Raw genomic sequence first — 113,090 nt, forward strand, 5'->3', positions numbered from 1 at the left:
ATCATTGCGAGATGCCATGCAGCGTCAAAAATATGCATATCTTACTTATATTGCTTTATAATCACTATTTTACATTCCCAACATGTGTTCAATCACTTTAGTCTGCCTTCTAATTTTCGACCGCCTGTTTTTCGCTAACCAGAATGCTGTTAGCTAAGTAGGAAGTCGGTGTTCCCCACGTTTCCCATGGTTCCTGAACGCAGCACAGTGAACATTGCTAGCAGCTGCCTGTTTGAGGGAGGGGTGAATGAGTTGAGCTGCAGGAAGCTTGTTCAGCCATGTTAGTTTTCTCTGGTGTTCACAAACGATGAGAGAGAGGAGCCATGGCCTTGTCACTGAGCGGAGACGATGAGGAATATGATTCAGAGTCTGAGCAGGTCAGAGCTCCCACATTTCATTATGTCACCTCCGTTTGTATACGTGTGTGTTTTTGTCAAAACGTGCGGTGAGAGAGAAAGGTTTTTGCGAGTGGAAATGTGTTTTCTTCTGTAGCTTCAGGTTACCCGCTGTTCTCCTCAGTATCGAGTTGAAATGTGTCCTTTTATAACCTTTCTAAGGTTATACGGTTTAATACTCAGTTAATGTTATGTAAACATGGTTAAATACAGTCGGGCTGCTTATTGGGATTGATACCCTGTCTGTCCACACATACACACACAGCGTGTCCTCTCCTCCTTGGACAACATCTATCACGTTAGCCAAAACTGACCCATTTTGTACTGACCACCTCTTAATACAGAGTTTCATCCTCTTATGTTATACACGTGTGGACAACATCTTCAATCTATCTGAAAAGCCTTGCATGTACACGCTGTGATTTACACAATGTACTCTAATCCCACATGCCCGGTTAGGGAAAAAAATGCATACTTGTGATTGATTTCCTCACACTTCCTAAAGTTACCCCTCTCACTCTGTGCCTTTAAGAAGGCTTTATGCTCAATGTTGTCTAGCAGAGGCGGGGGGATGGGGTGAGGGAACAATGAAGGGGCTCTGCTACTTCTGTTGTGGTTCCCAAACTGGGGTCCAGTGACCCCTCAAACCCCTGGCTGGAATAAGGCATGGTTTGACTTAAACTGTTGTTGTTTTTTAGGCCACTTGTTTTGCACCAGGAGGAGGAAAATACAGCACTGGAGTTTTTTAAATCAGATATTACACTCTGTTTTCTGAGGTTCTTTAGGAAAAAGTTTTTATTTGTAGGCCTGTCATAACAACTACTTTTGTTGCAGGATATATTGCCCCAGATATGATTTCGATAAACAGAATTATTGCCATTTTAAGACTATCTTATGACAATTATATAATAACATAATAAAGCAAGTACACTCTTTCACATAGCATGAACTTGTATTTCTTATATATTTAGACATCCTATTGAGAGAATACATAATATCCTATATAAATGAAGCATGAATAATTCATACTACACAACTAAAACAATACATATAATGCACTCTGGCTCTGTTACAGAAACATGCACTTAAACAATATTAAACAGATGGCACATGGGGGAATAGAGAGCAACACTGAGGTCTTCTAATGAAAGGGGAAACCCTGGTGTTTATTCTGGCATCGTGTGCTTTCAAATATTGCTGACATTTTTAGGGTAAACAAAATCAAACTTAAAAACAACAGCCAATGATGAGGTCAGCAAAAGTAAATGAGAATATTTAATTGTATTGTACGATAATGTTATTATTGCGACATGCCTATTCATTTGTGGTAGGAAGTGTGTGTGTGTAATTTGGGCATGAATGCTTTCTAACAGTGATATTGCACAAGTCTCCATTAGACACTTGGCCTTCACAACGGAGCAGAAATATGAGAGGTGCTGACATAAGAGCCAGGTCCTGCTGCTTACACAATGTTTACACATACAGCACCCAATAACAGCTCTTCAGAGGCGGTGTTTTGGCCTCTTCGGACATGGTGTTGAAGACAGCCACACTCACTTTTTGTTTTGTTTTGAGGACAACCAATAGATGAGCCTTGTGACTGATTTCCTCTGAAATCCATGCTGAAGCTGAGTCACAAAACCACGCTCACACCAGAATACAAGCCATGTTTTTTCTTCCCACACCTCAGGAAGCAATCCCAAATTCCTGACATATTACTGCACAGAGTTACAGTAAAGACGAGGTCAGCTGATAGTTGCTTTGGCAGCCGTGCTCTGCAAAGTGCACAGATTTGTTTTTAGCTTTATGCTACATATTTACTTTAATTAGAGTAAAGTAGCAAGGTGGATGTGTGAGATCTCCAGAGAATTTTTTTACAATTATGAAATGATACATTTTTGCATCTCCTTTAACACTGTCATTTAAATGGCTTTGTTTAGAGGCTCACTTAAGAAATGATATTACAAAAAAGCCGTTGTGTCAGACAAGGTCAGGATTCAGGAACATAATATGGCAGCAGAACAACAAAAAAAACATTGTGTGATGTTGACAGTCGCCCTGCAGCTGCAGCCACTCCTCTGATGCTTCCCTCCCATATTTCCACAGGAGTCAGATACATTCATGGCAACATGCCAGGAGAGATCATTCAATCAAAACATACCATTTAAAAGAATCTCATGATAAGATTAAAAAAGAAATATAATTTAAAAGTCCTTCTGATGGAAAAATACAAAAGCATCCACGTCCAGGTGATTTATAGTAAGTTCGATACAGAGGAGCATTTAAAAGATGGAAAATTAGTGTCAGCGCATTTAATTATCCTCTGATTTATTTTCCTGCACCTTCTGCAGTATGCTCTGTTGCATTACTGTATTAACAAATGTCATTATTGTTTTACGTTTATAATAACTATATATGTATCTGTGGGTACATTTGAACTGTGTTCAGCTTTATTGTTCTTGTGATTAGCTGTATGTGTATTTCTGATTACATTGAAGGCAACAATGTATACATTACGTTTTATTTTGTAGACGCTTTTATCCAAACCACCAACAATACCTGCAACTGACCATGAGGTTGCAAAGTAACAGCAAGACTCTTGCATGTTCATTTACTTTAAAGGTGCCCTATTATGCTTTTTTGGAGTTTTCCTTTTGTTATAGTGTGTTGTTTAGGTTTTTGTGCATGTAAATGGTCTGCAGAGGCTAAAATCCCAAAGTTCCCTCCAGAGGGAGTCTCTCTCCCACGCTCCCCCCTAGCGCTCCAACACAAACCTTTAAAAGTGAATCATACAGAAATGAGAATGGTTTCTTTTTCTGCTTGTTGTTTCCTTATATGTGTGCACACTTAATTCTCTTGTCTCTACCTAATATCACTCGGAAAGCATTAGTGTAAATTGTCGTTAGACCGGTGTGTTTTATTTCCATCTTGTTTTACCTGTTTTACCTGATATCACTCTCGCATTAACAATAAATAATGGTGTGCTGAAATGCAGTGTTGGTAATAAGTGATTAAATCCTGCAGTAAAGCCTCCCGCTGAGAGCTTATTTTTATCATCTCTTGCAGTCGTCTTTTCAAACAGATTGCCCCCAGCAAGGCAAACGTGTTGCCTAGGTAACCTCTCTTGCTAGAACAAGACTCGCTGTAATGGTCTGCGATTTGTCTTATTTTCATAGTCCTGCCATGGCAACAGGGAAGAGTCTAAAAATAAAATGTGAGAAATGCACAAACGTGATATTATGAGCAGAGATCCGAAGCTGAGTGCAGAGCGGTTTAATCACCACGCTACCCTTTATTTCATTTCTTTCACTCCCATGAGTCACACTCAGCAGTATGCATGTTTGCAATTTACCAGAGAGGTCGGAGCTGTTGGAGAGGAGCACTTTGATTATATAAAAGGATGGTTAGGATCGTATAACCTGTGCAATCAATTCATTTAATGTAACCATCTCTCAAAGAAAGGGCTGAAACAATTTATTGAGTCAATTAACAGAAAAGTCCTCCTGCTTTTCAAATGTAAAGACTTTCCGCTAATCTCTTATTTATATCATTTTTAAATGTAAGACTACCTGAAAAACAAAAATGAATTTAATGTTGTTTCCCTGTACTCTGCAAAATTGTGATTGTGGCTGTTCTTCACATTTCTTTTGTGGCATTTTATAAACTAAACAATGAATTAATTGTCAAGAAAGTGATGTCCTTTGTATGATGTCTTGTACAAAAGCACAATAAAAAAATGTAACCAACAGAGCGGTAGGGAATGAAAGTCCTTTTTAAGTTCTACAGATATAATTTACGTCACCTTAATGCCGGCATATCTGCCTGATGTGAAGTTAACCTGTTTACTGTACTCTAACAATACTGTTATTATCAAAAATGGCAAGAACACTGAATTATATCTCAAACTAAAGCATGAATAAACAGTATATTGTATGAATGCAACATATCGGGATACACTTTGATATGTGTCCTGATGCTCAGCTTCAGCAGGTCACTACAGAGAAGCTGAATAATATCCAGCATCATTATCTTTTTTAAATGTTTTTCTTTTGCTTAAAGACTCGTGACATCTTTGTGTATCCTTCAGCTAACTTTCGTCTCTTCCTCTTCCAGCAGCGGGCAGCCAACCGGCCGAAGCCGAAGGTTGGGACGTCTGCGGCCATCAAGCTGCCGTCCAATCGCAGCTCGTCGGGAGCGAGACGCAGGAGGACGCGATGCCGGAAGTGCGAGGCGTGCGTCCGGACCGAGTGTGGAGAGTGTCACTTCTGCAAAGACATGAAGAAGTTCGGAGGGCCGGGGCGCATGAAGCAGTCCTGCATCATGAGGCAGTGCATTGCAGTAAGTGGGACACTTACAAGAGAGGGCTTTTACATTTCATTGGTAGTTTTAGAAAGCTTTAACAAATGTTTTCCACAAATACAAGTATTTTTACGTTTTACTTTGTAGAAGCTGTGACTCAGACAAATAGCAATGTGCTCTGTTTCTCTTCTAAAAAACAAAAGACCAAAAAGTCACGATAATATAATTTTGGTTTAATTAAATCGTAATTATTCCTGCAAAGAGTTGTCAGGTATCAGGTATTGCTAATAACTGTGAAATTATAAAATGTTAAGATTGATATCATGTTCATTAAACACATGTGATAATATCATACAAATAATTAATTTCCGTTTTTCTTTTTTCACTATTGTAGAGTTATGGTTACAGATTCTCTCCATTTCCCTACACTAATATTTTTAATATAATACTTTAACTGTCAAAAGACAAAGTTAAAGATACATTTGATTGATGTCATTATTATTAATTATTTTTTAAATGTCCTATAGATTTTGCAATAATATTGTTATGATGCATTCATTGGCCACATGAATCTAGTAGTGAGGATCTGACATCATGGTGGCCCTCTTCCTACATGTTCTTGATGTTTTCCTCTCTCTTCAAACAGCCGGTGCTGCCTCACACGGCGGTGTGTGTGGTGTGTAAAGAGGCCGGGAAAGAGGACACACTGGAGGAAGAGGAGGAAAAGTTCAACTTCATGCTGATGGAGTGCTCCATCTGCAACGAGATCGTCCATCCCAACTGCCTGAAGGTAAATGAAAGGAAAGCAGCGCTGGGAACTGTTGTTGAGCAACACCGCCTTAAGTCCAGTCATCACCGTGTGATTAATTTAAGTTGAAGTAGTGTGCCAGGAATGCCAGGTCATTGTAGAGTAATGTGTGTGACTCAGACGTATGGACTTTAGTCACTGAAGTGAATTGGAAGCGATGTTGTTTATGTAACACACTCATCATCATTATGGGGTTTACAAGCGGTGTGACATCATTGTGTTTGAGGATTTGACTCCCGCCACATGTTTAGGAACACAAGTGATCGGATTTGCAGAGTGTAGATTGTTACCTCGAATGGATGTTACAAGGTAGATCTTACTAGTAGAAGTGCTAACTGCAAACTGATATGAAGCAGCACACACCCTGCTTCTGGTTGTTAACGTCAGGCTAGCACAGGCTTGGTCAAACCAGTTTCTCAGACAAGCGCTGTCAAGTTGTTTAGCAGCAAGCATCAACTAAGGCATCATATGTTTTCCCTTTTTTTTGTATACGTAATAATAAAGAAGCGCTTATTTAAGTAGGAGTTTAAATATGTTTTTAAACCATTCTTGTCGTTTGTATATCATTAACTTTACTCTAGGTGTTACCTTGATTTTTCAAAGAAAACTTTTTTATATCAGTTTTTCTCCACAGTGAATCATTCTTAAAGAATTTTCTCCGTTTCTTTTTTTTATATTTAAGGTAAACTTAGTCATCACCATATCACAACACTTCTTTACAAATTCTGACACAACCCTTTCAAACAATACAAGTCTGATTCATGCAGTTGTCATGCACTTCCTACGTAATACATTCATTTTTGAAAAAACATTACAATTCAAAACACTCAGTGGTGTGAGTCTGAAACAGTGGCGTCTGTGCATGAGTGACTGTTGGGCAGAAGTATTTTGATAGTACATTTACTTCAGTTCCTCAATACTTTTCATTGTTTATTTATTCTGTAATCGCTGTGAAGGCATGTGAGAAAAACAACATTTTCTTTACTCAACCAGTGTAATCTGGAATCCCTAATCTGTATAAAATGTTCATTATGTTGGTAAACTTTTCCGTTGAATTCACTCCCCTTCTCTATTGAATACATGAAGAGTGTGCACGATATCTGAGGTTAAACTGTGCTGACCTGCCTGGCAGGCGCACGTCACAACCGTCACTTTCACTTCCCCTCTCTTGTTTGTGTTGTAAAAAACTGAGCGTTAAAGCTTGTTGTTCTTGTTGAGATCCGGTTCATTTCCTTGTTGGTGTTTCAGGTGAACGATGCCTCAGGAGTGGTGAACGATGAGCTACCCAACTGCTGGGAATGCCCCAAATGCAACCATGCTGGAAAAAGTGGAAAAGTGAGTATAAACATGTGTGAGTCAGCAGGTTCAGATGATATAACTGCTTACTAAGGTTGTGTTGGAAGTATTCTGACTCACCCATTGTAAAAGTTTTACTACCAAAGAGTTCTGTGATTTATTTCAGTATTGCTCATGGATAATAGAAGCTTTCTTTATTCAGTATTACTTTCAGTATTTCAGTTTGTGTGTGATGATCATCTTGCCACTTCCTGTTTATACTTTTCTAGTTTGTGAAAGTCTTTCACATGTGACTGTGTTTGTCACAGACGCAGGAAACCACTGACTCAGCCAGTGGTGGAAGAAGTACTCAGATCTTATACTTCAGTTAAAGTAATAACACCACAGATTTGTTAAAAGCTAAGTAAAAAAGTAGGTTAGAAAAACTTAACCTGGAACTCTGCAGTCAAGGTACTCGTTATGCACATATTTATTATATAGTATTGGATATTTAAGATATATGCCACTCTAATTTGACAGGTGGAGTTTCTTTTTGACTTTATATGCTGGGTAAATTAATATAATATAATACAGAATGTATTAGATGGTTACATTTCATATTAATTGTAAATGGAATAAAAAGTTGCATATTTGCCTCTTAGATGTAACACGGCAGAGCTATAAAGTAGCAAATAGTAAATTACTATCAAGTAAATAACCAGGTTTTTACTATGTTTCAGTCGAGTTTAAATGTAAAGGGGTCACTATTTGTTTCTGCCTGGTGGCTTTAAAGAGAGCATATTAATTGTATGTTCTTTACATTAATGAATTATAATAGTAATCATTTGAAATAAGTGATTTTAAATGATCCTATAGTTACCTAAACAGGTGCCATAGCATTGCAAACAATGTAGTAAGTGTTATGTTGCAGAAAATAGAAAAACTCAACTCAAGTACCCTAACCTCGAGATGGTACATATCAAATTTGAATAGATTTATTTATTTTTATTTCTACCTCTAGAAGTAACACTTTGATCGCAGGCACACTTCCACACACATTTGTAGTACAGTTGGTTTTCCAGCCCGTGATAGGCTAAAGGTATAAAGTTGTCTCGCAATTTTTGTCCCCCTTGGCATTGAAACAAAAAAGGGGTCCAGGGTTCAAGTACGCCTCCAACCTCCCGGGCTCTCTGCTGAGGGAGCAGAAGTCCCTGAAGGAGGAGGGGGACGCGTCCACAGCGGTGAAGAGGAGGCCGGACAGAGAGGAGACCCCCAGGTACCGACCGGAGGAGACTCTCCACCGACAGCCCCCCCTGCTCTCCCCCAGCAACCTGCCCCGCCCCCGGCCCGAGGACAAACTGAGGAAGAAGAGGAAGCTGTTTGATGACGATGAGGAAGAGGATCTCGGCGTGAGGAAGAAGGTTAGTATCTTTATTACCCTTTTTTTTCAGAAGTGAGTATTTGAGTATAGACTTTCTATTGCCAGATGCGTTTCTGTTTTTCTTCTGGTGTTTTACTCACGTTTGATGTGACAAAAACACGGTTAAACTGTGAATTATTTTCAATTTTTAACTTAATTATTATATCTTCCACTCACCCAGAGTTACAGGCTAACAACGCATGATTAAAATGGTTTCAGTTGAGTTTAAATTAAGAGTAATAACTTTATTTTCTGGCCTGGAAACTTTAAGGAGAGCATATTAACTATATATTAATAGATCATAAGAAATGTCCAAACCCCTGGAGAACACATGTCATAGCTTTCTGTCAATGGGGGGGGGGAAATGAGCAGGTTTCATATTTCTATTACTGTAGATTGATTTGATAAACACTTTTGACTACGGCAGAGTAATTTGTCATGAGGAAAATGCAGAATGTAACCCCTCCTGCTAAGGACAAAAGCCAGATGTTAATGGGTGTTAATTTTTGTCCAGGGGGAAAGGGGTGTGTGACTTGTTTGTGTGAGTCTCCTGCCCCAATGAAACCCAGCCCATATGTGCTCATAAGACACTAGACAACAAGCAGGATGGACACATGACTTTAATGATATACAGTTCCAAACATTCAAAGAAAGAAAACAAATGAGAACATGTCAGAACACTTTGCATCAGTTGCACTCTGAATGTCGTTGTACTTTTGGTATAATGACAATAAAAGGCTTTAACTTAAAGTGGACCTATCATGCTATATTTGAATAATATATTGTAGGGCCATACCTATATAAGGTATATTTATACGTTTTCTTTTTCAAAATACCAAACAGATCATGCATTTTAGCCATGCCTCATTTCGCTCTATTTTGCTCTCCTCCACCCTGTCTTTGCATGCGCTGCAGCTGACCACGCCCCCCTGCAAAGGAGGGGGCAGAGTTACGAGCGTCATGTTACCATGCTGTTACCATGCCCCCGCAACCTCTCATTCCCCTGATAGGTGGAGAGTTGGCCATATAGGTGGAGCTCCTCCGTCCTGACATGAGAGAAATGTTCAAATCTGTATCAGTCTGTATCAGATCCATTGCAGCCCCGTTTTTAGAGATTTGGGTATGGAGGAAAAGAGAGAGGGTTGTGTTTTCTGACACTTGGTGAGTTCCCTGGAACACTGGGGACACATATTCATGTATAAAAGACAAAAGTGCATTTTGCATGATAGGTCCCCTTTAACATAACATAAATGTCTTATGGTGATGGATATAGTGTTCTCCATCTTTCTCTTTTTGTAAAAGGCCAACTCAACATATTATCTTGGCTTTAGACCACTAAAATACATTTCAGGTTCCTCAACAGAAAGAAATTCTTGAGACAATGTACCTGGGGATATGCAACATAAAGTAAAACTCCTCCTCAACAACCCCAAGATCCCCAAAAACTGCCCTATCTGTAAAACTTATTTGTAAATATTGCAATTAATTCTCTTTTTCTATCCTATAGGAAAAGTCAGATGATCCTTATTATTCCAAACTCCTACATCATATAAAGACAGAAGAGGAGGACGAAGACCCCTATGAGGAGGAGGATGAAGAAGGCAGGGTGCCTCACTTCAGGGGAGGTGTAGAAAGGAGAGGGCGTTTTGTGGACCCTGAAGACGAAGCAGATGAGAGGGACTCCAGGAGTTCACTCTTAAACCCCTCCGTTAAAACTCCTTTTGGAGACAGTGACCAGTCGCTCTGCAGCTCCCCGCAGGCCGGCCCCAGCAGCGAGGGCGGCAGTGAGACCCAGGAAAAGGGTCCGCGTCGCAAAGCCCGCCGGAAGCGCCGTTTACCCAACAGAGAGCTGAGCCGGGAGCTGAGCAAAGCCCTGAACCAGGAGATCCAGAAGACGGAGGACTGCCTGGCCAACGAGAACCGGCAGCCCCTCAAGGTGGAGCCGCAGACGGAGAACGAGGAACCCAAGAGGCTGTTCCGCAACGAGCTGGGGGATCAGAGGCCCCACCTCAAGAACAAAGAGATGAACGGGACCCCCTGGGAGCTGCGCCACTTCTACCCCAGTCAGATCACCCCGCTGGGCTTCAACAGGAGCACCCCCACCAACCGGCCCGTGCCCCCACACTCCCCGCCCAAGTGTGTCCAGATGGAGCGGCACGTCATCCGGCCGCCCCCGATAAGCCCGCCCCCCGACAGACTGCCGCTGAAAGACGGGAAATCACACGTCATTCAGCGAGAGGTGTGGATGAAGATCTTCGGATACCTCACCCACCAGGAGCTGTGTGTCTGCATGAGGGTCTGCAAGACGTGGAACAGATGGTACGGGGACGAGACACATTTGTTTAACATGAGGGGCGATACTGCTTAGGAAAAATATCTCATCAGTTATAAGCTACGAACAATTTATATCTCAAACTTTTTTATATCCTCTCTAAAACAACACAGCTGTTGGATTTAACCTGTTGATGTTTATAATCGTTCCCTAAAGCATCACTCTTGCAAACTAATTCCCCAAATCTGAGGTTGTGTATTGTCATTTTGAATTCGTATTGATTTTTACAAATGTCTACTTTATCATATCATTTAGTTTGACTTCAACTTCACACAATTGCACAATTTAATTTGAAATGCAGTTTGCAGGTGGCAGCTTCTTTTCAATTTATTTATTATTGACAAACTAACTGAATGGGAAAATTGCCTTTCAAGTCAGTTTTAATTTAAAGTCAGTTTTCACACGTTCTTGCAGTAATGCATTGGGTTACCATTCTTAGCTCAAACATGTCTTTTGCTTTGGCGCTATTTCCCTGAAGATACAAAAAACACACCACATCTGCACATTTACAAAAGAGCAGACCGCCAAAGTAGGGTCTTAAAAAATATTTGTTCTCTATGTTAACAATAATGTAATTTACCACATACAACAAACCCTAAACACATTGAAAACATCCCCCAACTGTCAAAACACAAATATTGCTGCTCAGATTTTATACATCTTAATAACATGGTTACATATAAATATTCTTTCTGATGTCCAGGTGTTGTGATAAGAGACTCTGGACGATGATCGACCTGAACCGCTGCACCTCCATCACGCCTCTCATGCTGAGTGGGATTATCCGCCGGCAGCCGGGCTCCCTGGACCTCAGCTGGACCAACATCTCCAAGAAACAATTGGGCTGGCTTATAAACAGATTGCCAGGTAACTATGATAAAAACCTAGAAGACATTATTCAACTTCTGAAATCCTCCTCCTGCTGCCTTGATATTATTCCAACAGGATTTTTCAAAGATGTTTTTCATTGCATGGCCTCAGATCTACTTCATATAGTAAACAAGTCTCTTCACTCAGGTGTTTTTCCACAGGCCCTGAAAACTGTAGTCATTAAACCGCTCTTAAAAAAGAATAATCTAGATGCTTCAGTAATGAACAACTACAGGCCCATATCAAACCTGCCATTTCTAGGTAAAATCATTGAAAAAGTTGTTTTTCAACAGTTTAGTAATTACTTGCATTTAAATAACTGTTTGGATGTGTTCCAATCAGGCTTTCGACCAAACCACAGCACTGAGACTGCTCTTGTAAAGGTCTTCAATGACATCCACTTAAACACAGACAGTGGCAGAACTTCAGTGTTAGTGTTATTAGATCTCAGTGCTGCGTTTGACACTGTTGACCACAACATATTACTAGACCGACTGGAAAACTGGGTGGGACTTTCGGCAACAGTTCTAAATTGGTTTGAATCCTACTTAAAGGACAGAAACAACTTTGTTTCTATAGGTAAATACACATCTGAGTTGACAAATATGACATGTGGGGTACCTCAAGGCTCCATCTTGGGGCCTCTTCTCTTTAACATCTACATGCTACCACTTGCTCAGATAATGAAAAACAACAAAATAAGTTACCATAGCTATGCAGATGACACACAAATTTATGTAACCATTTCACCAGGAGACTATTCTCCAATTCAAACACTGAGTAAGTGCATTGAACAAATCAATGACTGGATGTGTCAGAACTTTCTCCAATTAAACAAAGATAAAACTGATGTAATGGTTTTTGGAGCCAAGGCAGAATGTATAAAAGTTAGCGCTGAGCTTCAGTCTGCAATGTTCAAAACAACAGATAAAGCCATACATCTAGGTGTAGTCATGGACTCTGACCTGAGTTTCAACATTCACATTAAAACAATTACTAAATCAGCCTACTATCACCTAAAGAGCATTTCTAGGATTAAAAGACTAATGTCACAGCAGGATTTGGAAAAACTTGTCCATGCTTTTATCTTCAGTAGACTGGACTACTGTAATGGTATCTTCACAGGTCTGACTAAAAAATCTATTAGAAAGCTGCAGCTAATTCAGAACGCCGCTGCTCGAGTCCTCACTAACACTAAGAAAGTGGATCACATCACTCCTGTTCTGAAGTCTTTACACTGGCTTCCTGTGTGTCAAATAATTGATTTCAAAATATTGCTGCTGGTTTATAAAGCTTTGAATGGTTTAGGCCCAGAATACATGTCTGACCTACTGCTAAATGATGAACCATCCAGAACTCTCAGGTCTTCAGGGACGGGTCAGCTTTCTGTCCCCAGAGTCAGAACTAAACATGGAGAAGCAGCGGTCAGTTATTATGCTCCAAATATCTGGAACAAACTCCCAGAAACCTGCCGGTCCGCTGCAACTCTGACTACTTTTAAATCCAGGCTGAAGACTTTTCTTTTTGCTGCTGTTTTTAATTGAACTATTCATATCTTAAACTGCACTGTAACTTTTATCCATGTATTTTTTCTTTTAATGTTTATTTTTATTATCTTTGCTTTTTAATGACTGTTTTTAAATGCCATTTTCTTAATGTCTTTCATTTTTTGTAAAGCACTTTGAATTGCCTTGTGTTGAAAGGTGCTATATAAATGAACTTGCCTTGCCTTATGAGTGATTCTTGAACTGCAGACAAGGAAACTTTCCCTGTTTAGTTTCTTCTGTCCAGCATCAGTATTTTAAAGTGCTGCTGTGTGTTTTCAGGTCTTCGGGTGTTAAAGTTGTCGGGGTGTTCCTGGGCGGCGGTTTCTGCGCTCTGCACCTCCAGCTGCCCTCTGCTGCGCACCCTGGACGTCCAGTGGGTAGAGGGGCTCAAAGACGCTCAGATGAGGGACCTCCTCTCTCCCCCCACAGACAACAGACCAGGTAACCATTAGGTCAATGGAATCAAGCACAGCCATCATGCTAAAGTTTAGTTACTACTGTATGACCACCCTTCATGATTAAATCACTACATTTAAAAGTCTAACATTTCAACGTTAAAATGAGAAATTATTAACCTGTTATTGTTTGTGTAGTTACATTATCCCAAATGTTTCCAAAAATGTTTAAACCTAAAGAAATCTGTAAAAATGAATCCACTTTACACACACGCGTCAGCATAAGGGTTGTCTGCGGAAGCAGTCATAACATTTAGTTTTTAATACATTTTTAGGCCACATTTTTATGATGCAAATTTAAAATCGGGATCGTTTTAAATTATATATTTAACCTTTATGAAGATTTACAATTACTTTTAAAGGGTTTTAATCACATGGTCCATAAGTATAATATTACACATGTTTCCTGTATGATTGCTCATTTTTTACGAGTTTTCTTGAAATATAGGTATAATATTTTTGTCCTCAGACCTAAGTTAGATTTAAATCTTAGGAATAAAAATCAGCTTTAAAGTACGAACATAATGTGACTGACTTCTCATTTATAGCTTTTAGACATCGTACAGATCCTTATTTACTGTTGTGCACCTGTTGACAAAATACATGAACTAATCTGTGATGTTCTTTATGTGACTTTGATCACAGGTCAGCTGGATAACCGCTGCAAGCTGCGGAACGTAGAGGACCTGCGCCTGGCGGGGCTGGACATCACCGACGCGTCTCTACGCCTCATCAGCCGGCAGATGCCCTCTCTCTCCATGCTGGACCTGAGCTACTGCAACCACATCAACGACCAGTCGGTCAACCTGCTGACCGCCGCCGGGACCACCACCAGGGACTCCCTCACAGACATCAACCTGTCAGGTGAGAGATATTATAAATAGATCGGGTAGTGTGGGTTACATCCTCAATAATCTATGAAATCTGCAGAGCTGAATTAACTGATATAAACAGAAATTAAGGATTTGCCAATTTACAATCCAAAATCATCAGAATATATAGTCAATTAGGTGTGATTAGCAGAGAACAAAAATATCGGGAGTTTCCTATTTTAAGTGTTAATTTTGTAGACAGAAACTATGTTGAAATATGTTTGTTAATGGCCTTTTATTACATAATTACAACTAGACAAAAAGAAGGATTTAATCTCATGTATTATAGATTTCATCTATATACTGTAAATCAAACTCTGCTTACTTGTTCCAGTTTCAGTAGAGGCCCTGACAGGATCATGTAAGAGTTAGTAATGGCAACAGATCAAAGTTTTACAATGACGTTTTGGCACCAGCCAGAAATAAATGTTTCCCCCCAATGTGACGTAAGATGTTTTACATCTAACCTTAGTAGACCTTAGCAGTTTTCTCATTTTGCCAGCAGGTATAACAATATGTTAATTTCACTACAGGAGAAACGTAATGTTCTCTGCAACTGGGTGAAAAATTATATATAGTGTATATCGCTTACAGCAATCCCCCAAAACTAGTTGGAAAATATAATCAATAATCCAATATCAAGCACCCCTACATGCACTTAATATATCCAAAAATTGTAGAAGCTATTTGATATCCAGTCAAGTTTCACCAAACATCCTTTATAAATATCAAGCTTGTGACTGATATTGTTCTCGGTTTCCCTTTCAGTTTGTAACCGGGTCACAGACCATTCCCTGAACTTTTTCAAGCGCTGTGGCAGCATCTGTCAGATCGACCTGCGCTTCTGCAAGCAGGTGACGAGGACGGCCTGCGAGCGCTTCATCGCAGAAATGTCAGTGAGCGTGCCGTTCAGACTGAAAGAGGACAAACTGCTGCAGAAGGCCAGCTAGTTCTTCCTAACAACCAATAAAAGACTTTGCACTTAATGGAACAATATTTTTCTTTGTAAACTGCTCCTGTGATAAGTCTCTGAATCGATGTAAAGAAACTGAAACGAGACGGATTCCGGAAACACATTCACTGGACAGAAAAAAGGATGCATGCATTTGTGTTGCTATTATACTTTTTTTTTTAAAGATGTGCTTATTTGTTTGGTTTTTTATTTTTATTCTTTAAATATTTGAGAACACAGTATTTTTATACAAGCTTCACTTCACAGAGTTTACTTAACATGTCTCAGGAGCTGAGAATCACAGAGACTGCATGGCATGTGAACAGAGAAAATGTCCCCTTCCTCACTTTGCCTTCATACGACCATATCTTCTACGTGCCAACATCTGTATCTGACATTAATGGAACTTCAGTATCAGACAAAAAAAGATGACCTGTACAGAAATAAATATCTGATTAAATTATCATTACTTTTTCTCAAATATTTAGAATGTATTTCAAAATGACAAACATATTTCCTTTCACACCCTCATGTCTTCACTTACCTTAATACTTTTATAAATTGTTGAGTGTTGTGTTTGACATTTCAACATTAATTTATTGATTTTGTTTTTTTATTACAGTTTATATTTATTCATTTATTCAATAAGTTGACATTGATGCCTCAGAACCGGATCAAATAATGCTAGCTAATAACTTATCGGGTTAGTTTGAGCCTGTTGGTGGAGTTTAACACACAGTCAGTGGCAGGAAGTTGACATTAATACAATGTGAAATGACTTTACCTGAATTACCTGCCACTGACTGTATGACACAGTCAGCCTCACACATCTGGTCACAGGCTTAAAGTATTGTGCAAATAACTCATTTGCATAATGTTTAAATAATAGCTCCATACAGTAGGTGTCGTGTGTATTTTGGGGTGTTGTGCTGTAATCAATCACCTGAGGTGAATGTGATCATGTTTATATTTGTAAATCCAAAAACTATGCTAATATGCATTAAAATAATTTCATTTGTATCATCACCGAGTCTTTCTTGAGTCCATTTCTTTCAATATATCTGCAATGAATACTCGCGCTTTCCCATAAAGCTTCAATGACATTAAAAGGATCTTTCCTTCTTGAGGAAATGTAAAGTCATATCTTTAAATGGGTTTTTCAGCGCTGGAGCTAAATTAAGAAAGGTCTTTGGCCTTCTGTTTTTTTAATGCAGGACCGATTAACTTCTAGATGTTAAAACAACATTAATTCTGCACAGAAATAAAGCTCAATATCAAGACAGTGAATACAAGTGGAAATCGTCTTTTTTGGAAAGTTTTTGATTATGTATTTTTAATTAATATGATTACTTTAGAACTAATTATGTGATTACATGTTTGCAAAATATCCTTCGGTTCTTGCGATTTTCTATCGGTTTTCTTTTAGTATACAGAGTACCACATTTCAACCTGATCCAGTAGGTGAGGCTGAGTGAGGCTCAGAATACATCTCTCTGAAAATGCATAACCAAAAGGTCTGTCAGTACACTGCTTTGCTCCAGACTGATGCATATATCTGACATACATTTTATATCATTTTGTAAATATATTCCTGCTCCCCAAAGAATTAAATGTTACATACTTTGGTGATGCATCGATTGTTGTCCTGGTTTGTTTAAAATGTCTCTACATTACAGGATGGATGGTCTTTTAATTACATTTTAAGCGATTCTCGCCCCGACAGGACAATCTGTAATCATTTGGATCTCGTAAAGTACCCTTAAACATAGCACCATCTTCAGGTGGTAATGCTTGATACATCTTTTTTTTAGAACACCTTAAATTTGACAAGCCAAAACCAGTAAATATTTGGTGTGTTTGCCTTACTAAACAACTTCAAATTATTACTCAATTATCAAAATGTAATTATTTTTTTGTGTGTTGATGAATTAACTTAATTATTTCAGCAATTCATATTTTATTTAAGATAGTTAAAAGGGAAACTGTCGGTGATGCACGAGTATACAAAAACAGGCTTTAATTAAAATCTTTAATTACCAAAATAAAAAGTTCAACATCCCCAAAATACAAAGACTTGCACACTGTTCGACCCTCTCTAAAGGAAAGGTGCTCCTGTTCCGCTGCTGCTAATGATTTTAGGGACATCTTTACTCTAAGAGCAGCAATGTTGACTTTGTCTGGGTACTTCTAAAATGTGCAGGAGTAGAGGGGGAGAAAGTGGAGAAGATGGGGAATAACATAACCAGCGTCATACGGTTCTCATCATGCTCTGGTTTAAGAGGGACAGATAATTCAAGCTATGCAGATTAAACACATTTCAAACCACTTGACAGAAAAACGTTACTCTGATATAATAAACCCAACCCCAGGGACATTTCAATAATCTGATATTACACCGTTCAAATCAAATGGAAAAAATAGATATTTACATCTCATATGGATCATTATATGCAAATATACATTAGCAAGTCATTATTTTGTATATACTTTCTATACCACAGTTGTCAGTAAACTTGGAGCTATATCTTTGAAAAGTTAGTTCAATACATTTCTCCTATATGAGAAAAAAAAAAAAAAAGCACTTCATTCCACTCCAAACGATGTACAACAAAAATAACAAACATTCAGTTTCACACCCACAGTTCAGCTGGAAACAGGAAGATGGTTGGAGGAGTTAGCACCGGTTTTTGTCTTTCAACTAAAGCTGCTGAGACAGAAGCTACAGCCAAGGTTAGCTATTGCTGTAATGACACTTTGTATGACGGTTTAAATGTCAGAAAAATGAACCACTAGTTGCAGCGCTAAGTGCATTATTTTGCGCCTCTAAAACAATAATAATTCAATATAATTAATAATGCATTGATTTCATCAGTCAAGACCGCATAGCACTTGCCCATTTTATCTTTTTTTCAACTGACAAAAAATTAAGTAGCCTTTAAACTTCATCCCACAAGGTTTCCAAGAATCAGTACACATGTTACTTCAGCCATTGTTATTGGCCATAGTTTACAGTGTGTTGTGAGCGGTGGTGCATTAACACAGTGTGAACAAAGTGCTGAAAAATCAACATCCGCACATGCTGACACCCACACAGTGGAGGGGGGAAGAAATGGGTGACAAGCATAGAGCAACACCCATTATTTGGCACCTTGTTCACTCACCCTCTGTCCTGTGGTGAGGTTCAGTTTGCTTCTGTCCTCGGTGTTTCCATGATATGTAGTGACATGCAGCAGTTGTAAAGAAGCTACAGTTTATAGGCAGATCTGAGGGTGATGCGTTGTGTTAGACAGGACTACAAGTGGCTGAGTGCCACACATTCTTTGCTTTGAGAAACTGTAAGAAAAGCCAAACAGACACTTAGGAATGAACACAGATTAGAGATATGTTTACTTGAGGAATGACTGAAACTGAAGTCAAGTTATTAATAAAAACACATTTCTCACAATATTTGAATGTGCAAATAGTGTGAGAGTTTTAAGGGAATACAAACGTGGGAACACCCACAAAATAACTATTTTGCGGATTCAAAGTTATGAGCTGCATGGTTGATTTAAAAGGTGGATGTTTTAAAGTGGGGTTATATGAGATACTTCCAAAGCGAGTGTTCAGTAGTACTTAGTAGCAGCCCTGGAGCAAATTACTATTGTGGACAAAGCAGCAGCAAAACATACTTCAGCCACTTATAGAATAATCAAAATCAGTTGGAGTGAACGCTATATTTAGAATATCTTCACCACTTTACCTTGGCTAAGTGGCTAACGATGGCTCGTTCCAAAGAGGAGCTCCAGCCCTTGTCTCTCTCATATCTGCTCCATTCAAGGCCACCAGGCTCCATTGAAAGAAAAATGTAATTCTACCTCACAGAACACCAGAGTTGCTGGTCTATCATTGCCACAATTGGAGAATTTGAACCTACCAAAGTCACACAATAACACAGTATGTTATTGAGTTAGTATCTCATACAACCCTCACTTCAAAACACACAAAGTCTGAGACCTGCAGAGGTGCATTAGGACTTGAAGACGTGCACGGCCCTCACGACGTACTGCCTGCAGATCGGGCACTCGTTCATCCTCTTGCCGCACTTGGTGCAGGTGACCATGTGACCGCACTCCAGGAGGACGCAGTCGATCACAGCGTCCATGCAGATCCTGCAGAGGTTGTCATCCTGGACCGTCAGCGGACCCTTCTCACCGTCTGGAGGAGAAACGGAGAGGTGAAAGGAAGTGTGAGGAGACTGTTTTAAAAGGAGTAAGTCACCCACAAGATGATCACATGTCTCCATGTTGAACAAAGAATTAAAAAATGGAGAAGAGTCCATGTGGGCCGTGTTTAGAACAGCAGAACTACATCCTTTTACAAATGTTGAAACAGCTTGTGCAGTTTAATCCATGTTTTATTTATCCAGTTGTATGCTCAATTCTTACCAAAGCCATGCATTTTTTAAACCGTTATTTTTATGTAATTTTGCTGTTGTTAACAAAGCTTTTTATTTGAATTAATTTGTCCTTCCGTCTGTTATTTTTTAATCTTTGTTCACCATTTTCTTCAAGAATACTAAGTAACACAGGGTGAGTAAATGATATGCAAATGGTCATTTAATGGAAGTTTTCCTCGTAACACAGCGATGAAATAACAGAGTGATATATCATGCACTGAGGAGTGAAGAAGGTGCAGCAACATACTCAGCAGCTTCACAAACGGCTCATCTTACCCAGAATGCCTTATCTTGGTGAGGTCATGCTCACAATCTACTCAAAAATGTCAATGCCCGTAATAGCAATATGTCAAGGTGTTTCTATAACGACCATACAGTCTTTATAACTGGTAGCCTGCTGCTAGGAGAGTGGGTTTACACGGCTAATAGACTACACTTCCTCAGAATGACTTGCTTCACACATCCAAGCACATGAATGGATGATAAAATGATCTCATGGTGGATCGATGAACCTGTGGGATTAATGATTTCCATCCTTTATAAAGAAACTCTCACATTAAATGTCATTCACACACAGGGAGGACACATAGGGAGGACACATGGGGATTACACAAAGACGAAAGTAGGACAACGAATGATAATGGGTTCACGGTGAATACAGATGTGGTGGTGAGTCACAGGTGGTGCATGTGACCATGGCAACAGTGGCATAAGCCTTACCTCCGACGGCCCCGTTGCAGATAGGAGGGGGAAAGGCCACCACTTAAGAGTGATAGGAGTAAAGCAAGCAAGAGACATTTCATTATGATTCTGATTGAGAAAAACGCATTTAAATGACTCCGCTTGTGAAGTTTATTATTATTATTATTATTATTTCTAGCGACAGTATATCATATTGTCTTAAGGAGCAGAGATATTGGGTTTTTGTGGTTAAAAACAGGATGTGGTTTCCAATGCTGACATTTAGGAGAGTGCACACAGTTGAGTGACAGCTTACCTGTGGTTTCTGTACTGCTCACATGTTCCACTGCAAGAGAAATCATTTTAAATTAGTATTGAGACTTATTAAAACATCTTATATTCTGTTCTGTCAATACACAGGCTATACCGAAAATATTTAAAACGTAATTTATTGTGTTTAAATTTGAATTAAATCAACATTAGATTGCTGTCTATTTTGTCTTCTTCTTTTGTTTCATTGTGGTCAAATTGTTTGCTCTCCTGCTTGCCACACACAAGGGAGGCAGGATCCTATATTTAACAGGGCAGTGTACACTGAAAATAAATATTCATTAAAGAAAGTTGATTTAATTAAAAAAGACTAAACTATCTACATTTAATCTGAATAATCACTGCATTAAAATTGCAGAGTGTTTTTATGTTTTTTAGGGTGATGACATAAATATAATGACTGACTTTTGAAGCTTTCTTGGAAAATGTTAAAATGGACATTTGGTAACCCTAACCCTAGTAAATACATTCAATATTAAATGTATGCAAACAGGACATTGTTAAAGCCAACAACTGCCAAATCCCACAGTATTTACTCAGACTAAGTTGATACCCACATGATTTCCTGTTCTCCTCCGTCTCTCTGTACAGTCGGTTGACCCGCTCCACCAGCTCCCACTTCTCACAGCACCCTGAGAAGTTGACAAAGTTCCTGGCGAGGATCTCCTTCAGCTGCCGGACGGACAGACCCTCGATGTCCCTCAGGCTGGAGATATCTGAGAGCGACGCTCTGGCCCGACGCCGCGTCTGAGGACTGACCTGAAGGAGCAGGAAACACGACATTAGGGGCAAAATGAATTGAACGTTGAGATTTCCCTTTAAAAACTTGGCAGATTAGCCTCATGCATAAGAGAGGAAAGGGGTTCCAGATGTACACAGTGACAACAATTGTATTCACTATGAGAGTTAGATAAAAATACAGCTTATACTTCCAAGAATCCTGTGTTGTGTTTAATAGCAAGCATGCACCACCACTTGAGAATTCTTGTAATTAAAAATGATTATGCAATATAAAAAGGGGTTTATTACTGCTTGTTTTGAGCAGAAAACACTCCTTTGCAGAACGGGCAGAAGATGTTTGAGCGTGCTTAGAAAAACTCTTATATGCGATAGAATCTTGTGTTTCATTGTTTGCTTATTCAGATGGAGCTGAGCAATTTTAGGCATTAGCATCTTATTTGCAAGCCTTATATTGCTAACCTGGCAATTTTCAACACAAAATGATATACTGCATATAGAGCTGTGTCATCAGTTATTTCTATTTATACGCATTCAGCAACAGAAATGAAATGCACTTTCCAAAACTTCACATATGAATGATTTCATAATGAAAGCAGGAAATTGTATAAGTCACTGATTGATTACCTCCGGAGTGTGTTCACTGGGGTCCAAGTTGAGGAGAGACACAGATGTGGCATCACCTATATCCTGCAACACAGCAGAGGCAATAACAAACATTAGTTTGCACTACACGCTGGGAATAAGCGCGATGACTAAGGATCAGGATTACACACTCTTCAGACAGCTCATTGATACCCTGGATCAACAATGTCCCTAAGCAGGCCAAGTATTTATAGTTGAGCTGAGCTCTCTTTTCAGTGCCTGTTATGGCTCTTCTTATTTGCTTTATATTCCTGATAATTTCATTTTCAACTTGCTTGTGGTAAAGCAAGAATGAAAGGATGAACAATATATTTCAATTAGTTTCTATATTGGTGACATGTCAACAAGTGGTGGTCAGGCTCCTCTGTGACACCTCAACAAATAGTCAGACTGAAGTTATGACATGATGTAAAGATCTGCACAAGTCACATTAATGCCTGAACAAAAACACTTGTGTGGATTCTTCAGAAATGTAAGCTTTGTGACTACAGGCCACCATTATTTAAAATGCAAACTTTCTGGTTTCACTTCTTTTTTTTTTTTTTTTTACAATATTGAGAACAAAAAAGAATGTGGTCACAAGGTACAAATATAAGAAGCTAGTAGAAAAACTTCTCTGCATGTCAACATAGATCTAGATGTATATAGGTTAAAAACATTGAGATGTATCAATCTATTTAAGATATGCCTTTATCTCTTGAAATTCTCAAGGTACGTCTGTGTCACAATTTTAAGCGCATCTCCTTCCTACAGAGCCCAGAATTGGAATTGTTAAAGTGTTGCTTTTTGTGAGTTGATATAACTGTAACTTCTGTTAGGAACATATGCTTTTGTCTCGTATCTATTGCAGGCCTCGGAATCGAATCACATAAAAGTTGTATTGTGGCAGACTTTGTGATATCAGCAAATATTGTACTATTGTCCAAGTCATACGCAATATTGTAATGACAATTGTTGTGTACATCCGTAATGTGTGCTGCAGCTAAAAATCACACATGGTTAGAAGTTCTGACCTGGTTGGTGTCAGAGCTGTCACTCCTGCTGAGCGGCTCCTCCTGAGAGGCGACGAAGGCCGACAGCTCTGAGGCTGACTGCGTGGTGGAAGGGGTCGGCGTGTAGAGGGAACGCGAGTGGAGGCTGGCCGCGTCTGGGTCCTCCTCTTCCTCAATGCCTCGGTGACAAAGCACCAAGTCCACCAGGTCTTGTTTTTCCCTGCAGGTATCCGTGGGGACGTTACGGAGCAGCAAGTACTGACGCAGGTCCCTGACTCGTAGGCGCATGAGCCGCGGACGCTGAAACGCTGTCGCCTTCAGCAAATGACATGTGGTACAGACACGCAGATTCTCCTGAAGCACGGAGCACAGAGAGCAGAAGCTCCTCTTGCAGTCGCAGCAAATATACTGCAGAAACACAGAGAGAGAAAAACAAGATGATGGAAATTAGGCAATTTGGGAATATGTCTAGAATGAGTGACTGTCAAAACACAACCATAAAAGAATAAAAACACATTTGACATACATAAAAGGGATGTGATGATTGGATCTGTGACAAAAAACACTAACAATTATTTTTATTGAGGAGAATTTTCATTAACATGATCATTGTGAATTTTGTGACTTGGAAGGCTGTCTTGTTTGCTTTTATGGAAGAGGATTTTAAAAATTGAGCACAATTTATAATACAGAATAATCAGGCATAAAAGCAGACTCACAATGCTGCTATTTCTATTTTATTTGTATTTATTTACCCTTTATCTATGCAGGGGGATCTAAGGATTTAATATGACCTTTTTATGATTGTTCCCTAAAAAAGATGTCCTATTTGTGATACAATGAAATGTGATTCATTTATGTTAAGAGGCACAAGAGTTTGAATGTTGATTATTATTGAGATAAAATCATGAATCACAAATATTTTGGCCGAGATAAATGTGTCATGAAAATGTTATCTGGAACGCCTACATTTGCCTAAAGTGTGGCAAATTGCTTCCATTTACCCTTTTTTATTCAAATGTCAACATGTTACATTTAACAAATGACTGGAAAGCACCTCGATGTCAGAAGTCCTTTCCTGCATTTTTCAATCACTCACATCTGCTCTACCTCTCCTGGCGCAGAGACAGGAGGAAGCTCATTTATTTTTAAGTGACAAACATCAAACAGTAATAAATGCAAGATGTGGGGTTAGACTGATATGGTGAGCGAGTGAAGCACAGGGTTCAGACAGAATGAGACCATAAGCCATGCATGAACATGAGCACTCGTTGAAGATATTACAGAGCAAGCATGGTGTCCATCTGTCTCTGCAATCAGTTAGAATGGCACAGCCTCCTCATTATAAATGAATAGCCTCTGGGTGTAAATTAAATTGAGTTTTGATATTTTTTCAATTTGGCAAACCATTTTTTTAGGTGATCGAGGTGCTCTATTCCCTTTGTAGGGATGAATACGATTTAAGAATATTTTACACTAATAGTTAGACAGTCACATTTAGTCTAGTCTATACAATATTTAAAAATACCTATTACTAACGTAGACAAGAAAACAAGTGTAAAAAACATGTTCTCTATCTACGTGCTATTAACTAGATGCATTTCCACAGCCAAAAACAGCAGGTAATTAGTCCTTCTGTTTAAAATATTCATCATATACCTCCCTCTGCTTCTACACAAACACCTTTCCTTCTAATTAAGTAAGTAGAGCCGTGAACATGTACTGGAAGACACCTACCTTCCTCCTGAAGACTGAGAAGGCCTGACCACAGGCCTTGCAGACCAGACTGGGACTTCCTGAGCTGGCGGGCGGGTATGTGGAGTATCCCGCACTGGGGGCAAATCTGAAGGGTCCAGCACCGGCCCCAAACCCTGGCTGCTGGCCTCTGACGGCCCCTGTACCCATGACTTCATTCAGCAAACCACAGCATGAAGCCCACATGGACGAGGCCCCTGCCTGACAGTCAGAAAACACAGCATCATTTCAGGATCTCACATTCAGCTTTTAGACATTAATAGGAGCATAACAGCATGATTCTTTGCACCTCACATACTTATTTATTATTACAACAAGCAGTATTTTATTTTACTGTAGAGTATTTGATTATACATGTTATTTTTAGCTCATCTTATTAATTTGTACATATATATATAGATTTCACTCATCCTGCAACATAGGAGAATTGAAACATTCTCTTGCACTATTTTATTTCTATTCTGTTATTTCTTGTGCTATTTTTTTAAATGTATTTTATTGTTTTATGTTGCATTGATGGAGAAGCCTGACATATTTTCATTGCGTTGACTACACTGTAGCTACTGTGACAATAAAGCCTTTTAATCTTGATTTATGCTCTGAAACAAGCCATATTCTTTGTAAAGTTGCCTCATTTGGATGCATATTATAAATAATAACTAAACACAACGCTATGTTACACAATTAAAGCACAAATAGTCAGACAGGAAGAGCAACATTCCACAACACAGGCAGACAATAAAACGTCAAGCAAGCTACATTTTAAAACACTTTCGATACTAAGCTGACGCTAGCGTTACAATACGAATAACAAAACAAATGCATTTACCAAAACAATTGCATGCCTTACATTCCTGTCAGGTCGGTGTTTGGCAGCTGTCACTGAGCTGCTGTCTTGTGACAGTTTTCTAACAGAGGCTAGGTGACATAACGTCAGTGACATGAAGCTTCTGTAGCTAACGTTAGCTCCCTGCTGCTAGCCTCAGTCTAAGCAGAGCTAAAAATGGATCAGAGGTTATGTAAAGGAAAACGGCACCTTCATTGCAGCTCCGGCGTTTCTACCGTGGAAGAGGAGGCAGGCGGTGAAAACATTGCAATATGAGGCATCACTTCTTAAATTGCATGAATTCGTCTTGGTGTGATGAGAGAAATGTTCGAGCCCCGGGCCAGGCTGCTTTTTCTGTGTGAGCTGTGCAGCCTGCGCGCAACCACTCTGTTTCACTGCCCTCCATGGACAGTCTGCAGAAGTCCAGCCTACTTTACAGACATATGGGATACATGTTCACCATTGATGTTCCTGTTGTCAACAAACAGATTAATCAAACCTCTTCCCTTAAGAGTCCTTAAAAGAAAAACGTATTTGTTCCTAAGGCCAAAAAATGCCACCTTCACAAAAACTGCTATAGAAATATAATATATTCATATTTTTCCCCACTTTAAAAGAGTCAATCTTTTAAAACTACTCCAGCCTGACATACACATAATATGAATTCTATTTTGGGAATTGTAACCCTTTAAATGCCAGTTTGTTGAAGAAAAACTCCACTTTTGTTTTATTTGAAAAAAACAAAAAACTAGAATAATTTCCATACAATAAATTTCAAGGAGTTAGTATTATTAGTATTATTATTAGACCCTGATATGGGTCAAGGATTGGCAGCAACATTGATTTTGATGTTCCATTTGGACCAATCCAGTCATTTGTTGTTCATTTGGGTATGGGCACGTCACGATACCCAGGAAGAAAACATTGGAAAATTAGAAATGTTCCACCCTACAGGGTGTACTTTGAGGGTTTTTGACTCTGCAGACCGTTTACATGCATAAAAACCTTCATAACACACAAGGGGACGGGTAATAACCGGAAAAGCATGACATGGGACCTTTAAGGGTTAACATAATTACTTGTATCTGTTTATATTGCCTTTGGGTTTGGATTATAAAGATGGAAATTGTTACAACAAATCTTCAGAAAAACAGCTGCAAAGTTTCAGATCACACAATCCTCTTCAAATTTTGAGAAATAAATCAGTGAACACAGCATTGGACTGCACAGACTCTAGATTTATTTTCCTGTATGCTCAGCACCAGAATGTGTCGGAGATGATGAGCTCATGGACGTCACAGAAAGGCTTCACCGTAAGCCGTACGGAAGATGAACACCATCTGAGAGACGGGGTAATAATACACAACAATAAGGGTAAAATAATACACAACAATAAGGGTGCACTAGGGGGGTTTACTTTATTCAATTATTAATGTAAATGTATTACATCAAGGGCAGAAAATTAGGCAGAATAAAAAAAATAAAGAATTAATTTTAATATATATTTTTTGTTTTTCTCCCAGATCTGGCGCCCTAGGCGACCGCCTAGTTTGCCAGTGCCAAGGGCCGGTGTTGTGTCAAATGATGCACCCCCGTCGTGAAATGCACCCCTTGACACGGGAACGCGCATTTGAATGTATAGTCCACTATTCTATGTTGTCTTTTTGATGGTTGGGTTGTCGAATCCTGGATTTTGCATTCATTCGTCACTTATTTTTCAGTTATTTTTTTATTTAATATATGTTTTTATTTAATTGTGACGTCCTGTCTGTATACTTGTGCTTGTACTTGTGCTTTACAATGTATTGTTTATTTTTACATCAAGTGCTTGAGGGTGGGATTAATAGAAACATTTTATTTTGGGGGGTGCTTTTTATGAACAGCCTGGTTGCCACAATATGCACCCCTTGCTCTCTCTGACAATAAACGTGTCACATACATGAAATTTACTCCATTTATTGGTACTAGTCCTACAACTATACCCTCCAAAGTGCTTGAGGGTGGGATTAATAGAAGCATCTTTTTGTGGGGGGTGCTTTTTACGGCAGGCCAGGGGGTGCATTTCACGACGGGGGTGCATAATTTGACACAACACCGGCCCTGGCAACACTATCTCTGTATGAGCTGAACATGTTTGACTGTTTTTACTGTCTACTGATGATCAGCTGCAGAAAGGACCAGGTCAATGTTTAATTGCATCCCTGTCTCACCTGTCCCCACAGCAGGCTGCCGAAACCCAGACAGCAACAGACCAGCCACTGCAGCCAGTTCAGAGCCACACAGCTGAAGGGTGAGCCCCCAAACTGCACAACGAGGATCTACAGGAGGAAGGGAGACACAAGAGGCTTCTCAATACTCTAATTTCCCCTCCTCGACTCCTCGGTTGCGGTCGAATACTAAAAAAAAACAGCTCCTAAGTTCTAACCCTATCGTCTATTCCTTGACCTCGGAGTGAAACGTCACGGGGTTAAGGGATAGTGGATAGGAGAATTCAAAAGGATTTAGGAGAAGAGACTGCGGTACTTTAGAGAATCCGACTGCACTTTCACTATCCGACGTGTTTATGATGCGCCAGCGGAGGTCATAAATGTGCGCCTGCTGCTGTGGGGAAACTATGGAAACTACAGTTTTCTATACAGCGGACTACAACATGGATGTTTAATAAGAACGAGTAACTACTGTAAACTCATCTAGAGACTCTGCACCGTGCTCTGATGCTGTTGTTTTATGCTTTATGAACGGGGACAACAGAGAAACATATTCTTCATGACCAAAGTTGGAATTGAAATAAAAAAGGAAAGTGAAACTTATGCTCGTCACCCTCTCCCTCCGGTCCACATTAATACAAATTATCCCAATACGTATGATTGTATGAAAAGATCTTAAAATCAATACAAATGTATTTATTATAAACGTTAGTCCTTAACATCTATCACTGTGTATATCACCATTCAAACATCTTTTAAAAGTTGAACAAACCCCACACAGCTCAGTAAAGACTGTGAAATGTTGACTTTATTTGATCATTTCAGTAAAAACTAACGTTCATATTTCTCTTTTTGATTATAATACTGATGAACGTTCAAAATAAAGCACTTTGGCAACTTACCACATACGTTTTAAAATGCTTAATAAGCACCGTAACTTTCATGATATCATTTCTCGTTCATAATCGGTTGTTTCCGTGAACGGCCGACTGTTGTGTGACGGCAAATGCGGCGGCCGCAAGGCATTGTGGGGCAGCATTTTCTCCTCTCCTTTCGGTTAGGGAGGTCCAGTGGTTCCTAAGCTAAAGGAGGTTATAAAGGAAGTTTGAAACCTCCTTTCCTTTTAATTTAGAGAATTCGAACGGCACTTATCATGGCTGCCACTGTGGGACTTCCGGGTCATTTCACTCCGTTAGGAAGGTTCCTAAGCTAAATGGACTATTCAACCGCAACTCCAGTCTCTGATTGTGTTACGTTATTATGAGAGTGCTCTCATACTTTAAATTGTATATATTTATATAAATATATTTGTGTATATGTCCGCATCTGTAGCCTGTTATTGTCTCATTATACCGCACTGTCAATGAATTAAAAGTAAATATATAAGTCGTCATGAACACATCTGTCCATCAGACAGAGGGCTGCTGTGCCTCCTGTCATCATTAATGGACGTCTCTTTAAAATGACCGCTCAGAGGAGAGGAGTTCTCATTTCTCTAACCGCCTGCTGCTTCCCCTCCTCTCTCCTCGGTTCCCCTCCTCGAGTCCTCCGCTCGCATCTCCTGTGGGCGGGACTAAGTCTCGAGGATAGGAGTCGAGGAGGGGAAATTAGAGTATTGAGAAGCCTCTATAGTTTCCAGTATGGTTCCCTCCATGGATGTATAATAAGAACTGGATACAGCGTGGGAGGCGGGGCCTCAATCATTCCTATGAGAGTTGCTCATTCGCGCATGATGATAAAATGGCCCAACTTTTGAGAGAGCGAAACGTCACAGATTACCCGGCATGCCTGAGAAGTACCCGTATGTGCGCTCATAGCGCATGCGCAACTTTAACCATGCCCCCCAAAATGCTCGTTCACATCAAGCACGTCCATTTGCGTACACGTAACAGCACCGCACGTTCATGACGTTACTAACTGTATATCTGTAGACTTGGTATGTCTTAAATGTCCGGTTAGGATGTATTAGAACGAAATCTAAAATTAAAATTGTAAATAAGCCATCTGTATGAAAAAAACCACCTGTATGTAAATTGTAAATAAGCCATCTGTATGTCAAATATGTCTTATATGTCTTAAATGATATGATGAATTGGAAATGGGGGACCCTGATGTAAACAAGACGAAAGTCTTTGCATCCCCTTAACAATTGTATGTTTTGAGATGTACTGTACTGTACCCAATATACAAGCTGTTAATAAACTTTTCAATCAATCAGGTAATGGGTTGTTATTATGATGGATTCGATATTAACGAGGCGGCAGTTAGCAGCTAGCGGCTAGCTAGTAATTATGCTCATTTACACATCAATCGTTATGTACTTTTATATTACGCTGTAACAGGATCTAGTGATATCCAAGCAACAGAGCTTCATTTAGCATGAAAGAATTATTGCACTGTATATATATATATGTATGTATATATATATATATATACATATATATACATACATATACATATATATACATATATATATATATATATACATATATATATATATATATATATATATATATACATATATATATATACATATACAGGGGCCCGTTCTCATGTCTTCAAATGTCCCTCCTCGACTCCCCTCCTCGACTCCCCTCCTCGACTCCTATCCTCGAGACTTAGTCCCGCCCACAGGAGATGCGAGCGGAGGAGCCGAGGAGGGGAACCGAGGAGAGAGGAGGGGAAGCAGCAGGCGGTTAGAGAAATGAGAACTCCTCTCCTCTGAGCGGTCATTTTAAAGAGACGTCCATTAATGATGACAGGAGGCACAGCAGCCCTCTGTCTGGTGGACAGATGTGTTCATGACGACTTATATATTTACTTTTAATTCATTCACAGTGCGGTATAATGAGACAATAACAGGCTACAGATGCGGACATACACACAGACACACAGACACACAGACACACACACACACACACACACACACACACACACACACACACACACACACACACACACACACACACATATATGTATATATTTATATAAATATATACAATTTCAGAATCAGACAGAGCACTCTCATAATAACGTAACACTATCAGAGACTGGATATATCCCCCCCCCCCTCTCTGGTCGCTACAATGAGGGAAATAAATGACGGGCCAAAAGTTTTATTTACAAGTATTACAAGTAAGCAGAGGACACCAAACCAACTGAGACCTGTCTGTCCGCTGCATCTACGCACACACTGCACCACACACACCTACACCACCCACACGCACCTACAGCTCCTAAAGCATATAATCAGGCTACAGCCGTTGTGTATTTTATTATGTGAAGCACTAAATGGTTTTAGAAAAATATCGACTTTGTAGATATCTACTAAACTAAAGCAAATAAAGAGAGTAGGCCTGTTATACTGAGTGATATGATATATATTATACACACTGCTCTGCTTTCTGCACGGACCTCACAGCTGTTCTCACTGGAAACATCGCGTCGCGATGAAAGCAGTTAATAAAATAATATCCAGGGGATGCATGCAGAGCTGTCATTGGCTGAGATAAGTCCGGCCGTGCGTCTCGACCATAGACTGTCTCGACTCTTTGAAACATCACTGTTGCCGGAAATGCATCCACGAAGGAGCCGTGGAGGACCGTGGAGGACCCATCAGTGTATCCTCGGTTATAGCTCCTCCAGAGAGGCTCCTCGACGCTCGATGCTCGGTCCTCGATGTGCATTTCGAGAAATTAGATGTCCTTCAACATGGCGCGCTAAAATTCATTTCCGGGTCACTACCGGAGGACCGAGGAGTCGAGGAGTCGAGGAGGGACATTTGATGACATGAGAAAGGGCCCCGGTTCCCTCTCATGAGCGCGCCAATAACAAACGTCTCCACCTGATGACGTAGTATTTTTTATTTTAAGCGTGTCGGTCTCCAACCCAAATACAACAAGTTGAGTGTCTTTTTCAGGTTTAAAGATGGAAACCAGCCTCAGTGACAGCCTGATGATCATGTACGAGGATGAATCGGTGGATGTTCGTTACGGAAACGGAGCTCAGTTACAAATGTCGCCGTGTGGCTGTGAGTTCATGCTGGTGAAACCCAAAGACCCCTCCGGACACCCTCTGCAGCCCACTGAGAGGGTCCGACAGAGGACCAGATTCACCATCAGCGCTTATAAGGTGCAAAGTATCAGCGTTTCTGTATGTTGGTCCCAGTTTGTGCATGTCATGTATATAAAGAGGTTCAAATGAGGCTACAGGCTGTTGTTCGCTTGGCTGAAGGTCTACAGTTTGATTGTCTTCTGTATTATGTACTTAAAGTTATAATCTAATTTTACAGGAGTTCATAGTTGCTGCATTGGCATTTAGGAATAAATATGCAAGTCGCCCATATCTGCCAGAGGAGCTCATCCCTGCTGACCGCAAAAAGGTACCACAATTGATTTGCTTGCCAAATATTAGTCCTCAAATGTATGAATGTTGTCAGTATTTTATATATTTTTTGCATTTCCTCTTTCAGCCTTTTGTCAGCATTGACTCAGACGTGCTGTGGCCTAAGTGGTCTTCATTTGATGCTGAGCTGGGACCTGCAGGCAAGACCATCATCAGGTCGGAGGAGGGACGAGCTGCGTTGATGCTGTCGGCCTCTGGTGAGGAATTTTCCGTTGAGTTTACAAGCAGCCTCAGTCAGACTCAGCACCGCAGCATGCAGGGTTTCAGCAGAGACTCTGACAGCAGCCCAGGAAATCATCCTCAGCAGCAGCAAATAAGCAATCTGATCTGTCAGACTTCCAATGTTGAGAACAAACAGGTTCATCAGGGAATCGGAAGCAGAAGGAATGAATCTATTAGATCAAGGTCTTGTTCCCCTCGGACTCTCAGCACTGCTCAGCCAACGGTAATGCCTCTTAGTAATATTATTCTGCTTATATATCATAGATTTGATTTAATATTTGACTTCCCTTCCCCAGCCAGAGGAGATGTATCAATCCACCACAGTGGTCCAGCATCACTCCTGCTGCGCTGTTGCCCCACCTTGGTGCTACCCTCTGTCCTTGGCTCGGCATCTCTGGACTACTCGTCTCTCTAAAGCTAAAGAAATAAGAGCAAAGGAAATCAGCGAAAACACGCAGGAACACGAAAGCATCAACAAGCCAGAAATATCCATCACAGAAAGACAGTCTCATCTTCCTCTGGCGCTGCCTCTCACATGTCCATCACCTCACTGGCACAGGTTGAATGACCAATTGACTAAAATGGAAAGAAATACATATGGAGCACTGTTTAACAATGTTCAAAGACTGATTTAACCTTCCTTACTTTAATGTATTTAAGATGGAAGGTTGAAGACGGCCTGGTGGAAAAAGAACATCCAGACCAAGATCTTCCAACAGAGTTGTTAAAAGTGATGAGGTGTCAAGGAGTCACCTACAGGTTGGTTGGCAGGTTTTTCAGGGTTAAAGGGATGGATTGGGTTTATAAATAGTCAGTGTGTTATTTTATAGTACATGGTGGACAGCATGCCCCCAGTTCAGAGATGCAGATTGGGGTTAGAGCACTGTGCTATTGTGCACAGGACAGCAAAACATATTTTAGACACTGAAAAAAAAAGAAGATGTATAGTGTTAATTATGTTTCGTCCTGTTTGGCTGCTGTGTAGGATACTGAGCGGGACGGTCTCAGTCATAGAGGTTTCTCCAGGCGATGGGTCAGTCATGCGATCTAACGGGGTCCTTAATAATTATTTTACCCATCACAAACCTGATCTCCTCTCAGGGCAGGTAAGTTTGTCATAACAGTGTTAACTAAAACAAAAAACACAAAACTGAACAAATATTAGGATAGGTTATCCTTTATACATTTAAAAGTGTTAGGTTATCCCTAAACTAGGGTTGTGGTGAAATTGAGTGTATTGGTAAATGTCCTCAAGTTGATTCCTGATCATAAATCTTTTTATTGCGTTTCGACAATGCATTACCAGTGTTTGTCATTTAGAGATGGAAAGCTAAATATATGCATACAAATGAGACAGTGGTCTGTACTGATTGTATGTACAAAGAGAAAAAAGAATTACAAAGAACACAAACAAACAATAACAACGACTAAAGTAATCCCCTACATTCACTGCCAGTGAGCCTCATACACACAATTATTTACCAGGAACATTGTTAAATGAGTATATAAATCGATTGTAATACATATGCATATACATACATGCAGCAAATACCTATACTCATACAAATCGACTGTATACATATGCACATACATACATATGCTGCAGATAAGCTATACCAATAGCAGATTGTTTTACAGTGTGGAATGCATTTAACCCTTTAATGGCCAGACCAAGAAAAAAGCTATGGAAAAATTATTTGTTTGCATTTTTTTATCAAATTGGACACAAATAACCACAAACAATTTTAATTTTTTTGACTGACCACACCGTTTTGTTTTTATGAGCCTCTACCAACTGGTCAAGCTGGCCTTTTATGGTAAAAGTGCATTTTCAACAATTATCATATACAGTAAAGTATTTGTATGCATCAAACTCAAATAAAACAGAAACTCAAATACAGTTGTTTCTTTTATGGAAAATTAGCAATATATACAACCAGATATATTCATAAAAGATAATAAATTATTATCACTCTTTCACTCTGAGACTCAAAAGGCAGTACTAGATTTAGTAATATTACCATGAATATAGCCATTTATTTACCATATTTTATTGGAAAACATCTAATTACACCCTTGTTAAAACTTTTTTTGTGCATCAAGTTATCTAATTATGTTTATGAAGTGCTCTGACACTAAAATATGTCAAAAATGATATGGTTACCTTACAAAAGTTGACCAAAAAGAGTGATTTCTTCAGCAGTGATTTTTAGCATGCCAACTTTCTCAGTGGAAGCTAGCTGAAGGGCATTCTGTTCGAACCACAGTGACATCTAGAGGTTGTTTTGTTTTGTGCATAACGTGTCAACCAAATGGTAGAGCTGGCTGGAGTTAAACTTTTTTATTTATTTTTCAGCAAGATATCAAGACACAAAATGTGCTCTTCCAAATGGTGGCGCTGGCAGTTAAAGGGTTAAAAGAGGTTCCCAGGCTTCCTGAAATGTCCTGTTTGAGTATAGAAGTGAATATCAGATCTTTTCAAGTTTCATGCAGGACATAACCGTGCGTCAACCACTGTGAATGAGTGGGCGGGACCCAAGTTGATTCCTAAATCAAAAGATTAAAAATGTTTTTGTTATTTACTTATACAGGAATTAGTACTTTAAATATATTTGTTCATTCATTAATACATATATATTATTATTTTAACTATTGCTGAACCTCTCCATTTATACAGGTGTTTACCTTTTATCTTTTTCATGCCCGGAAAAATAAACAAAACAAAATAAAAGGAAAAATAATATTCAAACAGCATGACTATTCCTACACAAAACAAACTTAAATAACTATCAAACTAAATGTATAAAAACTAAACCTTTCAGCAGAACAAAAACACCCTTGTTTTGTTGAGTATTCAATCTATTATAAACCTCATCATAACATCTAATCTACCAAATGTAAAATATAATTGTAACTATTTTTGGATCTGAAATACTGAACCATTGATTGGTCTATCTCACAGGTGAAGGAGGTAACATACCATCTGAACAGCCTTCCCCCTGACGTACCCGGACAGCTGTACTCTGTGTGCTCCATTGTGAGCCGTGCAGGCAGGTGAGACACGGCTTCATCACAGGCTGATGAGTTTAAAGACCTTTCTGCATCAGTCCCTGACCATCATCACCTCACTGCGTTACAGGATACTGGCTTGCTATAATGAGGCCAAGCAATCCCTGAAGCTCCCTGCAGCACCAAGCTGCCTGCAAGAGGTAAAATTAAGAAGTCCCTGCTGATAATGACTGTTTAAAATACTGTTTATATAGACTTTTTAGTATTCAATTCTTAATTGATTACAGCTGCAGTAATATAAGATCAACAGAAAGTAATGGCCAACTTTTTTGATAACCATTTAATAGTTGGCAGAACATGCAGTTTTCAGCCTTTCAAATATGGATTTCCTTATAATTACTATTTATATCTTATGAAACTGAATATTTTCAGGTTTTGGTCTGACAAAATAAATTATTTAGGGCTATGAGAAACTGGGTTGGGCTTTTTTTCATTTTACTATTTTATGAAGTTTTACAGACTGATTAGGAATATTAATCTAGAAAATAGGAGAATCAATGATAAATAAAATCTTTAGTTGCAGCCATAATGTTGATTGTTATTTTGTTTACAGGGGAGACGTTCTTCTCAACCAGCAAGGATGGAAGAACATCTTCTCAATCTTGTTTCTTTTGAGCAGCATGTGAATGTCACACAGACTGTAGAAAGTCGGTGAGTTTGATCACTAGTTGTATTTTTATTAATACTTTTAATAATTGTATGTAATGTTATATTACTTTCCATTCAGGTCAGATCTGGTAGCTGCAGAATTGGAGAAGATTAAACGTTTCAACTGTATCCTTTGCTTAAAGGGACTTTAGTTATCAATATATGAATTCACAACAGCAGGGATTGTATGAATTGTTACTAAACACTGAACCCTAACCATAACCCCTGGCCTTGCGTTTAAAAATAAATCAAACTCAAAGATATCAGAAAGACTCTCAAAATGACCAACAGAAACATTAGAATACACAGAGACACATACACGGCAACAAAGAGACAGAGAATGACTACAGAGGAACTCGTAAACAGCTTCAATAGACACAAATAAACCACAGAGAGTCACAATATGACCCCAAAAAGATTCGAAACAACCACAAAGACACAATTACACTATAATGAGATACACAATCCTCAAAACACAAATCCAAAACAAAAAGAGGCATATCTGTGAAGTGTGCATGTGTCTATGTTGAAGAGGTGGTGGGGTCTTTTGAACTGTGCTGATGTCTCATAATACATCCTGTATATGTACTTTTACTATACAGATATTATGCTGAAGAATATGTGTTGCTCTTTAACATCCCATGCCCAGTTTTGTTGGAGAACAACCACCTGATAACGAGTGATAAAGGACGTGCGAAACTTGAACGTCGCTCTCCAGAGGAGGTCAATCGTGAACCAGTGAATGAGGACTGCATCGCAGAGGCTCTACAGAAAACCTCGAAAGCCATACGGGACATTGATGCTCTCATATCCGCAGCCTCACTGACTTGAGTCTGAAGTCGAAGACAAAGCTATTTTCAAACTCACAAATAAAGATTTTCCTTATTTTCTGTTTTTTAAGCTGTGAATATATTTGGTACTTGGACTGACATAACAAGACATTAAATATAATGACGATATCACCTGGGACTTGGGACATTTAAAACATATTTTGGACATTTTACCAAATGATTAAACTTGATTTTGTTATGAATTATTGTGATGATTAAATTATAGCCAATACATTATTGGCCGTAACAAGTGCAGCCTCTACAAACTCCAGTACTTGATACTTTACGAGAAAACATTAAAAGTGATGTCTGAAATGTTGGGGTAAGTTTAGTAAGAAACAAAATGTTTATTTTGAGTGTTCTTCCCAACTACATGTTATGGAAGCAAAATAGCTCTCAAACTCTCAAAATGCAAGATGTTTTTTGCCTGAAATGTCTCGCTTTAAATTATGCAAGTATACTCTGTATGCCAAGTTTAATTTATTGGTAGATTAAAGCTGAAAACACTTTTAAATGAATGTAAAATGTTTATTAATAAACTTGCCCTTTCTCACTTAGTTAATAGTCAAATACTTCCCCTTATATTTGGAGCATTTTTCTGTAGTGAACAGCACTTCCCACCATAATAAAAAATCAGGTGAGTGGTTACTGAGAATGTTTTACATTTAAAAAGCTGTTATAAATTTCTAATCAGTTCTGTTATCATGTTTGCCTTGGGAAGAAATTGTATTTATTTTGTTCATTCTTCATCCTGTCACTAATATGTAACAAAATAAAAAAAGTGAAGACATGCAAAAAGATTTTCTAGACTAAACAGGATTTGCTGAAACAGAGTGACACTGACACAAGTAGAGAGGAAATCTACCGAATATACTGATGTTTCCAGGGAAAACTGCCTAACTTGCTTCAATGGCAGCATTCTGGAAACATGAACCCTACAAGTGTTTTAATCGCACATATAATTTATTTCTGATTTTAAAGTTTCCATCTTGTTCAAAACTATTTATTTTCAATGCACAAGGCTGTTTGAAAGTCTTTTAATTGTATTAATTAATATTTGTATTTGTTTGAATATGAAACTAAAGATAGGTTTGTTTTGAATAGATCGGTCAGATTTGATTCATCCTTATCTTCAGTGGGTGCTTTAATGATATAGGAGACAATAATAGGTCATTGTTTATAATGACTTTCAATTATAACTGATTTCCATTAAAGGACTTAATTGGTAATCATTAAATATACAGAAAGAAATATCACACACTCTAAAGAAGTATTTGCATTGTCAGTTGTACTTATTTCAAATAAGTAAACAAGTGGAGTACTTTCCAGTCTACTACTGTTTGACACATTGTAGATTGTTGTGTTTTGGTGAGACCTACTGGTTTACATGATTATTACAACTGTCAAAGTGCTTTTATGTTGGTTAAACGTTGAGGCTGACTAAGAAGTGTTTGTTTTAATCTATGAAAATCATTTTTACTGTGTCTATGGTATTCACTTTATTTCAAACATTTAAGAGTACAACCTCCAGCTGTGCTTTAACCACAATTGAAACTCTAATTACTGCCACGTTTCATCTTATTTAACCTAGTAATGCTGAGCTTTTGAACATTTGGCAAAAGTGAAATGCTTTCACAATATTTACAAATCATGTGTATCTTAATTGGGGGAAATGTTAAATCATCAGCATGTGTTTAACCCATAGAACATACACAAAGGACTTTCTATGTTTTCAACTCCTTTATTATCTTTTTGACTTTTCATGTTTTGAGTTGATTTTTCTGTCGTGGCTAGCACGACAGAAAAGGTGACACGGTGACACCCCCCTGCTCCGAGAGAAGAAAAGTGATGTGATCCAGTCTCCTCAAATCAATCCTTTTTGCCATGGGTTCGAATTCCAAGCATGGTACAACATGTCTTGCTGTATATTTAAAAAAAACAAACAAGGTCTGTCCAAGAATTATAAAGAAAAAAAGTTCCTTAAAAAATATTCACTAAAATTAAGCACTAAAAAATAAAAAATCCTTGATGCAAAAGCCTTTATACCTTAAACAGATGTTATAATGGAGTAAAACCACCAGGGGAAGTGTTAGGAGATGTGTGAGGGGATTTTGGTAGAACTTGACTTCATGACAGGGACGTTATTTATTATTGCATTGCAGTCTGCTTACTAGTTAAAGAAAGACAACAATTGAACACAGCGGGAGCAATGTTTTTTTTTTAAATGTTTTAGTAAAGTTTACTAACATTTCCAAAAATTGCACATATTGACACTAAACCAGTGTCCTTGTTTATTACATGTATTTGTGCACGCTATGTTTCAGAACATTTATAAGTTATACTATAAGTGGGTGGGGACAAAATTGGCCATTTCAAAAAGTGGTGGGGACATGTCCCCAGCGAAAAGTACGCCTATGATCTGATCTCAGGTCTGTGGGAGTTCTGCTGCAGCGATGTCGCGGCGACAACCCCTGTTGTCGGTTCTCTTCTCTCGCGAGAAGCCGCGAAGTTTCCGGTGTTGTGTATGTTCCTGGAAACATGGCGGCCAGCTTCCGCGGCCGTCCTATCCGGAGTCTTCGGATGCGAGGTAAGCCTGAAAAACTCGATGCAGTGATGTCTGTTATAGTGGCATATTGCGAAACTAGATCTCCCCAGGCAGCTGATGACCCCGGTGTGTCCCCTCATCGTGTCCTTGGTGTGTGTTTTTGACAGGTCGGAATGACAGCGGAGAGGAAAATGTACCGCTGGATCTGACCAGAGGTAAGCTTCATCACATCACCCTCAAAGCGATTATTGTTCAAAATGGAAGTGGAGCTGTTCTGCAAACACCAGCTCTACAAAGTGACACCCCAGAAAGTACAGACACTTGTCCTGGCAAAGCTGCTGTAAAGTCGTTAGTATTTCCTTTCTGTTTCGTCTAATAACATTGCTGGCGATATCATAATAACAGGCGGCAGCGAGCTAACTAACTAGCTGAGTTAGCGTTAGCTAGCTGCCACAGCTAACCAGCAATGACGATGCCCTGTTGTTTTGATTGGTGTGAGTGGGCAAAGATAGCCTGTAATTTAGCCAACCAGACATAAGTGCTGTAGTCATGCATTGGTCATCACTGGATGTATGAGGAAAATAGTTTCAAGGCTGTTAGCTGAGTAGCATTTAGTCAGCGCAGGGTGTTTTTCCAGTGGCTCACTGATACACAGATGCACTGCTCAGATTTACTCCTGCAGCACCACTTTGTTTACATGGAGCAGCGTCTCTCTGTCCCCATGTTTGGGAATTAGGGACCGGCTGATTTCATTTGATTGCATAACAGAATAAAACCTCAAATTGAAAATGAATGCAGCATAAATATCCAGCCGTATCCTAGGCCCATCGACATGACACGAGCCCACAACATAAGGATGGGTTCATCTGTGAGCTGTTCCATCAAAAAATAACTGTGAGAGAATATAGGTTTATCCTCATTTTTATTTCAGGTCATATTCTCTGTTCGCATATGGTGGTGTATCACAAGGGATTTGAACACTCTTAAAGCTGAAGATGTAACCATGTCAGTGCCCAAGGGTGCACGATCATGAATAGCAAGTCCATGTAAACTGTCTTGTATACACACTATTACCATGATTCTTACACAGTAAATAGGCAAGATCCGTTTGCAAAAGACCTCTGGTTATATAATATTGGCTGAACATACTTATCAATCATGTTTGATTTCTTAAAATATAAGCGGAGAGAAGTTGGTTTAGTACCCTTTTAAGAGATAATGATTTCAGTTGTATGAAGCTTATACATGCAAACTAAATCAAGCTCACCTGCTGGTGAATTTTGTGGTTGAGGAGAAACTATTATATGCAATTCATTAAGCTGGCTTATTCATAGTTTTATGCAGCATATATATTTTTGTTATAATGAACTGGTTTCTATGCAAATTAAGCTACTGCTAAGGGACTGATTCCTGCAAAAGGAATAGTGTGTTTTGTCTTTTGTCAAGAACATCTAGCATTACAGAAGCTGATAATCATTGGAAGGAACTGAAAACCGAAACTTCCCCGCTCAAGTCCTGCTTTGTGCGTCTAGACCTTTTGTTGACTGTAAACACTACATTAGTTCGACCAGCTAAACCAACTTCCTTCCTGCAACATCAACATCAATTATGGTTCATTGACTGATATTATGGCAATATGGCTTAATACTTGTCTTGGTTACATTGTATTTCTTTATCCTTTTTCGACAGAACCATCAGAAAACTTCCGTGAAATCCTTCAAAATGTGGCCAAACCACACGGAGTCAGTAACATGCGCAAACTGGGCCACCTGAACAACTTCATAAAGGTAATGCTGTCAAGTTTTGCTCCCTCCACCCCAGTGTTTTATTTGTTTATCTAGGCTGTGCTGACAACACTATGAATAGTACATTTGTTGTATCTCCCTAAACCTACTCCCAAGACTAGGTTAAAGCTGTGAATACAAACATGCAGCTTTTTAATAAGGTTGACTTGCTGTTCAAATATCTAATACGATTGACTAGCTGTGCTCCCCTCTGTAGTGTCATCACTAACCTCTCCTTGATCCTCTCCTCTTGGGTGTTGCTGCCAGCAGGCCTAGCTGTGCCTGTCATTGTGACGCTGACAGTGAATGTAACAGGAGCTTAAGGGATGGGAAAGCACACAGACCCAATGTGTATGAAGAGCAACTCACTGACTTTAGAAACCTAAGATCCCTAATCTCAGTTATAGTTCTTATGAATCTCAGAAACTCGTTTTCCAACATGTATGTTTTGCCCCAACTTCAATTTATTCCTCTTTTTAGATGTCAGCGCTTTGTTCATGAGTGATAAAGGGTCAGTCTTGTCTCTGTGTCGCACTGCAATGTACTGGCACATACTGTTCTGCAAATGTGTCAAGTAAAGAAAGTGATCTGTGTGCGCAGGTAACATAAAATAATTGATCATCATCATAGAAATCACAGACATTTCTTAAACGTGGTTTTAGATGCAAGTGTTTTTGTGCGTACACAGACGCTGTGATGGACTGGTGACCTTTCCAGGATTTATTCTGCCTTTCTCCTGACACAAGCTTGCATAGTTTTGAGCCTTCTTGTTACTTTAAACAGAAATAACAGGGGTGTAGAAAACAAGTAAATGCCTTGCAAAACTCAAAGGGAAATCTTGCTGACATTACGATAGCTCACCATCACCTCATTGAGAAATGTCGCAGCCATTTACACAACCCGGGTCACTGATTCCTGCCCAGACGTTTGCTGATTTGATCGATGCATGCGTCGCCTTTAAGCATGTCTGACATTGTAACCAATCGTTGGTGCGGCCTTTAGGAAACTGCAGCTGGCAGTGTAGCAGACTGAGCGTTGGCCTAACTCTCTGGTTTACAACTGACAGGAGCGTAATATTGAGTGTGTCTGTGTGTATACGTCTGTGAGCGCACCGTGCCTCTGATTCCTTATAAGGGTTTCAGGACAGTGAGGGTGACCTAATCCCCCCAGAGAGTGTCACATGCCCCTCTCCCCGTCTCCTGCTCCTGCCTGCTTGAGCTCTGACATCACAGCTGGTTTAAAACAACCCCCTACTCACCATTCCTCTCATCATCACCCGTCCCATCATGCTCCAGCTCTCTTCCAGTTTTGTTTTTGTGGTTTATGGTGAAGGAAGGAGGAGATTTATGTCGAGCTTTAAGGAAAGAGTCAAACCAAAATTACCTGTTTGTCTGTCTCAAAACTTTGGACGTTGTACTGTCCCATGAATACTTCCCGTAAATGTAATTTAAAAACGACCAGACGACTAATGTAATGATAATATTACGGCACAATAATGCAATGACATCTTTTCAATGCGGAAGAATATTCTAGAAACCTCAAAATAAACAAATGGACTCTTGGGGCTCTGTTAACAAGAATGAGCAATGTCTGAGCGATGCCAAGGTCATGTATGAACAATCGTGATGTAAATATATCCTATGATAAATAACGTAAACATCATGACAGGCCTTCACTGCTGCAGCATCGGGACAGGCAAGGTTAGACTGAACTTATCTGATGGAGTAGCACTGACTGGTTTGAAGCGCTTCAGGGTGTCTATGAGAAAGGTGGCAGTTCTAAAATAGCAGCACCCTTTGCCCAAGGAGCTTATTGCTCTGTGGGTATAATGAGTTGACACAGACTGGAGCTGAAGGCTTATTGTTTTTATAATGAACTGCTTTTGTGTACATAGAATTTGAATCTTCTCAACACCAGTTGTGTGTGAGCCTCTGGTAATAATAAAGGGACCTATGGTGAGGGGATGGCTAAAAGTGTCAGGGTGATGTGGCTCAGGGAACTTTTGTGCTGATCTACCAATCAGAGGGTCAGTAGTTTGGTCCCTGCCCCTGCGGTCAACCTGTCCTACTGTCCTTGTGCAAGTTACCTAACCCAAAATGCCTCGCTTTGGATAAAGACGTCAGATGAAAAGCATGCAGTGTAATGTAAAAATGTACATTTGTGCTAAAAATGGATAACGGGAACAAATTGTCAGCCTATGGATAGAACAAAATCTATTTCTTACTTTCTGTTATAATCTTCTTTTTCACAAGTCCACCACATATCACCATGCATTAGTAAACAACAAGTGGTGGACGTGACACTGGTCCTGTGCATGTGTTGCCCCAACGCGCTGGTGATTATAACTTCCACACACCACCAGTGAAAACACAACATTATGCAGTCACGATTCATCTACTCCAAACCAGTCAACATGTAACAGAGAAGTGGAAAAATACAACAAGCACACCTGCATGGCTCCTGCAGCACCCTGCTGCAAACTGACCAAAGTCATGTCACCTCCTTCCTTCTATAAATCAATGTATTATATGTACCCTTCTTTCTCTGTGTTATAGCTGCTATGCAGTATCAACCACCGTGAAGAAAACTTTGGGTTTACATACGAAGAAATCATCGTTTGGTAAGTCTCGTTAGTTTCTAATGTACATCATTGAACATCTACTCTTTCCAAATCATTGGCTTGTTATTAAGGCGACAGAGTGAAACAGTTTGTTTGTCAGGTCCTGTGACTGATCAGCAGGAATTAGAAATCATCATGCTTGTGAAAAAATGCAGGAAATAACAAAAGTATTTCAAGTCCCAGTGAATAGGTATGTCATGTCCAATTTGATTATTCTTTTACCTCCAGTCTGCGACTAGCTCTACTGAATGAGGCTAAGGAAGTGCGTGCTGCAGGTTTGCGGGCGCTCCGCTACCTCATCAGAGACACCACGGTGCTGCAGAAGGTCCTCAGACTACAGGTGGACTATTTGATAGCAAGGTGGGTTGAAAATAAACTGATATCTGAATGACTTCTCTTTGTGTGGGTCCAAAAATATTAGTGTTTACGAGAAGTCACCTCTCAAAGTCGGCCAGTTTCTTTGAAATGTTCTGCTTCAGTCTCACTTGTCTCTTTCCTGCTGACACATTTGTTGCTGGTTGTGTTTTTAAGAAAAGGACATGTCTAATAATGCTTGTGTGCTTGTTTAGATGCATTGACATCCAGCAGAGCAATGAGGGCGAGAGGACTCAGGCTCTGAGGCTAGTCCGAAAGGTAAGATCTTCTGTATTTTATTTATTTATTTCCATACTGCCTCCTTAAATTGCTAGAGGAATGCACCCTCTGCCCTCACTGCTCCCTCTGCCCTCACTGCTCAGCCTTAGTGCGAGCAGAAAGATCATTGGGTCAGCAGCAGAGTCACTGTGTGGACAGTTTGCATGAGTCTGCAGGCCGGGCTATGTATAGCTCTTTTTGTAGTTTACTGTAAACTCTTTTCACACATACACACCCACACTCGTGTTCCCGCACACACAAACAAACACACACTCACACACTCACACACTCACACACACTCACACACTCACACACTCACACACTCACACCCAGACCCCGTTTACACGAGGACGATACGGGTTGTATCCGCATAGTTTCTCTTGCGTATAGCCCTTTCGTTTACACAAGGCCGTAACAAAACGATAGAAACGGACCCCGCAAACGATAACGGGTCCCAAGGTGGATAGATCTGCAAACGGAATGCTCTGGGGGGTCAAACGGCTCCGTGTGTACGCCTCTATACGATCATTTTCTGATAACGATGAAATAGCCCCGCCTCCCTCTCCCCACGTCTCCCTCTCCCCACGTCTCCTGCTCAGAGATCAGCTGCTGGGCTGTCAGAAGAGGGGGAGGAAAAGAGAGGCTCCGTTTATTATTATTATATAGAGTCGTTATCAATTTGTTTTAAGGCTCAATAAATAACAAAGACGACCTCTGACCGGCACTTTTCTAATTTTGTCCGGAAGATTTCAACTTTAACAGACATGTTGACCGGCGAAAAAAAATGTTAACGGAAACTCTGCCGTATGGTTCCCTCGTCCCTTGGAAGAGGCGGAGAGGTGGGTGTTTTTCATCTGCTGGTGGATTACCGGAGAGAATTACAGCAGGAGCACACGCCGTCCACCGCGGAGAATAAACAGAAGCGCAACCATGGCAACCATGCTCCGGGGTCTTCTTCGCTGCTTTTGGTGTATTTTGTGGTGGCAGCAGCGCCAATTACAGGCCCGGCATATGTACTACAGCGTTTCCAGCGGTCTCGTGTGAACGGACACGTTAATTGAGCCGAATGCGTGTGAACGGAATACTTTTTTGAAAACGCATACGGTGCACAAATGTTCCTGTGTAACTGGGGTCTCACACACACACACACACACACACACACACACACACACATGCATACACATAGTGAGGGTCTGGTTTCAGAAAAAGGATGATTTGCCATCCAGGCAGTAACACAACCCTTGTGGTGAAATCATATATGAAATAGAGCCTCCTAATCATTTCTGTTATCACTTCTTGGAATGTAAATTCAGATAAATGTGACCCTCAGAGTTAGGGCTGTTTTCAACTAAAGAAAGAACATTCTTAGTATTGTATTTAATTCATCAATACAATTATGAAAAAGCACCACTTTATACCTTATGTTTATCAGAGATGGGCTCATTTTTCTTGAATTTAAGTCGTTCAGCTTGAAGATGTCCATAAAAAAATGAATAATCGTCTAAAGAAATCCTAGCTAATTAAGACCAAAAACACAAATGACACGCTCTTTGGTCGTAATTACATTACAATTAGGTAATCTTTTTTCATTTTCAAATATGTATTTTCTTTTGAGAGACCTGGAAAGAAATGTTAGTTATTTTTCTGCCTCTTTTTGTCTGGGAATGTTTGAAGACCGACGTTTTCCTTCTCTCTGTCCCACTCCAGATTATCACTGTCAATGCGATGCTGTTCCCCTCCTCTGTTGCAAACTCTTTAATTGCCGTGGGCACTGATGGACTTCAGGAGCGAGACCGCATGGTCCGCGCCGCCATCGCCATCGTATGTGAGCTAGGTGAGTACCTGGCCTTTTAGAGATGGAGATTCACAATGCAGATGTTCAGAATCATTCATTTTGCAAAACCAGCGGCTTTGTGAGGAGCTCTTGAGGGATTGCGAAAATAGTGAACAAAACTAGTAAATTGACATTTAAATGCTATATTAAGATCCCAATGCTGTGCTGTGTTTTGAAATGTCTTTTCATTCAACCTGGTATTTCTTCACAGTTGCAGATTAGTCCACAGTAATATCATTAGCATTATACTATAGGAAGCATTATATTCCTGTGAGGGCGGCGTAGCATTGGATTTTCAATCAATGTCATGTTGACATTTCCAATAACTCAAGAGTCCAAAAGTAACTTTTTATTTGCAAAAGAAATATGTAATCCTTTCCAAAATTCACAACATGTTTTTATAATTCAATATTTGTTGGTGTTGTGGTAAACCTTTCAAAACTAGATTTATTAGAGAAAGAGTATTAAATCAAATATAAGTCATTTAGTCTTTAGTCAAATTGAGGATTTAAAAATAATGTTTTTTAATTTGAAGCTTCATTCGAAAAGCTTCAAAGGTAAAAACATTCGCTACAGCAATGTGAAACGGCTCTAATATTTATTTCCTGCTGAACACTTAGCTCTGAAGAACCCGGAGGTGGTGGCTAAACGTGGCGGCCTCAGTACCATCCTGAAGAGTGTGATCGACTGTCAGCTGAGCCGCATCAACGAAGCACTCATCACCACCATCCTCCATCTACTCAACCACCCACGCACCCGGCAGTATGTGCGCGTCGATGTCGAACTGGAGGTACACACACACACACATGCACACTCATGCACACACACATGCACACACACACACACACACACACTCACTCACTCACTCACGCACACTGACATAGATATGAATTCAGGAGAGGCTGCCTTTTATAAGTGAGCCAGTGTGCTGGGAGTCATTCAGTCAGGATTAGCAGCCGCAGGTTGCCCGTCTCTTTCCCATGGAGCTTACAGTAATCAGTTACAGCAGATCTCTAAAGCCTCATTGTCCGTAAACAGACACCTGGGACAAAAACATCTCAGCACACGGTCATAACATCCACATGATGTCATATGAGATCTGAAGCAGGTTTATTATTACTGAAAGATGTTTCGTGGGAATATTTAAAGGTATAATATGATAAGATAAGATAAGATAAGATAGTACTTTATTGATCCCAATTTGGGGGCATTTTGTGTTGCAGCAGCATACAAAGACATGACATTGTACAATAAAAATTAAAAGACAAGAAATAAACAGGAAAGTAGAAAATATACATGTTGAATTTACAAATTAACAAGATATAATATATAAGATATCTATAAGGTATTATATATACATAAGTATGTGACAGATGGAATATTAAATATTAAACTGAATATATAAATGTAAAGTGTACAGTGTGATTATGGAACATTTCCACATTAAAATGTCTAACTGTAGCTATACCTAGGTTTTTACATGTTTTTCTCTTTTAATGGAGCTCCTCCTATTGCTCGTTGTGTGTTTAATTGACCACTTCATTTTCAATGAGATCTGAATTCGGTTGTATTTTGTTTTCCTCCCTCTTGTGTTTGTTTGGTCCTCCAGCAAATCCTCGCACCTTTTACAGATTTTCACTACCGTCACAACGCAGACACGGCTGAAGGGCAACTCAAGTGAGTGTGTGTGTGTGTGTGTGTGTGTGCGGGGGGGGGTATGAAGGATGTCATTGTTGCAGTAGGAACACAAATAAATAGTGTTCTGACATTTCCCTCTGTTTACCATTCGCCATGCTCCCATATTGGTATTTAACACCATGCATTTGAGAGTTTGTATTTTGTTTTTGCGATATGGCTCATGTTATCAGGGCTGCTCGACTCCAGCATGACTTGATAGAGGCTTTGAAGCAGTCCCACTAATGCTTTAAGTCACTCTGAATAATGTGTTTTTATATAAAAAGAAATCTCTTTGTGATTCTCCGTGACTTCTGTTTAGCATTTTGTTCTGCTTTTGTGGTGTAGTTTCTCCTCTCTGATATGCTTTGTGTGCTCTGTGTGAGGCGCGGTACACAGATCATTATGATGCTGTGTGTATGGAACATGGTGTCCTGGTTTTCATTTGTGTTTCTTTCATGCTCTCAGGGAGGACAGAGAGGCCCGTTTCTTGTCGAGTAGAATGGCTATCGTGGCAGCCTTTCGCTCCTGGTCTGGTAAGGACTTGGATGTGGTTATAAATAAAGTTATTTAAGTGTACAAATAAATACACTTATTTGATTTATATTACTTTTGATTAACTGTCTCTTTCTTTATTCAGGAATTATCAACCTATGCAAGGCTGGGAATTCTGGGATCCAATCTTTAATTGGCTTACTTTGCATACCAAATATGGAAGTTAGGGTGAGTATTGAAATAGTTGCATTCAGAAAAAGGATGTTTGTGGATGCAAAACAAATGAACAAATTTGTGAGTTAAATTAGCAGTGAATATATAATTGATTGCAAACTTTACTGTTAATATTTTAGTCACACCAGTCTTCATTTGACAGCACAAAGGGCTATTGTAGGAGGAAAAGGCACTAGATATTATTCCCAGAATAATGCCAGTGACCTGCTCTTCTTGCTGTTGCTCCGGGGTTTAGTGCGCTGATCTGCAAATGAGTGGGTCTGCAGTTTGATCCTACCCCCTGTAGTAATAACAATGACAGAAGAGAATAAAGACAGTATTGTAACTGGTTCATAAATAGTTTTGTACATGAGTATCAGAGCAGAGAGTGAGATGTACCCAAAGGCCGCTCTGGCACTGACGGATCAAATCAGATAGCATCACCCTGTTACCAGAGAGTAAATAGGGTTACCCTTGAGTAACTTGAGTATTGTACTGTCAATCCACAACACTGAGATAATAGTGGTGTTTTTTTTTGAGTGCCTACAAATGTAGTTTGTGCTGTATCCAATGTGTGTCTGACTGCTGTAATGTGATTTCCCCTGCAGAAAGGCTTGTTGGAGGTGTTATATGAGATATTCAGGCTCCCTGTGCCCATTATAACTCAAGATTTCATGGAAGCTCTTCTTAGTGTTGGTGAGAGAAACATCTTTATATCTTCAGAGCACATATTTATACCTTCTCCCAGTTTCTTGGTACCTTGCGATTAGGGAGATGTTCTACATACAGAAATGATCATGTAATCGCCATTTTAGCTCTGTGGTATGGACATAAAGCAAACTCCAAAGTCAGTCTTGGGGAGGAAAGAAATACCTGAAATGGCTTTATGTAGCTAGGTTACAAAAAAGTGACTATTAGATTACAATTACAGTACAAATACATTAGATTACTGACACTTTAATAAGATTGGGAAAAATGTCATGATGACAATTTGCAGTCACATTACAACACCTCACAACACAGGTCTCAGTCAATGGCTTCTACTGAAAGTGAAAGTAACAGAAAGGTTCATATAAATAGTAATTGTCTTTCATGTAAAGCATCCATCTCAACTCTTTCCAAAGTCTCCTACTTAAATGGTTTGGTGCTCTTTCAACCCAAGACAATATTTGAGTCACACAATGAGTGTAAACTAATCTCTGTTCTGCTCTTCCTCAGACCCCGCCCGGTTTCAGGACACCTGGAGACTGTCCGATGGGTTTCTAGCTGCTGAGGCCAAAGTCATACTACCCCATCGGGCCCGCTCTAGGTGAGAGATGATATGAGAGAACAAAGATGGAATATGTTGAACCAAATTTGACCCAAAAGGCTGTCAGTTCAGTGTATGCATGACATGAGCATGAATAATCGTTTTCTGTTTTTCATCATTAGACCTGATCTGATGGACAACTACCTGGCATTTGTTCTTTCTGCCTTCATCTCCAGTGGGCTGTTAGAGGTGAGCTGATACTGTGTTTTTCATTATTTTGCACCTAAGACGGATTTATGGTATTTTTGATACAATGATGCTCTCTTCTGTCACTGTAGGGACTTGTGGAAGTTGTGACCAGCAGCGATGACCAGCTTGCTGTGAGAGCCACCATCCTCTTGGGAGAACTTCTACACATGGTAATATTAAAATGACAAAATGCAATCCCTGAAAATATAGTTTGACTCCCTGAAATGCTGTGTCAGTGCTAAATAAACATTGCTTTAGTCAGATTTTTTTATTTTAGAAAGTGGCCTACAAATGTGATCGTGAAACCTAATGCATACTCTCTTTTCTCCTGCCCCTCTGTTTTTAGGCAAACACCATCCTTCCCCATTCCCACAGTCACCACCTGCACTGCCTCCCCACCCTCATCAACATGGCAGCCTCCTTTGACATTGCACAGGAAAAACGACTGTGAGTATACTTTGATAGGCATGTCAGGCATTTCCTTTAAAAAGCTAAACTCTCTCGTAGAGCAACTCACATTATGTTACATTAAGTACATAAGGGAACTATGAACGTGTTCTATTATTAATGTGTGTGAAATATTGTAAACCACATTTAAAAGAGATATACGTTTCTTGTTATGTTGTAGTCGGGCAAGTGCAGCAGTCAACAATCTGAAGCGCTTCCATGAAAAGAAGAAGAAAGGTCTGAAACCACACAGTCTTTACCTGGATCACATCATCCGCAAGTCTGTGTCTTCTCATAACCGCAGAGAGACGCACTCGCGTGTCCACAGAGACATCTACGCTATAAAGGTAAATATCAACATGCTTTCTACCTACTGTGCCTCAGCAACATATTTATTTAAGAACTACATCTATTTGGAAAATATGCTCATTTCCATTATACCCCACTCAATTAATATCAAACTTTCTTTGTGCGTTCAATACAAAGACTGGTGTGTGTTTAGCTTAGCTTAGCACAAATGCTTTGAAAGGGGAAACGCACAGGAAGACAACCTTGTAACTGGAAATACACTTACAGTAAATGCTGGCTTCATTCATCGTTTCCTAATGTATCTCTGTGAAAAGCATTGATTGAATGGATTGCAGCTCTTAGAGGTAATTCCACTGTTACATTACATTTCATTTAGCTGATGCTTTTTATCCAAAGCGACTTACAATGACCAATTACAGGGACATTCTCCCTGGAGTAACTGAGGGCTAAGTGCCTTACTCAAGGGCACACTAGTGGTGGTGTTCCAGGCGGGATTTGAACTCACAACCTTCATTAGACCACCACTACCACTACTACACTTAAAACATAAACCTCTTGATGCTAATCATATTTTGTTTATTGTTTATTGATTTTTAGTCTGTAATTTAACATCAAAACGAGCTCTCAGGGGCACATTGAATAAACAACAAAATTACTTTTACATTTTTTAATATTTCTTTTTTTCTGTGTTTGTCCTCAGGACACAGAAGAAGCACTGATGTTGAACCTGAGAGACAGTCACATTCTGAACCACAAGCAGAACCTGGAGTGGAACTGGTTGCTGATCGCCACCATCCTGAAGGTCAGGCTGCTCTCATGAAGCCCCACTGACCTTTATGCCAGTTCTACTTCCTGTCTGATGTTTTAATGTTGTTGTTTTCTCCCTCAGTGGCCACATGTAAACCTCAGGAATAACAAAGATGAACAAATGCACAGGTAAGACTGCTTCGTATCACCAAAACCCAGGGCAGCATTTGAAACAGTTAATTGTATTGACATCCTATTTTTTTATCTTTCTCTGTGATGCAGGTTTGTGCGGAGGCTGCTGTACTTTTATAAGCCCAGTAGTAAATTGTACGCAGGGCTGGCGTTGGATCACCCAAAAGCCAGACAACTCACTGTGGTTGGCTGTCAGTTTATCGAGTTCCTCATGGAATCAGACGAGGTCAGAGAAGTGTGCATTTACACAACAAAAACTCACTTCGCTTTTTTTTTTACCTTTTTATCATTATCTTACCTGCCTTGCGTTTCGGTCTTTTCTCTTCTCTCCCCGTCAACAGGACGGCCAGGGGTACCTGGAGGACCTGGTGAAGGACATGGTGTCATGGCTGTCCTCGTCCTCAGGGCTGAAGCCCGAGCGCTGTCTGCAGAGTAACGGCCTGCTCACCACACTCAGCCAACACTACTTCCTCTTCCTGGGGACACTCTCTGCTCACCCACAGGGAGTCAAACTGCTGGAGAAATGTGGCCTGTTTCAGTGGTGAGTGCATGGACATAGAAGACTTACAGAGATGTCCTATTGATCAATTGAAACATTTTACCAAACATATTTCTTATTTATATTTTGCAGCCTGCTGAATCTGTGCTCTGTGAAGAACCAGGATGCTGTGCTGAAACTGGCTATATCCACACTGGACTACAGCAGGGACGGTCTGGCCAGAGTGATCCTCTCCAAGACCCTTACTGCTGCTACTGATGTAAGACAGCCTCCAGAAAACAGGGCGTGACGTACACGTAAAAACCTGCATAAGGCACTGTTAGGAAAAGCAGCACAAGTTCTGAAGTTGGCATCTACCCAAGATTGAAAACAACATTAGACATCTCATTGAAAAGTCATAATAGAGGTACTCCGAATGTCTGCAAATTCCAATTGTATTTGTTTCTTTTATAAGAACATTAATTGGCACCAAAGGTATTCAAAATAATGTACACATGTTTAAAGTTGGTCCTCTATTTTGCTCTTGGAGGTGTTACAAATTGCAAGCTTTATGTTTTCTTACGTCACACTGAAGAACTTCAGCACCGACAGTATGATGCTGTTTGTGTCTGGCTGAGAAGTTACTGTCTTTGTCCGTGTGTGGTTCAAGTGTTTAAATAAGACCCGTAACAAACGGATACATAAGACTGGGTTTCCTCCGCTGGCCCATTGGTGCATCTCTAATAGATACAAAGTAATACACTTACCATGCTTTGCTCATTTGTTCCCAACACATATAGGTTCTGATAGTAATATCCTAATTTCCACTCTTTCTCCCACAATTCTTCCTTCCTTGTTGAGCAGGTGTGCAGGTTGTATGCCACCAAACACCTCCGTGTGCTGCTACGTGCGAGCGTGGAGTTCTTCAGCAGCTGGGGCATGGAGCTGCTGGTCACACAGCTCCACGACCACAGCAAGGCTGTGTCCATGGAGGCTCTGGACATCCTGGACGAGGCCTGCGAGGACAAGGTGACTGCTGTCAAACACATGCGTCCCACAGAAGACCGTCAGAGAAGTAGAACAAAGGATCTGTTTGTCAGATTAGGATGCATTCTTCCCTCACTATTACAGTGAACAATAACGACCACATACTTAAACATGATACATTAAAATTCACCTAGAAGAAAACATACATGCTTTTTGTTCTATTTAGAAATTGTATCCTCTTGTGGTTGCAATTAGTAATGATCCTGATTGACTACCTAGGCTTTTTAAAATATTTTTCCCTGATGAATTGTTTTTATATCATGCTAAGAACATGGATCACCCTCAGGATTTCATAAATAACGGAATAATAATGAATAATTCCTGGATATATGTTATTCTTAATATGTTGAAATGCAATTAGATTGAGTTGATGGTGTTTTTCGGACGGTAGCATTTGATTTTCCTCATTACTGTTGTCTGACTGTCTGTTGTGCTGCTTCTCAGGCCAACCTCCACGCTCTGATCCAGCTGAAACCAGCTCTGTCCCACCTGGGAGACAAGGGCCTCCTGCTGCTCCTCAGGTCATTACAACAGCACTGCTTGCCACACATGGATTATAGGATTTGGGTCAGTCTTTGATGTAGTCCAGCAGCCTTCTGAAACACACTGAACATCTTGTTGTTCTGCTGTTTTAGGTTCCTGTCCATTCCTAAAGGTTTCTCCTACCTCAACGAGAGGGGGTACGTCAGCAAACAGCTGGACAAATGGCAGAAGGTATGATCACGATATTGGCCTTGAAATGTGCAAACCACGTTTAAATTGCATTGGCTACTATAATATATGAAGACCACACACTAACAGAGGTTTGCTATTTGAAATAAATGCGTCTTTGTTTGCAGGAATACAACCTAAAATACGTGGACCTAATAGAGGAGCAGCTCAACGAAGCACTTACAACCTACCGCAAACCTGTAGATGGAGACAACTACGTCAGACGCAGCAACCAAAGGTGAGAAGCTGTAGTTTATTATCACCTGACAATGCAAAGGATACCCTTTCGTGCTTAACTTCTTTTTAAACTTCTCTGTTTGTGTCTCCAGGTTACAAAGACCAAATGTCTATCTTCCTGTGCACTTGTATGGTCAGCTGGTCCACGATAAGACAGGCTGCCATCTATTGGAGGCTCAGGTATTTCTCACTTGTTCCACCGCACACTCTGTTCTTTTTATAAGTGCTTCATTTATACATTGATTTCTCTGGGGATTATGCAGATTTAGCCGCCTTTCTTCTTAACGTCTTTTTTCGTTTTTCTCCAGAGTGTGGTTCCTGACCTCAGCTACACTGTTCGCTCCCCGATGCTGGACACCTGGGAGGGCATCAAACAGCTGAAGGCCGCTCTCTGGGCTCTGGTCAGTGTCACTTCATGTCACCTCAGTTACTGTGTTGCTATAATAATAATAATAATAATAATAATAATAATAATAATAATAATAATAATAATGAAAAGGCTAGTTACAAAGACATGGCTGTAATAGTGTGTGTTGTTTTCCATGCAGGGCAACATTGGCTCTTCAAACTGGGGTCTGAATCTCCTGCAGGAGGAGAACGTCATTCCTGACATCCTCTCGTTGGCTCAGAACTGTGATGTACTGTCAGTACGAGGGTAAGCGTTTACAGTGTAGCATGTATGGGCCTCACACGGGGCACAGTTATAAAGAAAGAAACAAATGTTCTCTTGGAATTTTTGTCCTTAAATATTTTAAGGACACAATAAACACGTAATAGACTTCGGTGGTGTTAAGAGCTCAGAATATAATTCAAAACAGTGATGAGTAAATGCAAAATGAGATTTCTTATGACGTTACAGATCAGCAAGCCAACAGTCATGAAACACTATAAAAGTGTTCCAAGTAGGACTGATCCATATGCAATATAATTCATGTGTAAATGATACATTTTTAATAATTGATATCTTTTATTTGAAAAAAATATATTAAAAGGTGAGTTTTTATATTTTATATATTTTTTGTTAAAAGTCTGTAGAATATGATTTGTATGCTGGGGCATTTCTACTGTCCCACAATAATGAATCTGGCCTTAAATAATTAGTGTGCTTTCTCCAATTTGAATATTTCACCTATTCTTATCACTTATCTTATCCTTAAGTAATGGCCCATTCATTTTTCAGCCATGATTTAAGAGTTTTCTACTATTTTAGTTCCATCTTTGCTATCCCACAAGTCGTGTGGGAACTACTCTGGTCCCTCAGTCTTACACACATGTTTTACTTTCCAAAACTATTGTACATTTAGTATTTTGACCTCACCACTTTTACAGAAGTGGGGTGTTTTTCTTTTATTCACCTACATCTCCTACAACTCAAATCATGCTATGGTACTTATGATTGAAAGTATTGGTCAACACATTTGTACAATCAGTGTGTTCACTAACCACCCTCTCACTCCTTCACAGAACGTGTGTGTATGTGCTGGGGGTCATCTCCAAGACCCGGCAGGGCTGTGAGGTGCTGAAGCAGTACGGCTGGGACGCAGTCAGACACAGCCGCAGGACGCAGTGGCCGGTCACTCCAGAAGAGGTCGACGCGCAGCTGACCTCTGAACTCTCCTCAGTCCCGAGCACGCTCAGTCTGAACTCTGAGTCCACCAGCTCGCGCCACAACAGCGAGAGCGAGTCTCAACCAAGTACGTAGGATTCGCTTTGCTTTATTACCAGCATTTGAAGACCGTCAACTCTACTACAGTGGAAACATTATTGATACATAAGGGATATAACAGATCCCATCTCTATACGTTTTTTTTGTTCCCTGGCCATTAGATAGATAGACAGACAGACAGACAGATAGATAGATAGATAGATAGATAGACAGACAGATAGATAGATAGATAGATAGATAGACAGACAGACAGACAGACAGATAGATAGACAGATAGATAGATAGATAGATAGATAGATAGATAGATAGATAGATAGATAGATAGATAGATAGATATACTTTATTGATCCCAATTTGGGAAATTATTTTGTTTCAGAAGCAGTGTGTTCAACATTAAAATACAAATACTTAAAAAGTGGAACAGAGAATGAACAATTACAAATAAAATGAAAAATAGTATATAAAATATAAACAATATAAAATATTCTGGATAATAAAAATGTTCTTAAAAAAGTCCAAACTACTACAGGAGCACAGACATACTGTATATACAGACAATTGTTCATGGTTATCAGAAGGAGAAACTCAAACTATGTAGCAGTGAGTTCTTATTTGTTATATATTACGGTATATATAGCCTTCCAATGTTCCTATCGTGTTCTTCCCTCCTTGTGCTCTCAGACATGTACATCCTTGACGACGACAAGTGTGATGTCCTGGACCCCTCAGACGAGCCCTCTTACTTTCTACACTCCAAACCAGCGAAGGACCGCAGCCCCTTCACCATCCTGGCCTCCACCCGCTTCGTCCGCACTCGCTTCCTCAACTCCCTGTCCCTCCCGAGCAAGAAGCTGCGCTCCACCAGCGACCCCAAGATCCCCTCAGGCTCTCGCACCCCCACTGAAATCAAGATGGGCAGCATGAAGCGGAACAGGACGGTGACGGAGCCTTCTATCTACAGCCCCAACCAAGACGTCTTCACCCCTGTTTTCAACGGCAGAGGAATGCCCAAGAGTCCCACGGTCAGCCTGGAGACGTCCTTTGTCGGGACGAGGGGGGGCTCTGAGGAGCAGCTCGTAGAGGGCGGGCTGGCCAGAGTAGGGGGCTCCTCCCTCGGGTTGAGTGGCCTCGCAGGGCATGGTGCGGGGGAGCAGCCCAGCCGAGAGAGGGAGCAGAGCAGCCGGGAGCGTCTAGCAGGGGACGGCGGCTCCTCGTTGACTGGAGGAAACGTGGGAGGGGGCGGCGGAGGTACTCAGTTTAAAAGTCGCAGTCAGAGCTTTAACACGGACACCACCACCAGCGGCATCAGCTCCATGAGCTCCAGCCCCTCCAGGGAGACCGTGGGAAACCCCGATAATCCCGAACCAGAACCCGACTCCTCTGACTGCGTGAGCCTCAACACTGTGGTGTCGGCCAAGACTGTCAAAACGCTCTCCTCTCTCACCCCCCAGGCTCAGACCAACCACATGTCCACTTCCAAGTCCGCCACCGCCTCTCTGGTACCGCCTGGTTCCTCCCACACTCTCCCCCGCAGAGCCCAGTCCCTCAAGTCTCCTTCCCTGAACACCATGAAGAACCTGGCCGACTGCAGCTTCATGTACACCAGCCCGCGGGACGCCCTGGGCTACGCCACGCTGAAGAGGCTGCAGCAGCAGAGGATCCAGCCGTCTCTGTCTCACAGTGAGGCGCTGGCTTCACCCGCCAAAGACGTGCTGTTCACCGACACCATCACCATGAAGACCGGCAGCCTGGACTCCAGGTTAACGCCTCGCAGGTAAGGCAGCTGTCATGGCCAATATGACAGAAAGCATCCATATAAAAGGTTCTGCAATAATCCAATTATTCATTTTTTCTGAATGATGGTTGTTGTTGCATTAACTAAAAAATAAAATGTGTTTCCTCATCCTAGAGAAACAATAAGTTAAACTCTTTCTATGAAGACTGCATCTATACTGCATTATGAGGGCATTCACAGTGAATTATAATGGATTTATAATGCTGCTTCACTTCACTCATTAACAACTCGTGCTTTCTGATGCATGATATCAACACAAAAACAATCATTTGAATTAATAATCTATCTACTATTTCTTCTAACTTATGATACTGTGTGTACCATAGCACTTAAACAGTAAAGTCATGATGTGTTATAAGTCGGCCTGTAATTTACAACGTATCAAAAGCATTTATAATGTGCCTTTAATTTATTTTCAGCAACATCTAAAACCTTTTATGACCGGTATAAAAGTGCATCTTGAGTGTAGTGAACAAAGCTTTATAAATGCATTGTAATCCGCTATGAATGCCAACATAATGTCATATAGCTGTGGTCTTCGTAGAAAGTGTTACCGACAAAACATTTCACATTTCCATTTGTGCTACTGAAGCTTAAGCAGCTTTGGGGCGAGGGGTTTTTGCTTCTGTCTACATGGTAATGAAAGGTGTGTTCTTTGTGCACCTTCTATGTCTGTCAGGATATCAGACAGGAGGGGTACCTGTCCAGAGCCCCCCGTCATAAGTCCATACCGCAGGCTGTCCAGAACACTTGTCCCGCGGTGGGTGGAGCGACCCAGTGTCCTCCTTAGTAGAGCTGTAGCTTCTAGAACTGACCCAATCAGATAGCTGCTTTCTCTAGCTCTATGTCTGCAGTTCATTTGATATTGCTTTGACTCCTGTAGTGTGAAAAGAAACCCCATGTACAGTAGATGGTTCAGTGGCTGGTTGGTCGCTCCTCTTAGAGCTTCCTAGAGGTGTAAATAGTACACAGGTAGAGATAGAGGTTATAATACACATGTGGTTATACTGTTTTCTCTGGTATGAAGATTTTTTTTTAACTAGTAACTAAATCATGTGAAAGCAATGGTGGGTAAATATATGTCAGACAGAAGAGGCTGAAGGCAGGTCAAATGATGGTGAAACCTGTCAGTGGTGTGGAAAGTGTTTTGAGCTCCGGCAAATAAATGTACTGTAATCTCAACCATCATTTTATTTATAACCCATTATAAATAAAACATAACAACTTTTACATTTCAACTAATGAGACTTGCAGTCCTGCACAACAGTTACATCTCTTTCTATAGAAATTATGAGGAAAATAAATATTCAATATATATGAAATATAATTCAATTTAGATTTGACTGATACAGTTTTGTAGTATTAACAGAAAACACATGGTGAAACATGAGCATCACAATTTCCCTGAGCCTAAAATTGTAATTGTTAAAACCTAGAGGTGTTTAATAAAATGAAATGGTTGATTGTTCTGGTGTGTATAGACATTATGTTTTATAAGACCCACCAGTTGATAACTGTTCAAGAGCCTCCACAATAAACGTATAAGTATAATGCACTATAGCTGTGATCTATATTGAAATTGTTAATAACAAAAAAATCATTTGTGCAACTGAAGCTTAAGCAGCTTTGTGTCTGAGTGAAGGTTTTTGCTTCTGTCTACATGGTAATGAAAGGTGTGTGTGTGTGTGTTTTGTGCACCTTCTATGTCTGTCAGGATGTCAGACAGGAGGGGTACCTGTCCAGAGCCCCCCGTCATAAGTCCATACCGCAGGCTGTCCAGGACACTTGCCCCGCGGTGGGTGGAGCGACCCAGTGTCCTCCTTAGTAGAGCCGTAGCTTCTAGAACTGACCCAATCAGATATGTCTGCTTTGACTCCTGTAGTATGTGTAGAGCCCCATGTAGAGTATGCAGTCACTAGTGGTCCCCCCCCCCCCCCTCATAGAGCTTCATAGAGAACAGCACACAGGTAGAGATAGGTGTTATAATATGCATGTGGTTAGACTGTTTGTATGGCATAACAATGTGTTGGGATGTTAAGTATTATAGTGTAATAATTGATTGATTATAAAAACAATCCTGCACGGTATTTATTTTCTTCTATAGAAATTAAATCAAACATTGAATTGGTAAAACTATGAATGTTTTGTTCTTGGAAAGGAATAGTGATAATATATAACATTGTTGTTTTTGTCGAATATCAGAACATTAATGTAAAATGGCTAAAGCGGCAAATATTTAAGAAGCTTGAACTTTTCTTGAAAGATAAATAAACTCAGAAAATCGTGGCTAATACAATTTATTTGAATTGATTCAAAACAACACATACTTTATCAAACGGTATACTTTCATTGGCCAATATTAGAACTAGTTATATCAACTTTTAGGTTCAGGTTATTTTGTCTACTCTAATAAACCTTTCCCTTAATTAATACTCTTAATAGGTAGTTTTTTTAATTTGTGAAACTTCAGACTTTTCATCCTTGGGTGCTTTATTGTATTTTAAAGTGTTGCAAGTAGATATTAGAAACAGCTATGATGCAGTAACATCGCTCTTTGGATGAACACGTGTTCTGTGATTTCAGCTGCCGCCCTGATAGCTTTCTTTAGAGTCCCATCGCCAACCCTTCTTTCTGTGTTCACTAAAGTCCGTCTCTTTGCTTTTATCCAACATTTCTTTCACTTGCTCCTCATGTTCCTCGTTCTGTCCCAGTCTCTCCCCCCGGACCCTCTCACGCTCCTCTCCTCTTGCCCTCCCTAGGTTCCTGAAGGCGCTCAGCTTTGCCTCTCTGGATAAAGAGGAGCTCCTCAGTCCCATCAACCAAAGCACTCTGCACCGCTGCTCCTCAGTGCGCTCCATGGTCTCCAGCGTCACCTACGGGTGCAGCGACGACTACGTGGGCCTGGCTCTGCCCATGGACATCAACGACATGTTCCACATCAGAGACTCGGCCTACTTTCAGCAGAGGATCAGCCCCCCGTCGGAGGAGCGCAAACGCTTCCTCTTTGGAGATGGAGACGGTAAATTCAACTTAAGGCCTGATTCAATTATATTTAAATCCCAAAATTAAGAACAAAAATATTATGAAACTGATGGTTGTTATCTATGAGATAAAGCAAATAACTTCTCCTTTAAGGTTACAATCAGAAAGTTGATATCATCAGAAAAAGTTTTTTATTACCAAGTAGATTTACACATACGAGGAATTTGCTTTGGTGTAAATGCTGCATACAAAGACACAGAAAGAAGAACAGGACTTATACTTATACACATACTATAGAACTATAATAGCTCAAAATATAACTATTATAAAAACTATAGTATTCTAATTATGGAGTCCTATAATGAGCCTATTATTGCAAAGATAATTCCAAGTTACCAATCCTTCTAACCATGAAGGAGAGATATATTTATTTATATATATATATATATATATATATATATATATTTATTTATTTTATATATATATATATATATTTAATTATTTTATATATATATATATATATATATATATATATATTATTTTACTTTTTAGGTTTTACTACGTCCTATGGTATTATATGATATATATTTTTTTTAATTTGCCATGAATCTGATTTGTTACTATCTTTGTGTTTTAATTAATGAATGAATTTGTATTATTTGAGTTTTAACCTAAAAACACGAAAGGTGACCGTGCCTTCCAGGTGGTGGCTCCAACACTGTGGAACTCTCTCCCAATTATTATTATTATTATTATTTATGTTTGACTAAATCCTATGTTGTTATATAATCATGCAAAACTGTAATGGATAAAATGATTTCACAATATTTTAAAATAACAAATAAAGAAAAGGGTTGATTTTTTAGCTAACTGAGTTCCTCTGTGTGCAGGAGACCGCCCCCCCCTCCCCTCCCTGAAGCAACAGTTCAGTATCTCCGAGCTGATCGTGTGCCGCGGCGACAGCCAGAACCACACGGTGGGTTTGGACGAGACGGGCCTGCAGGAGCACACCGAGGAGAACTGCCTCTACTGCGTGGGGTCCAGCGTCCTCGGATACCCCACTCGGCCGCCCATCAACAACACACACCCCCGCACAGGTCAGCACACACACACACACACACACACACACACACACACACACACACACACACACACACACACACACACACACACACACACACACACACACACACACACACACACATTCAGTCGTTAACATTAAACTCAGTGCAGAATATAACTTGTATATCTTTCTTTGTTCCAGAATTTGTGGACTTCCAGCCGTGGGGAGCGCAGAGCGGCCATCGCCTGGAGGTCATGCCTCAGTCCAAGTTATCCGGCGTGTCGGGCTGCAGCGACGCCGCCGTGTCCCAGGGGTCCGTCTGCAGCACGCCCATCCCCGCGGACATCGTCATAGGGAAGACTACGAGTAAGTGAACACAACCTGCAGAGCGGGGGGGGGGTTTCTATACCTTTCCAGGTATGCTGCCTTTGTAACATTTCCATCATTTCTTTTTAATGGTGTAAATGTGTTTAATTCTTACTGCCTGCCGTTTTGTCATGACTTAAATTCAACATACCATTAGTTCCACAGCGATATAAGGGATGTATTTGCTCGGTTGTACTGCTTTTATATTGTTTTGATTGTGGTAAATATTGAATATTTCTTCATTATGTGTCATGTAGGCAGCAAGTCGATATCAGAAGACGGCCCCGCCTCCCGAGTCCTGCTGAGGAAGGAGGTGCTCCGCCTCATCATCAACCTCAGCTCCTCTGTAGGGACCAAAGGCCACGAAACAGGACTACTGACGTACGGCTCTCTCTCTGCGACTTGGTTATTTTTGTTATCAATTGATCTGCCCATTTTTCCACATGTGAATCCATTCATTGTTTGGTGTATAAAATGTCAGGAAATAGTAAATGTCCATCCTAGTTTCTCGAAATCCAAGTTGATGTCTTTAAATGTCTTGTTTTGTCACTTAAAACTCAAAGAAATACAGCAGCTCTATTTAACATTTTCTGAGATGCATGTTCATTTGCAAAATGTTTGTTTTTTGAACACCTGTATACCTTTCTTCCTCCTGCAGGATAAAGGAGAAGTTCCCCTACGCGTTTGACGACATCTGCCTGTACTCCGAGGTGTCTAACCTGTTAGCCCACTGCATGTTCCGCCTGACCTCCAGACGCTTCATACAGGAACTCTTCCAGGACGTGCAGTTCATGGCGGTGAGACATCATAACCGCTTTAACAACACACTCGTATATTACACCATGTATATGTAATAACTAGACAAAATGTTTAGCATTTTCCCCTCAAAAAAAATGTCTGCCTTACATTTTAAACATTGCTGAAGGTATAGCATTTTACCACTTCCGGTTCCTTCGACAAAAACCAATGCAATTTCTCCATAGGATTTTGGAAAATAGCTCGAAATAAGGTCTGTGGTTGGCACACATTGAAGAGACAGATTATCTAATCGATAGATTTATGATGGATAGATTTATGATTAGAAAATTATAAAAGTAGGGTAGACATGTGGATATTATCCGGCTGAACAAAACGTGATCTGTCTCTTCAATGTGTGTCAACCACAGACCTTATTTAGAGCTATTTTCCAAAATCCTATGGAGAAATTGCATTGGCTTTTGTTGAAGGAACCGGAAGGAGTTTACTTCCGGGTTTTAGGACGCGTCACTGTGGTACTCTATTAAGTTGTGAAATAATACATGTATTGTGTAATAATTACCAACCAAAGTGTGTGTCTTCATTCATAAAAATCCTTCTTACAAAATCAGAACTGACTATAAATTAATTATAAAATATATAATTAGTTCAGATATTTATAGTATAAAGAAGTACATGTTTAGTTTGCTCTACCTACATCAAACGAAATTAAAATAACTAATGCAATATTTCCTAATTTATTACAATATGCAAGTATTACTATAAAACGGACTGAACATGCATTACATTTTGTAGATTTTATTACATTAATTGTCGTTATACCCCCCCTTCCCCTACATTATCTGAAACTCTACGTCTTTGTCTACCATCCCCATGTCCTTATTTCCCAGATGTACGAGGAAGCAGAGGCGATCCTGATGAAGATACCAAAACCTGTTGAAGAGGACGAAGACGCTCCTGCAGAATCCTGATCCTCCTCCTCCTCCTCCTCCTCATGTGTCCCCTGCCACCCTACCAACATGAACAAATGGACTGACAGAGTATAATATGTAACGTTAGGAAGGCGTCTGGAATGTTTCTGTTACTCAGACCGAGTACCATAGCCAAGGAAGAAGAGGAAGTGGTCATCGCTCGCCTTTCTTGGAAACGAAGGATGTCGATATCTGTAAACACAATTGAACCCGACACGCTGTTTAAGACTTTTTTTAACAGGAAAAAGGGGGGAGCAGTTTTACCAAATACTGTTTTCAGAAGGGTCGGCAATCTTGAGCAACACTCACAATAATACATAATGCTAAAGGACGAGCTGGATCATTAGGACAAAGACTCTCGTTGTGTTTTTAAAGAAGAAAAAAAAGTAACATTTGGTCTCTTTCCGGAGATGGTGTTTTTTCCTGTAATGAATTGAATAAGGCATGTTGTTGTGTCTACCCAGTGATTCCTCTGACCCCCCCCCCCCGCTTTATTTTCTCCTTATGAAACAAAACACTACAGAAGGGTCCTGCTGTTTTTCAAACTCATGTGGAGCCTTCCTGGTTCATATCTCACCCCGACTTGTGATCTGTTCGCCCCCACATAACCTGCTTCTGCTTCTCCTGCCTCACCTCTTCCTACAACCTGTAGCCTCTCGTCAGCACAGAAAGCCAATTACTTTTCTATGACTTGTATCTCAGACAATCAAACATCATTAGTATTGTATTTTCTAAAGCACTATATAAGTACACAGTACACAAGGAGAATAGCATGTGATTTAATGCTATTTTATTCCATCCTTTACTTGCTTAGGACCTTTTAATGTTTTTCTTCAGCTCCTCAGGAGGTGGGCTAATCTTGTGGAAAGATTATAAGTTATTTCTAGATTGATTCATTACAGATTTAGTACCAAATCTCTGCTCACAGACGTCTCCAAACCTTGCATAAGCCCCGCAGCAGCAGTTCTACGCCTTCTTACCTCTGTGCTTCACCTCCACTGCATGTGCAACAAGCATGGCAAAGTTGTAATGTCACCTTAACGTGTTTCTTGCTTGTAACTTAAAAATAATAATAATAATAGATTGCCATTACATGCTGCCATCACATTGTTGGAATATAATGACCCCTGAATCTGTTTCCACAATGCAATATCACTGTCTGTCATTGGCTGAGATGGAGGAGGGGGAGTGTGATGACTTAAGGATTTGTAAAAGGTTTCCAGGGAAACGGGGGATCTCTGTTTCCATTGGCTTGTTTTTGCTATAATGCTGCTACACAAATGGACTCATAGAAAGATGATTCATAGATCAGCTGAGTGATGTCAGATCCGATCTATTTATTATATGTCTGTACCATAGAGTGAGCTCGACCAGAGAAGAAAAAAAAAGTTATTTATATTTTTTCCTCAAGACTGTATTATAATTTAAAAAAGATTTTTCTCTTCTTTTTTTTGTTGCCTGAATCGTGGTTTCCCTTGTAAAATGTGTACAGTATGTTTTTGGGGGCATTGATGACCTAAAGAAACATACAATCCTATCAAAGGGATGAATTGTTAATAAAACAAAATTTGAAATACCCAAAACGTTTGATGATGCTTCATTTATTTAAATGATTTATTTGTCAATTTTTTCTGAGTTTTACTAATGTTTCAGTTATGACAATGAAGAATCGCTGATCAATCAATCAATCAATTAATCAATCATCAATCCATGTTTATTTATATAGCCCAATATCACAAATGTTACATTTGTCTCAGTGGACTTCACAGTTTGTTCAGAATATCAGTATGACAATACGACACCCTCTGTCCTTAGACCCTCACATCGTACAAGGAAAAACTTCCAGAGAAAAACCCCACAGTTTAAAGGGGAATATGGGAGAAACCTCAGGGAGAGCAACAGAGGAGGGATCCCTCTCCCAGGACGTGCAATATATGCCATGTGTAAATCGAAGAGATAATACATTTACAACATAGGTAGTCCAAATGTTTGGAAATGCATGTGTCTATAATAAGAAGATGAATCCACGAGGATGTCAACAATCCTGTGGGAGCCATCAGGGAAGTAGTATGATGAGAGTCAGGCAGGACCGCAGAGACCGGTTCAGCCACGACTAGAAATCCAGGATGCAGGACTCAGGATCCAGGACTCAGATCCAGGACCACAGCAACAGGCACAGCCACGACTCAGGATCCAGGGCTCAGGATGCAGGATCCAGGACTCAGGAGGCAGGACTCAGGATCCAGGACTCAGGATCCAGGACCACAGCAACAGGCACAGCCACGACTCAGGATCCAGGGCTCGCGATCCAGGACTCAGGACCACAGCAACACGATCAGCCACGACTCAAGATCCCGGCAAAGATAGACACCAAAAAGACTTTTGGGGGAAGCTGGGTTATTCGGAACATGAGAGTACACCGGTACAGACAGAGAGAAGGAAGAAGTAAGGTCCCCCCCGACAGTCTAAGCCTATATAGCAGCAAAACTAGGGGCTGAATCTAATCAGCCCTAACTATAAGCTTTATCAAAAAGGAAGGTCTTAAGCGCACTCTAAAACGGATAGGGTGTCTGCTGCCCGAACACAAACTGGAAGCTGATTCCACAAAAGTGGAGCTTGATAAGAAAAGGCTCTGGCTCCCGTTGTACTTTTAGAGACTCTAGGAACAACCAATGATTGGGTCTGAAGCCAGTAAGTGATGGTAAAAATGTTTTTACTTTTACTTTATCTATTCATCTTAAAGGAGCTCTTTTATGCTCAGGTTCATATTTGTATTCTGTGCCTTTACTGTGACATGTTTACATGCTTTAAAGTTCAAAAAGCTTTTTATGTTCCTCATACTGCCTGTGCTGCAGCACCTCTTTCCCCCCTCCGTCTGAAACCAGAGCCCAGTGTGCTCTGATTGGTTAGCTGGCCAGCTGTGTTGTGATTGGTCAACCACTTAAAGATGTCCCGCCCCTTACCCTATCTCGTCGGTGTGTTGGAGCGCTAGCGAATAGAAGTGCGATTGTTTCATAGTGATGTCACTATGTGTGTGGGAGAGAAACTCCTTCTGGAGGGAACACAGGGATGTTAGCCTCTGCAGACCCTTTACATGCACACAAACCTATAACACACTACAGGGAAGGGAAAACCCCAAAAGCATTTGAAGAGCTGCAGTTTATCATGACCAGACACAAATATGGAAGGACAAAGAACAAACAAAACTCTGCTTAATAACTTTTCAATAGAAACCTTTGCATGAAAGTACAGGAAGGGCATTAACAGATGGAACTTAATGATTACCATATTTATTTATATATTGAATTACACACAATAGCTGTCAGTCACATACAATTTTATGGATGTTAAAGAAACTAGTGTGTCGAGGCTTTTCTTCTATGTACCATAAATACAATTATTATAAAAAATGATGATTCTAAATGTTTAAACACATTAAATATTTTTTTATTTTACAGCAATTTTCCATGCTATGCTATTGAAGAAACTATAACATGAAAAGATGGAGTGTGTGTTCCTTTAAATCTCTCTAAACAGTGCTAATGTAAAGTGTTCACACATACAAAATAATTACATTTAATACAAAAACTACAAAATGACTAATTCAAGAACATTTGTCGACTTCCTGTCCGGTCAAGAAATTCCACAATAAAAAAAAACAAATCTAGCCCAGCTGCAGACGTGTAGTTTCTCTCATGTGGAGGCAGGAAGGTTGACTCTCTTTGTCACATTGCTTGGATATATTGCACAACTGTGGTTTTGTCTTCAGTCCCACCGGTCCATTTCTGATTGAGGTACATAGTAAAGTGAATGCTTTCCATACGGAGCCAAATAGTTGACTCCTTGTTTGCTATCTCTGTCCTGTTTCTGTGTCCATCCTTGTTCAGTTTGTTACACAAGTATTTACTCATCAGAGCTTTAAAACAGTTTTGTTATTGGCGCTCAGAAGCTATCGATCCTCTCCTCATTCCCCTCCTTTTGATTCTCTTCAATTTGTGAAGGACTGCTGGCGTCCTTTGTATGGTTTGAGTCCGGGTCCTGTTTTATCTCGCTGTCTTCAAAGCTCAGGTTATCATAGATATGTCTCATATTGTTCCTCATCTCCAGCTCCCTAGCGGCCTTCGCTTTGTCCTGCTGGAGCTGCAGCAGCACGGCTTTGTTCACATCAGGACCTGAGCAAGGAAGAAAACGAGGTGTGAGTCAAATATATTCAGATTTTCTCAAAATGTCTTTGCATAATTTTTGTTATCAGTTTCAATTATTTTTTTTTTTAAATACAATTGTCACAAGTTTTATTGCATCCATTTTTTTTCATGCTTCAAAACCTTGTTTTTGTTTATTTGCCAAAAGCCACCAAAAGGAAAAGTTGCTTTCACTTTGTTTTAACGGTACTCGTCAAAATGTTTGGATATTTTTTCACCATGCTAATCAACCAGGGATTTTTAATTTTTTAATTTTAGTTATATACTATTTCATATCACAGTGAGCTTTTGAGATTATGGTCTTCAGTAGCTAAATTAATAACACATTTATTTGCACCTCCTTACAGATTTTGATAATTTAATTGAACATGTATTTTGCAAGTGATGGATCAAACGATTTAAGAATGTTTAGAAATGTTCAAAAATCGGATAATTTCACTCAGAATCAACTCCTAAGTTATGATAAATTAGCCGCGTGCAAGTATTGATATTGCACGTACTGTTTTGCACACGTACCAGAACAAGAGCAATTTGCATAATAAATGCTAATTGCAAAGATTACTCAAGAATTGATTTAGTGAAACTGAGAGAAACTGCAATGTAGCTGTTCAAACCTCTTTGTTACATATATAAACACGCACCTATAAAGTACTTACCAAAGTAGCTGAGCAGCACAGGGAGGAATATGAGTCCGTGAGCCATCCCCAAAAGTGTGATGACTAAGTTTAATCTGAAGAAGAAGATCTGGATGAGCTGCGCTTTGGCAAACGCCAGCACGAGGATGCCTGGCAGGTTGGTCATAGCAACACCAGCAAACACCTACAGGGTCAAAAATACATATATTTATAAAAATCAAATGTTTGTATTTAACAATTTGTGCACTGGTTTGTCTTATGGTTAACTCACCGCGCTGCCCATGTTGGCCGTAGCCTCCTTGGCTCGTTCTACATGTGTTGGTTTAGTGCTGAGTGCAAAGGATCTCGTCATATGAGACACAAACTCCACCGAGATGCCCACCGCCTGCAAACAACACAGAGAGAGTAGGCAAGTAGAGTAAGAAATTAGAATAGAAATGTAAAATATGTATTTTAAACATCTTGCTCTTCTAACAATGAAATATAACATCACAGATTGTCTACAAGACATATCAAAAATACTAAAGTAAGATTATAGCAATTTAGTTTTGCACCTGCACAATGAAGGGGACCTAAAAAATGACTGAAGATCTAAAAAGATTATTGAAATTGGAGCAGCAGAGGCTAAAATATCTGGATTTCTAGTACCTTAATCTGGAACTAGGAACACCTTTTGCATGTTATTCCAAAAAAATGTCAACTACCCGAATTGGCGGAGAATTTTTAAAACTATGGGTTACTTTAAAACAATATTGTTTTTTCTTCCTTTATAATTAATAATATTGATATTCGCAACTGTGTTCTCACAGCTAAACCAGTTAACCTAGCATATTGTGTCAAATAAATCCCTTTAGTAAAACAGAAAACCTCATACAACTGTCTTCACAGGATGAGAAGTACTCCTTATTACCAATAAAACTACCTTCACATGTAAGATCAGCGCAGTGCCTCTTTAATTGTCTTACCGTGACCAGGTTGATAAGGGCGACGGCGTTGTAATCGATGTTCCACAGAGTCATGACCCCAACGGTGTCCACAGTGATCATGATGATGGTGATGAGGTTGAGCAGGCCGGAGCGCAGGTCCAGACCGAGCAGCAGACAGCACACCACGAAGGTGGGCATCAGACACAGGGAGATGTTGAAGAGTCCCTCTGGAACAATGGTCAGGTACTGCTCATAAAATACATTGGTCACCCTGGAGGAAGGAGAGAAGACAGCAAAGGTTTAAAGGGGGCCTATTATGGGGGTTTTCTCTTTCCTGTAGTGTGTTATAAAGGTTTGTGTGCATGTAAATGGTCTGCAAAGGCTAAAATCCTAAAGTTCAAGCTAGGGAGAGTTTCTCTCCCACAAACTCCCCCCCCTGCCTGAAACGCCTCCATTGGACTTTTAAGGGGCGGGACATCTCTAAGCCATACAACAGAGCCGGCCAGACAACCAATCAGAGCAGACTGGGCTCTGGTTTCAGACAGAGGGTAAAAAGAGGTTGCAGCACAGGCAGTATGAGAAACATAAAGAGCTCTTTGAATATTGAAGCATGTTAACAAATCACAGTAGAGGCACGGAATAAGAAAGAATCGTTTTTGTAAAATGAGTAAGGTAAGATGCAGTTAAATGAATGTACATACGTGTAAGGAAATACTTCAAAGTCGGGTGAGGTGCCTTCGATTTCCCTCATGCTCATTGTGATGTTGTGGGCCAGCTCTCTGGCCATCTGGAGTGCAGCAGTGAATTCCTGCGAGTTGGTTAACGGTGTGTGGTACGCCATGAACCGAGAGGCTGGGAGCACAGGGAAGAAAACATTCATTAAAAGGTGCTTCTTCTATTTCATATGAATAGTTGTTGATTTTTTCAATAGCTTCCATACAAACAAACAACATAATATATCTTAGATTTTAAATGACTAACCTATAATTTCTCCTTTTTCATCCATCACCACCGCTTTGTCATAGGCACCAAGACCTCTGTTGAAAGAGATAATAAGCAGTCATGATATTGTTTTCATGTTGTGATGTTTTAAAGTGTGTACATGTGCCGCTAACACACCCTTTGGGGCACTGCAGGTCAGGTCTGTTACCCAGGAAGTCAGGCAGGAAGCGGTTGAATTCTTCCTTAGTGGGCCTGAGGACGCCATCTGGAGGAGTTGACATGCACTTCTTGGGACAGAGAAAACCAGCTGTTGACACATAAAAGCAGATTAGGTATGAATAAAAGAAGGTTTCAAGAAGCTTTCATCATAAAAGGAAATTAAATGTAAAGAGAGTTTGTTACTGTGGTTATTCTTACATTCGCTTGCAGGACAGAACTTTCCAGCATTTGGGCCGAAGGCGTACAGACGACAACATTTGGATCCTGGGTTCAGCCAATCAATGAAGTCGTCCACCCAGGAGTTAGAAGGAATACCCAAATATGATCTAGGGACAGGGGGGGGGGAAATCACTAATGTAAGAAACCATAATCTTACCTTTATAACTTTTAAAAATACATATAAAAAAACGTTTTTTCCACAAAAAAGGGACACAGTGTCTACACTCAGTGTGGTGATGAGGTTAATACAAGCTCTCAAAGGGAAGTGATGCAACTCCGTTTATCTAGTATATTTGAACGTTTTTCCAACAGATATGCCACTTTGCCTGGATCTTTCGAGTTTTTCCTCAGAATTTCACCTGAAATGGCCTTAGGATGTAGAAGCATACATTGCGGAGAACATTTAACCATTTAAAGGTATTTTCTACGTGTCATAATGATAGTATAAACAGCTAGGGAATATAAATATGCTCCTTAAAAATGAAGCTACAGCGATCAGCCAGCTCTAGCCGTGCAGAGACTTCTTTTGATCTCACGCTCTGCATTTCCCAAAATGTAAAACTATAAATACATCCTCCTGACACATTGCAGTGAATGGGAACACCATTTGATCTTATTTTAGCAAGCATTGGGAGACTAAACTTAATAAATGTCTTATCAAGCATCAACGTTTTCTTTGTCCCTGACCTTGATTTGATTTGATGTCAATTATATAATTCTTGGCTTCTTTATTTATGAGAAGAGCTTTGCAGTTTGCAGGTAAGCAACTGATAATGAGGATAACAAACTAGCTCTATAATCCTTATTTTGCAAAGGAAACAATTTAGGTTGTATATATTATAATCCCTCTAACTCTCAAAAGGGCCTTCAAGTCAAGCTGACGACTGATAGTATATCAAAATCAGATAGTGAGCACTAGGTTATACAATTCTCTCCTGTAAGTGTATTCATTTAATCGTCTGTTTGCTGGAAAATAAATATGCTGTACTGCAGGATACAGGCTACAATCCAAGTGTTTTTAGACCTAATAATCAGCCTGGTCATAACCATAACCAAATATTTTGAATAAAACAGTCAGTAATTATCATAAGGGATGTTCTGGGTGTTTGCTCTTGATGGCACGATCATGTTGAGGCAGCCTTTATCTGCTCAGTGAAGCTCATGTAACTGAGTTAACCATTAACTGATCTGATTGGATAGTATGTTAGAGGTTGCTACCATGATACCAGCAGGTTCAAGGATGAGTCACTGTAAAATGAGTAATGTGAAGGACAAAGGCAGAGAACCAATCTGCACTGAGCCACTGGCTGATATAGAGCAGCTACTCTCACCAGTAGGCGGTAGAGTAGTTTTGGTAATTTACAAAACTAGCTTTTATTATATCTAAATGTGCCCAGGAATTCACAGAGATAAGCGCCAAATTGATCCTGAATGCATGACACATACTTACAGGACCAAATCATTTTCTCCTTTTTTGTCACGTTTAGTTTTTTGTACTTAGAAAAGCTGTTCCTCTGGCCTTAAAGTGAGACACTGCCATTTTTGTTTTTACTCATATACCATAAAAACATGATACCACCATTGTTAGGGACTCCATGCATTACTACACAGAAGTTTCCTCCACAACCATGAAATCTTGTCAGTAGATTACTTAAATTAAGGAAATTATTATTAATATTTGTTTTCTGTACTTGTACGTTTTAATATGCAAATGTGGCATTTTGTAATGTTTTCTTTTGGTGAGTTTAGTTTAAGGTTAGTAAAAAACAATTAAATGTATAATTTGGATATTTTCTTTCGAAAAGTCCGAAATAATTTATGTTATGAAATGGAAATAGCCCAAACTCTCCAAATTGACCAGTGCATAGAAAAAATATGTTTTGCCTGAAGTGTCTCACCTCTCAAAAGGTTGAAGAGTTTAGCTGAGCCACAATTTGTTATCAAATAAAAGTGCACATCTTTTTTATAGCCTACATAGATCATGAAAATGATAAACTCACAGTTCAGGGTGGTTGGTGGCGTACTGGATCTTCTGGGTGAGAGAGTACTGATCGCAGCCCACGCTGGAGCAGACTCCATTCATGCCCTTCACAGCGGTGAAGTCAAAGCCTTTCTTTGTTACAAAATAAACAGGGACTCCGACTTCAAAGTATTTGTACAGGTACTTGAAATAGTCCAGCATGTAAGAGCCCTGCACCAAAAAATAAATAATATATGTTAGTTTACATAAAAATTGGTGAGCAACCGTTAATTGAAATGTATACGGAGGTGCTGACGGACCTGAGGCATAGCCAGCTCCTGATCCAGACCCACAGTCACATTAAACATGAGGTATACAGATCCACACAGCATGGAGATGAAGACCACCATCTGAAGAGATAACAGTAAAGAGGTATTATGACTGAGTACTTCTTACACCACTGATGTATTCAATAAAATGTCCAGTTAAATTAGTCCTGGAATCGTTTTTTAAATGAGAGCATGATCATCTTACTTGATGTCATTGCTAAACTTAGATTTCACATCAGAGGTAAACCATGGTTATATGTTAACGGGGATGTAGCTTTACCACAATAAACCTGGTGAAGTTGTGCAGGAGGACAGGGGCGTAGTATTTCCTCATTAACGGGAGCAGGAAGCCCTCGTTAGGCTTGTTGGGACGTTTTGTCGATACTGTGACACAGCAGACCAGTTCACAGCGGTTTCTGTCTTGGCGCCGGGCGTCCAGGGACAGCAGCGCCACGAAAGCTGTCATCTGGAGGACGAAGTCCATGAGCACGGCGAAAGCCGCGTACAGAGCGAAGGTCTTCACCGCTGGCATGGTGGACAGGGCCCCTGGGGAACAAAACAAGATACAGTTATAGAAAATGTTTTGCATGTCTATTCATTCTGTTTTAATCCTGTATTTCCGCACAGTTGCGGATAAAGACTAGGTTACAAAAGTGTTGTTATTAAAGTGTTTGTCAAACTTGAACTGTGATCGAAAAACTTCAAAAAAAACTGCAGAGCGTTTTAAAGTTTAACAGTAAAAATATATAATAAAAAGATGAATTCAATACAACATAATTTTATCTAAAAGAATATTCGTCTTCAATCCCAATTTCTGGGGTGTTTAGCCTTTTAAAAAAAAGTGTTTCACTGCTGGTAACAAACTTGTTTTGTCGAATGTAGTCTATTAAATCTATTAAAGAAAGTATACATTTATAAATCTGATATTTCACTTTATTCAAAAGGAAGATTTTGGTCCAAGGTTTAGGTTTTTTTAGGGTGCTGACATGATACATATTTTTGATGTCTCCACAGACATGTATTTTTTTACTTGAGTATTTATTGCAAAGATTCCTACCGAGGAAGAAGCAGATCGACTCGGAGACACTGCACAGGAGCATGCTGGGAGCTACGTTTCCAAGCACACGACCGATGTGCTCCTCTCTCTTCTCTCCAGGCATCCGCATATCTCTCTGCGAGGAAAGGAAGAGTGGAGTTACATCCAAAGATTATTTACAGTTCACATCCTGTAAAGTCAGCAATACTGGTGTACACAAACAAGTACACACCTGGTACTCCAGCACAAAGATGAAGATGTTGTCGGCTCCAACGGCGAGCACCAGGAAAGGCACGACCTGCAGGATGATGAGCGAGGAGGGGACGCCGATCCAGGAGTAGAATCCCATGGAGGAGAGGACAGAGCAGCCGACCACCAGGATCCCACCCAGACCCACCAGGAACTTGGAGTCCACCTACAGGACGCAGAGATAAGATCCAGATGTAGAACAGACTCAGTGAACCTTCTGAGAACCATATCTTTTGCTGTATCATATATTCTGTATTGTATAACATAATGGGCTATATAACCTACGTGCTTCACTATAGAGATTATCACCATACAGCTGATGCAGATATACGTCTCTCCTTATCATACATGTGATAAGACGGGGCTTATCAGTTTTACCTTCTTGGATGTGGCTCATGTCCAAGGGAGTTGTTCTATGCCTCTTTTTTATAGTAAAACGACATGTTATCTAGCAACAACTTAACAAGATGATAAACTTTTTTTCCACCAAAATGAGTGTGTATATGCATTTTCTACTGCATCTCTCTGAAAACCCTTTGAAGCAGGTGATAACCTCCTTTCGGGTTGCCGGTAAACTTGTGTGCCTTTCTCTTTTTTATGGTGATTATATTTTGACTTCATGAATGTGCAAGGAAGCAGGGTTAGTAACAATGGTGGTTAGAAAGGGAATACCTTACAGGCAAAGGGCCATAAGTCGGTTTCAAACATGGGCCATTGCGGAAAGAACTCAGTCTTGATACATCTCAAGGCAACTCATGCAGTAGTTGTGAAAATGTTTCACTCAAAACCCTCAATGTGAACCTCATGTTGGCTCTAGTGGAAAAGCTAAAAGCCTGGTGTTAAAGTCTGAAGGACTCTGAATGCCTGTACACAAACTGAAGGCAATCCATCCAATATTTCTTGACTAGTCTGAACCATAGTGGTGGCCCTACCAACCTCAAGTGGCTAAAAACAAAGCAGAGTAATATGACTGCACTATAAAGAAGATAGAGATTACTCTTTGAAGTCTTACCAGTATGCGCTTCAATGAAGAGTACTCCCCCAGTGCTACAGCAATGTAAACAAAGATCACAGCATAGCTGATCATGAAGATGGGGATGTCCTCTGCTGTTGTCCGATTAATCTCATCCTCCAGAGACCTCTGGAGAGAGAAGAAAAATAATTAGGGGCTAAATAGTTTTTAAACAATGATGATGGGATAGAAAAAGAAGAGAGAATTCAACAGGATACAGCATGAGAGTTTCCATATTTCACTGTACCTCTGCCATGTATGCAAAGGTGAAGTTGGCGCTCGGGCTCTTCTGGTAATCCTGGACAATTTTAAGGAACTCCGTCTCCCACTGCATGGCCACTCTGAACATGGTGTTGGTACGAGCGTAGTTATTGAGGGAGAAGGTCATGACGAGAGCCTCAGCATTAGTTAAGTCGTCGTCTGAGAAAAGCAGGATACAAATTGTTTAATGAATCCATCTTCTAAAGCATGAGTACCTCTCAGGATCTAAACACGTCAGCACAGCAGCCTTCGGTTTCTGTTTGCTGTTGCCTTTTATTAAATCAAATCATAATTCACTTCTTGCACTGTAACTATTCTTCTTGTTATTGATAGCCATTTAGAATTATATTGCCTTATTCTATTTCAGCATGTTTTTAATTTCTCATGGCGTTTTAATTGTCCTTTTGTTATTGTGTTGCCGTGTTGCTATATAACCTTGATTTGCTTTTATTGTGTAGATATTTCCTGTGTAGAAGAAGAAAGTCACTCACTCTCGTAGCCTCCCACAGCCAGAAAGGAGAAGACTGGAGCTCCGTAATCCGCCATGCAGCTCAAACCTAAAGCAGTGATGTCTTTGAAGGACAGGGGAGAGCTTCAGAGGAGATGGAAGAAGAGAAGAAAAGGTTATGTTAAATTACAGAGTAAAGGCTGATTTACATATTTAGAACAAAATATAAAAGCAGAAGAAACAATAATCATTATGAAAGTTAACTTTATGGGTGATTGAAATTAGCCACATGATGATCACACTATTGCATTTTTATAATATTACTTATAATTCAGCAAAATAATATATAATTCTCAAATGGGCCAATTGGCAACCTGAGTACTCTCTGTACTTCAACGCAAGGCTATTTATTTGTATAAGTAAAATGTACAAGTACTTAATAAATCATCCACTGTTGCTTTTCAATTTGAGTTGGACACCTTGACGTTCTTAATATAATAATATTATTATTATTATCAAGGTTATAGATTTTTTCATCCTTACTTTGTAATGTACTTTTCTAATCACTTATTTGGATTTTGATCCAACTGTGGTATTTTTAAATGTGCTTTATAAATAACTTAGATGCGTGCTCACCCGAGGCAGTAGATCAGATGGTCCCTCCAGTCCACCTCTTTGGTCACTCCCAGCTCCGTCATGTTGGCCTTGGCGTTCAGGTTGTCCAGGCTGTTCTGGAAGTACTGCGGCAGGCTGTTGACTGCACAGTCTGCCAGGGAGGGGTTGCTTGGGTTCAGCGGTGCAAAACAGATGTCCTTCAGACTCGCAGTGCGGTTCAGATCCTCTGACCAGAACTCAATGTTCTAAAAAGGGCAAAGAAAAGGCGTCAGTGTGAAGGAATAGCCAAAATATACCCAACAGGCCCAACTTCCCACCATCTTTGGAGAAACACCGGTGGAAACTCATGGCATAAATGGGCGAAAAACCCCAACAGCAATGGGCAAGGGAATCCTACTTTTATAGTTTTTGAGTGTAATCTTGGTTGCAGGGGATGTAGGGAGGGGTAAAAGTTGGGTTTAATTTGGGGTAAGGTCCGTATTATTTCGGTATGTTTGTACCTGTGTTGTGGTGAATGTTTTGCTTTGATTATAGGCTCTCTACCTGGATTCGTGATTGGAGCTCCATCAGCTCAATAATGAGATCTTTGGAGATAATCCCGCTGAAGTTCTGCTTTCCAAACAGCAAAGAGTCGTAAATGTGGCCTTTTTTGCCCGGCGCTGTCAAGATCAGCTGGTTGGTCCTGAAGAAGGGGTCGAAGAAAGTGTCGTGAAACTCTTTCTCCTGCCGGGCACGGCTCTTCGGGGCAGACCACAACTCCACGGGGTCCGTGGTGAGCTCGATGTCCTTCAGGCCCACAGAGAAGACAGCCGTGACTAAAGCCGCCAACAGGAGCACCTTCATTGAAGAAAAAAATGAACTGAAACACAACTTCTCAAAACAATAGTGTGAAGAATTTTAAGCATTTAAAATGATGTATATACGTTTTTGTTTGCCACTTGGGGCAACAAAGTCAGAAATGTATGAAATTATACCCAAACTTTTTTTCTAAAATTAGCTTTTCAAGAGGAATTATGATATTGCTTAATTAATAAACAGGTTTTGCTGCTACAGCCTCAATAGCCTCAAGAAAATCAGGAAATCCCCCTAATTAAGAGGCCGCCGCTGACTTGCATGGAACATTTAGTTTGATGATTACATGACTGGCGATTGTTTCTCCAATTATTGACTTATCATTGTGTTCAACAAAAGTAAAATAGTCTCAACTTTTAAAGTGAAACAAGATGTCTATTTTAATGTCTGTTATTATGTATTCAACACGAATTTTGGTGCAACTAACCGTGAGAGGATAAGTAGCCATGAGGGTTCCCCAATAGCGAAACTGTAAGCTGAGGAAGGCCTGAGCAGCCAGGCTGTTCTTTTCAGCGCAGGTCACCTCTGACGGATCAATGAGCCGCTGATTCACATCATTACTGTTCTGGTCCTTGCCTTTCCCCTTCCTCTTCCCTTTCTCTTCATCCTTTCTTTTCTTGGACCTCACCAGGTAAGCAACGGCGAGGTAGAAAATGAAGGAAAACAACAGGAGACAGAGTAAGAGGATAGCAATCACGAGGAAGCCGTCGGTCCCCAGCAGCCTGAAGGGGCCGGGGGGCAGATTGAGAGGCGGCATCCTGGGGCACGACTCCTGGCAGTCCTGGCAGGAGCAGTCCTGACCCCCGGAGGGCGTGGTCTCGTTACACCGGAGAGCCCGTCCAGCGTAGGGAATCACCCCCGCAGGTAGTCCCTCAGTGACTCCCGGTGGTACCAGCTGGAAGTCGATGTCGAGTGGAGCAAGGCCGTTACTGGAGTCTCCCTGGAAGTCATACCAGCGCTGGGGGGTGCACAGCTTGGCGCCGTAGCGACCACACATGGTGGCGATGGCGAAGCCTCCTGTGGCGGGGATCCTGACACTTTTGCAGGACTGGAAGGAGATGTCAGCGAAGGAGGTGCTGAGGAACGCCTGGTAACCTACCACCACCTCCTTGGTCGTATTCAGTGTGGTGACGTTCATGACCTTTATGACCTTCACCGTCTGGCTCTGGTCGGGGCTGCAGGTGTTGATGCAGTGCAGGTGGGCGAAGTTCTCAGCGCAGGACGGGCAGCGGACCAGCAACGCCTTGGACAGAGTCAGACTCATCTCCAGGGAGGACAGCTGTTTCACGGAGCAGCAGGCGAACGTGTTGCCCTCTCCACGGTCCAAAATGGGACACACCTGCAACAAGAACAGGTGCTGTTTATAAACTGACAGACCCAAATACTTACTGTCAAGGCAATACATAAGAATTATTACTTAAGAATTCACAAAAAACACTTAAAACTAGTCTACCATGCTTTATTCCTGTTCTGGGCTCCACTTAAACTCACAGTATGTATTTTTATGCTTTATTGCAAAAATCTGAATTTGGTCGCATCATGATATAGCGTGGGATAATAGTTATATTCTACAGTTTAGGATAAAATCATATTTCATCATTCAGGTTTTGACTGGAAGCCGAATTATCCACAGATGTGGCTTCCTCTAAAAAAACAGACTCATTGATGAAAAACGTTCAAAAACAGAGAATAAATCACTTTTATGTAAAAGATCTGACTTGCTCTGTTTCTGCCCGGCTGCCGCTTATGTTGGCTAAGGTTATTCCTCTGCTAACTTAAGATACAGATGTCTACAGTATGTGACTAAAAGCTGGTGCCTTCATCCAATACAAATATTTAGTTAGAAAAGACCACAATCTAAAAAACCTCCTAGTATAAAAAAGGCTTAAAAAAAAGTCAATTTATGTCTACACAATGACAATGCTGGGGATTGCGCAAATGAAATTTATCACCATTTAAAGCAACTAAATAAGTAGTTTTTCAACATTTCTGATTTTTTTACAATTAAAATATGTAAATTGGGAATATATGGGAATATAAGTACACAACCAAACAACATATATAACTTTGTTCTAGTTGTTTTTAGACGTTTTAATGCTGAAATGTGACACACTGTCACCATCTACAGACCTCTTTGAGTCTCCTGTAGTGCACCCCTGTGAGGGCTCGGGCTCGGCTGTAGTCCAGACAGGGGACGATGGGAGGGAGGAGAGCGCCTCCCACTGAGGGGTTGCGACCACACTCCTCATAGAAAGAGCAGAAGCCCGGCTCGTGTTGGGCCTCCGACAGAACCTGCACGAATGAAAGAATCGTCACAAATAATCACAGGAGGAGAAACCACATTATGCTGCGGGTAAGTGAAACAAAGGAAGTAAGAAACAGATAAAGGAAGTTAATAGTTACTGTAGTCTATAATGTACAGCTTTTTTGAACCAAATAGACACACTGTAGTCAACATAACTATAATGATAACTAATAAAGGTTGAGTGCGTCATAACTTGACTCATGACTTTACTGCTGCAGGCTACTGTGTCCTGCCCTGTGAGCCCTTAACACTTGATCGCTACACAATTAAATTGTAAAACATTAAAATATGTTCAAGTTCAAACATGTTACAGGTAAATCTGTAACAAATTGATATATAATTGTTATATTAAAGAAGGTCTTTAATGATCATCTTTACATATTGTAAATGTATTTATTAAAAACGACTTACACAGGTAAAATGATGAATTACTTATCCATATGGACCTCTTTAAAAACCTTTCTAAAGGTCCGCATTTTAACTTGATCTTTTTCACCTTGACACAACGGTTTTTCTTTTTTAAAGGTGTATTTGGAGAATGATGGGCCTTATGAATACATTACACATACAAACCTAACTTGTGTATGAAACAATAAACTAGTTATAAAGTCAAAACGTACTCATTGTGTAAATAGTGTCTCATTGTGACTCAATGGAGACCATGTCATTTGTTGAAATATACTCCATCTTTTATGGAGAAATGCATTCATCTTAAGAAGATTTCCACGGGGTCTATATTAGATTACTTAATGTTATATATGTGTTATGCTTCTATTTCAATAGCACTTTCAGGTGTATGGAAGATTTTAAATACCAAAATAAAAACACATCACAATATCTATTGTGTTTATTTTAGTTTAGCATTAGGCTAAATATTGTAAAGACTTACTAGGCCTTTGCTGCCTTAAATAACATTTATCTAACCTTTGCGTTGGGTGCAAAGATTTGACAAACGATTAAACATCAGTTTTGTTTTGTCTTTTATTGTGTTTTACTGTTTACCACATTAAGCGCTAGTCATTTTATGATTGCCTGCATCTAAATAATAGTTGAATAAAACACTTCCTTGTGCGTGGTAGTGTTTATATTGGTTAAGTGTCTTAATTAGAAGATAAATTACTTGTGTTTCTCAAATGTACAATCCTGGTCACATATCATATCCTAACCTAAGAGGAGGACTTTTTTTTTTGCATCTTCAGCATAAATTAGCAATGTTGAGAAAAGAGTTGAAATCTCAGATTAACATTTTGATCAGAGAAGGAACATTATTTCTCTTTGAATTTAAGCATAACGTCTAAATGTAAACTTGAAATGTTAAGAATTATGTTGAAATGCCATTTTGAGACTACAGTACATTTGAGTTGCGAAGAGTAAACAGTGAACATTGGAGAATAAATCAAATGACTGGCCACAGTGGAAAATACTGGACTTTATCCTCCAAATGCTGAAAGCAAACTTCTCCCCTCATTTCCCCCTCCCCCCCTTATGTCTGGCCCTCTTCCATAGTGGACTGAAACAAGTGTACAGTAGAAGTACCAATTCCAAAAGAAAAGTTTCCCGACCAACTTACCATAAAGGTGAGAAAAGTGATGAGGGCTGCGACACGGTTCATGATTCCTGAGTTTTCCAGCAGCAGGTAAAGAAGGCTCCTCAGGTACAGAGTGTAAGGGAGTGTTTATTGATCACTGCTGCCCTACCTGAAGATACATTAGACAAAGAAAGAGAGTGGGAGACAGCCTCTCCTTTAGTCCGTCTGTCCGTCTGACAGGTTGGGGAAGGTGAAACAACATGTACTGAGTCCCCACTCCTGTGATGTCACACCTATCTTATCTGGTGTGATGCCACGGCTGACCAATCGCAGCTATGGATGATCAAATTCCTCTTCATGATACGTAACATGGGTGGGATTTCGATAGGGTTGCTGGGGTGATCCCAAGCAGCAAGTAGAAACTACAGGCGAAGAGGAAGAAACAACCACACCCAGCGTACATATACCTCCAATCATTTATTTTTACAGCAACTTTGGGTGTTTCTGTAGAAACATTAGTCGGACTGATTCAGATCAATCTGTTCACTGAACGTGACCTTTAGACCCTCATCCCAGTTGCACTGCTGTCAGATAAACTGCAGAGAGAGAGCTTATCTACCCATTTCCAATAAACACTTCCTTACAAGAGACTGTTTTTTAAATATATTTTTGTATAAAATGTTTTAAAAAAGAAACAAAATAAGTTTTCAAATCTGAATACAAGGAGGATATTCTTCCAAGCCAAATTCATATTGATATAATTAGACTATTCGGTTCCTGGATCACATCCTCCAATATCAAAACAACTTTATTATCATGTTGTTATCATGCTTCAAGGTCATGCTGAGATAAAAAATTCAAATGTTGTGATAAAAGGACAAGAATAAAAAGTGCAGATATGCAGTTCTTTGTTCTCTACTGTGCTGATAAGTCACGGCAACACATAGAATGTTGGAACTTGGCCAGTAAACCAACAATCTAAATGTCATTCAGATATATTGTACACATTTTGTGTTTTTTTTTCACTATCCGTGTTGAAATCTGTATATTTGTTACACAATTCTGTTTTTGTAATGTTCTTTTTAATTGTATTATCCTTGTGTGAATCTGTACTGTCCTGTTTTTCATTCTCATTCTGTTGCTGCTTTAAACAAAGGTCCATCTTATCTTATTTGATTTGTTTCAGTTTAATCATCCCCTACCTATGTCTATATACTGAAATCCTACTTAGCAATAAACCAGGTTATGATTCTGATTAACAAACATTACAAGCAATTTATTCTTTTTAACAGTACCTGTGCAGCGCTGTTATATTGTTTATTTATGTTTGAATTACTTTATTCCCACTACTTTACGTCTTTCTCTGCCCTTCAGAGGAACTGTACTGGCATCCTTTATTTAGGAGTGCCAAGCTCAACATGAGCATGCACGGGACTTTCATTCGTAAAGTGTTTCTGCAAAAATTCAACACAAGTCTGCATTTTTGGAAGAAACTACTCCTGGGAAATTCCCCAAATCCATAAACGGGAAGCTACATTTGAATTTGTCTTGCAAGACTTTGGGCTTCGCTGTAACAGCTTAACTTTAAAAATAAGTGTGTTGTTAAATGTTATTTATTTCCTGTGAATTTGAATCCACACAGCCTCTTTTGCCAAACGCCACATAAAATCATAAATAATAGCACATTGTAAGTAATCTAAAATTAAAATACAGTGTGTATTTACAAGTAGATTTGCTGTATTTTTTTTGTAGTTGTATACAATTTGAACTATGATTTAAATATAATTGATATATAGATTTATAAAATATACTCAAACGTGTGTTTGACACTTGTTCCTTAAAGAATTATAAATAAATAACACTTATTTATATACAAAGATCCTGCCAAGTAAACTGGCATATTACGTTGCAAGGTCTGACATATATTTACACAATCATGCAGGCGTGTATAATTATTCAAATTGATTATTTTAAATATAAGGAATAACTGATGACATTGATGTGTTTTTGGGTTCAGGTTTAAAGGCCTCAGTTTCACAATCAATATACCATCTATCATCCGAGGTACGGAATCTTTCAAAAGTACTTATCTATCCAGTTTTTAGACCTTGCAGATCTCTCGTCCAGATAACACACACTTTCCCCTCTTTATGATCCAGTTATCGATCAACATTCACGCAGCTTTCACTCCTGCAGGACGCTCACGACTTTCTGGACTCAGATACAGGTGAAGGTTAGTTTAATCCAAAGGCCTTGACCATCATCCTTTATATCTATGGATAGACTGAGATTATTTATTGATAGATTGCATATATGTGTACATCCATATTTCTTTATTGATAGACTGTACGTTCACTCATGGGTCCGGCTTGATATTCTTCCTCTTTTCATCTTGGTTTAGTTCTGAAGTCTTACCTATTTTCTTCTGTTTCTTTTTCATATCTGTTGTTGCCATGAAACCTGAATTTGATTAAGGTTTATCTTTTCTTATCTCATTTTATAAAACCTTTGCGTGAGGCAGATTAACACACTGCACTGCAGGCAACCCAGAGATGATCTTTCGTACTATGTTACAGTGAGATCCCTGAAGTCCTCTGGCTCTATGCTTTAAATGTTCAAATAACTGATACATATATTTTCAATTTGGAGGGATGTTTACTTATTACGCTTTGTATTTTAACCTATTTGTAACCATTCATTCATACTTTTTAGTTTAAATGTATTGACTTGATTTATAACATTTATTGTGTTGTCATTTTAAGTCTTTTAGGTATTTCTTTTTTAAAGGATAAAGTTGTAGATAGGAGAGCCCTTAAGTAAAAAGAAAACATTCTCCTTATTGTAACGGGAGACATATTAGCTTATTTTATACAACTCAGTGTTATATTTTTTGCACGTATTCATGAAAACTTTCCATAAGCTATTTGATGTAATGTTCTAATAGACTCATTTCCCATCCCTCACTTAACTCTTTATCTTTTTGCATAGATGTTTGGACACTTGTTCAACCAAAACCCCAAAGACTATAATGACATAACCCGGCCGTCTGGCAGATGCACTCTGACACTGTTTGGATATTATGCAACCAGCTGTTACGGTCCGCCTCCATTAACACACACCCTGTTTACAAACCAGGCTTTCTCTGCATGCCGTGTGTTTGGGTTTCATCTTGGCAGACTGAGGAGTTTCTCCATGAAACTTGAATACTGCTGTCATTGAACGATACTGAGATCTGAACCAGTAGCGAGCTAAAATGCCTTTAAATACATGAATATTTTAACTTAAATACTCTGCTAGGATTGATAAAGTTAGACCTTTAAACTTTGAAAAAAGCAATACACAGAGCCGTATGGAAAACTCTAGCTTGCGTTTACGTGAGGGAAAATTGAGACCTGTAATCCTAACACATTCTGTACATTTTGTATCATATATAGATACTATATATTATTGTTGTTACTGTTAATATCTATAAATGTACTGTTTGTTTATTTTAATTTGATCATATTTTTTATTATTTGCAACAATTTCCCAAGCTAAGATCAATGAAATGTATCTACTCTAGTCGGTAGTGGACATTAACTAGGTATATTTAGTAAAATACTGTACTGAAGTACATATTTTAGGTACTTTAATTTTTTATTTCACGTTACTGGTTATTTCTAATCCACCATCCGAGGAGCAACTATTGAACTTTTTACTCCACTATGTGAATTTGATGAATTAAATAGATCCAGATTCAGAATACTACAACATAATTATGTATGTAAATATACAATTATATTCATATATTTTCTTATGTATCTTGTTTTATCTTGCTCACCCCTGGCAAGTGTACATGTACAAACCAATACATTTTGAAAGACACTACAGGAGAATAGGGTAAAAATATTTATTCAATAGATATCACCATGAAACGGAAAGATCTTTCTGAAATGTTTAACTATGCAAATGATGTATTAAGTGAGCTAACTTTAGGTGAATAATGGAGAAATCTCAAGAAGCAATTAAGACAAAGTAAATAAACAGATAAATGTGTATTTTAGGATAAGTTTTTTCACTAGTATGAAAGAAGACATGTTATGGAAGAAAAATAGCCCAAAGTCTCAAAAATGCCCAGGGCATGAAAAACAATGACGATGCCTAAATGTATCTCCTTAACATTATAAGCTCCCTCTAATTGTGATTCAGGCCATTCATCATTAAATCAATATTCTAATCAATGCCAGGCATCCAGCTGACAGCTGTGAACACCAACTGAACTGAGTGTGAGACAACCCCACCTATAAATGACCATCATGTAGATAAAATGTGTCTTGATGGAGTCACTTTTAGCTATATGCTGCTTTGAAAAACATTGAGAAATCTAAATTCTTAGGGAATCATGAATTTATTTCAGAAAAGCCGACATTTTCAGGACGAAAAAACTTTCTCTATCCATATGAAAAATACAATAATTTGAGAAATAAAAGTAAAACACATGGCTCATTCAGAGTTATGACAGTTTAGTACTAAAGACATAACCCAAAAAAAAAAAAAAAGGTACAAAAAAAAGGTAAAGAACTAAAACAAAAAAAACAGACGCTGTAGCGGCTGGTAAATACATGCAACTGTCACCTGTTCAACCAGTAACCCCTCACTACCTGAACTTTAAAATACAGCGAGTATGAAAAAGGATTTTAAGCATATTATTCAAAATCTGCGTTGCTTGTTGGGTCCATAGTCTCCAGGCCCGGCGGGACCCCTGGGGAAGCCTCCCTGGCCCGGCCCGGGCATGTTGTTTCCTTGCCCTGGCATCATTGGAGCATTCTCAGCAGGAGCACCTGCAGGACCAGCATTGGCACCCAGCGAGTTTCTGTTCATCCCGTGACCGCCCATGTGCATCCTGATTTCTTGCTCCCTGTTTTCAGGGAAGTTGCCTCTGAAGCCGCCCTCCTGCTGCCTCTTCAGCATCTCCTCACTGCGCATCCTCATCTCCTCCTCTCTCCTCCGGTGTTCCTCCTCCTGACGGATCTCAGACTGTTTCCTCTTCAGCACCTCCTGATTGTGGAGCTCCTCCATCCTCCGCAGCTCCTCCTGACGCCTCAGCAGGTCCTGCCTCATCAACATCACCTGGTGCTCATGTCTGGCCGCGTCCATCTCAACCTCCAGCTTCTCCTGAGCCTCCTTCATGTTGCGGTCCACCATCTCGTACTGCTGCTTCTCCATCTCCATCAGGGCCTTCCAGCGCATGGCATACTCGAACTCGAAGGAGCCCGGCTGTGCAAATCTTGGTGGCTGCTCACGCTCTTTGTGATACTGCTGGTTTTTGTTAATGATTTTTTCTGACAGTCCCTCCTCTTCATCCAGCTGCTCCATGGGTTCCACTGTAATGGGTCGAGGAAAGGCTGTGAGAAGATAGGCACCATCACTGCACTTATCCAAAGCCTTTCTTGCAGCTGGCTTTGAGGTGAACTCCACTATTCCCTTCCCTGTGGGCCTCCCACGATCATCAACTATGACTACAGCTCTCTCTATCTGGCCAAAGCCAGCGAAGGCCTCCTCCAGCAGCTCGTTGGACACAAAATCTGGCAGATTTTTCACAGTTAAGGCTGCACCGTGTGTGGCAAATCTCACCCTGACCGGCCTGCCTTTGAACGGGGTATCATCCAGCTCTGCTCTGGCTATCTCTGCTATGATCCTGGTCTCCAGCCGGATGAAGCCGAAGCCTCTCTCCTTGTTGATAAAGATTTCATTGGCCTTGCCGTACTTGGCGAATAGCTTCTCCAGTTCCTCCTCAGATGTCCCGGTGGGCAGGTTTCCTACGAACAGCCTGCTCCGCTGGGTGAAGGTTTTCTCCCCGGGTTTCCTGAAGTTCTGCAGGTCCAGGGTTAAGGCCTCGTTGCTAGGATCCTCGGGCTGCTGGCCGTTGGTGTTCTTCTGCTCCACCGGGCGGTTAGACCCGTGGTTGTGCTGGGGGTGGCCTCTGTTTCCTTGCATTTTGTCTATTAAAGAATTAAAACCAGAGTCGACGAATCGCTCGTCAAAAAACACGCAAACTCTTAAAGCAGAGTGGCGCACAAAGAGCTGCGAAAAAATGGCGAGGAGACGGCTGCTTTTGTGAGCTCAACACAGCGCGACACTTGTTTTTAAATGTGTGACGTATATTGGGTGCGACGTTGTAAAAAAAACTAAATGTACTACTCTCGATCTTTATAAAATGCCCCTTTATGAAATAGTATGCTGATTATATGTTAGACTGCTTCTTAAACGTGATGCAGTTCATTTATGTTCAAGTTAACGTTACGTTACTTTAGTTTTCTATGTTTGTAGACTTGTTATACCACATCCCATGTTTTCTCGCGAGACTTTGCGGTCATCTTGAAAAAACAGTAATGTTGAGCGGGTGATTTCGCGGGAATTGTTTCCTTTGCTCGGGATGAAATGACTGATATCTGACTACAAAACATACAACCTGATTCAACACGGATACCAGCTGAAGCCTTGCGTTGCCTGTACTAAGGTAAGGTCGTTACATCTGTGACATTATTATTGATATTCTCAAAACAGTGGGCATGTTTTGGAAGAGCACTATTGTCATTAACGCTGTTTTGAATTGAGCTGCTAGCCTTTTAAAACGACTTTAAACGTGCACGGTATTCATGAAGTTTGGATGTAACACAGCAGACAGGTTTCTACTAACCTCTCCTTCGCCTCTGCTTCAGGACAGTCATGTTTTCCGACCTGAGCGCCCAGAAGGAGGGCTCCTCTCTGCTCTGCCGGCCCTCCGAGGACCAGGGCCCGGTGTTTGACAGGATGTCTCTGGCCTACAGTCCATGCTCCGAGCGATACACGGTCGGGGAGAGGAGCTTCAGTCGCCAGTATGCTCATATCTACGCAGCACGACTCATGCAGATGAGACCCTTGTTGTCAGAGAGAGCCAAGCAGAAGTGGGGTGAGCTTGGCACATATTTGACCTACATTTTGGACCCAAGCATCTGAATTAATTTTTCTTATCTATGTGTGTCTTTTTGTTGCTGCCAGGATCAGATGTGCTTATTAGGAAACTGTGTGATCTTCAGACAGGGGAGCAGTGTTGCATTGTGGGGACTTTGTTCAAGCGTATGGATTTGCAGCCATCCATTCTGAAAGAGATCAGTGAGGAGGTCAGCAGTCAAGGAACATTCACCAGCTTGACCCCCTAAATCCCTGACAAAATGAACTAATTTTCTGGCAGGTGTCATGTATCATTGTTTTCCTCTTCCCTTCAGCACAACCTGTTGCCTCAGCCTGCAAGAGTCAAATTCATCAGTGAGACGGATGAGCTGATTCTGGAGGATGAGCTACAGAGGATCAAACTGGAGGGCAACATTTACAGAGACAAGTGTGTCACAGGTAAGAGGAAAATAGGATGTATGTGTGAGTGTCCACAGTCCACACTCATACAGATCTGTGTCACATGAAAGCTAAAGAAATTGGATTCGGGACGCAGTTGCTTGTAATGTGAATTTAGAATATAGGATTACAGGGTTTCATCGCTCAGCTGTGTACAGCTGTCCTCTATGTAATGGCTTCTCTTCTGTTTCTCTTACAGGTAGTGTTATTGCAATATATGGAGCCGAAAAGAATGATGGGAAGTTCACTGTTGAGGACTTTTGCATGGCTGATCTTCCTCCACAATCACCAAGACCTACACTGAGCTCCGACAGGTAAACACACAAATACATATACACACCATATATCCCTGCCTTTAGTGATAATACGTTCTAATGCAGCTTCTGTCCTCATCCAGGTTTGTGCTCCTGGTCTCAGGACTCGGGCTCGGCAGTACTCACGCTGACAGCATGCTGGGGCTGCAGCTGCTGGTTGACATGGTAACTGGTCAGCTGGGTGACCAGGGGGAGCAGAGCGGCGCAGCGACAATTTCTAGAGTATTACTGGTTGGAAACCTGCTGAGCCAAAACACCCAGGATGCTGACGCGGCGACCAAGGTAACTGTTTGACACACAATTATTCTCAAAAATATGTTTAATTAGTTCTAAAGAAGCAAACATGAACTGGCTCTCATTATTAACATTTAAAAACATGTTTAATCCTCTGTGTGTTAAGCCTAAATACCTCACTAAGAAGACTCAGGCTGGCAGCGTGGAGGCCATTCGTCTGCTGGATGAGATGCTGCTTCAGCTGGTGGTGAGTCTGCCCCCCCCTCTACAGTAGCTTGTTACATGTTGTGGAGTAATGTAATTAGATAACAAGTTAAGTTCCTATCCGTTACAGTTACTTATTGAATCTCTTACAAAGGGTTTTCATCTGAAAAAAGTGATGATATAACTATATTGTCACTGCCTCCTGCTGTTATAGGCCTCAGTTCCAGTGGATGTCATGCCGGGCCAGTACGACCCCACCAACTTCACCCTCCCTCAGCAGGCCCTCCACCGCTGCATGTTCCCCCTGTCCTCCGTGTACCCCACGCTGCAGCTGGTCACCAATCCACACCAATCTCACATTGATGGAGTTAGGTAAGCAATACCATACAGTACATACATACAAACATTCCTAAATCAACACGTTTCTTTAACTATTAAAAACACATATGAACCACTAAAATCGACATAAATAAAGTCCACTGTTCAGCACTTATTATAAAATAATATAGTCACGAGCAGAGGATAGGATTGTAATGGAAACTTCTGGAGCAAGGAGTAGAACAAAATGAGAACACAGGAGAGCTGGAACTTGATGGCAAACACTGAAGATTCATTTGAAGTTACGTCCGGAGAATTGACATTATTCCATATATTTAGCTAGTTCTAAGAGAATAAACAACATTCTGCACGACAAGACACAACAAACAAATCACTATTAAGGCCCGGACACACCAGTCCGATTTTGGGAAAAGACTACAGACCCGTCGCCCTGACCTCTGTGGTTATGAAGTCCTTTGAGCGCCTTGTCCCACCTGAAATCCATCACAGACCCACTCCTGGACCCCCTGCAGTTCGCCTACAGAGCCAACAGGTCTGTGGACGACGCTGTCAACATGGCCCTTCACTTCCTCCTCCAGCACCTGGACACACCAGGAAACTACGTCAGGATCCTGTTTGTGGACTTCAGCTCCGCCTTCAACACCATCATCCCGGCTCTGCTGCAGGACAAGCTCTCCCAGCTGCACGTGCCCGACTCCACCTGCAGGTGGATCACAGACTTCCTGTCTGACAGGAAGCAGCACGTGAGGCTGGGGAAACACGTCTCTGACACCCGGACCATCAGCACCGGTTCCCCTCAAGGCTGCGTCCTTTCACCCCTGCTCTTCTCCCTGTACACCAACAGCTGCACCTCCAGTCACCAGTCTGTCAAGCTCCTGAAGTTCGCAGATGACACCACGCTCATCGGACTCATCTCTGGTGGGGACGAGTCTGCCTACAGGTGGGAGATGGACCATCTGGTGGTGACCTGGTGTGGAGAAAACCACCTGGAGCTAAACGCTCTCAAGACAGTGGAGATGGTCGTGGACTTCAGGAAGAACGCAGCCCCACCCGCCCCCATCACTCTGTGTGGCTCACCATCACTCTGTGTGACTCCCCATCACTCTGTGTGACTCCCCAGTCACTGCTGTGAAGTCTTTCCGCTTCCTGGGCACCATCATCGCCCAGGACCTCAAATGGGAGCAGAACATCTGCTCCCTCATCAAAAAAGCCCAGCAGAGGATGTTCTTCCTGAGGCAGCTGAAGAAATTCAACCTGCCAAAGACGATGATGGTGAACTTCTACACCTCCATCATCGAGTCCATCCTCACCTCCTCCATCACCATCTGGTACGCTGCAGCCACAGACAAGGATAAGGGCCGGCTGCAGCGTGTCATCCGCTCAGCAGAGAAGGTGATCGGCTGCAATCTGCCACCCCTCCATGACCTGCATGCCTCCAGGACCCTGAGGCGGGCAGGGAAGATAGTGGCCGACCCCTCCCACCCCGGACACGAACTGTTCGCCCCCCTCCCCTCTAGCAGGAGGCTGCGCTCCATCGGGACCAAAACCTCACGCCACCTGAACAGTTTCTTCCCCTCCGCTACCGGCCTCTTAAACAAGGCCCGGCCCCCCCGCTGATACTTTACCTCTGCCACATTATAGACTATATGCATTACATTCATGCACACAATGTTCCTACTCCTTTCTGCACATATTCTGATTTCACATTTCTTAGTTTATGCAAAAATGCATTCATAGCATTCGATTTCCATGCAAACTACTGCATTATTTATCTTATTGCTATTTAACTGTATTTTATTACGGTGTAAAAAATATTTTGTGTTTTATATTAGATTTCTTGTTTTTTATATTTTATGTATGCACCATGACATCAAGTCAAATTCCTAGTATGTGTGAACCTACCTGGCAATAAACCTGTTTCTGATTCTGATAGGGAGACAAAACACAGAGTGCAGAGACCCTGTGCTCAGCCAGGGGAGTAGAACATTATAAACTGGGTCAAAGTTATGGGCCTCGGAAAAATAGTTTCCTCAACAGATTTGGTCTTGAACCCTAAGCAAGTTTGAATATGTTAAAAGCCATGTTTTTGTGTTTCCTCCAAGGTTCCTGGGCACATCCGGCCAGAATGTCTGTGACATTCAGAGGTACAGCAGCATGGACGATCACCTGGAAATACTGGAGGACACGCTGCGACTCAGACACCTGGCGCCAACAGCACCCGATACTCTGGGTTAGTCACACAAGTTGATGCAAAACAAACGCAAACCTTCTGGGTTATACCTGTTTGCAGTACTCACAATGTCTTCTGTACATTTTCTTCCAGGTTGTTACCCATTTTACCAAAAAGACCCTTTCATCTTGGAAGAGTGTCCCCATGTTTACTTCAGTGGCATGGCCCCAACCTTTCAGTCTAAGCTCGTTAAAGGTGAGTGATCACATTATGGTCTGTCCTTAGACTCTAAATATTAAAATATTGACATTATTTTGGCTATATTGTGCACATGAACTGTCTCATATGCCAATATATTTTTTCTTCTTCTCTTCTTGCCAGGTCCTGATGGCCAAGAATGCCTTCTGGTTACTATTCCAGACTTCAACAGCACCCAAACAGCATGCCTGGTGAATTTACGTACTCTGACATGTGAGCCAATCAGCTTCTCTGCCTTCTCCGCGGACGAGGATGAGGACAGTGAGATGAACGTCAGCCACTGAGTGTCCATAATATCCACATACAGATCAACACTTCTAGGACGCTATTGATGAACACTCAAACTAAATTCTTATGACCACAGCAGAGTCACAGCGGAGTCACAGCAACATTGAGACATGAACTACAGTCCTTGCTACACTGATGCTGTCCAGTGTCATAATGGCCAACAAATTGCTGTTAAAGTTACTGTTGTCAAGGTGTGTTGTTTTTCCAGAAGGGATAAGGGCCCAGCCACATCTTAAATAATGACTTTGAGTACATTTAAAGTCACAACTCAAACACTTTTTCTCAATTGGCCATAATACTCGTTTGTAGTTTTAAAATAAAGATATAAAAGCACTGATATCCCAGAATGCTACACTCAAATACGTGTTTACAAATGCGCAAAAAAAGACAGAATAGGCATTGTGTATTACAGTAACAAACCTTTATTTGAAAAATAACTACTTCATTGCTGCGTCTGAGGCAACATGACAAAAGACCCTTTCCCTCCTCTGAATCGCTGTAAGCTTTTTGAACCCTTTCGTGACTGTTCATACTGTAAAAATATGTGTAAATAACTCTGAAGTAAAAAAAAAACAAGACTTTTTTAATGTGCATCTACAATAAACATCTTTTCATGAAGCAAAAAGACTAACAAGTTAGAAGAATGCAGTGTGAACTGAAAACGGAAATGCTATAACAATATCTGTGAAGAGGCGTTCTGTTATAGATACACTATCTTTATACAATTACTGTAGTTAATATTCTGTGCCTTCCCATTGCTTGTCTGTCACAAAGACAGGATTCCTCGTTGATCAGCCTGCTCAAAGTACAACATGGCAATTAGAACTACTTGAAGGAGAGGAAAGATGCATATTTACTGAATTGTGTGTGTGTGTGTAAGATTAATAGTCATCGATCTTGTATTCATAGTTATAGTCCAGGATGGAGTCTGTGAATCCGCCAAGCGTGGAGGACTGTCCCTCCCCTACGGTCCAGGAGTCGTACCAGAAAGTGGTTGTCTCTGGCGTTGTGGGAATTGTGGTTGTTGTCGGGGGTAACGTCGTCGGGGGTCTTAACTTCAGTAATCTCTGTTGACGAAGGCGACGGATGCGAGCTATCCTGAGCCTCTTCCGCCGCTCGGCGATGACTCCCGAGTTCGCTGTAGCCCCATTGTTGCCGTTTACAAAACGTCTGTTGCCACTCCCAACTGCCGGTGACTGCACTTTGTTGTTGCCATAGCTGAGTCGAATGGGCTTGTTGCCATTGAGGGCCATGATCTGCAGAGAAATAAGAAATACACTTTCTTAATAAGGATTTAAGGTAGAGATGTACTGGTTTTACACACAGCAGCAGAGATGGTAAAGTCACAGCCCCACACACGCAAACATGTCATTGGTGTGGAAGTTGTTTAGTGTGAGTCACATAAAGCTACACATTTGTAACCCATGCAAGTCCAAAATAAGCTTTGGACTAACAGTCTTGAAAACATTTAAAACGACTTTGAGATTGGCTTTAGTGAGAGTGAGACACTAACTTGATGCTGACTTTGAGATAATGTAAGCATTGTTTTTGGTCATTTTTGTATTAGAAACGGGAATAAAGTATTCAATTCAAATCCTTTAATCATTTCACATTATACAGCGCCTGGGGAGAAGTGTGGGGGTCAGGTGCCTTGCTCAAAGGCAGCTCGGCAACACCTAGGAGATGAACTGGCACCTCCCAAAGTACCAGTCAACACTCCAAGCCAAGTCCTTACAGACTGAGCTACTGCAGTCTGATGAACATTCCATTGAATTTCAGTTTTCCTTGATAGTAAGTTACAAAAATGTTTGTTTATGCTGTGAATTATGGTTCTTAAAAGTAAAAACAATGCACGTGACTTGTATGATGGTAGTGCCTTACCTGTTTGATGCGGTCCCAGTTGGACTTGGCCAGGTTGAAGCTGCAGCCGGTTGCCCCTGACTGATACCCCACCACACAGAGTTTAGTCACAGGGGAGTATCCCTCAGCTCGAGCCGTCACGCGGTACTCCCCCGGGTTGAGCAGCCGCCAGTAATCCCCTGTTTGGGCTACAATAACAAAGAGAGCCATTTTGTTTTAAGAAATGAGGTTAAAACGTATGCAGAGAGATGCAAGAAGAGGAAGTCTTTCAGGATACCTGTCGTGACATCATGGTTTACTCCCTCTACAGACACAGTGGCGTTCGAAATGGGGTTCCCCTGCTGATCCTTCACAATGCCTCGGATACCACGGTGCACCTAGATTGAGAGGGGGAGTATTTTAAAGGGGATGAGATCACTACTTCTGATGTTGCCATGATTGAATATTTTCTAAATACCTGTTTGTTTTTTGTCATTATATATTTTATTTTATAAGAGTGTACAATAATCACCAATGGGTCAATATACAAACATTACACTGAGAGATGTAATGCAAATATAAAGTTGATCTGTCAAGGAAACCATACACCTTTTAGTTGAGGACAATCTTAATTCAGGAAGTCATTATGATGGTGTGAGAGTGTGTGTGACTGACCTGCTCCATGAAGATGAGCATTGCTTCTCTGTTCTTCTCCCACTCATACACCAACTCATTCTGATGAGGGAACTTATCACATCCCAGGAATATAGAAAGCTCAAAGCAATTGGTGTGCAGGTAGCTGAAATCATTCATACCTAGAGAGGTGAAAACACACACAAACTGAAAACCAGATCCTGCACAGCACATGTTGTCCAGCAGGGTGTGTTAAAAATGCATGGAGATAGCTAAAACACTAGCAAAAAACATTGGATAAACCTACTGACCTCTTGTGGTTGAAAGACACAATACATGTACTTAGTAGTAAACTTAAGTAGAGTATTCCAAAATTGTACTAAACTTCATTTGCTGCTACTTACATTTCTACTTCACTACAAATCAGAGGCAAATATTGCACTTATTACTCCAACACATTTTATGAGTTACTTTTAAGAAGCAGATTCACATTAAAAATACAAAAATATAATCAACATAATTGATCAGGTATATACTGTAGGCCAGATAATCCCAAGCTAAATTCTAAAAGATGAGTTCCCTCTTTACCAACTTGGAAAAATAAAGTAATGCATACATATAATGCAATAGTTCAATAATCCAATAATATAATATGTATTATTCTGAAATGGGCCATTGGGCAGAATTAGTACTTTACATATTTTGAATACAGGACTTTCAATTGATTTGTCTTCACTGTCATTGCTACTTTAACTTTGGTAAAACAAATCTGAGTATTTCCTCCTCTACTGCTGGCATTTACTTACTTCCTTTGATTGGCTTCCATTTGGCCCGGTTGACGATGCCGTGCGTCCCTGCGGCGTTGTCTCCGTGGCAGGAGCCCTGGTAGTTGTGTGTCATGGTCAGGTGAGTGGAGGCGTAGGAGACAGCCAGCCACCTGAAGAGGGACTCGTCTGGGATCATCCGAGGCTCATCTTCAGGCTCCCCGTACTGGTTACCGGCACCTCTTCCTCGATCATCCTCTTCCTCCTCTCTTCTCTCATAACCTTGGTTTTGTTCGTAACCTTGGTTTTGGTCGTAACCTTGGTTTTGGTCGTAGCCATGTTCGTATCCTTGGTTTCGGTCGTATCCACGGTCGTATCCATGGTCGTATCCACGGTCGTATCCCTGGTTGTGTTCATACCCACGGTCATATCCTTGGTTTCGATCGTAGCCATGTTCGTAACCTTGGTTGTGGTCGTATCCCCTCTCCTCCTCTTCTGGCTCTGAATGTCCTCTTGATCCCCAGTCTTCCTCCGGCTCTGTGTGGTAGCCCCTTCCCCACTCTGTCCCATCAAAACCTTCCTCTTCATACCTGTAAGAAATGACTCTAGTTGAACTATTTAACTTTATGGTGAATGTGAGATGTTCATGAAGAGTTATATGCAGGAGATAGCATGACAAATAAAGAGTTTAGGACATAAATGTGTGCAAAGAAGGAAAGACAACGTCAGAACGCATTGGTTAAGGGTGAGGAAAAGTCATACTGTCTCTTCTTGCGGCTGTGGGGTTTCTGTCTCTCTGCAGGCTTGTTGAGACGTAAGCTGTCATAAGGGTAGGCTACAATTGACTCCCCACCCTGGAAGTTTGCACCTAACACAAATGGATAGCTATTCATCCAGGAGATTACCGCTTTGGTTTCCACAGCAAACTGGAATAAAGACAAGAAGACCGATGTAAGCAGAGTAGACACTGTGTTTAGCTTTAAGAGTAAACCTCAACCACCTTTTTAAAAATACAATTATATTTTACATCCACTGGCAATTAAAAAAATATGAGGAGAGGTTACAAGAAGTGCATTTGGTGGTGATAAAACAACAACCCTAAACTGGAGGTCTTTTGTCCTCAGATTTTATAATAAGCTGGTTGTAAGACACAAACAGGGTCCCATACCGAGCTGTTGGTCTCGTAGTTGTCGGGTATGGGCACGTGGTGATTGGGAGTGAGTTTTGGCACAAGGCCCTTATCATCAGCATCCCACAGGATACTATTAAGTTCGGGGAAGTTCTGGAAGATGTCAAAGCCGTCATCAGTGAAATGTCCCGTGGTCCATCCACTCAGCTCTGATCCCTGCAGAGGAGAAACGGGCCACATGAAACCAAGTCACCCAAGACCGCGAACATGACTCTCTGGCATTTCCTGTTTGTGCCTCTCTTTTGTTTGCCAGAAAAGTAAAAACACATGATGTTAAACAATGATAACCACTGACCGCTTCAAAAGCTTCCATGTGTCCGTCGGGGTTGAGCGAGGGCACCAGGTGGATGCGTATTCCCTCCACCAGACGCTGCACTCTGGGGTTTCTGTCTTTGTGCTCTTTGCACATGTACTGCATGAGGAGCAGCAGCATCTCCCGACCCACTGCCTCGTTTCCGTGAAGACCGGCCGTGAAGCGCAGCTCTGGCTCACCTGTGGAGACAATGGGAGAAGACTGTAGTTGTTGGTCCCTTAAACCGTAATCTGCTGACTTCCACCTGGTGTTTATCTGGATTTATAGGAATCATTGGTGGTGCCATTGAGCCCCAGTTGTTCAACCAAACAGCATTTAATAGCAAAAAAAAGATTCATCATCATAGGGATGCAGAATATGGATTTTATCCGGCCAGTGCCAACAACTGATTATTACTTGCTTATGTGGCCGATACCAGATACCCAAACATTTCCAGTTTTTTAAAAAGAAGTTCAAGGCCTGTAGTTTATGATCATCAAAAGGTAGAAGGGCTGTAGATTTAGATTAGAACGACAATTTCATATTCCATAGTTTGACCTAACCAAATCTAATTTAGGGTTTGTCATCATATGTATTAAAACTACAAACACATAATACTAATAATAGAAAATTGCAATCATGGTTACTTTGTCTGAACATTTGAGAAACGTCAACATGTGCGACCACATGTTTGGCTCTCTATCTCTTTATCTACAGTCAGTGTCTGCACTTATTAATAGGCAGTTTGCAAACCAACTTACTCTATAGACACAAGCTGGTTAAGTGAATAAAAGCTATTTGGCCTTAGAAAATCAGCTGATCTTTTATCTGATATTATACAGTATATCTTGCATCCCTAGTCATATGAACACATGCCCACCTATTTCATGCTCTGTGGGGTTGCCGGAGATGATGATGGCCATGATATCGAGTCCCTTGGAGCTGCGGCCCAGGCTGTAGACGCTGGTGATGTTGGGACACTCTGAATTCACCGACTTCATGACCTGAACACGTGAGACGATGGTAACAGTCAGTGTGCAAAGTATTGTACATCATTTACACATAGAAATCCTCCTAAAAATCAACAAAGTACTCATGACGGTTGGGCAAAGTGTGGCCGCTGTTCATGATAAGCATTGCCTTGGAAAGGTTATGTTGCCCTGTGGCAGCTGTAATAACAAGCAGAGAAGGAATGAGCACACTGCGGGGTTAGGGTGAGGGTTTAATATCAGTTCATATTAAAGTGGATTAAAACAGTTTAAATGTTCTGGGAAATTATTTAGTTTTTCGTCTTTGGGGAAATAACTGAGGTATTTCCTGTTGAATTCAATGAGCCAGCAGATGTGCAGGGGGCCGTGTGGAGGATACTCACTTCAACCATCTCTGAGTAGCTGTGATGTCTGAACTTTAGGTAATCCACTGGATTCACTTCATTCTGCCTGTACTGAACATCCACTGGATCTGTGGAACAAGACACAAATAAAATGCATCCTTCATTTTGTGTGTTATAGTGTGCGTGCATTAATAAGTGTGTCAAAGGATTACTTCATCCAGAAAAGGTCAATTTGTGTATCAGTTACTCACCCTTTGTTACATTGAATATGTGAAGAAAACTTAGTTTTTCTCACATCGCTCCTAGTTAAATGAACAATCGGAAAACTCTAGATGAATTTAATTGCATAGGGGCCGCAAACATTTATGGAAACATCCATTCACAAACTCTCACACAACTTCTGTAATATAACCCAAGTCTCATTTAACCAGCTGTAGGTTTATAACCTCTTGCCTATTTGCATAAAACCTTCCTATTTAAACAAGTTTGGACCAATCCACACTTGTTTGGATACTTTTTATGCAGATGTGTTTTTATAGAATAGAAACGTTATAGTGAAAATGCATGTGTTTGTGAAGAAGTGAATATACGACTGGTTAAATGAGACTTGGATTATGCTGCACGAGTTGTATGAGAGTTTGTGAAAGGATAAAATGTTAATGTCTTCAAATGCTGCCCTCATTTACTTTAATTCACCAAGACTTTGTACTGTGTTTGATTCTTCATTCACCGTTTGGGTATGTATGAAACAACGTCTTGAATAATTATCGGTAACACAGGGTGAGAATGTGCTCCTATGTATATATACTGATTTACAATTTGCTTGTGAAGATTGTTTTTAAAGTGTTGGAGGCTCACCGGGCTGTGGGCAGCCGAGGACCTCCAGCCTCATGCAGAGGGAGCCGTTCCAGCTCTGAGGGATGATTCTGATGTAGCGAGCCAGCACAGGCTCTGCCAGCTGATTCATCACCGGAGTGTCTTTATCACTGTTTCCAAAAAACAACTTGGGGAGAGGGAGGGGGAGAAAGGTGAGTCAGGAAAAGAGAAGGCAAATCATACATAATGCCAAAAGGAGGGGCCATATAGTACATTAAGGTGAACTAACCCAGTCAGTGTACCCATCATGGATGGTGGTCCACTCTCTGCTGTCATTGCTGAAAGCCAGGAAGTAGGACAACACGTAGTCACTCCTGAAATGAAGCAATGTGTTAGCAACATGTTCAATTCAGAAATAGAAAATACCTAGTCTGTGTGTTAGTGTCTTACGCGTTCATGGAGTCTCGTCCTTGGGTTATGACTCCTGTGAACTCCGTCTCTCTGCGAGCATCAATCTCAAACCAGTGGATCGTATCCTCCTGGTTTGCACACCACGCTCCTCCTCTCATGTTGTCTTCATCATCTGAGCCCTGGGAACCACAGAGACCACAACACATGCTGCAGGGTGCTTTGACTTGGTCACATTTGGAGCCCAAATATTAACTTATCGCGCACTGACATGCAATTATATTTAATTCATACTTTGCACATACCTCACAGATGCACTGATGACTAAAAACACTGCAATAATTCATCAGCTGATCCAATAATTTAGCTACTAAAAAGAATATTTAGACTATAGATTATGGCCATAGACACTCATAGCAGATAATGGATGTAACAGACTCAACCGTAATTTATATTTTCCGACATGGCTCCTCTGGTAGCTGGTGTTTATATTAAAGCCTGGCAGTATGTAAGTGATAGCTGTCTGAAAGCGTTCCCACCACAGCAGCCCCCTCTGATGGTTTACCTGCATGTTGAGTCGCGCCCTCTGAGCTGCGAAGATATACTGAGACACGGAGGAGGCTGTGAGCTGGTCCGACTCGACCCTGTGGGACTCCATCCCCAGGGGAGGGCACTCTGCCAATACATTTTTTAATGATATGTTAATGTTATCAGCAGAAGCTTAAGCAATGCCTTCCAGATCTGAACAAACGTACTCTTTGGCTCTTTGAAGACGCGGGGTCTGTTCCTGGCCCGCTCCTCGGCCTCCTTCAGCTTCTCCGCTCTCTCTGGCAGATATCAGAAAAAAAAGGTCTTACTGCAAATCAAATTGTCTTGGCTGAATATGTTCTCTCTCTCTTCCCAGAAATGATCTAGGAACCCATGTGCATTCTTTTAAAAATGTAAATGCCAAAAAGAAAGTGTAGTAAAAAAAAAACAGATGTTATGATCTCTCTTCCAAGTGCTGATCAAACTCATAACATCCTATCTTAAGTCAGATTTGTACACACTGAACTGACATAATAAAGTTTATTGCTGGTAGTATGGCAGCCAGAAGTCTTACTTACAGCTGTACGTTAACTCACCTACCATGCACACACAAGTGGACAAACCCATTCACACACTGATGTGTATAGATGCAGGAGCACATCTGCTTTTGCGCCTCTTTGTTACAGATCATTGTTTCAAGCCCCAAAAACGTCTGATCTTTTTTAAGCCAAAATGCTTTTCACCTTGAACCCAGATAGCAGTGAACCATCCACACAGGAAGTGACCTATTGACACCGGTCTTGGTGGAGTTATATATCATCGTCTCCAGACTCTCCTTACCCACCAGCTAACCCCGCTACACACAGCAGACACGTGGCGAAAAAGAGCTGATACTTTAAGTCTCTACATTGCAACATGCCTGCTAATTCTCCCTTGTTGCCTTTTTCTTTATCACTCACACTAATCTACTGCATTCAGATCAGTGTCAGTTGACCTCCCCTCTCACTCCCTTGGCTTCAGTGCAACTCACAAGAGCTTTCTGAAATAACTTTGAATAATCTCCATTTTGTTATGGAAGGGTTGAACTTTTGTTCACAAGTTAAAGCAAGTACCAAAGGCTTGCTGACATTAACATGGTAGAAAGTCACATCTGCTGTTTTCTTAAAACAGACATTTGATCTAAATGAGGCAACACCTTCTGTTATCTGTTAGTACTTTTGCACTGAGGTCACAGGCCATGTTCTTTGATTTGGCAACTCCAATATCGGTGTTTTCGGACAAGATTGTGCAAAATGTGTTATCTACAGTAAAAGAGAGTAGTATCTTACCTTTCTCTTCCCTTGCTCTTTCTTTTGCTGCCCTTTCTTTCTCCTTCTCCATCCATTTGTCATCAGTCTCTGCTCCTTTCCTGCCTGTGGAGAATTAAGGATCATTTTATAGAAATACCTATACTGTATATACACTTGTGCCTTGTACAGCAGTGTGTATGCAAGTCTTTCTGTGTTTTTATAAGCTATTAGGAACCAAATGCAGTACAAATGTCACAAAAGATCATTTAAAAGTCTGGAAAGTTATGACCTGACTTTTATTTATCGCTTTGCTCTCCTTGCTCTCTGCTTTGTTGGCAGGAAGAGTCACTGCAGCAGCTTAACTAATGGATCTAATATAAAACAGTTTGGATATGTTTCAGTGTGTGTGTGTGTGTGTGTGTGCGTGTGTGTGTGTGTGTGTGTGTGTGTGTGTGTGTGTGTGTGTGTGTGTGTGTGTGTGTGTGTGTGTGTGTGTGTGTGTGTGTGTGTGTGTGCACATACTATTTCCGTATTCGTCGTAATCATCATACCATGTCCCCTCATCGGGAGGAGTGGCTGTGGGCTCCTCTGCGTAGATAAAACAAACATAAGGTCAGACAACTCGTTCAGAGACAACGCTATTAAGTGATACTTTATAAGATGACGTGCTTTCATAAAGTTTTACAGGTTAGTCCAGCCCTGATTTATTCACCCACAACAACTGTTCTTTATTTGGATGCCACTGTGACGCCTACGATGTAATTAAGTTGTTAAATCTTTAATTTACATTTACAGGAATTATAACAAAGTGGTGATCTGATGACAAGGCTCTTTTTTTTTTTAAATCTCCACATCAAAACTAAGGAACATTTTGTTGACTCTTTGGAACCAAGCAAATCTACCCACTCCTGTTTGAAAAGTAGGGCAGGTTAGCTCACAGACTCACTGTTATGTTATTGCCATGTGTTGAATTGCGCAGGATTTCTCATCTGCTGCCAGCATAAAGGCACAGATGGAATTACATTTTGTCTGCATCACAAAGTCTACAGAGATTTCTCACTAGTTGACGACATCATTGAAAATATGACTCGAATTTCAAGCATGTTTGAGTGACAGAAGTTACCTGGTATAATTTCTACTTCGATTTCAGGGCTGACCTCTTTACCATCAGGGAATGGAAGATTCTCCGGCACCTCATCTGCAGAAGAAATAAAAAACGTAATGAAAATTAGCCAAACAGAGGGATTATATAAGTGTCCGATCAGACTGAGAAACAGGAGAACGTGATAGAAAATACAGGATGTGCAAGTGTGAGTGAATCAGTGGAAATGTTGTGAGAGCATAGGTATAGTATGCTGGAAATACAGAGTAATGAGCACATATGTCCGCTCCAGATGAGTGTCACCGAGCCACACGAAGGACTGTTTCTTACATCTGAGCCTGTGGAAAAACTAGATCAGTCACGGCTGATGTCAGGTGGACAGAGGCTGGAGGCTGGAAGATAGTGACCAATTTTTTTGCGTGAAGTCTGTAAATGATCCTAACTTACCATTTTACAGTATTGGAGTTTGAAAATGTTTGAAGGGGTAGAACAAAGCATTGTGATTACCAAGGGCCGGAAGAGGGTATTGGAAGATGTTGTATTACATATCACCTAGTGAATGTTGTCACAGTCAAATAAAACCTAACAATTGTTTTTTGGTCCAAATATTGTTTCAAATACATTGTTTTTTTGATATTCCGAAATACAAGTGAACAATTTTAAACCTTTACAAAATGTGACAGTGAGTGGGTCACGAAAACTTAAAATCTATAACTGTGATTCATTACGAACTGATCATTCACAGAACAGATCAAATGAAGCTGTTTAGAAACCTTGTGGTCTTCTTCTAATAGGTTACAGGTGGCAGATGGAGTCATGTGGACCTGGTTTAAAAACAAGAACACAATTGATCCATGTTTGGCTGTGACTGTAGTAACACAGTAAACGAAACAGGGATGAGGCATTGTGGTGCATGAAGGAATCTAACCGGAAGCTGCTGATGAGTAATACAAGCAATTGGAAATTTAGTTCGACAACTATTTGCAGTATAAGTAAAAAGTTAAATTAATTTCTTACATTTGTCCTCTTTGAATAAATAAAAAACATTGAGTCCAAAAGATCGGCACAACAATTATGTTCCCATAGGATAATTCTAATTGTACCTCATTGTATTCATGCGTGTGATAAACATAGGCTGCATATAAGAAGTCGTCCCAATCATTGGATGTCACCCATTGGTGTCAAGATGTTGGAGCAAAGTACATACATAAGTACACATTGCTGTGAAAGGGTTAAATTAGTAAGACCATAACACGGCAACACCCAAGAAAAGCAACCTGTCATTCATAAGTTAGACAAGCCCTAAACTGCATACTCTGCTCTATCGCCTATTTTAATTTAAATAGAAATATAATTTACAAAATGAACATCATGCTATATTGAACACGACTTGAAACTAGCAGTCGAGACCATCAAATCAATGAGAGAATGTTTTCTGAGGTAATAAATCAAGTCCCAATAGGGTCTTTTTCTTATAGACTTCTATAGACTTCCCTTTTGCCCCCTGCTGGTCATTGAACAGAATGCAGGTTAACAACACTTCTATAAATGCCACACTTCCCCAGATGTTGCCCCTTGGTGTCAAACTGTCACTCCACAAATATCTTCAATCAAAGAAAGACTCACAATTTTTGTCCCAGTAGTCGGAGTCATCAGTCTTCCCATCCACCTCTGGGGTGGGGGGCGTCGGGTCCTCTTTCCAATAGGTGTCGTAATTATCAGTCACAGGAACGTATGGTTCTTTATCGTCTGGGGTCCAGTAGTCATCGTAAGCATTAGGCGCCCGAGTGGACGGCTCTTCCTCCTCGGATTTCCAGTAGTCATCGTAGACGTCTGTCACTGGAGCAGCCGGGTCTTCCTCCTCCGGCTTATAGTCATCGTATGGAAGATCTGTTAATGGAGCAGCCAGGTCTTCCTCCTCCGGATTATAGTCATCATACGGAAGATCTGTCACTGGAGCAGCCAGGTCTTCCTCCTCCGGCTCATAGTCATCATAAGGAAGATCTGTTTCTGGAGCTTCAGGCTCAGGCCCGGCTGGTGTGGGATCGGCATCCCAGTAGTCATCTTCTGGTTTCCAGTATTCATTGTCTGGCAGAAAAACAGATGTAAAGCTAGTCTCAGGTGTCCAAACTGAAATATTGTTCAAGTTCAAGGTTCAAGGCTTTTATTAGTCATACGTACATAGCTACAGTGTAGTTATGACGATTAAAATCTTAGGTCCCAGGCTCCACCAACAGTGCAACAACAATACTTTTTAGGTTATGCTTATATATATTAACTGCTTTCTTAGAAAACATGATACAGCAATTGCTATTGGAAGCAAACTTAACATCTTTTGGAATGAATGAACCTTTCACAACTGGCTTTCTGGCTAAGTAGCACTAATCTTGTGTTTTTTTTTTATAGATATTGTTTTCCTTTAAGGGAGATAATGGAGTCTTTAAGCCCTGAAAAGTGACTTTGATATTACATCTGTGGAGTACCCCTTTAAAATGTTCAATAATTGTGGGAAGAGTTGCACCAACCCAGTATTATATTATAAAATATTAAGAGGAGGGTGTTGCAGTCATGGGTAAACCCAAATAAAATATCAAAAATGCTACACATTTTGTAGATCTAAAATTTGATAAAATAGACTGTTATTTATCCCCAGCAGACACATGAACTAAAAAAGTGAGATTGGTCTATAGATAGATTTTTTATAAATAGATTTATAATTATAGAATGTACCTATATTTCCTATCCAATTAGTTTGTGTACAGTCCCTAAGTGCGTGTCACTCACCAACATCAGGATAGACGTAGTCAGTGTACGGTTCAGTGGGCGGTTCAGTCGGGATCACTGAAGGCAGCAGACAAACACAAGGTCAACAACATCCATAAAGTACAAATCATTCAAGTACAAACTTTGCTTTCTGCTCTGTTCTGTCCCCACCTGTTGTGGTGGGTGGTTCAGTTGTTGTTGTTGTTGTTTTCCTGTCCTTCTTCTTTCCCTTCTTGTCAGTTTTGGGCTTTCTGGTGGCGTTGGGGTCCTTCGGCTCTTTTTTCTTCTTCTTGTCCTTCTTCTTCTTTTTACCTTCTTCTGGCTCTCTCCTCACCCTGCCAGAAATACCTAGAAAGATGAGGTTAACAGAAGAAGAGAGTTTTTCCCAAATTAATTTAATCTTTTGGCCATGATCATGACCATAAGCACAAAGCACAATAAATGCATAAACAATTGTCTTTTTCCCCAAAACAATTAAGCCTCTTCAGCTGGTATTACTAAATATCTTATAATGCCAAGAGATTAATCCATAAAAGCCCTATAACATTAAGGACTGAAATAAAAGGTAAAGTAACACTGTTTCATTTATGTCAGACTTGAATTATGCAATGATTTATTATCTGCAATGGCAAAACACAGCGCTGCCAGGGAAAATCCAGACAGCGGATTTATTTTAGTGGCTGCTTCAGGTTCATCAGTATTTCCTCCTGAGGTTGTCTCAAATTGTGAGGCCCTTTCATGGAAAACACTGCTCTATCTTTCCATTAGCTGGACTCCATAAACCAGACTTCCGTTTTAATATGTCCAGATGTTCAATAAACACATCACTATCACCTCAGCATCATCTCATAAGTGAGACTCATTAAACGGTGCTCAACGGTTTGAGCTGACTGTTTGCAATTGTGCAACAGTCTTCCTATCAGTCTGACCAGAGTGGATATGCACTGTGGTCAGTATTAATCATACAGGCAGTATGCTGTGGCAGTGGAAAAGGCCAGTCTGTGTCATATCTGACCGCAATATGCTTAAGTCAGTGTATTCTTCCCTGTCTGGTATGTAGGACAAACACGATCAGTTTTATTCTCTGCTGTGGAGGAGTAACAGGTTAGTATCTGTACTTTCTCATGCCTGTAAAGCTGTCAGACTCTGAGTGTGTGTGTGTGTGTGTGTGTGTGTGTGTGTGTGTGTGTGTGTGTGTGCTCTTCCATATCATGTTGGAGGTCAGACCATACCTGATCAGCGTTGATGTCTTGACTGTGCAACAAATATGTCTTTTACTTTACTTACAATCTGAATTGTGTCCACTCACCTGCCTGTGCAGCCTCCTGTGTGTCTCTCTTTCCCCTTTTGCTGCTCCCCAGTGGGTGAGGGTCCCCTGCGAATACTTGCTCACTCTCTGGGTCTTCCAGGGGCTCATCTTGCAGCTGATCCCCAGCCTGCTTCTCTGCTTCAGCCTGCCGAAAAGAAACGATCCCCCCAGCACTCTCCCCTCCTCTGGGGATCAGCAGGCAGCACAGGGCCAGCAGAGCCACAGACACAACCACAGTCTGGCTTTTCATACCTGCTGCTCTTCCAAATGCACAATCCTTTGGTTTGGAGTTTTTTTCTATTCAATCTGAGTCGCCTCAATCCAACCTCGTCCAGCAGAAGAATTCCTTCTCAACCTTTCCTTCCCCTGTGTCCTTTGCAATGTGATCCACACTTTTTACTCCAGCAGGGAAACTTCTGCAGCTCCTCACACAGCCACAATGTCAACCAGACTGGGCTAGACTGAGATGGAGTGGGAGGGGGGTAGGGATATGCAGGGAGGTGGGTTATACAGAGAGAGAGAGAGAGAGAGAGAGAGAGAGAGAGAGAGAGAGAAAGAGAGATACAGAGCAAAGCAGCAATCCAGTCAAATGAATGGACTGGTTTCCTAATTGCCCCACAGCTACGGTCAGCTGCAAAAACAGCGCAAGGCCAGAGGATCCCCCCTCACCTGGCTGACGAGTCAGAACAGGTGCAGGGATCAGACAGGAGACGGCGGGGGGAGGATGAGGGAGGGCAGGTGAGGCCTCAGACTACAGGGCTTGCACCTACTGGATTGAAGAAAGAAGTCAGATCTTTCTTTCTGTCTGCAGCTCCTGTTGAATTCCTCACGGAGAGCTTTAACCCTGCAAACTCACGCAGAGCAGAGCAGCAGGAGAGACGAGCGACTGCTACGACTTAGAATTCCACACCAGGAGGAGGAGGAGAAAGGGGAGGAGGACATGGATTGTGTGTGTGTGTGTTAACAAAACCAAACACTGCTAATCATCAGAGGGAGGAATTCAAAGAAAAATGAAAACAGAACATAAATTATTTTGCAGTCCAAGGCTTGTTTTGGTTAGGAAGGAATCTTCACTAACCGTCTCGTCTCTGTCTCCCTTTCCTCACACTAATGATCCTCCAAATGGGGATGGGGGGGGGAGCACGCACACAGGACGGGGGAATTGTTTGAGCAGATGACAGAATAATAACCTTTTAAGATTTTAGTGTTTTCTTTGCCCCCCCCCCCCATCCTCCTCTTCTGTCCACCATTTGGAGGGGCCTTTAAATGATGGACGTGCAGCACATTTATCCACAGTCAGGGTACATGAAATAGTCTTTCCTAGAGCAGTGTATTCTCAATGGGGAAATGAAAATCTAGGTGAAGATATTAGACAGTAATGACATATTTTTACATCATGTCGAATTAAGTAAGGGGTCTAAAATAATGTCTGTGTAAAAAGGTGTCATGTTACCCCACTTTTGCACACATTCCTACAAAATGCAATGACCTCAGCTAAGGTATTTTGCCTCCATTGTCACCTGCACTCACTCCATGAGAAAAGGCTTATTATCCAGACATGCCTGATGTTTGAATAAAGAAGTAACACTGCACAGGAATGTAACTCTGACACAAGACAGACACACAATAGCAAACACACCTGGTAAAAACATTCAGTTTATATACACTCTCAGATGTTGAAGATAGTCTAACAGAATTGGTCCAGGAGGATTTGATTTAAAGAAAAATGTATTGTAACATGCAATGATATCTGTGTTGGATATGACTAAGGCTCTGAAGAATGCAGCAGATAATTCAGACTACAGTAAGGTCAAGCAGAGGCCTTTTTATCTGGAAAGGATACAGACTCACACAGTGGGGAGGGAGCTGGAAAACACTTGCAAGGCTGGTGTCTGCCTTCAGTAATAAAAGTCAAATGAAAGCATGGAAAACAACATGCGAATCTCTGAAATGATTTACATAGAATGGAGTATAAGAAAACCAGAGCAGCTTTGATAGTAAATCATTTCTGTCTTACCAGATGGACGAGTGTGGAATTGTGATGGACTTGTACTTAACTTAAGTATTTACATTTTTATGACAATTTTACTTTCGTTAAAGAATCTGATTACTTTTTACACCATTTTAAAGAACAACGGTTGTGTGTGAGCTGCAGTTACATAATATCACACCAGGACACAGAGATAACTCCTGACCTTTGATGTCACTCACATGGTGATTACTGTTCAGACAAGAGTAAGTGGGGAAGTCCTTTTTTTCAAGAAGCGCAAGCATAATGTTTCAGAAATGACACCACAGATGGATAATTACACAGATGAGCATTTGAGGCCTCACATTAACGTACGTGACAACACTTCCCACTTACCACAATTTGCATTCGGCATGTAATGATATAAAAATGTAATGTCAAGAATTTCCTGCCGAAAACAGTTGATATTCATGATATATTCCAGATAACAATCAACAATTTGCTTAACACTTCTTAAATGCCACTTGAACATACTGTAGCGGAATATGTATGGCAAAGAAAAACGTTTTTAGTGGAAAAAAAACTAAAAACAAATCTTAAATAATGGTATTTGTAAAATAAATCAATAATAAATTAGGAAACAAATAGCAACATTCTGTTCTTTCTTACATGATAGCTCCGGTATTTATTTTTTAAAGAGCCCCATAATCCTTTTTTTTTTTTTTACCTTTAGTGTGTAGTGTAGTGTTTCTCTCCCACAAACTCCCCCACTGCCTGAAACACCTCAATTGTTTACTTCACTATGTGACATCACTATGTAACACTCACGCTATTATTGGCTAGTGCTCCAACACATTGCACGTGATGGGCTAAGGGCTGGACATCTCTAATGGCGCATTTCCACTGCAGGGCCTCGCACGGCTTAGTACGGTATAGTTAGGCCTTGGTAGGCCAGGCTCACTTTATGCTGCGTTTCCATTACAGTTTAGGAACTGGGGTAGTAACTATAGTAACGCAGTGTAGGCGGAGCCGTGACGTCATCTTCAATGAAACACAAAACCAACATCAGCTGTTAGCTGTTAGCCCTCAGAGCTCACAGCTCCTAATATCTGTTCAGAAACTAGACAAAAGTTAAACAAGTACAAACCACAGACTGTCTGTGTCATGGCGAATACAGTCGCTGCTTTATTTATGTCTGTATAGGCCGTTGTTGTGAGTGTGGACGGTCGGAGCATATACTGCGTTAGCTTAGCCGGTCTCCATTCAGAAAACACGCATTTTAAAAGGTTTTTCGCCTGCCGTCTGTCTGCAGACTTGTCAAAGCATTAATTCATGGTTTTTACTAACCAGTATCAGTATGTTGTTACTTCGGCATCATTTTGAAACGTGTATTACAATTAAATCACGGTCAAATATGTTCATTTTGTTGTAGTTGCCAGCAATTCTCTCACTAGTTTAGCATACTCAGCCCGGTTGTTGGCCCGGAAAGAACCTCGATTTTAGAGAGCCAGAAAACTGTGAAAAAGTACCCGCTAGCCGGAACTACGCCTAGTGGAAACGCAACCAAAAACGGCACGCTTAAACCGCGCTCCGCGCTGTAGTGGAAATGCGCCATAAGTGGTTGACCAATCAGAGCAGACTGGGTTCTATAGGGCCCCTTTAAATCAGAATATTTAGCATAATACAGAGCTTTTTCAAGTCACTCATTAGGATATTCACATAAGGATAATGGAAATTTAGCACAATAAATAGTGAATAGTAGTAACTTTCTTGCAACAAGCAGGAGCATAATGTTCCATTAACTTGCATAGAGCAACTGTTCACACTGGCAAACACTCAGCCCTTACACGTAATTGCACTGACAGACAACAGAAACCAGCAGACTCTACTGACTGGAGTTTTAATGGATTTGACATCACTTTTATTTGCGTCTGTGAATGCCTATATGGCAGGCAGAGCATTAGGTTTAGGGGTCTGTGCACACACCCTGGAGAGGAGCGTATGTCAGCATCTACTGAGCAGGAAACAATGACATCAGAGTGGGAGAGGAGGAGAGTTGGGGGAGGGAAGTGTGCGAGGGAGAGAGAGAGTAAGAAATGCATTGCATGTATTCCAGCAGGCTCACTAGGTACGAATGGAAACAGATTTTAAAAGTCCATCCTGCTCTTTTCTCCTCACTCTCACTGAGCATGTGGACATCTAAACACCCCAGCAGGACATCTGACACATAACCGATGTCTGTGTATCACATTAGTTTCCTATTATGGGCTCCTGAGTCACATAATTGTGTCTTCTATTTGTCCTTTAATCTCATCTGAAACCACATCAAAGAACGACAACACAAGCACAGACCATAAACTATGAGCAGATATGAAAAATCGCTAATGGAAGTGTGGTTTCGACACAGATAAGTAGTGATACAAAAAAAGGGTTGGCTGAAATATTTTTCCATCCTGTGTGCTGTGATTCAGCAAGTCCACCACAGCCCAGTCATCTGGCAGCATGGGACCGGAGCCACGGCTCTGATTAGGCACAGATGTAGAAGCATGCAGCAGCACTGAGATGCCTTTGGAGGCATCCCAAATTCATTGACCCATGACCAAAAGGCCCCTCTCTATGATTGGTCGCTAATATCTCAACATTTCACTGCAGTGGCCCTGTATTGTGGCAAAACAATGGAGGAAAATGTATTAGAATTTCTGCTAAATCATGCTTCAATTACGTGTTATTGAGTAATTTGTTTCCCTGATGAAAGACGAAGAGCAGGCAGAAGGACCTTGGACTGTGGCTGAGACTTTACACAGCTAGCCAGCACTGGTTCTCCGCCTCTAATGATGAAGCAGCAGAGAATGTTATGAGGTTCACTTGAAACTAAACAACCAAATAAGGATTAGGTTCAAATTTCACAGCGTTTGACTCACACTGCCTTGAAAGCTGAAGCACAGGAAAAGAGCTGGAAGTGTCCTAAGGATCGTAAATACAACTTTAATGCCTGCCACTGAACAGCATTAGTTTTTTTAGTGTAGATGAGGCCATTTTATAGTGCAATGATACATAAAGCACCCTGTTAAAACGTAGCACCTGTGGACTTGCATGTTCTCTTAGAGATTTGGTCCTTTTAGTTGCAAAAGTATAAAAGAGTGCTCTCTAGTGGTTGAATTCCAGAAAAGCTGGAGACCCACTATAAACCATTGTTCAATTCAAACTATAATTTTACAGAATGATTTCTGAGTGAGCTGTTTACAGTCGTTGCATTATTGCACCAAGAATAGCTAAAAAAAGATGTTGGTGTTGAAACAAAAGTTAATTGATTTTTGAAGAAGATTAATCTGAAACAATGAGCACTTGTTTAGTTGTTTAATCGAGCAGACATTAAAACATTTTCTTCTCAAATGTTAAAGGGGCTCTTTTATGCAAATGTTCAGGTAATATTTGTATGTTGTGCTTCTACTGAGACATGTTTACATGCTTTAATGTTCAAAAAAGTCTTTATTTTCCTTATACTGCCTGTGCTGCAGCACATCTTTTCACCCTCTGTCTGAAACCAGGGCTCAGTCTGCTCTGATTGGTTAGCTGGCCGGCTCTGTTATCCCGCACCTTAGCCTATCACTAGAAGTGCAAGTGTTACATATTGATGTCTTTATGTTATCGAGGTATACAAACGAGTTCAATGGAGGCGTTTCAGGCAGGGGGGGGGGGGGGGGGGGGGGGGGGGGGGGGAACTCCCTGAGGGAACACAGGGATTTTAGTCTTTGCGGGCCATTTTACATGCACAAAAACCTATAGAACACACTACAGGACAGGGAAGACCCCAAACACAATAATAATAGGGCCTCTTTAGGATTTGCTTCTTTTCTTTTTGTCCTT

At 40.6% G+C, this 113,090-nt stretch overlaps 8 protein-coding genes across 13 annotated transcripts; 4 read left to right on the forward strand and 4 right to left on the reverse strand.

Moving 5' to 3' along the window:
- The first annotated feature begins 209 nt into the window (after positions 1-209).
- On the forward strand, positions 210-16,251 carry kdm2ba (lysine (K)-specific demethylase 2Ba). 3 transcript variants are annotated; one of them, XM_034117736.1, is made up of 10 exons: positions 210-377; positions 4,509-4,733; positions 5,341-5,484; positions 6,751-6,837; positions 7,902-8,198; positions 9,705-10,516; positions 11,233-11,396; positions 13,226-13,387; positions 14,047-14,265; positions 15,042-16,251. In XM_034117736.1, the coding sequence occupies exons 1-10, from the start codon at positions 324-326 to the stop codon at positions 15,221-15,223; spliced, it is 2,346 nt and encodes a 781-aa protein (XP_033973627.1). In that variant the 5' UTR covers positions 210-323; the 3' UTR covers positions 15,224-16,251. The 3 variants fall into 3 exon arrangements, with proteins under 3 accessions (XP_033973627.1, XP_033973629.1, XP_033973628.1); XM_034117738.1 differs by having other exon boundaries at positions 7,911-8,198; XM_034117737.1 differs by having other exon boundaries at positions 238-377; positions 4,512-4,733.
- Positions 16,252-17,235: 984 nt separating this feature from the next.
- On the reverse strand, positions 17,236-27,948 carry rnf34a (ring finger protein 34a). Of its 3 annotated transcripts, XM_034117739.1 has the most exons (10): positions 27,841-27,948; positions 26,893-26,970; positions 25,841-26,058; positions 24,787-25,005; positions 23,071-23,457; positions 22,040-22,102; positions 21,232-21,433; positions 20,661-20,690; positions 20,384-20,425; positions 17,236-19,422 (listed from the first exon to the last, which is right to left on the reverse strand). In XM_034117739.1, the coding sequence occupies exons 2-10, from the start codon at positions 26,918-26,920 to the stop codon at positions 19,235-19,237; spliced, it is 1,377 nt and encodes a 458-aa protein (XP_033973630.1). In that variant the 5' UTR covers positions 26,921-26,970; positions 27,841-27,948; the 3' UTR covers positions 17,236-19,234. The 3 variants fall into 3 exon arrangements, with proteins under 3 accessions (XP_033973630.1, XP_033973632.1, XP_033973631.1); XM_034117741.1 differs by lacking the exons at positions 25,841-26,058; positions 26,893-26,970; positions 27,841-27,948 and adding an exon at positions 25,634-25,806; XM_034117740.1 differs by lacking the exons at positions 20,384-20,425; positions 26,893-26,970; positions 27,841-27,948 and having other exon boundaries at positions 25,841-26,036.
- A 3,653-nt stretch (positions 27,949-31,601) lies between these two features.
- Positions 31,602-37,801, forward strand: cunh5orf34 (chromosome unknown C5orf34 homolog). The gene is made up of 11 exons (XM_034117584.1): positions 31,602-31,968; positions 32,129-32,218; positions 32,309-32,686; positions 32,760-33,022; positions 33,124-33,222; positions 33,449-33,569; positions 35,426-35,517; positions 35,603-35,672; positions 36,086-36,183; positions 36,260-36,306; positions 36,830-37,801. The coding sequence occupies exons 1-11, from the start codon at positions 31,765-31,767 to the stop codon at positions 37,009-37,011; spliced, it is 1,644 nt and encodes a 547-aa protein (XP_033973475.1). The 5' UTR covers positions 31,602-31,764; the 3' UTR covers positions 37,012-37,801.
- Positions 37,802-39,531: 1,730 nt separating this feature from the next.
- On the forward strand, positions 39,532-65,656 carry LOC117472703 (rapamycin-insensitive companion of mTOR-like). 2 transcript variants are annotated; one of them, XM_034118047.1, is made up of 38 exons: positions 39,532-39,597; positions 39,723-39,770; positions 41,245-41,342; positions 43,895-43,959; positions 44,188-44,319; positions 44,529-44,592; positions 46,300-46,426; positions 47,047-47,216; positions 48,036-48,103; positions 48,569-48,636; positions 48,741-48,823; positions 49,417-49,504; positions 50,027-50,117; positions 50,240-50,306; positions 50,396-50,476; positions 50,653-50,753; positions 50,935-51,100; positions 51,763-51,864; positions 51,952-51,998; positions 52,092-52,227; positions 52,343-52,542; positions 52,633-52,759; positions 53,344-53,508; positions 53,971-54,047; positions 54,162-54,240; positions 54,366-54,475; positions 54,567-54,654; positions 54,783-54,875; positions 55,023-55,129; positions 55,939-56,168; positions 56,822-57,914; positions 58,615-58,695; positions 60,695-60,954; positions 61,808-62,014; positions 62,182-62,346; positions 62,604-62,727; positions 63,005-63,143; positions 63,993-65,656. In XM_034118047.1, exons 1-38 carry the CDS (start codon positions 39,549-39,551, stop codon positions 64,071-64,073), a joined length of 5,277 nt encoding a protein of 1,758 aa, XP_033973938.1. In that variant the 5' UTR covers positions 39,532-39,548; the 3' UTR covers positions 64,074-65,656. The 2 variants fall into 2 exon arrangements, with proteins under 2 accessions (XP_033973938.1, XP_033973937.1); XM_034118046.1 differs by lacking the exon at positions 58,615-58,695.
- A 1,688-nt stretch (positions 65,657-67,344) lies between these two features.
- On the reverse strand, positions 67,345-81,895 carry npc1l1 (NPC1-like 1). The gene is made up of 21 exons (XM_034117569.1): positions 81,854-81,895; positions 80,109-80,270; positions 78,406-79,317; positions 77,670-77,963; positions 77,148-77,371; positions 76,555-76,655; positions 76,050-76,222; positions 75,803-75,931; positions 74,774-74,956; positions 74,563-74,677; positions 73,786-74,051; positions 73,497-73,586; positions 73,217-73,407; positions 71,196-71,323; positions 70,956-71,085; positions 70,818-70,873; positions 70,538-70,688; positions 69,876-70,107; positions 69,182-69,295; positions 68,932-69,094; positions 67,345-68,245 (listed from the first exon to the last, which is right to left on the reverse strand). The coding sequence occupies exons 1-21, from the start codon at positions 81,893-81,895 to the stop codon at positions 68,016-68,018; spliced, it is 4,086 nt and encodes a 1,361-aa protein (XP_033973460.1). The 3' UTR covers positions 67,345-68,015.
- Positions 81,896-85,686: 3,791 nt separating this feature from the next.
- nono (non-POU domain containing, octamer-binding) lies at positions 85,687-87,913 on the reverse strand. Its single transcript, XM_034118390.1, has one exon. The coding sequence runs from the start codon at positions 87,785-87,787 to the stop codon at positions 86,501-86,503; it is 1,287 nt and encodes a 428-aa protein (XP_033974281.1). The 5' UTR covers positions 87,788-87,913; the 3' UTR covers positions 85,687-86,500.
- Positions 87,914-88,185: 272 nt separating this feature from the next.
- pold2 (polymerase (DNA directed), delta 2, regulatory subunit) lies at positions 88,186-93,608 on the forward strand. Its single transcript, XM_034118182.1, has 11 exons — positions 88,186-88,310; positions 88,513-88,742; positions 88,832-88,953; positions 89,059-89,182; positions 89,382-89,496; positions 89,580-89,778; positions 89,897-89,977; positions 90,149-90,306; positions 92,376-92,503; positions 92,597-92,698; positions 92,825-93,608. The coding sequence occupies exons 2-11, from the start codon at positions 88,520-88,522 to the stop codon at positions 92,983-92,985; spliced, it is 1,413 nt and encodes a 470-aa protein (XP_033974073.1). The 5' UTR covers positions 88,186-88,310; positions 88,513-88,519; the 3' UTR covers positions 92,986-93,608.
- On the reverse strand, positions 93,394-108,113 carry si:ch1073-459j12.1 (inactive carboxypeptidase-like protein X2). Its single transcript, XM_034118181.1, has 22 exons — positions 107,255-108,113; positions 106,117-106,293; positions 105,967-106,023; positions 104,809-105,270; positions 103,204-103,278; positions 102,603-102,668; positions 102,120-102,203; positions 101,019-101,090; positions 100,829-100,938; positions 100,306-100,445; positions 100,145-100,229; positions 99,898-100,042; positions 99,079-99,167; positions 98,587-98,710; positions 97,710-97,906; positions 97,394-97,570; positions 96,988-97,151; positions 96,268-96,815; positions 95,504-95,643; positions 95,127-95,226; positions 94,871-95,037; positions 93,394-94,245 (listed from the first exon to the last, which is right to left on the reverse strand). Exons 1-22 carry the CDS (start codon positions 107,502-107,504, stop codon positions 93,871-93,873), a joined length of 3,804 nt encoding a protein of 1,267 aa, XP_033974072.1. The 5' UTR covers positions 107,505-108,113; the 3' UTR covers positions 93,394-93,870.
- Between the last annotated feature and the right edge of the window lie 4,977 nt (positions 108,114-113,090).

The sequence above is a fragment of the Trematomus bernacchii genome, unplaced genomic scaffold (assembly GCF_902827165.1).
Source record: "Trematomus bernacchii unplaced genomic scaffold, fTreBer1.1, whole genome shotgun sequence".
In the NCBI taxonomy this organism is placed as follows: domain Eukaryota; kingdom Metazoa; phylum Chordata; class Actinopteri; order Perciformes; family Nototheniidae; genus Trematomus; species Trematomus bernacchii.

Excerpts from the sequence above, each read along its gene's own strand:
- kdm2ba (XM_034117736.1), top strand. The coding sequence starts at position 324 with ATGGCCTTGTCACTGAGCGGAGACGATGAGGAATATGATTCAGAGTCT. Across the intron at positions 4,734-5,340 it reads TCATGAGGCAGTGCATTGCA|CCGGTGCTGCCTCACACGGC; the intron begins GTAAGTGGGACA and ends CTCTTCAAACAG. Across the intron at positions 5,485-6,750 it reads TCCATCCCAACTGCCTGAAG|GTGAACGATGCCTCAGGAGT; the intron begins GTAAATGAAAGG and ends TTGGTGTTTCAG.
- rnf34a (XM_034117739.1), bottom strand. The coding sequence starts at position 26,920 with ATGAGCTCATCATCTCCGACACATTCTG. Across the intron at positions 26,059-26,892 it reads ATCATCTCCGACACATTCTG|GCTGGACTTCTGCAGACTGT; the intron begins GTGCTGAGCATA and ends TCTGTAAAGTAG. Across the intron at positions 21,434-22,039 it reads CCAGTGAACACACTCCGGAG|GTCAGTCCTCAGACGCGGCG; the intron begins GTAATCAATCAG and ends CTGCTCCTTCAG.
- cunh5orf34 (XM_034117584.1), top strand. The coding sequence starts at position 31,765 with ATGGAAACCAGCCTCAGTGACAGCCTGATGATCATGTACGAGGATGAA. Across the intron at positions 32,219-32,308 it reads TCCCTGCTGACCGCAAAAAG|CCTTTTGTCAGCATTGACTC; the intron begins GTACCACAATTG and ends TTCCTCTTTCAG. Across the intron at positions 33,223-33,448 it reads TGTCAAGGAGTCACCTACAG|GATACTGAGCGGGACGGTCT; the intron begins GTTGGTTGGCAG and ends GCTGCTGTGTAG.
- LOC117472703 (XM_034118047.1), top strand. The coding sequence starts at position 39,549 with ATGGCGGCCAGCTTCCGCGGCCGTCCTATCCGGAGTCTTCGGATGCGA. Across the intron at positions 46,427-47,046 it reads CGCCATCGTATGTGAGCTAG|CTCTGAAGAACCCGGAGGTG; the intron begins GTGAGTACCTGG and ends CTGAACACTTAG. Across the intron at positions 62,347-62,603 it reads CGTCATAGGGAAGACTACGA|GCAGCAAGTCGATATCAGAA; the intron begins GTAAGTGAACAC and ends TGTGTCATGTAG.
- npc1l1 (XM_034117569.1), bottom strand. The coding sequence starts at position 81,895 with ATGAACCGTGTCGCAGCCCTCATCACTTTTCTCACCTTTATG. Across the intron at positions 77,964-78,405 it reads TGGCTACTTATCCTCTCACG|GTGCTCCTGTTGGCGGCTTT; the intron begins GTTAGTTGCACC and ends TCTTCAATGAAG. Across the intron at positions 75,932-76,049 it reads CCTTTGCATACATGGCAGAG|AGGTCTCTGGAGGATGAGAT; the intron begins GTACAGTGAAAT and ends TTCTCTCTCCAG.
- nono (XM_034118390.1), bottom strand. The coding sequence starts at position 87,787 with ATGCAAGGAAACAGAGGCCACCCCCAGCACAACCACGGGTCTAACCGC.
- pold2 (XM_034118182.1), top strand. The coding sequence starts at position 88,520 with ATGTTTTCCGACCTGAGCGCCCAGAAGGAGGGCTCCTCTCTGCTCTGC. Across the intron at positions 89,779-89,896 it reads ATGCTGACGCGGCGACCAAG|CCTAAATACCTCACTAAGAA; the intron begins GTAACTGTTTGA and ends CTGTGTGTTAAG. Across the intron at positions 92,699-92,824 it reads TCAGTCTAAGCTCGTTAAAG|GTCCTGATGGCCAAGAATGC; the intron begins GTGAGTGATCAC and ends TCTTCTTGCCAG.
- si:ch1073-459j12.1 (XM_034118181.1), bottom strand. The coding sequence starts at position 107,504 with ATGAAAAGCCAGACTGTGGTTGTGTCTGTGGCTCTGCTGGCCCTGTGC. Across the intron at positions 102,204-102,602 it reads TTACGACGAATACGGAAATA|GCAGGAAAGGAGCAGAGACT; the intron begins GTATGTGCACAC and ends AATTCTCCACAG. Across the intron at positions 96,816-96,987 it reads CACAGCCGCAAGAAGAGACA|GTATGAAGAGGAAGGTTTTG; the intron begins GTATGACTTTTC and ends CATTTCTTACAG.